General features: G+C 35.9%; 1 protein-coding gene across 3 annotated transcripts; it reads right to left on the reverse strand.

Moving 5' to 3' along the window:
* Nucleotides 1-2,965: 2,965 nt before the first annotated feature.
* Nucleotides 2,966-92,802, reverse strand: TNPO1 (transportin 1). 3 transcript variants are annotated; one of them, XM_057741288.1, is made up of 25 exons: nucleotides 92,691-92,802; nucleotides 56,048-56,161; nucleotides 53,198-53,273; nucleotides 49,426-49,575; nucleotides 46,415-46,521; nucleotides 44,188-44,321; nucleotides 40,831-40,912; nucleotides 37,793-37,915; nucleotides 35,570-35,688; nucleotides 27,969-28,029; nucleotides 27,003-27,171; nucleotides 22,188-22,340; nucleotides 21,237-21,462; nucleotides 19,134-19,305; nucleotides 17,951-18,037; nucleotides 16,705-16,812; nucleotides 16,415-16,573; nucleotides 16,247-16,334; nucleotides 12,920-13,018; nucleotides 12,641-12,736; nucleotides 9,700-9,775; nucleotides 8,733-8,832; nucleotides 6,326-6,400; nucleotides 5,313-5,455; nucleotides 2,966-3,365 (listed from the first exon to the last, which is right to left on the reverse strand). In XM_057741288.1, the coding sequence occupies exons 1-24, from the start codon at nucleotides 92,703-92,705 to the stop codon at nucleotides 5,348-5,350; spliced, it is 2,697 nt and encodes an 898-aa protein (XP_057597271.1). In that variant the 5' UTR covers nucleotides 92,706-92,802; the 3' UTR covers nucleotides 2,966-3,365; nucleotides 5,313-5,347. The 3 variants fall into 3 exon arrangements, with proteins under 3 accessions (XP_057597271.1, XP_057597290.1, XP_057597282.1); XM_057741307.1 differs by lacking the exon at nucleotides 92,691-92,802 and adding an exon at nucleotides 56,299-56,513; XM_057741299.1 differs by lacking the exon at nucleotides 92,691-92,802 and adding an exon at nucleotides 56,295-56,513.
* Between the last annotated feature and the right edge of the window lie 51,377 nt (nucleotides 92,803-144,179).

Consider the following 144,179-nt stretch of genomic DNA (forward strand, 5'->3'; position numbering starts at 1 on the left):
TAAAAAAGTGATTTTTTTTTACACAGTATGAAGTTATTAGAGATTAGACAATACAAAAAGCAAAATTATTTCCTGAATAAATGAATATCTGTGGCACTAAGTTCACCTACTAATGGACTGTAGCATGGAACTGCCAAACATGCATTTAAATTATATTAAATACACTTTCTGTTTCCAACTTAGGTTGATCAGCAGCTTTTGTTCTGTTAGAATCCTTCAAAGAGAGAAGCTCAAACAGGAAAAAGAAGGCATATATAAAACAGTAAACACTGACCTCCTGAGGTTCCTACAACATAAAAATATTCAAGTAGAAAATCTACATCACTTAGCAGCGGCTATTTCTGTAGTTGAGCACACTAACAGCACTTTAGTGTGTAAGGAGCAGATGAAGTAAGCCGTGCTTTAAGCATGCCAAGAGGCAGAAACACTGGAATGTAACAAAGACAAACTCACAATTTCATAGACATTCAGTCAACATTCACAACTATTAAGACTACACCACAAGAATTAAGTTGCTTTATATTTATATCCCATGATGTATTAAGTTTTATCAGAATAAATGCTAAATCAGAGCTTACCTCAAAAGATAACTTAAATGGCTTCTGCAAATTCCTATGTTATACTATGTATCTGAAATATAATTAGGAAGAAACTATAACCTCAAGGGGAAAAAAACCCAACCCCATCTCAGGTTATCAGTCACATTTATTTATATTTTGTATTTTTAAATTAAATTTCCTTTTACTTTAAAAACATGTTAAGTAACTAAAGGACACATTCTTATGTTACATGTCTGCCTAATTAGAAATTAATTTTTCAATCCAATAGGTAATAATAATGCTTTTCAGTCAATAGACAATTGTCAATCACAGGTCCAGATACCTTTATTGAAGATTGTTTTTATATGTCCGTTTTAAAGTGTTCAGAATTTTGTCATTTCTTTCAATTTAGAATGTTTACTACTTACTCCAGAATATTAAAATATCCTCCCATATTAAATTCTAAAAAGTTTTGGAAAACTACAGTATATTACTAGAATTTAAGGATAAAATAGCTACCCTAATCAGGTTTTAAAGACTAACTTGGAAGCAAATTTTGAGCTCCCAGTGAGGCAATGGCACTAGAAAGCAAAATGCTACATACCCTTTGGATCCAACTTACAATTTAAAAAAACTGGACATTAAAAATATGATTTAATTTCAGGCTCTACAGACTGAAATTTGCAAAGCCAAAGTAGAGGAAAGAAGGTGAAAGAACATGTTAAAAACACACACACACACACACACACACACACACAACAACAAAAACCTTTCTGCATGCTACCATGCATCTGAAATTTTTTGAAACGGTATTTATAAATTCAAACACACATACAGCTCAAACTTCAGTGCAATGGCTGTATCATTCAACACCTTTAGAGGAACAGAACCATGCAAAGAGGAGCAACTGCTTACAAAAATGGTTATTCAGTATTTATTCTGCAATGCAAAGGTGACAAACTAAAATATAAAAAGGTTGTTATGGCTTAACATTTCTGTTGCAGATTAAATATGCAGCATTGAAAAATGGAAAGGTGTGGCTTCATCTCTGACCAGCAGAGTTAAAAAGAAAAATCTCTCCATTTTCCTTCATCATCATGGGATACACTGTTCAGGCAATCCAAATTAATAAAGACTTGCACTTTCATATGGACACAAGATCAAGTGTACCAGTTAGGTTTTCACATTCACAGTATATAAGAAAATACACATGGAAGGAAAAGTAAAGGGTTAACTTAACAAGGATTTATTCACAGGAATACATGTAAGTAGAGAAAAATAACAGAAAAGCTAAACAAATGAAATGAAGAGGATCCAAACCAACTTTCACTCTGTAGCTTTTTACTTGCACCCTGTGTGCATATATCTAGGGCACAGAGGGCCACCAACATGCGCCAATACAGTGTAGGAACCCTGCATTACATCCATTAACTCAAACATATCTTTAAGATCATGCTTTGAACAAAAAAAGAAAGCTTAGAAGGCAATATGTTGAGTGGGAATAAACATTGAAATATAGCAATCATGTCTTCAACTTCTACAATTGTCTTTATGTGCCAACTAACATTTATGCAGCCTCTTACAGATCTTTTACCATGTAATTTAAGTTTTAGAAGTTTTGATAAAATCACTAGTAGTATATAACCATGCAGAAAGCACATCACACTGACAGCACAGAGGCAAAGATTTTGCACAGGTATATCAGCTTTCCACATTGTGCAGGTTACACACAATACAATATCAATCTTATTCCTAACAGATCCTAAAAAGATATTTCAAGGCCTAGCTGTAAACTACAGTACTTTATATCTATATTCTTAATAAAAATAAAATTCACAAATCTTAAAAAGGAATTTTAAATGCAGGGCTATATTGAATTGGTAAACTGCAACACAAACTGGCGCAACAGAGGTAACTGAATACCAATCTCACTCTATGTGATGCAAGCATGCTACTTTCCCACTAATTTAAAGTACTTTCAATCACTATGAGCCAGAATGCATGCCTGAACCTTAAACTGCACTTTAAAAATAACAACATCTTGGCCTAGAAATTAAATCTAATGAAGTACAACCATCAAATTATATCCACTACAATAATGTCTTAATGCAAAATCAAGATGTCAATCTTTAGTTTGATATGTCCAACCCCATTTATTCCTCCCTCCCTGCCCACCCCACAAAGGTAAAAGGAGTGACTCATTTGGCATTTCACAGGGTGCTTCATTGTTTAAATTTGTTTTGTTTTATTTCCAACTTTTTGGGGTATGTTAAACTGTAACTTCCAAGAACCTGCTTCTACTATGGGTAGGCAAGCTGATTTTAATTCTATTGGCTTTCATTTGTGTAGTTCTTCATCAGCATGCAAAAACAAGTCCCCATCATGTGGGAAATTTTATAAAAATCTTAAAAAAAAACAAAACTTTACTGTTTTCTAATCCCCATTCTTAGGTTTCCTTTATTGTGCGCTATAGAATTTTTCCTCGTTCTCATCCCTATTCATCATTAATACGTTTCTTGTTTTGGTACAATTTCCTAATATTCCAGAATGTACTGTTTTGTGAGTAGATTCAATCGATTTTTTTTTTTGCTTCTTCACGTCCAGTGCAGAGTTGTAATTGGAGACAGATTTCCACCCACAAAGGCTCCAGATGTTAAAACGTTTCCCAACATCGACTTAATACAGTGACGGCAACACCTCCCTCCCGCCCCTCCCAGTAGGGTTGGGATTGTACTGTATTCCCTACTGGTTTACCCTTCCCCCCTGTAAAGGGTAACATTTTCCCTGGGTGCAGAGGCTCCCTCATAGTCTCCAAGACTGAAGGACCTGTAAGAAAACAAAACAATTTTATACTTAAAATTGTTTTTATTTTAAAGCCAGTGGAACACAAAATTAATCAAGTAACAATGCTGTCTCTACCCAAAGAAAATGAGAAACTGGGCAAACTGCCTAAGATCATGCTAGTCAACGGGAACCATGTTGCTTCCTTCTCCTACGGCTCTCAACTGTCATCTGCGTCGGATATGAAGAGTGACGCCAAGCTGGGGACATGCACAGAGAGGTTTGTAGCACTTTACACAGATGAAATACAGATGAAATATGTCTTGTAGAAGGCCACCAGTCTAATCCTCTATCCCCATTTGCACAACAGGTCCCAATGGGAGCCAATTATTTCATATACAACAAGCTGCCTTATTTTCTTGAAAATTACGTAGCACTTTCTTTAGGACAATCACTTTCCTTAGTGAGAATTAAAATACCATCATTTTTGTCAGTATTCCCAATGTTAAGCAAAGAAACAGAGCGTGACTTATTTTACTCAGTCATGTCCTATATTCTCAGGCCTCTTGATTTTCCTGATAAAGACTTTTTCAATGCTAGCACAGTTTTAATGGTGAGAAGATTAAGAAATAAAGGTAGATTACTGGGAGACTGTAACTAGTACCTGACAGTAGTCCTTTCACAACAAAACCTTACAAACTACTCCTGCCAAACTTTGGACATTTATGAAGATCACCACAGTTAATTCATAATTGGAGAAATAACAGAGACCATATCATAAAGGGTTTATTAATCAGATTTATTAACCCGAAAGTGCTCAAGACTTAGCTCACTGATGAATATTTTAGCCCTTGATGCTTAAAGTTATTTCTCATCTACTGCATTCTCATGAAAAAACATGAAGTGAGTCAAGCACTTTTCTAAAATGCTAAAGCTACAAGACAGCTGTAAGGACTCAAGACCACTGTGGGACAACACACACAAAGCACCCAGAGACATTCCAGAGGCTGTAAGTCCATTTCTGCTGCCCTTTTAGGTGAGTCAACTTAGATGTCGAAATTTTTCCAGGATTAAAATCTAGCTCAGAGTAAACAAGCAAGCATGCAAACAGAAACTCCAACATACAAAGTAATTCAAGTAAGTATGCCTTCTCAACACACACTGAGCACACTCCCTGACCCTCCAGTTGAGTAGGTCTCAGTTCATGTTCAGAAACTAATGAAGTATATCCTGGTTCACTGTACTAACCCATATTACTAATATTTATTGAGCCAACTTAGTGTGTTAGGCAATATACTAAGTCTTGGCACCATATATAGCATAGTATTTAACCCTCAAAATAACCTAATGAGGGAACTAAGGCTAAAAGACCAGAATTGTTAGTCTGGCTTAAATCAGAAAAACTCAAAGAACAAGAGTCCAGGTGAACTTCCCCTCTACCATCCCAAATCAAAAAAAGAATCTTCCACTCATCTCTAAAAAACAGTGCCGAGCACAGGGCAGGTGCTCAATAAAATATGAAGAATAAATATTAAATATTCATATTTACTGAGACCAAATCCAGTTCCAATCCTACTTGGGTTTTCCCTAAAGCTCACAACAAAGAAAAGTCCTTGCTATATCAAGCTTTAAAACTAAATCATCTCTACTCTGCCACAGAATGTTAGTGACCTCTTAAAGGGCAAAAAGTAAAAAAAGGATTGGTTGAATAAATGTTGAGTAATCCAACTAGCACACCAACTTGGATTTCCTTCTACCTAGGATTCCAAGTGGAACCATGCATTTTATCTTGCTTGCTGGCTCATAAATCAATCACTCAATCAATCAATATCTAAGCTTTCACGCAAGTAATCTGAAGTCAAATATAACATGAGACTGTTTTACTCAACCTCTGTGGAAAACAAAGCGCTTTTATTCTATTCAGTAGTTTTAGATTGAAGTACTAACTTAAGTTTCTTCATCCTGGAAAATTCCAAATTTCTTACAACTTACCCCTAATTATGGGACTGCAGCTTAAGTGTATGAGATTAAACACCATAAAAAGCTGCAAGACGCTCTTTTAAGGGAAGCGGAAACTGGTCAGAGAAACGTCTCCAATTTTCATCCCCAACTTGATTTTTAAATCCATGAAGGATCTGCAAAAAGTAAAAAAACCATTAATTTATCAGCAAAAGAGAAACTCTCATATCTGCATAGCTTCTGAAATCAACCACTACTGATTTTATTATTCTAAAATTTTACCCATTTTTAAAGCAGTTATTCTCAAACTTTGTTGAATTCTATACCATTCCATGTCTTGCCTAAAAGCACCTCATAGAATATGCTGCACTTTGCTTTGAGAAGATTAGAATTCAGCAAGTGCCCTAGTAACAGAAATATTCTAAGCAATCTCTGACATAATAGTAATGAAAAGCAAGCAAAAAGGTACAGAATTCACCCAAGTGATTAAAATTTTTATGTATTTTCAGTTTTTTCAAACTGAAAATACACAAAGCTTTTGGGGGTTCACGGTTGCAACTATATAGTTCACTAATTTTAATATTAGGTAATTCAAATGTGTAGCAGCATTTTATTTCTTATTTTTTTACGGTTGAGAGCTGACTGGAGTTAATCACAAGGGGGCATTACTAAAACAAACACACAGGTTTAATTCTTGTTGCGACCACTTAGATTTACTTTGTTCAAAAGATTATATTATACTACAATCTTAGCCATCTTTGAAAATATATGCTATTTTGCATAGGTGGGATAATGGGACTATGTGAATCAGTGGTACTGCTTGAGAAAATATTTTTAAAGTACATGCTCTATTTATACAAAGTAACTACTGTATATAAAAAAAGAAAAAAAAATCAAGTCAACTTCTTTACCAAGAACAAAGGTTATATAGTCTACCAATGTTGATCTGAAAAATCTAAGTTTCATATGAAATAAAACATAATTTAAACTTCCCAACTAGGACTGTAACAGTCACATGATGTGCATCATAAAGACTTTTTAGTTACCTTACAGAACATGTCTCTCAGATCATCTTTTGGATTAATCCATGATGCAACAGCATCACAAAAAAATATAAAATCCTGTAACAAGCAAGAAATACATCTTAGATTGATACTATATTTGTCAAACACAACAAAAGATATATGTAAACTTCAGAATATGTATCAATAGAATCCTAGGTAAAAAAAATTTTTTTAAAACAGCTATGATAAGGAATTATAAGTGATTTCTTAACAGTTGTCCCTATTACTCCACCATCAAGGAACCACTAACTCATTCAGTTTATATTGGAATTCAGTGCTATGGAAAACCCCAAACAAACTTTTTGGCCAACCCATATTTCATTTTACATGACAAAACAAAACCTCAGTCTAGTAAATATGTAGCATCAGAAAGGACTAAAAGCATCAAATAAGCACTAGTTTAAAAAAACCTTCATTTATGGAATTAAAGAAATATATAAATTCAATAACTGTACAGTTCTGATTGGCCTGGAAATAATTTAAAGCTAGTTAAGTATATACCAAACAAGTATGATTTAAAGTATAGGAATTAATAGATCTAAATTTCAAGATTCATCTTCAGATAGAAACGTAAATGAAGTGATCGTAAGTGAGAAGAAAAATTATGCAGTTACCAACATCACCTAGATCAACCCAAGGCAAACAAACAAAACAAACAAAAAACCAACCAAACAAAAAAAAACAAACCCACAAAAAACAACCCATTGCTCAGACTATTATTTAAAAGATAATCAGGTTATTCTGACTAAAAGAACAAGGTGATAAGAAGTATATGCTTGAAATACTTCATTTAAGTATTTTTCAATCTTGACTATCTCACTGAAACAACAGTTCACCATATAAGATATTACTGATGTTGCGACACGTCAACTACTTTAATTTTTACTATTAAGTTCAAAGAACCTCATTAATTTCAAAATTCACTACTGCTAAAATATGGGCATAAAACACATATTTAAGTAAATAAAATGCCATGTGCCCAAAGTTTATGGTTTATTCAAATTATGATTCTTGTCTTCTGAATATCAGTCTAATATTAAAAATTTAAATTATATACACATGTAGAAATTGTGATTAAAAATTTAAATATAAAGAATAAAACTTAAGACATTTTCTTTTAACCATATCCAAATAAAGTATGTAAAATGTAGAAATTTCTACCAACTTTTAAATTAGTAGCAATTTCATGACCACAATATGTTACTTTCACTGTCTTAAATGTTAATTCAAAAGGAACAACAACAACAAAAATTCGTGTAGGAAAATTTTTCTTAGTATAGTATACACCATATTAGATACCTCTAAAACATATTTAAGGTGACACAAAGTTCTTAAGTTTTGGAAAAAACCCAGAAACTCAATACCAGGAGGTTATTTCCCAACTATTTAAGATAGTATTGGCTTGTTTTAATAGTAAGTTACAAACGTGAAATTAGCCGAAAGATTTTTTTTCCAGTTCTACTTTGTATGTTTTCAATGCCTATATCACCTACATCAATTTTGAATTTTATAAGCTGGTAATTCACAATGTTTCTAAACCTGAATTAACAAACAACATAGTAATTCATGTAAGATAGGAAATATCAAAAGGTCTCAAAAAATGTTCAAAGCACTTATCTCTTGAAAGTGAAAGGTTATTTTCTTGAAAACGAAAACCCTTCCCATACTTTCTTTTCCTTACAATTTATCTCTTGAACAGCCGGTGGGGATTTAACCTAGAGCCCCACAGCCTGTATTCTGTTGATTACATACATACGGTGTCAATCAACATGTTACTTTATGTTTTGTGTGTCAGTTGGATTCAGAGGTTTGATCAGATTCATGTCTGGTGCTGTTGCCAAATAACTTTTTAAATGCTAAAGATGTCTAACTATAGTATGAGCCAGTATAGGGAAACAAAATAAGGATGAATAAATCACTAAATCATAAGCTCTCAAAACTAAAGCAGTTTCAATGGTTAATTCAGTACTTTATTCACTATTGAGTTTCTAATCTAAGTAACAGAAAGTATCCTACTATATGATCACTCTCAAGTGTAGAGAGCCTCAAACTCAGCATATTGATATTCACAGTTTTAGGAAGCATTTACAAAGTAAATAAATGAGATCTGAATGTGGATGAAAGAAGCTTTGGCTTAATTCAAGTCAAGAATATAACTTTTATCTTCCCAGCCCGCTATTGTTGCATGTTATGACCAAAAAAAGATTCAGGAAATAAAAATAGGCACTACCATTTTAGGACATTAGTAAATACACATTTAAAACATAATTTGTTTCAGGATCATCAGTAAAAAAAGGTAATATTTTTATAATTACAGTTTTAAAATATTTCCTCCTTTAAAGTTTCATAATTCAGAACATTAAAAGTTAAATCTTTATGAATATCTTACTTGGATTACTCCACTGGGATTCACACTGATCATGGTACAAATCCCACGAAATGCTGAATCCTTTTCCTCATTGTCCCTTATGTTTCTCAGAGAGGTGCACCTATTAAATCATAGAACTGAGTTTAGGATTTAAGTAAAAGGCAAGTTCAGCTACAATGCTAATGGACAGTATTTAATGGAATAAGCACCAGAACAGAGATAATGTTTATATTCAAAGAATTTTCATAAAGCTTAAGTTTCTCACACTTGCTATATTATGTCGGGCCCATCTAATCTCAATATAGTGAAAACCTTGAAATTCACAAGTCTTACTAAGTAATAACAACTGATTTTAATCTCCCATTTGAACTATTAATGAGCTTGAGCCAAGAGTCAATTACCAATTTTTAAAACTGTATTATGACTTGTATTCCATTAAACACTACTAAAAATGACTTGAATTGAAAGACTGTCTATTGAAAGAAGCAGAACATAGGATATACTGCCACAATAGAAACTATTATTATACAACTTATGGTGTAGATGTTTAACTTTTACATTAACAAGCAAATAAGATTTTTTATACATAACAAATTTAAACATGTATTTCTTAATGCAATCCAAGTTTTCAAATTAATTCTAAAAAAGAAACAATGCAAAAACCTAAATATAGAATTTGCATGCATCTTTATTTTACTGGTGGATATTTAAATGCTTTTTATGTATAATCAAGCTTTTTAACACAGCAAGCATGTGACAATCTTATCCCATGCATCAATTAGTCGTTAGCCACAACATAAAATAAATATACATGACGATGCTACTGAAAAACCTCACAAACCTGATAGGACAAGATTAGTCACATGGTTGGCAATGATTAAGGATTGTGATTTTTGTAACCAACTGAAAATATATCTAAAAGTGAGATAGAAAGAGAAAGAAAGAGTGAAGAAAAATGAATTAAAAAAAAAGATTGAATAATACACACCAGGGTCTTATAAACTGCTGTAGCATGGGGGCCACCTCTTGAGGACAAACGTAACCAAGACGACCAATTGTTATTGCTAAGGTAACGCAATCACGGTTATACACCACCAAACGCCAACCAAGACATGAGCAAATGAGGGGGAAGGAGAAAAAATAAAGAAAAAACAACAAATAACTCAGAAACAGAAACCAACAGAATTTGTGTATGATAATAAACATAAGATTTCACCAGTGCTGTTTATTACCACCCCCTATAATAAGGGGCAGCAACATATATGGCATACTCTTGGAAAAAGAAAAACAAAAGGAATTAAAAAAACTTTAAAGATTGAGAGAACACCAAAAACCATGATGAACTGCTTTTCTCGCTCAATTAAGTATCAAGATATTCAGTTAATAAAACAATGAGCGATTAAACAGATGGATTTAGATTCTTCCTTCAAAGCCAGTTGAAATTTCAGAGTTTAATAATGAAATCTAGGTTTCTTCCCCCAAGAAATACTAGTAAATGTAAACGATTACATTCTGAATTGTATACTCAAACACACTTCTCAGAAGTTAAAACAGTTAAAATCTTTCTTCTTTACATCGCTTTTTGTAAGTGATTTCCATTTTTTGAAAATTATCTAGGAATTTAATCAAAATTTTGGTGTATTTTTGGTTTGTTTGCTAACATTTCCAAAACAAGCCAGTGGACCATTTGTTGCCTGATATCAAAATCAACTATCAAATTTTAGGTGTTATGGTACATACTGAATAAATGGATTGGAAAATTGCTGTGCTATGTCAAATCCCATTCCAAAAAAACTCTGATGGTGACGGTAATAACTCAAATAGTCCCCTAATTTCAAACCCTATTTGACAAAAAGGAAATTTAGACAGTCCACTTAACATGTGATATGTGGACCAAAGGAACAAATACTCTGTCCTTGCTATAAAATGCACAGCACACAATAATAGATAATAAAACACACTCATTACATGCTAATATTTTATTTTTAAAAATTTGAAGTGGGAATTAATCAAACATATATTCACCATCAAAATTCAGTTAAATCCTTAAATTTATAAAGAGCTAAATAAAACAAGTGCAACTCAGAACTGCATTCTGCAATTCAAAGGTACATACATATAAATACATTTATACACAACGGGAAAAAAAATACGAACAGAAAACAAACCATGAGGTGCTTTAATGGTGTTCTCTCAAAAACTTACAGGTTAACCTTTCATAAAAAAAGGGTGGGGGGGTAAAGAAAAATGTTTAAGGATTACTTGAAGCAAACTACACAGATAATACTAAAATCCAGCAGATTCATATGAAGCAAGAGAAAGAAAACCTATGTTCAAAAGACACAAACTATGCAACATTCTCATTAAACAGGCAAGTATGAACAATCCAATGAAACATGCGATAAAGCAGATGATGGTCCATTGAAAAAGTTCAGTGTAGGATATACTAATTAGAAAAAAACCAAGTAACTGCATATACTAAGGAATTGGCTTTATGAAATATTAAGATAATGGTTGCTAAAATATACAGATGTCACCAACTGACAATGATTTTATTTTAATAATTAACCTCCCCTCCTTTGGGTAAGGAATAAGAGAAACATTTTCTGCAGTCACTTGTGATAAGAATAATCCAGCGAATTCCGAGGTGTGTTTCTTAATCATATCAATTCAATCCATCAACGTGAAGGGCATTATCAATTACCTTTTGATTTACTTAGGGTAGACTTCATACTTAGAATATAATCTTAAAATTAAAGCCAATTTGTTCAAGGAACTACAACAAACTCACCAGCTGATATCCCACAAGAAACTTTAATATACATTACACTCAACATTTATTTGCAGTTATGCATTCACATTTAAAAAAAATACAAAGTTTCTTAAGGTTCAACAGTAATTTTATAATGGCAAGTGTTCCAAATCTGAATGTCATGTATAGGTACTGCATTCTAAAGAGATAAAAACCTGACAAGATTTCATAACCATCCTATACATAGATTTTTGTACTTTTCAGCAAGAAAATCTAATTCACTTTATGATATAAACAGTACCCATACAGCCAAACAGCCATATAACTGGTTCATAATTAAAAGATTTCCTTCCATACCAATAATCACATTAATCACATTAGGATATAATAAACTTTCTATAACCGAAAAATGTGAAATTAAAACACCTTTGAAGATAAATTTTTATTTAGATTCTAACCTTATTTGAGTCTTTGTCCAGTATTTTGGTACGGCACTCACTGACTATGAATATACCACTGGAATTGTTTTAGTATATAAAGAAAAAGATGTGCCTGGTTGAAAACAAAATTTACCTTTTTAAAAATCATTATTATCAAAAAATCAGGGAGGGTGGAAAGGAATCACCCTGAAATGTGTTCTATAGTATGGAAGGTACTCTTTAATCTTTAATATAAACATGCTCTCTATAAATGCAAAAGAGAAACAAGCCTCCTGAATAAAAATCCCATAAGATACTGCTTTAAGTTCCCAATCTGAAGTATACAATGAAATACAAAATACATATGCCATTATTAACGAACTAGCTACTATAACGCAATCTATTTTTGGCTACATTTTTACAGATTAAAAAAAAATACTACTCCCCAGCCGCCAATTACTCTCTGAATTAATGTAAAGATAAAATTCATATCATTCAATAGTTATTTTAGCTGGGGTCCATTTTAGGGAGTATTAAAACACTATAACAGGGGAGGAAGTGTTCTTTTGAAAGTTTCTGAAAACTGGCTATGGAATGAAGCTAAAACAGTGTATTTCACAACTGAGCATCCAAAATAGCTGTTAATTAATAAGCTGGGTTTCTAAAGCTAGCTTTGCTTTGGTTTCTCTACGCATCTTAATATAAAATTAAAAGGCAAATAATTTTCTCTTCACCATAACAGTTCAGTCATATGGTACCTGTATTCTCTAACAACGTCTTTGGTGTGTTGGGTCTGTTAATGATTTCTACAAGCTGGTGCAACACCATAGGAATATAAGGCTGCATCTCTATACCTAGATAATTTCCAAAAGAGAAAACAAAAGAGAAAAATTTCACTGTTAAAATATCAATGTGAAATATTTTGCCCCCTTTACTGTGATATTTATATATACAAAGCTCATTTTAAAAAGAAGGAAATTACAAAAACATTAAGTTACCTAAAAATCTGTATTTTTAAAGGGGAAAAAAAATCTTACCCATTTGAATGGAGATTTCTCCAATTGCCCATGTGGCATTATTGCAGACTGAAATGAACTCTGGATTTAGGTTGGTTCCCAATATTGGCATGAAATCAGCTAGAAAAAAAAAAGTTTTTAAAAACCATAGTAAACTTCTCAATAGTAGTGTTTTGTGCTTTAAAGGAAATCTACCAGATGGAAATTGAAATCTAGGCAAGAAATAGCCTTAAAAAAAAAGTGGTGGTATCTTAAGAAACTGAAGGAGGCAATATCTGGCCACTGAACTTTCACATGAAGTTTATCAGGAAGCCCGAGTTTTGGTTTTAAATATCATTAAAAAGAGCTGGTCAGAGTAATCTCTCTTGTCATCAGGCTGAGAAAATTTAAAATAAAAGTGAGGAAAACATGATACAATAGAATTTTCTTCAAAGCTAGCTTTTCACACACACAAAAATGTTTTAAATCAATGATTTTGGCTTTTACAGTAATTTTTTTTTTCACCCCAGTGCTCAGATTGTGGTCTCCAAATATCATTTTCCATTTAAAAGAAAAAAGGGCTATCAGTGAAATGTCCCATTGCAGGCTAAGGGCAGGAAATGTACAAAACAAGCCTGGACTATTTTGTCATATCAGAAAAGACTCAGGACCAAACTTGATAAAGCTCTTGCTGCCAGTGGTTGCAAAATTTAAGCATCATGAGTTCATACTGACACTCAAATAACAAACACAAACAAAAACTAAACTCTGGAAACATAATATAGATACCCGTGGAAGATGCTAGAAATCAATTCATTATTTTGAAAATTGGTAAATAAAGAGAAAGAATCAGGTAGTTATCCTTCCTCTCCTATATGATTTGTACCTCAAGGCAATAATTTATTGATATAGAATATGTCTCTAAATATGTATTCTCACTACTAAACAAAGAATTAGAATATCATTTTTTAACCCCTCATAAACCAATCAATCTCAAGGTTTCTCAATCTCAGCAGTACTGATAATCTGGGTCGGATTATTCTATTATGGGCGCTGTCTTGTGCATTGTAGGATGTTTAGATGTTTAGCAACATCCTTCACCTCTACCCACTAGACACCAGTAAGATACTCCCAGTGTTAAAATGTCTCTAGACAGTGTCAAATTGCCCTCAATTGAGAAACACTAACCTAGAAAATAATCATGATTGATAACATTAAAAAGAGAGACAACTAGACACTGTGTACTTCCTGAAGAAGGTACATGATCTATAAAGTCATAAAACAAAAAAAGAAATGCAATTTTTCATACAAGTTTAAACTCATAAAAACTAAATCAGGTGGAAAATATTTGTAGAACTAGCTTTCCACAAAACAAGAATTCATTACACTTTCATTTAGAGTGGTTAGGCTTAAACTTGATGGTTTACTTTAACACATCACAATTAACATTACTATTCAAAGTTCAGAAAGACAGTTATTGGAAAGTACAACTGGGAATTGGGTGAAGGTCAAAAGGTACAACCTCCATAGACATTTCTCCAAAGAAGACATACAGATGGCCAACAAACACATGAAAAGATGCTCCACATCACTAATCATCAGAGAAATGCAAGTCAAAGCCACAATGAGGTATCACCTCACACCAATCAGAATGGCCATCATCACAAAGTCTGGAAACAACAAATGTTGGAGAGGGTGTAGAGAAAAGGGAACTCTCCTGCACTGTTGGTGGGACTGTAAGTTGGTACAGCCACTATGGAAAACAATTTGGAGGTTCCTTAAAAAACTACAAATAGAATTACCATATGATCCAGTAATCCCACTCCTGGGCATATACCCAAAGCAAACCATAATCCCAAAAGAAACTTGTACCATAATGTTTATTGCAGCACTCTTTACAATAGCCAGGACATGGAAGCAACCTAAATGTCCATCAACAAATGAATGGATACAGAAGATGTGGCATATATATACAATGGAATATTACTCAGCTATAAAAAGGGATGAGATGGAGCTATATGTAATGAGGTGGATAGAACTACAATCTGTCATACATAGTGAAGTAAGTCAGAAAGAGAAGGACAAATATTGTATGCTAACTCACATATACGGAATCTAAAAATGGTACTGATGAACTCAGTGACAAGAACAAGGAAGCAGATACAGAGAATGGACTGGAGAACTCGAGGTATGGGAGGGGGCGGGGGGTGAAGGGGAAACTGAGAAGAAGCGAGAGAGTAGCACAGACATATATATACTACCAACTGTAAAATAGTCAGTGGGAAGTTGTATAACAAAGGGAGTCCAACTCAAGGATGGAAGATGCCTTAGAGGACTGGGGCAGGGAGGGTGGGGGGGACTCGACGGGGGGGGCGTCAAGGAAGGGAGGGAATATGGGGATATGTGTATAAAAACAGTTGATTGAACCTGGTGTACCCCCCCAAAAAAATAATAATAATAAAAAAAAAAAAAAAAAAAAGGTACAACCTCCCAGTTCCAGAATAAGTCAGGTTCTGGGGGATGTACTGTATCACATTACGGTTACAGTTAACAATACTGTATTGTGTATTTGAAAGCTGCTAAGAGAGCAGGTCTTAAAAATTCTCATCCCACACATACAAAAATCTTTGTAACTATGTGAGGTGACAGATGTTAATTAAACACTGTGGTAATAATTTCCCAATATATACACATATTGAATCATTATGCTGCATACCTGGAGGGGGGCCCCCAAAGCACACCATATCAAATGAAAAAGAACAACAACAAAAAAAAAACTAGATCAATACTTTAAACTAAGATGGGATACAGAAATGAAGGAAAAATAACCAAAACCCCATTTAATCCATGGGTCTAACAGCAATAAGGTTACATTATTCAAGGAATCCCTTATTATCTTCATAAAAGGCTACGACAAATGCTATGCCATTTAAACAGAAACAAATCATTATTTACTTTTAAGAAAATTGAAGTTTCCTATAGTATCTGAAAAATTATGCTGGTTTATCATGAGAAAACCTGATTATTATTTCTGGGTACCTCTATCAAAAAAGAGAGGCATTCAAGAAGTATACATGAACTAGCATATAGGACCAAGGATTCACAGGTGGGAATGTCCTTTACTCTACATTAATACTTTTCCAACTTCTCTCCAGTCACATGAATGTCTAATGAGCTGCTGCAGTGATGGTGAACTCAAGCAAACAAGGAAGAGGGTTCCCATCCTGCCTGCTTGAATCAGAGCAGCTTTAATCAGTAAAATGTATATATAAATATTGGAATTTCATGAAATTTCAGTTTAATAATAAAAACCATAGCTGCTGAAAAATAATATTAAAATCACATCATAGCAATAGAAAATATTCATACCTATACAAGGCTTAACATGCTGAAAGCAAGCTTTTGTCAGGTCACCTAACAGGGCGAAGGAACTCTGTCGAACCTCTGGCATTTTATCCTGCAAGAAAGAAGAAGAAATTAACCCCAATGTGACACAGAGAATCAGGTTTCAATTCACTTTAATTTAATAAGTCTCACCTGCATGCACTGATACATTAGTGTTAGAATGTTACTTCGGGCTACTAGCTGTTCAATGTTGCCTCCAAGTCCTTCAGCCAGGCCACTGAGTAAATCAAGAGCCACTATCATAAAATCTTTATCTGGAGCCTCATATTGATCTGGTTGAGCATTGTTCAGCTGAAATTAGACACAATTTTTTGAAAACTTACTTTGAATTAATTATTGAAGAAGTCTGTATACACTATGCCTATCCTTAGAAAAATGTTTACGATGCCAAGGAAGAGATATAAAAAATCTTTTTTAAATACCATGGCTTGTGCAAGAGTCTTCTGTACTAGGTTTACACAACGCTGATACACAGGTTCACAGTATGGTAGGAAGCCAGACTGCAGAGCTGTGGCAACTGAAGATAGGCACTAGAAAGGATAAAGTAGATGTGTAAAATTTCTAAGTATAATTAGGATAACAATAAATGCTTGAAAGTGTACTCTATAAGATCCTGGTCACTTATAAGCCTGTTCTACTAGTCTACAGTATAGCAGGTTTACCTTTTCAAAACTCTCCTTTGGATGCCATTCATTGCTATTAAGTTTTCTAGCTGATAAGGGGAGGTTTCCTCAGAAAAAAAATGTAAGTTTCCATAATGAAAATTATCTTTCAGGAACAGATTTAAGTATTATGCATTCCTATTTTTTTCTCAACTATAAGAGAGACATTTATTTATCCTCCCATCCTGGTCAATAATGTGGGTGGACTTTACTGGCCACATTCTGAGCCCCTGCCTAGAAGTAAATATATCTAGCCATAATAATTCTTGTTTCATTGGGCCCAGAATTAGCCATTGCTCTTTGTCACAGAAGTTTTTACTTTGCTGGTTAGGGACAATCCATGGCAGAAGAGGTGACCCCTGAAATGACAGGGGGAACAAGAATGACTGAATTGGTTCTACCAATATCAATTCATCTAGGTATAAGTTACCACATTTGAGAATGTAGTCAGTTATTTGAATAGCATAATTTTTGTTTTTTTGGTTAAAAATAGTATTTAAATACACAAGCAGACAAAACTTCAAACTAGACAGAAAAGGTATAAAGTGAAGTCCCTCCCATCAAAGTCCTAATGCTACTTCACATATATATGAGTATATGTACGTATAAACAATAGATAACATATAAAAGAATTTAAGCTAAATCAATTATGACATGGTTATATATCTATATAAAGAAACAGTTAAATAGAGTTGGACATATATATGCTGATATGGAATGATCTCCAAGATAACTTACTATCAATAAAATACAGCAGGTTAGAAAACATATACAATTCAAGCCACTGTCCACTTAACAAAAGCATAACATGTCCATTATCCTTCTTCTATTTCACAGTATTCCCTAGTATGGATGTATCATCATCAAAGTTACTGGAAGTTACATATTTATTCAGCATTTTAACAGAAATGGTTCAAAATATAAATGAACATATATCACATTTTGGATTTGAACATTTGTTTTTTGATGAAGCACAGATTAACTAGACATTACCAGCTTAGCATACCTCAAGTAAAGGGAAGAGATCTTTATCTTCATCCTTTAACATGTTCCATTTCTGGATCAGTGGAGGCATTAGCATCTGAATATATTCCTAATCACAATGATGAAAAACACATAAAGCTCCACTATCATATGTAAACAAATCTATTTTGAATTTATGAAAATTAAAATCCATTTAGAGTAATTGTATAAACTTATTACTGAAATTTAAGATTCATTCTTTGATTTTTTTTTTTTAGTCCTGGGGTCTGTGACATGTAATATGACTCCTGCTGTTCAGTAGGTTACAAACGATAAGTAAACTTATTAAAGACATGTGTAGAAAAAGATTCATAATCATTTAAATGTTCTTAATAAAATGGAAGAATCCATGCAACCAAGTCAAAAAACAGTAATCATGTAAACAGGAGCGCAGATTCTAAATGGTCTAATCTAAGACGTTAGGAACCCCCCCACCAAACAAAACCAAAACCACCAACATCAAAGTAAACCCACAAACAAGTGCCCTGCACCAAGTTTTAAGTATAACTTATAAACACAGACAATTTCTCAAGATGTTTCACAGAGTAATCATAAACATGAAATCTATTTTTCAGCAGCGAATTTTGAGCTATATTAAAAATCCTAATGTTACTTAAATCCAATTTAAATCAAATTCCACCCATCTCTTCTATGCTTAACACTACTAGAGACAGAGTTTGGCTCCCTAGCCACACTTCTGTACCACTACTTAGCATTTTAACCTACTACCCTAATTTTTAACTGTTTTACCTTAGTGTATTCCTCATACTTGTAAGTTCCAGTGAGAAAACACAAGATGTTTAGATGTGGTACTCTAAAGCTAGTGTTTATTAAGTGGCAGACACAAAAATACTTGAAATTAAGTAAAAGTTGAAATCCAGAGTATAAAACCTTTATTCCCTTCCCTTCAGTCACTCCAAGAAGTGTTGATGCATTCCTGTGACATGCTGCTGTAATTGTCACACCCCACACATAGTTATTTTTTCAAATACTATTTAAAAGGTAAGTACACTTGCTGTCTTCTTCAGCTCTACATTCTTAAAGCAGTAAACACTAAGTGTTCATATCTCCCCAAACATGTTGATTTTCAAATATATGTTAACCTATGGATTGTAACTATGCTTTATATTTAATTTTTTTCGTACCAGTTCATCATAGATACTTACAGGTTTGTTTAAATGATGTCCTACTGAATCTGCTAACGTTCCTATGGCATCATAAAGAATGAGTAGGTTTTTATGCTGGTATTTACTAAATGCAAAGACCAAGGTATCAAGTATATAAGCAAGGTATGGAACAAGTTCTGTACAAGCCTCCTCTTCCAGAGTAGCAAAGGCACTATAATTTAAAAAAAGACAGATTACTATTGCAGGAAAGAAATGGTTTACAATAGAGATAGGAAACTAAGTCTACAGTTTATAGAATGTCTCTTTAACTTTACTTGGCATTTATCTCCCTACCTCACCACACCAGATGCTTATTTTTATCATTTCTTTCCCATTCCTTATCACTTCTTTCAAAAAGGCTGTCACAGGCATTTGCTTAACTACAATGGTAAAATCTAAAAACTACTATTGATTCATTCAACAATTTATTTGCTGTTTGCTATTTACTTAGTGACTGAGGGATGTTCCAGATTAATGAAATCAGAATTAAAACTGTTACGTGATAGAAACATTTTTAACACTTAGTGTGTTTGAGATGTATGAGGACATAGTAGTATCACTATCTCTCAAATGTTTCTCTTAGAGTGGGAGGGGAAAGTGGGGTGCTGGAGGTCAAAGGGTACAAAAATCAGTTATCAGAATAAATTCTAAGGATCTAATATACAGCATTGTGACTATAGTTAACACAGCACTGCATACTTGAAAGTTACTGAGCAGCTCTTAAGAATTCTCACAAAAAAAGTGTTACCTATATTAACTATATGATTTTGGTCTTGGTAAGTGTTCTACCATGCTTATTTATGTATAGCCAAATCAACATGTTGTATACTTTAAGTACGTGCAATATATATGTCAATTATTCCTCAGTAAAGTTTAAAAAATTTTCTCTAAGCCCTACACTATACATTAGAAAGCACAGTGCATTTGTTATTATAAATTTATTTGCAGCTTATTTTTTAGGACAAATATACAACAAAGGAACAAACTCCAGGGTCTCAGAGCAGTTACTTAAACTTCTACCTAAATCTGTCTCGACTTTAAGGTGTATCTGGCCCTTCATTTGTAAAATTAAGGTTACTTTCTTCTGTTCTAGCCAGGCAGGAATTTCCTAAAATGATAGGCTTAAGCCATTTGTTAATTAAAGCCTTGTTCATTAACACTGAACTATATTTCCTTCATGGCACTTTCCACAAATTATATAGTTGTTTAGTATACCCTACTAGCCCGTAAATTTTAAGATGACAGAGACTGTAAGCTCAGCATTTATTATATGCCTAACAATTAGTAGAGGACTAAAAAAAAACTTGCTGAATGCATAATCTACAGGAAACCAAACATAATTGGTATCCTCCCCCAACTTGAAAAAAAATTTAGTGCTATTAATCACCGAAACTCCCTTGTTTATCTTTCTTTCACATCACTACGAATTAGGAATCTTCCAGATATTTTTGCTTCAGATATGGTAAAGTCCAACTACACTGAAATTTACTTTCCTCTCTTTCAACAGCTATTTCTTCTATTTAACAGTCAACAGTAAAAGCAATTCTATTTGAAAAGTTAAGAACTATAAACATAAGTGGCAAGCGTTTTTAGCACATGAAGATTTGTTCCAGAAAAAGGAAATATTGGTAGTAATGAAACTAACTGCTGATCTGGTATAAAACCAGAGACAGCCCCAAGTGCAACTGACAGGAGTGGCTACTGGAGTTGAATCACTATGTGGCAGGTGACAGGTCCCTGTGGGACTTTCTGTACAGTTATGGTAGTTGACCTGTCGACTAATAATGTCAATCAGCTCAAATTTTTTTATTCCTTCAAGAGTAGGACCCTTGCCGCTACCACTCTGGATATCTGTAGGAATTAGGGTGAAAGATAATGCTACTGTTAGTCACTGAGAAAAAAAAATTTGAAGAAATAGCAGTTACCGATGTCTAGGTAGAGTCTTATTGGGATTTACAAAACCATCAGGTGAAAGATACAGACAACAAAACCCCCATTAATGGTTTAATATCAACATTCCATCCCAAGCCTGAAAATTAGTTTCTCCCTGAAAAATCCACACTCCCTTCTCCCACAATGAACACTTAGTGCTACATGTCTTACCTGCAGGCAGCTTCTTGTACTCTCTTGTTGCTATCCAGGATACGCTTTAGCAATTCTGTCATTAATGGCTTCAGGTACGTGTCTGGGGGCTGGCTGACTACCCAGTGTGCATAGCGGCTAAGAGTCCAGCACGTTATGGAACGCACAAGAGCCTTTTTGTCAGAGAGGCACTGAATAAGGTGAGGAATAAGCTCAGGTAGGTATGGAATCATGCCTTGCATGCAACCTAGAGAAAAAAAACCATAGAACTATTTCAGGAAATGATGAAACTGGGTTAAAACAAAACTATTTCAGTTGAATACTAAAATGATAAATGCATCCATGAAAAATATTCAGATCATCTCCATTCTAATAAATATACTGTAATAATCCATCCCAAAACTATTTAAAAAAAATTGAAATGAGGGCTAACTGCTCTTAAGTATCTTTCAGTATGGTTAGGAAAGCTCATTTCACTTTTGCTACAGAAATTACAGCTTTCAGAAATGTCTGCAAATGCTTCCAGTTCTTGTAGATAGATGTTTACAGCTAGGACAGAACAATAATCTATAGAGGAGGATGACACTTGACTTATGTTTCTTACACTCACCTATGGAGGTTATTTTTCTAGCAACAGGGAAGCTTCTGACATCAGAATCCTCTCATTCTGTTCCCTTTATTGTAACAAAAGTATTTGCAAAATATCTGCCTGGGGTTATAAGTAAGCCTATGGTTGTTTAATAGTAATTAACTTGCGCAAAGTAAAAACTTTTCAAAGATGGCTTTTAGACTCAAGTATCTTTTTTAACGTTAACGTGGATCATACTCTTATCTACCTCAATCGTCTTATTAACAACACAAGACAGCAAAGTATGTGAACAGTTTCTGCTTATAGAGTAACAATTCCTTAAAGCAGCCTAGTCATATTAGCACCTATCGAGGACTAACAGTTCAAGTTTGATTTAGACTTACCTTCAGCAATTGCTCCTAAAACCAAGATGCCTGATTCTTTAACAACCCATTCATGATGAAAAAGTAATTCTTTCAAAAGGGGCAAAATATGTGGCAAAAGCTCATCACGATACACATTTGCAAGAACATCTAGGGCGGCCGCAGAACATTTTCCTGAGGAAATATTTAATTCAAAAACATTACATTAATTTCTATTATCATTTATATAACTACAGTTCTATCTATATCTAGACACAAATAAAATGTTATATGTACATTTATACATATATACAAAATTTATTTTTACCTCTACAAAGTTTTAAAGAATTCAATTAAATAGGAGGTAGTCTGTCACAGGAAAAAAGAAACTCTATTGACAAGAATACTTTATGACCAAGAATTAGCAAACCAATTACGAAGACATTTTATTCTGTGTAAAAGTGCCATATATATGTGTGTGTGTGTATATATATATATATATATATTTTTTTTTTTAAATGAAGCTGTTACATTGGCTAAAAATAACACCTTACTCATCAATAAGGGTCTTGGTTATACTGCACGGTAGATTCATTCATATGAATACTATGCCGCCACGGAACAGGATGAATCTTTCTGTACTGAAACAGAATGAGTTGCATGCTATATGAAAAAGAATCAGCAGAGTACACATAATCTAATTTCACTTCTGGAAAATCAGCCTCCCCTCCAAAAAAGAAGATACAGGCATGCCTCAGATATTGTAGGTTCAGTTCTAGACCACTGCAATAAAGTGAGTCAGAAGGGACTTTCTGGTTTCCTAGTGCACGTAAAAGTTATGCTCACACTACACTGTAGTCTATTAAGTGTGTAATTGCTTTATGTCTAAAAAACCATATACACACCTTAAGTAAAATATACTTTATAGCTAAAAAAATGCTAGCCATTATCTGAGGCTTCAAAAAGGCTTTTTTGTAATCTTTTTACAGAGGGTCTTGCCTTGATGTTAATGGCCGCTGACTGATCAGGGTGGTGGCTGCTGAAGGCTGGGGTGGCAATAGCAATTTCTTAAAATAAGACAATAGAAAGTTTGCTGCATCGATTGACTCTTCCTTTCATGAATGATTTCTCTGTAGCATGCAGTGCTGTTTGACAGCACTTTACCCAGTAGAACTTCTTTCAAAATTGGAATCAATCCTCTCAAACACTGCTGCTGCTTTATCAACCAAGTTAATTCTAAATCCTCAGGTCTTTACAGCATCTTCACCAGGAGTAGATTCCATCTCAAGAGAAATCACTTTCTTTGCTCACCCATAAGCAGCAGCTCCTCACCCATTAAAGTTTTATCACGAGATGCAGCAACACAGTCACATCTTCTGGCTCCCCTTCTAATTCTAGTTCTTTTGGTATTTCCACAACATCTAGTTACTTTCTCCACTGAAGTCTTGAACCCCCAAAGAAGAATCAACTTCTTCCAAACTCCTGTTTTTTTTTTCCAAACTCCTGTTAATGTAACGCTGATATTTTGATCCCTTCCCATGAATCACAAGTGTTTTTAATGGCATCTAGGATGGTGACTCCTTTCCAGAAGGTTTTCAATTTGCTTTGCCCAGATCCTTCAGTTATCACTATCTATGGCAACTATAGCCTTACAAAATGTATTCTTAAATAATAACACTTGAAAGTTGAAATTACCCCTTGATCCATGGATTGCAAAATGGATGTTCTGTTAGCAGACATGAAAACAACATGAACCTCATTGTACATCTCCACCAGAGCTCTTGGGTGGCCAGGTGCATTGTCAAAGAGCGGTAATATTTTTTAAGAAATCTTTTTTTCTGAGCAGTAGGTGTCAATAGTAGGCTTAAAACATTCAGTAAACCATGTCACAAACAGATATGCTATCATCTAGGCTTTCTTGTTCCATTTATAGAGCACAGTAGATTTAGCGTAACTCTTAAGGACTCTAGGATTTTCGGAATGGTAGATGAGCACTGGCTTCAACTAAAAGTCACCAGCTGCATTAGCCTCTAACAAGAATCAGCCTGCCCTTTGAAGCTAGGCATTGATTTCTACTCTCTAGCTATGACAGTCTTAGATGGCATCTTTTTCCAACAGAAGGCTCTTTTATCTACATTGAAAATCTGTTTTGTGTAGCCACCTTCATTAATTATCTTAGCTAGATCTTCTGGATAACTTGTTGCAGCTTCTACATCAGCACTTGCTGCTTCACCCTGCATTTTTACCTTATGGAGACTTGAAAGCTTTTTTCCTTAAACCTCAAGAACCAACCTCTTCTTCTGCAGCTTCTTCACCTCTCTCAGCTTCCACAGAACTGAAGAGAGTTGGGGCTTTGCTCTGGAATAGACTTTGGCTTAAGGGAATGCTGTGGCTGGTTAAAACCACAAAAACTTTTCCCTTATCAGCAATAAAGCTATATTACTTTCTTATCATTTGTGTGTTCACTAGAGCAGCACTTTTAATTTCCTTCAAGAACTCTTCTTTTGCTCACAGCTTGACTAACTGGAGCAAGAGGCCCAGCTTTTGGCCTATTGCAATTTCAACATGCCCTCTTAGCTAAGTTTAATCGTTTCTAACTTTTGATTTAAAGTTAGAGACATGCAACTCTTCCTTTCACTCGAACCCTCAAAGACCACTGAAGAGTTATTAATTGGTCTGATTTCAATATTGTTGTGCCTCAGAGAATAGGGAGGCCCAAGGAAAGGGAGAGAGATGGGGAATGGCTTGTGGGTGGAGCAGTCAGCTCACACACAATATTTATCAATTAGTAACTTTGCCACCTTATATGAGCATGGTTCATGGAGTCCCAAAACAATTACAACAGTAACATCAAAGACTGATCACAGATTGCCATAATAAATATAATAATGAAAAAGTTTGAAATATTCCAAGAATTACCAAAATGTAACAGAGACACAAAGTGAGTAAATGCTGTTGGAAAAATGGTGCCAAAAGACTTGATCAATGCAGGGTTGCTACAAACCTTCACTTTATAAAAAATGCAGTCATCTATGAAGTGCAAGAAGCGAAGCACAACAAAACAAGGTAAGCCTGTACACTTTTTTTCTGTATGTGCAGAGAAAAACTTCTGGGAGAACATAAAGATGGGTGGGATGTGAAAAGGAAGTATTCCCCTGCCCCCCACCCCATTCAACATACATTATTACTTCTGGAGTTAACTACGTCAAATCTTAATTCATCCTCCCCGCCAACCTTAAAGTGGGGATACACTGGGAGGTAATCTGTGATAGTAAGGAAGACTTGGGTTCTCTTGTTGTGTGAGATATGGGTTCCAAAACTACATATACCATCAGTACTAGCTATGCTAACCCTGGGCAAGTTTCTCTTTCTGCAGTATCTTTAGCTACCTAAGGCTGCTGGAAAGATTAAATGTGATATGCATACAAAGTCCTCGGCCTACGGGTGGGCACACTAGTCACTCTAAGGAACGGTTAGTTGTAGGAAACTAAATGGGCAGTAATCAGCATTATTCCAAATGCTTACAGCTCAGGCTGACGATTCATGCCCTTAACTGCTCTATCAGTTACTAGAAATCTCAATCCTCTGAATCACAGTGTGGTTCTAAAATGAGGGTGACTTTCTGTCCCAGGGGATATTTGGCAATGTCTCGAGACATTGCTGGCTGTCAAAATTTTGTGTGTGTTCTTCCCCCAACCTCCTGCACTATCGCCATGTACTGGGCAGGGATCAGGGATGCTGCTCAAAATACTACAAATGGACAGGACAACCCCACAACAAAGAATCACGTGGCCCAAAATGTCAAATGTGCTGTGAAGTAGAGCAGCGAAGGCTTAAAAACCAGCACAGCACAAGCAAAAGCAAAACACAGGTGTCTAGGTTCTCCCCAGAGTTATCTAATTAGTGTGTGGCCCAGAAATGCAGGCTTAACATATGATGTGGATTTGCAGCTAAAGCTGAAAACTAACAGAAATTTTAAAAAGTATATTTGTAAAGTCTGAATATGACAAAGCAATTTATATTATTTTAGAAATATTATGATAACCAATTCTGATGCAAATATCACACACAAAAAATAAGTTTCTGTTAGGAAAACAGGAAAAGCTGTGACCAACGTTCCTATTTCACAGTGTCAAACAAAATACATACCCTTTTGAGAAATGACAGTGTGAGATAAAGTCTTTTTAAGGAACAAAACGACAAGTAAATGAAGAAGCGACCCATCAGGAAAATATAAAACAAACCCACAATAAGATTATCACTTCACATCCAGAACGGCTATAATAGAAAAAGACACCCAAAAAGCACTGGCAAGCATGTGGAGAACCTAGAGACCTAAGACACTGCAAGGGGGAATGTAAATGGTAGAGCTACTTTGAAAAACAGCCTGGCAGTACTGCAAAAGGTTAAACAAAGTTATCATATGATCCAGTAATCCTAATCCTGAGTATATACCCAAGAGAACTGAAAACTTATGTCCACACATCAAACTTTACATAACTGTTCACAGCATCATTACTTACAATAGCCAAATGGGAGGAACAAAATGTCCATCAAATGATGAACAGATAAATCAGTCACAAAGGACCACTTTTTACATAATCCCAATTATAGGAAATGTTCAGCACAGCTCACAGAGACAGAATATATAGACTGGTCGCTGCTTAAGGCTGGGGAACAGGGAGAAAATGGGAGTGCCTACTAATGGTTACGGGGCTTCTTTCTGGGGTGATACAACTGTATCCTTTTGTATGGTATGTGACTTGTATGATATGAGGGCACTGTACGATACGTGGATTATTTCTCAATGAAACCATTGTCAAAGCAGGCGACTGCGCTGCCTCCTCTCCGGCTTACTGAGGTTCCAGTCGGAAATGGTATCATCGTCATCAATTTCATCATCGTCCTCGTCCTCCTCTTCGATTCCATCTTCATCGTGCTGCTGAGCCACTGTCCTTGATCGATGAAAACGTGGCCTTATATCTTGTTCACTATCAGGAATTGTTTCATCTTCTTCAACATCACCCTGTATATTTTTTTAAAGGAAAATCTTGGTTATATTCATTACAAGCTAATAATATGTATATGAGTAATAAAAGGATGAGAATATGCAGAGATGGGTTATGCATATGATTTTGAAATACAGTTGACTCTTGAACAATATGGGTTTGAACTGTGCAGGTTCACTCACATGCAGATTTTTTTCCAATAAATGAAGTATTAGACGACTACATAACCTGTGGTTGGCTGAATTTGCTGATACGGAACCACTGACATGGAGGGCCAACTGTAAAGTTACACACAGATTTTTTTGACTGTGTTGAAGGTCAGTGTTGCTAACATCCCATTGTTCAAGGGTCAAGGGTCAACTGTATACCTCTTCATTAAGAACCACTCCCCAGTGCAGAATATAGTTCTTTGTGAAGGGTAGAACAGGTTATCACATAACCCATGTTAGATCTCAGGCACTTTCAACCACATTATATGGTTTTCCACCAGCTGGTATAATCTAGAGTACCTGAATCAAATTCAAAATATATTTAAGATATTTTAAAGTAAATTTCAAACAATTTGAATTAACAGGAAATTCACACTAACTCTATTAGTGTTACCATTTAGTTAGTTCCAATTAAGCTAGAATCTATTACCACCCAAATTCATTATGTTTGCTTCTATCTTTGAACTCTGTAGCATATTATGTAACAGACAGCCTATTTACATAGGGCCTACTCTAAACAAACTACTACTCTATTAGTCAAATTCAAAGATCTACTAACTCAATGAAAATAATCTTCCCCATTTATCAGGAAATGGTTTCCTTACCTTAAGTAGGATAATATCTATATCCGAGTACTTCATGCCATTCACTAACACAGGAATCAACCTATAAAGAAATGAATTCATGAAACAAAGATCTAAAGATCTCAAAGTCTTAACAACCTCATAAATACTAATAATACCAATAAAACACCACTGCTAATATTGCCTTATAGCATATTCTTTGTCTGCCCTTCTCAAATGATCAGTATGCCCAATATGCATCTCAAGCCTTTTACATACTTATGCATGGGATCCACTGGATGGAATCTTAGTGGGGATAAGGTAGCTTGTCAAGAGTGCTTAGAAATAAAAACAATAGTTTTTATTTTTTGATAATTTCTCCCCTAAGAATTTATCCCAAATATATGAACGAACATTCCCAATTTTTAAAGACCAATGTTCCTTGATGCAAGAACAAGAACAATGGAAATAATCTAAATGTCCACCATTAAGAGCCTGGTTAAAAATAAATTACAGTTGGGAATTCCCTAGTGGTCCAGCAGTTAGAACTCTGTGCTTTCACTGCCAGGGCCCAGGGTTCAATCCCTGGTCGAGGAACTGAGATCCTACAAGGATCTTATTTTGCAACGTGACACAGCCAAAAACAAACAAATTACATTAAAGTTGAAAAAACAAAAACCCTATAGGTGTAAAACACATAATGCACACTTCCATTTGAGTTAAAAATAATGAGATTCCTAGCTACAGCAACCAGAGAAGAAAAAGCAATAAAGGAATCCAAACTGGAAAAGAAGTAAAGCTGTCACTGTTTGCAGATGACATGACATTATACATAGAAAATCTTGAAGATGCTACCAGAAAACTACTAGAGCTCATTAATGAATCTGGTAAAGTTGCAGGATATAAAATTAACACACAGAAATCTCTAACAACAAAAGATCAGAAAGAGAAATTAAGGAAATAATCCCATTTACCATCCCATCAGAAAGAATAAAATACCTAGGAATAAACCTACCTTAGGAGGCAAAAGACCTGTACTCAGAAAACTGTAAGATACTGATGAAAGAAATCAAAGATGACACTAACAGAGAGATATACCATATTCTTAGATTGGAAGAATCACTAGCATCAAAATGACTATACTACCCAAAGCAATCTACAGATTCAATGCAATCCCTATCAAATTACCAATAACACCTTTCACAGAACTAGAACAAATGATTTTCAAACTGTATGGAAACATAAAAGACCCCAAATAGCCAAAGTAATCTTGAGAAAAGAAAAACGGAGCTGAAGGAATCAGGCTCCCTGATTTCAGAATATACTACAATGCCACAATAATCAAAACAGTATGATACTGGCACAAAAACAGAAATATAAATCAATGGAACAGGACAAAGTCCAGAGATAAACCCACACACTTATGGTCACCTAATCCATGACAAAGGAGGCAAGCATATACAATGGAGAAAAGACAGTCTCTTCAATAAGTGGTGCTGGGAAAACTGGACAGCTGCATGTAAAAGAATGAAATTAGAACACACTCTAACACCATACACAAAAATAAACTCAAAATGGATTAGAGACCTAACTGTAAGGCAAGACACTATAAAACTCTTAGAGGAAAACATAGGCAGAACACTCTCTGATATAAATTGCAGCAAGATCTTTTTTGATCCACCTCCTAGAGTAATGAAAATAAAAACAAAAACAAATGGGACCTAATTAACTTAAAAAAGTTTTTGCACAGCAAAGGAAACCATAAACAAAAATGAACAGACAACCCCCAAAATGGGAGAAAATATTTGCAGATAGAACAACCAACAAGGGACTAATCTCCAAAATTTATAAACAGCTCATGCAGCTCAATTAAAAAAAAAATCAAAAAATGCACAGAAGATCTAAATAGACATTTCTCCAAAGAAGACATACAGCTGGCCAAAAAGCACATGAAAAGATACTCAACACCACTAAGTATTGGAGAAATACAAATCAAAACTACAATGAGGTTATCACCTCACACAGGTCAGAATGGCCATCATCAAAAAATCTACAAACAATAAGTGCTGGAGAGGGTGTGGAGAAAAGGGAACCCTCCTACACTGCTGGTGGGAATGTAAACTGGTACAACCACAATGGAGAATAGTATGAAGGTTCCTTAAAAAACTAAAACTAGAGCTACCATATGACCCAGAAATCCCTCTCTTGGGCATATATCCATAAAGCTGTAATTCAAAAAGATTCATGCATCCCAATGTTCACTGCAGCACTATATACAATAGCCAGGACATGGAAGCAACCTAAATGTCCATCAACAGAGGAATGGATAAAGAAGATGGGTACATATAATACAATGGAATACTACTCAGCCATAAAAAAGAACAAAATAATGCCATTTGCAGCAACATGGATGGACCCAGAAATTGTCATACTGAGTGAAGTCAGACAAAGATATGTATCATATGTATTGCTTATATGTGGAAACTCAAAAAATGGTACAAATGAACATACAAAACAGAAACAGAGTCATGGATGTAGAAAACAAACTTGTCACTGTGGGGGTGCAGGGAGTGGGAAAAGGGATATAGTGGGAGATTGGGATTGATACAGACACACTAGTATATATAAAATAGGTAACTAATAAGGACCTACTGAATAGCACAGGGAACTCTACTTAACACTCTATAATGGCCTATACGGGAAAAGAAACTAAAAAAGAGTGGATATATATATATGTGTTGTATAACTGATTCACTTTGCTGTATATCTGAAATTAACATTTTAAATAAAAATTATTTAAAAAATGAGATTATCTACACAACTGCTTATATACACAGACTATCTAGGAAGGCTATACAATAAACTGGTGTCTTCAGAGAGATAAGAAGGCTAAAAAGGGACAAAATCCATCTTCTACTTTATTTCTAAATGGTATGACATTTTTACAATAAGCCTACATTCAGTATTTGTATTCCTTTTAATAAAAGAGATGACAGTGTTTAAAATATAGACAGTACACTGAAAGAAATTTATCCAAAAGAAATACAGCAAAAAGGAAAGAAAGAGCTCTACCGACAAGGTTATCATAGCCTGATAAAAGTTTGGAAACTGGGACTTCCCTGGTGGTGCAGTGGTTAAGAATCTGCCTGCCAATGTAGGGGACACAGGTTCGAGCCCTGGTCCAGGAAGATCCCACATGCCACGAAGCAAAGAAGCCCGTGCGCCACAACTACTGAAGCCTGTGTGCCCTAGAGTCCGTATGTTGCAACTACTGAGGCCTGCATGCCTAGAGCCCATGCTCTGCAACAAGAGAAGCCACTGCAATGAGAGGCCCACATACCTCAACAAAGAGGAGCCCCGCCCCCTGCTCGCTGCAACTAGAGAAGGCCCGCACACAGCAACAAAGACCCAACACAGTCATAAAGAAAGAAAGAAAATCGATCAAAAAAAAAAAAAAGAAAAAAACATTAAAAAAGTTTATAAATTTAAGTTTTAACTTTTTAAGAAATTAAGAACTTAAATTTCCAATAAGAAAATAGTTAAATAAATCAGGATATTATATCCAATCTGAAGTATTACATAGTCACCAAAAGAGAACCATGATGTCTATAAACATGGAATTCCAGGTATACTGAAATATTTATGATGACTAATTAAAAAAATATGTATCAAAACATGCAAGTAAAGCTCAAAATACTAATTTCAGTTCCTCTTGTAGCTATGATGGTTTTAATCTTTGACAGGTTTCTTAAACTTTGATTTGTTTTCTCACTGTCCATTCATACACATTGAATCTACTGAGGACAAAAGGTGTGAGAATACTCTGGAAACACAACAGTGTCCACAGTCCACTGCTTCCAAATTCTACATTTAATTGTTCTGGGTGGCGTAGGAAAAGCATGAATAGGCAAAAGAAACTCATACTCATGAGTACCAGCTGTGGGCTTATTAATAAAGCACCTTCTTAGTAATCTAGTGAGAAAGGTATTATGATCCCTATTTTACAGATGAGTAAACTAATGCTCAGAGAGGTTATATTATTTCCACAAGGCCATAAATGTTAAGTAAATTTCCCTTCTCTACCCCAGATGTAAAAATCTCTCTCCATGTTAATGTCTTCAGTGTTTGTTGGTGCCTTACTTAAAAGTTACATGTTTTAACACTCACTAAGTAAATATGAAACCAATTTGAAGTACAACTCTACTTTCAATGAGGTAATTATGCAAGTCCTCATTAAACCAAAGGAATACTAACAGTAAAAAGGAAGCAGTGGATCCAAATTTGTAAAAAAGGAAAATGTGAACCACCCAAACTTTCAAAGTCCTTCTAAATTCTAAGATAGATTAACAGTAGTAATTCAACATTATAGCTAGTACACCATAACTAGATAAAATTATAATAAACAGAACCATACTGTGTAAGCTACAGGAATTCTGCAGGAGAACCAAGTCCATCTGAATTACCAATAGTTAAATCATTTATGATCTTTGTCAATACTTTCATGAAAATGATGAGGACGGATGACAGACTATAAAATACCGAAGAGCTTACTTGAGGTGAGGTAAAGAGGTAAAGACAGTGAGCCCGTCTATTCTTTGAATCTTTTTAAGATGAAAGAAACTGCAGCAAGTTAAAAAGTTATGGAGAAAGAGGCAAGAGAGAGGGAAAAGTTTAAACAGAGAATTTATCTATCTGATAGAGTATGGTCCCTGAGGATAAGAAAAAAATTATGCTATCCAAGACCATAAGTAGAAAGACTGGTTAGGAAGACAATTCACATGAATATGTATCTGTAAGTTTTGGGCAAATAAAGGGTCACTTGTTTTTCCTACAAAGCAGAAGTGCTCAATATGAATGAAGAGAATATCAGAAGAGTGATAAAGGTATGAAATAGTTGCTCTAGTGAATGGACGATAAAAGCTAATTTGGAACAGGAAAAATTGGTAAATAGTATGAAGGCGGTTCACTTGATGTCGAAGACCATGGATTTCTATAACCACCAATTCTCCCGGCAGTGTAACTTTTCCCAGCAGTATTACGAAGTAGCAAAGACAGTTCAATTAATCCAGAGCAGGGGGTAGCTTAGTTTATGGTCAGTACTGTTGATTTGTGGATTGTGATGTCTGTGCCAGATAGAGAAAGAACACGAAGATGTGTAGGAAATAAGGGACTGATAAGGCAGGGCGAGACAAAAAATGAGGTAGGGAAGAGATACTGGAGTTGACTGTGACTATGTGGCAATATGGCATGTCTCACAAATTCCAATCATACAAAGCAGACCATTATTTTTGAACAAATCTAATTATTAAGAAGCTTTCTCCTGAAGCCTCATGTAGAAAACAAGAAGAGAATTTTAATGCAACATTATGGAGAGGCGATGATGTCAATACCAACAATGAATGTTTCTGAGTACTTAAGTATATGCCAAGTACTGGGTTAGTTGTTTTACATGGATTAATTCATAAATAAGTCCCAGGAGATATTAATGTACATGAATAAAGGTGGGAAAAAACCAAAATGATTCTGGGGAAAAAAAAGAAGACCTGTTCTACCAGATAACAAAATATATTATTAAATGTTCAATAATCAAAAGAGCATAGTACTGGCTAAAAAAGACAAAAAACAAAACACACTATATAGCCCAGAAATAGATAAAAGAATTGAATTCTATTCTTTATTACATTAATGCTTTCTATGTGAATTCATTTTAATAAGAGAGATCTCATCACATTAATAATTTTGATTCCTCAGTAAACATTTTTTTTTGCTCATACTAAGTAAGAATTTGGTTAACAGATCTGGGAAAAGCAAGTTTTTTTTACTGAATTTTTAATCTCAGGATCAGATTGATGTTGACATTTTCCCATTTGAACTAAAAAGCAGTCTTGTTTAATCTAAAAATGGTTCCCAAACCAATGGTTTGGAAGACATATAAATCAAATCCAGTTATCACTGGATTTGGGTTGTTTAATGTTCGAACATAGCACAACAAATGGGAAGTGCTGATCTTTTAGCCTGACACCAAGTTCTTGGTTGCTTTACAAATGTTTAGATTTCATTAGGGTAATGAAAGAGACTACCATCCTATAACTGCTCTTATCATCTCCTAATGTTATAGCTTAGGCTTTCATGAATAAAATCTCTTCAGTTTTATAAGAATTAATGTCTGTTTATATGACTTTTAGAATTATATGACCCTACAGTAAGAAACGAACATAAAACTGGCATCACAAACTAGGGAGAAGAGAATAATTAATATATGAATTTCCTAAGGGGGGCAAATCCATTTAGCACATCTTGTACTTCACTCAAGTACATTCTAGATTAACTGGAATAAAAAACAGGTGGAACTGGTTTCTTGGTAGGGAAAGAATTTATTGGAAAAGAATAAGAACTGACTACATGAAAATGACAATATCCAAGTACCCTAACTTCTGAAAAAAATGCAACTCCACTAATACTACTACATATTGAAACAAATGGTTTTGTTTCTTGCTCATCCAGATGGCTAAGATTAGAAAAACTATAATGGATGGCAAAAGTTGTGACAGGATGGGACACCACTGGTGGGGTGTAAACTGGTATAACTCCATTAGGGAACAATGTGGAATATTTATGAAGACCCTTGAGCTTGGTAAAAATCACTTCTAAGAATACTACTTGAAAGAAATCACCACTTATGGACAAAGAAGGATGCTCAGTCCAGAATTATTTATGAGCTAAAAAAAAAGACAAACAACTAAACATTCAACAATAGAAGAGTCAATTATATATATATGGTATGCATACCATGATGGAACAATACTCAAAGTTTAAAGACTGATGATGTGGAGGAAAGTGCACAACCTACAATAACTGAAAAGAGCCAACCTCAAAACAGTAAAATCAAAATTTTAAGCACTAACTACAGCCAGATGTCATGGACACACGACCAAATTTATTTCTTCCCAAAACACTCTAAATATACGACATGTTGCATATGGTAATAACACAGGAAAAAACATTAAAAGACAACACACCAAAAATACTAACAGTGATTACTTAAGGGGGTGGAAGTCCAAGAGATTTTAAGTTTTCTACATTTAAATTTCTTTTATGAGCCTGTATTTACTATTTATTTTCAAAACACTATGAGCATTACTTTGAAAAGTTAACTGACTTTAATATATAAAATCATTGTTGTACATCTAAAACGAATATGCTGTTTTATATCAATTTCAACTTATCTCAATAAAACTGGAAAAAATATATTAAAAAAAAAAAACTGATTTAACAGCATTCACTGGGTTAAAAAAAGGCTTAACAATAATAGGTAAACCAAAACTGCACAGCATCATAACTAGTAGGAAATCCTTGGGGTGGGGGGTAAAAAAAATCCATGATAGTCCACAAATTATAAGATAAAAAATTGTGCCATGGATTATCCAAAATTGTAATTCAGCATAAACCACCCTCATGTGATTTAGAAAACAAAAGTAACTGCTTCTCAGAAAATGTCTTTACCTATACCATCAGTAAAATTAAGCCCAACTTCTTTAGAACTTCACTACCTAATGGCATAAGAATGTAACCTAAAAATATAAAAATGAGGACTCACTGTTAAATTTAACAACAAGGTAGCATTCATAAGAAGGAACACTTACTTGGGAAGATGCCGTATGAGTACATCTTTGCATATTGGTTGCTCAGCCAAAGTGAGCCAAAATTCACAGGCTTCTAAAGCCACATTTTCATCTTGATCTTGGGTCCTCTGTAGCATGTACTGTAAACAAAGGAGCCTTAGTATTAATCAGTTTCAATCATAGTTAGTTAAAATAAACCTAATCTGATCTCAGCAAGTCAACGGTCCGTTGCTACAGGCCTTGCACTGTACAGTGGTTCTCAATTTAGGCTTTGGATTTTTAAGTTTCCTGATCAATTCTAAAAAGCAGCCAAACTTAGGAACTACCGTTTTAGAATGCTGCCTAATATAGTGTCCAATTCACATTTATCTGCTTCTATATAGGTGTATACTGTTTCATGAAACCACTGAGGTTTTTAATAAGTATTAATAGTCAAACATTGTCTTTATAGATGCATCAAAATAAAAAACTCCATTAAATGGTTCATAAAATGGACAATCTTTTTATAACTTAAACTACCCAAGCTGTCTCTTATAATTACAATTACCCCTCAAACAACAAGGAGGTTGGGATGCCAACCCTCCAAACAGTCAAAAATCCACATATACCTTATAGCCAACCTTCTATATATATGGTTCTTCTGTATCCGCAGTTTCTCATCTGCAGATTCAACCAATCTCGGGTTGTGTAGTACTGTAGTACATATTTAGTAAAAGAAATCTGTGTATGAGTGGACCCATGCAGTTCAAACCTGTGTTGTTCAAGGGTCAACTGTATATACTTCCACATATTTTAAAAGATATATGCATATTATACAATTACAAATTTTTTTTTTAATTTGGGAAGCAGTAGTGACGTCTCTTTGTCAACTATAATTTCTAGTTGCCAACAAATAGGTTTATCGTGTCCTTCATGTCTTTTGAACATTCCAAGCCAAATTCACTCTTAGTTGGAGGAACATCTGATCTCCATATCCAAATCTACCCCTCTTAAAAACCTAACATGAAGGGAATTCCCTGCGGTCCACTGCTTAGGACTCGGTGCTCTCCCTGCCAGGGCCCTGGGTTTGATCCCTTGTTGGGGAATTAAGATTCTGCAAGCCACACAGCACAGCCCCCCCAAAAAAACCTCTCCAAAAAACCTTACAAGAAAAAACAAAACAAATATAATGAAAGGCAGGAATTCCCAATGTACCTGGGACTGAAACTTGGGTCAAGTGATGAATTCTTGAATGAAATATCTCACATGACAAAATATATCAACACAATAGTTGTGACAGGCCAGCCCCTACCATGTCCTACTACCATGCTGAGTATTGCTGAAGAAAGAATTGTAGCCTTGTAAATTAGGTTCCCCAGTTGTGACATGGCAAATGATAAAATGTCTTTCTGGTTAACTTTCTGGTTAACTCCAAACTCTCTCACTAAACTTTCAACCAATCCCACCTGATTCTTTCAAACACTGTACAGAGAGAATAGATTTATCAGAGAAAATGTCATTTATCCCCATCTTTTGCTGCCGCATATCTTGATCATTACAACTATCTTTCCAAATGTTTCAGGAAAAGGAGTTGCCTTCTTCTAACAGACCTTAGATGCCATCCTTTAAGTACAACTATATTCAGTAATATGAAAATTAGGTATGACTCTAGCAATAATGATTATTGCCCAATGAATTACTTTGTCCTAATAATAATCATATCTTATTATGTACTTTCCTTTAATTACAGTGGATCTGTGATCAACATGCTTATAGTATCCTAGTAAAATTATTTTAATCACATAAGGACTGAAAAAAGGCCTTTTAAAATCTTAATGGTCTGCTAGAATTCACTATAATGGTTATGTATTTTCTATTCAGAAATCTCACTGTTACCATAAATCAAAAGTTGATCAGATCAATTTACCAATAAAGGGTAGAAAAAACACGCTCTTAACTACTACAGTTTTACTGGCCTAATCCATATCTAATAAATTCAAATAATCTAAATATTCCTAGTTACACTGGTTAAAAGTTATCTACTCCTTAAACAACTTTCCCCCTCTATAACATCTTAAATCTCATGAAAGAAAAATAATCATAAAGATAATTTAGAACTTTAGGACAATCATAACTAATTTTTATAGTCCCCCCGACAAATGTGATAAATAAACTGGAAAACAGTGGTTTCACATTATACATTTTGTGCCCAAGATTTTTCTTGAGGGGAAGATGAGGAGAAAGACTTTAAATTGCCTGTCTTACCTCAACTATATTATGCATGTGAGGAAGCAGGCGGTCCATTCGAACTTCAAGCAACATCACAAGTGCCCGGCACACATTTTTCCGTACCTCTGGTTCTTCATCACCAGCCAACGCAAAGAGATTCTATTGCACAAGAAATATTTTCTTCTAGTTAAGTATTCCAATATACTAGAAAGATTTATACATAACAACCAATAATCTGCAAGGTGGTAACACTTAAAGAAACCCTATGAAGATATAGGACAAATAAAAGCTTATGAAATAACTGGTCCATAGTATTAATTATAAAATAAGGCAAATGCAGGAATAACTGCCAAAAATGATGATTTTGGTAAATGATATAAAGCCATTCTTTCAGAGTGTGAGTGGTTGCATTTTGAAATAATTTTTAGTTTGTGAGAATAAAAGCATGTCATTAGGACATCAGAGCATTCATCCAGATCATCCAGAAGTAGAGATAATCATTGAAATACAATTTGATTTATCCTTCAAAATTATTGTCTGTCAAGAGATTATTCCTACCAACACCGCTTCTTAATATCTGCACGTTCTATAAAAGCACCAACAACTGGGAAATATATACTGAGTTTCTAACAACTTAACCCTAAACTGTTGTTCACAAGTCTACTATTGAAAAAATAATAAAAGCAGCAATCGATCTTATGCTGTTAAGTTTCTCTACAAAATTAAAAAAAAAAAAGTCTGAATGAACAATACAGTTTCAATTAACCTTCCCAACTCCAAGATGCTGTTACTCAATTTTACAGATAAAGAAAGAAATGGAAGTTTAGACTTTATGTTAACTTGCTAGCAAGTGGGGGATCTGAATTCTTTGGTTTTCACAAAATCATGGGTAAGTCCACACTCACTTCACTATACCAACAAGCCTCCACTAGAAGTTGTCTCTTGCAGAGGTTCAAGCGAAGATATGAGAAGAAAAAATAATAAGCCTTCCCCATCTCACTCCTGAGGTTTTACTTTATTTACACACAAACATACACACACATACTGAAAGCAGTAAAAAGATCATTAAAATAATTAAATAAAATCCAACATGTCCCACTGTCTCTCCCCAGGACCACAGAAATGTCTCCAAACAGATGATCCTGAAATCTTATTACAAGAACGAGGTAAGACAATGGAAAAATTTAAATATCAAATGTGACAATAATGTAAAGTACTATTGTAGTACTTTTAAAACTTTGATTTCTCCAAGTCCTGCCTCTACTTTTGAGGCTTTCAAAACTCTGTAGTCACTCTTTTAATTTTACATGGTCAGAAAGAATATGGTTTTTCCAGCAGGTGCTGGTTATATACATCCTTCATTAAGTTTGATGCTGTCTTAAGTACAAATATCCAACTTTGCTAAGGTATGCTATGGCCATGTATTAGTAACCAATACTTTTCATCAGTACCAACAGATTTAGCAGGCATAACTTCAGCCTCTGATACAAACACTGGTAACTGAAGAAAATTAACCAGTTATTCATTTAGCAAATAGTTAGCCTACCATGTGTCAGGCGCCTCCTCTGTAGGTTTACTACTCTTATAGAATGAGAACTGGGTGAATCTTATTGGATTACCAAGTAGCAAAGAAGTGTTAATATGGTATTTAACACTAATAGAAAATATTATTAAATGTCAGGAAATGTTCTTGTTCCACTTGCTGAGTAAGGCCCTGTGGAATTTTTATTTTCAGAAAGAATTTACTTTATTCTAAACTATATTTCCGTATAAGATGCTGGTATGTCTATAAATGTTCTCTTTAATAAGCAATGAAAGAACACTAAGACAAAATACTATTATAATTACAACAAAAACTACTACTGCTTCTAAAAATAACAGCAGTAGCTAGCCTGTAGAGTGCTTACTTTGTAGCAGGCACTGTCCCAATTTCTTTTTAGCAAATACCTTTTTAACAATTCAGCAAGGTAGGTCTATCACTAGCTTTATTTTACAAAAACTGAAAATACCAGTTAAATAAGGTGCCCAAGATTAACAGCTGCTAAGCTGTGGCAGTAGGCAGTCTTACTTCAGACTTCTAGTGCTGTCTACTACCCTATATGCCAAACTAGACTAAAAACACCTTGAAACATAACATTTCTTTACGTATCCCTAGCACAATGCACAGTGCCTGAGTCACAGTAGGTACTCAGTAAAATGCATTTAAGATGTATGTTTTCATTTCAATTTTCAAATGGCTGGAGGATTCTAGTGGCTACTACCTGTAGTCTACTGGTAAAAGATGTTTAGAAAGAAGCTTGTCAGTTTAAGTGACGAAAAAAAAAAGTCACAATCTCTCCTCCCCGCTTGTAATTTCCCAGCAAGAATAGCAGTAATATGGTCTCTGAAGGAATTTTTTTTTAAAAGAACATCTGAAAAGGAAGAGACTATTTAAATTTCATTTGATGAAAATAAAAGTGAAGAGCTTAAAGAACTTTAATAATCTTTTCACAGTTGCTGTTATCAAGCAGAAGTTCTATAAACAAATTCTACTGCTTAGGGTTCAATGGCCAAAAAACCTACGCTCCTGTTGTCTCTGCTTTTATCAAAAAGTTAAAAGGTACCGTTAGAAATGCTTGCTGAGATCCTCCCCCTTGAAACCTCTCATTTTTACACCGAAAACCAACAGAAAAACAGAAGTACTATCCATTTAGTCTATACCTTAGGATTCTTTATTGAATTAAGTTTATTCACCCTCTTCATGTTTCTATCATCACAAATGAGCAGGGAGATTTAATTTCCATATGTAATTTGAATAGTATATTGAAGTAGAAATTTTTATAATCAAAATATTAAACACACACATAACATAAGCAATGTTTGTACAAGTAGAAAACTCAGTAAGAGAGGAAAAGTAGTTTTCTTTCCAGTTAATGAGAATCACAGTTTATACTGTATCCAATTTTAATACTATCAGAAATAACTAAATATTGACAGCTCATAATTACAAATTATTATATTTATAAAATAAAACTACATGCAATTAACATTTCCTAACCTTCTCAAAAATAAGGTGGGGGGAGGACAAATCTTACCTCAATAAAGGAATCAATGTGCAACATCAGAGCTTGAGTTCTACTGATGATAAACTGATTGACACATGCAACGGCATGAGACCTAGAGACAAAATTTAAAATACTCCCATTGAAGCTTTTTTCCATTTACAGAAGCCTGGCAAGAATTTAAACGTCCCTCCATAAAAATATTACGGTGTATGTACAGCCATATGTGCACATGCACACACATGCACCCCAAAAAGGATGAGTCCAAATTCTCTATGTATTAAACAAATTCTTCACATTCCTTCTGTGTTAAGTGAAAAATGCAGATGGAGCAATACGTTAATGCTTCTAAGAAAGTGGAAAAGTGTCTGGAAGGACATGTTCACTCTCAAGAGTGGAAGGCTGGGTGGGGACATAATGGGAAGTTATTATTTTGGATTTAAAAACAATGGATATACGTTCCTTTTGAAGCTTAAAATGGGGACTGTTCTACAGCCTATGTGTTCTGACACACCTAATTTAATTCCATAGCAATTCTTAATGGCACTATGTTAAAAACTATACCCATAATCCAATCACTCACTATCTCCACTTCTTCTCTAGTCCAAACCATAATCTCCCAACAGGATTACTCCAACAGGCTCTAACTGGTTTCCCAACTTCTATTATGCAAAACCCCACTACCTGTTTGATACACATGAATAAGACCATATAATATCTTTGTTCAGATTGCTCCAATAAGAAACTACTTTTTCTGCAAAAAGTCAAAAGGTAAATATTTTAAGTTTTGTGGGCCACATAAGACCTCTGTGGCAGCTTTATTACCCACCCCGCTTCAACCTTTTAAAATATGGAATAGTCTGCAACTCATAAGACATGGTTGAATTTTGCCACATGGGTCACAGTGTGCTGATTACTGGTGTAGACATTCCTCTATGATGTGGCTACTCCCCATCTCTCCAACTTCATTTTGTACTATGCTACAAAGTCTTTTTCTTCTGTCACTGTAAAAGGCTTGTTCCTAACTCCAGGGCCTTTGTACTGTTGTTCCCTCTTAAATGTTCTTTGATTTGATCATTCAAAAAGACTTGCTACTTTACTTTGTTTAGGGTTTCTGCAAAATCGTTACCTTTAACAAAGAACCCACTACATAAAATACCTATGAATCACTACTTAACCCCTTATTCTCATTATTTTTCCATAGTATGTATCATGAAATGGTATTTACTATGGGGAGGAGGGAGGGACTACATGAATAAATTGTGTAACTGTCACACAAATGAACAGCATATAGTAGTCAAAAGAAATGAGTTATAATGACACAATAGTATGGATGAAGCTTAGCACAGAATATTAAATTTAAAAAGTCAAAGTCTAAATTCAGTATAATACTTTATATAAAGCTAAAAAGAGATATATACACATATTTTACATACATATACAAAGAAGTTATTTCTTAAAAAATGCAAGGGAAGGATAAACTTAGGATTAGATGTAGGTTGTTGTCAAGGCTTGTTTTAGGCAGTGGATTTGAGTGGTTGTTAAAAATAAATAACCAATAAATAACTGAAGACTTAAGGGAAACAGGCCACCATGAGAATATGTCATGGGCTAAGAATCATAACCCAATTCTGTGTACCTCTAGTCTGTGATTAAAAAAATAAAATGGCTCTAATTTTTAAACTGTTTACTCATGTGAGAGAGAAAACTGTACTCCTTTGCCTCATTCCATATTCTCAAAGTTCAACCATTATCGAGTGGAAGAAAACACCATCATGACTACCTAGTAAATACCAGATAAACTGCATTAAAAGGTATTAATAGTGCAGATTAAAAAGGAATTTATGTTTAGTGCACAACTAAAACACAAAGCAGATAGTCATTTACTCAAATATACGTTAAAATGAAAATGGTATGTACAAGAGAATCTCAAATTAGTAATGAAAACATTTCTGTTGTCACTGAACTCTACCCAATTAAGTTTTAAACAAATGACCATCTACAAAAATGTATTAAAATTATAAAAAAAAAATTTTACATCCAGAAATGGTGGTGTACCAATTATGAGGAATATGCTTTTTGGATTTTTCTGTTTTTCTTTTAATTGCTGAGAATTGGTCACAAAAATAAAAGGGGGAGATCCTAAGGAACATGAACTCCCCTATCTAGTTAACTATACCAGAATTTTCATTTTACATTTGTATGACACTACCGCAAATAAGCAACTATTAAGTTTACACTTTAACACTTAAGAAGTACGTAAAATTAAATTGAGGTAAAAGAACTAAACAGAGAATCTAAGCAAGAAAAAGGTGACTAGAGTCCCAATTAGCCCCTGGTCACACTGTTGATACCATAATCCTTTGGAATATAGGCTGGAATCTTGAAGTAAGCCCCAGTGAGCATCTGAATTAACATACAGACTATGCACTAAAGTTCATGCAGCTGGATATCCTAAAACCACTGCCTCTAATCACTACATAATTTTTATTTTAAATAGCAATAAGATGTTTATTTTACATAAAAGCATGAAGCACTGACAACTAGAAGCAAAAATCAAAGCAACTGACAACTAGAAGAAGGAGCAATGACTTTTCCACAGAAACAACAAAGATTTACACATTTATTAAAAAAATACATAATTGGGGGGAGGGGGAAGAGTATAGCTGCTGGGGGAAATTTGGGTGAAATTACAAAGAATCATATACACTTCAATAGTGTAATAAAGGTATCATGATAATTACAGTTTGATAGGACAACTGATGGTAGTAAACTTAAAGGCTAACTGAATAGTCTAAATATGATACTTCAATAACTATATGCTAGGCACTGTTCAAGGAACTAAGAATATAGAGGAACACAAAGCAGACCAAGTTAACTTCAGGACCAGCCAACTAGGCCTACTATGTGATTTCAGATGTACTCAAAAATCCTCCCACCTTCATGCTTAAAATATATAATTAGATATAAAACCCTTAAACTAAAATTACTTAATAATTTAGATGTTATGCTGGAGGAATTTTTATTACACAGCTGCAAATGAAGGTACTTGTACTTGGCAGGGTGCATTAAAAAACAAAAAACATAAGACAACCCCAACAGCCCCTAAACACAATGAATTCCAGCCTTACACAAAGAACTTTAAAAGCATGACTGTTAACCATTATAAATGTAATTAACCATGTAGACGGTAGAGAAGTGCCGTATTCAATGAAAATTTCATCAGTTGACATTTCACAAGTTGTTATTAAAGGAGTAAATTTCAATGATCAAGTCCACCTCTATAGAACAACCAATTATCTCCTGCTAATCACAAAGATACTAGGTAATGCAAAATAAGGGAGTGGTCAGGTTCATGAATTTATAAATTAATATTGGCTATACAGATACCTTATTTTTGGACTACTGTGCTTGAAGAACTGTAAAAATTTGGGAATCATGATGTTGAGAGGACGATCTAAAACATCACTATCTAAAATCTCAGCAGAATCTTCACAAATCTTCTGAAGGGCACCAAATGCTCCCTGTAAAATACATTTCAATTATTAGAATTAAAAATGAAGCCATTTTAAAAGCAAAATGAGGGATACTAATTTGTAAAATGTTCTCAGCCCACATAAAATCTGTCATAAAAGCCATACATTTAATTATCAACTTTAAGAGAAATTATACCACTGAGTTATTTAAAACCTCAGTTTAAATATAATGGTACGTTTTATTTATTTATATTTATTTATTTATTGTCTGTGATGGGTCTTCGTTGTTGCTGTGAGGGCTTTCTCTCGTTGCTGTGAGCAGGGGCTACTCTTTGTTGTGGTACACGGGCTTCTCACTGCGGTGGCTCTCTTGTTGAGGAGCACAGGCTCTACGTGCATGGACTTTAGTAGTTGTGGTACATGGGCTCAGTAGTTGCACCTCTAGAGCATAGGCTCAACAGCTGTGGCACGGGCTTAGCTGCTCCATGGCATGTGGAATCCTTCCGGACCAGGGATCGAACCTATGTCCCCTGCATTGGCAGGCAGATCCTCAACCACTGTGCCATAAGGGATGTCTTTGGTACATTTTAATTTTAGCATTAAATGACTTAGAATTTTGATTGGAAGGGATTATAAATAATGTCATCTAACTAAAAAACAACTTCTGAAGTATCTGTGCCAACACTTTGTCAACATTAATTTTTCTTTATTAAATACCAGTTTGTTATAACAATGTAAAACTTTACGTTTACGCGTAAGTGCATTTAACCACTGTACCACTTCTCTTTCTGAAGCACAAAGAGGTCTTAATTATTAGAAAATTATTTATATGTAAACCATTCATTGACAAAAATTGTTAAAAGGGCAGACAATTCAAATTGGCAATTTCCCTACAAGGATTTTACAACAAAGTGGCTTACCTAGAGAGCTCCTGTATATAGTATCTAACCTACTAGTTACCTCAATCACCTACTTTACTCCGCATATAATTCTACCAGCAGTACCTCGGTGCTTATTCTCTGCAGTATGGTACAGTTACGAATACTGTATGACTTAGTAGCTCCACAATTTCATGATTATCAGTTTAAACTTCTCATTCTTGGAAAGTGCTTGCTTAAAATTTTGGTCTCCTTTTACGCTGTTATCATTATATCAAAACACTAATTTTAATCAACTATTAACTCACGGCTAAATATTATTTTTATCTTAGTTTTTCTGTAATCTCATTGTATTTCCAAGGTATTACTAGAAAACACGTATATGAGAATGTAAGATTTTTTTTTTCTTTTACAGAGGGAGAATAGTGGCTTTTTAAGGCTCCTTTTTGCTAGCTTTCCCTCTCCCTGGTCCTTTCTTCCCCAAGTCGGATTTGGCAACAAAATGTTAGTTAAGTCAAAAAGACCACCTGATTCCTTTTTATTAGGTTATTTTTGTACCTGCCCTACCTCCAAGCCTTATTCTTCTTTGAGAGGGAGATAAGTCACCTAAAAGAGAGGCAAAACACCTAAAATAATTTCCATTTGAAACAGACTTCTATCCAAACTGGAAGCCTGCTAATGGAAGAGATGGGTAATGTACTCAAGAAATTACAGGAAAACAAATCCACAGACTCCCTCTCATCTCCCCAAATGGAAAGGTTGCTACTGATTTGATCAGGGGCAAACAAGAGATTATAATTAACATATAATTAAAACTACACTAGATATACCTCAGACATATCATACAACAAGAGGCACAAAAACAACTTATAGACACTGAAAATGTACCCATGGTCTGGAAATTTGGTAAATTTAATTAAGTACTTCTTTGAAAAATACTACATCACCTGATTATGCTTGACAATAGCCCTGGCTGATTACATACATACCACCTAAAAATAGTTTTAAAATACAAAAATAGAAAATATTCCCTTGTAGGCAATTTAGTTAGAGGTTTTATAACTCAGTCTTTATAGAAAACAGTAAGATAAATGATCACTCTAACGTGAAACAAAAAGGTAACTTTAGGCTTCTAAGTTTTGAAGTTATATGTCTCAGAGGAATATTTTTTTCTCAAGATTACTAGAGACATGACAAGAAAATAAACAATATAACAAGAAAAACAGGAAAGAAAAGTTATGTATATGAAGCAAAAATCCTTACCTCACAAGTGTTGTAATCTTCAGAATCCAACAGGCTACAGAGTTTTGGTAAGAGGTCAGGCCAATTCTGCAATTCTCCCTTGGAGGCTATAGTTGTAATCAAAATACCTTGAAAGAAAACACATCTCTCTAAGAAATCTGACTGCATTATGTTAGACACTGCCTTGTAAACAACCACAAGCCAATGAGAGTGCTCACATGTGTTTGCACACAATGTTTAAATGTTCCACATCGCCGTTAAGACTTGCAAACCATGTCAACATTAACATTCATCAAGGATCCCTGGATCAACACAGTACATCTGTGGAAAACCCCAACATAGATCAGATCTGTTTCTAATCTTGTTTTCCAACATCTCACCCTCTTTTTATTTTTAACAAGTATCTGTACAGAAGACTAGAACTTGCTCTTCTCCAACAATATCAAGAATAATTCTACTTACTAAAATTACCCCTATTTTATAAAAAATATATACAAGAGTAGAAAGAAAATACACCAAAAATGTTATTAGCAGCACTTATCACTGGGTGATGAGTATCAGTCTTTTAGATTCAAATAAAAACACATCAAAGAGCTAAGAACAGCTCTCTGACTTAACCTAGCATCAAAGCCATAACCCACGGTAGGGTTAGAGAGAAAGCAGATGAGCCATCAGTCCCGAGCATTCCTACATGCCCACTCTGTTGGCACCAATTCCTATCCTGTGGACCGGCCACACACTCCTACAACAGTTCCCATTTACTGGTTCAAGGATGAATCACTGGCAAGATGATCCCAGATCATGGAGGCTAGGTGGCAGAGGCTGACTGATCGTGTCACTCTGACTGACTGGATTATTTCAACTGTGTCGTGTAGCTTAGTTGCGATACTTAAGGATTATGCAAACATAGAAATATGTAACAAAAATTCTGTGTCAATATTTTTCTCTGCCTTAGTAAATTTAATATTAGTAACATAATGTAATATGCTTGGTGATTACACATAAACTGACAGTAGGCAAATTATATGTATTTCAAAATACTAATTTGTAAAAAAAATTTTTTTTTTTACAATTCTCTCTTCCTAGTTATTTTGAGAATTCAGTGAGATATGCACACAAAATGTCAGGCATATAGTACTCAGTAATTATTACTGAATAGCAAATTCCACTGTTTGTATAAATTCTCTTTGAGTATTCCACTGTTAGTTTTAAGAAGGTTGCTCCCAATTGTAAAGAGCTAAAAAATGTAAACTTGTTGGCCAAGATTTACTCTCCACTAAAAAAATTAAATTATATGGTAAGGGTCAATGTATTAATAGCATTTTAAAGATATAACCCGTACAATTAAGTGGCCTTCTGGTAAGATCAAAAAGCAGCAAGACTAATAGTAGATTTGTTCCTCCTTGCCATGTATTTTTTTCCCTAAAGTTAAGACACACAAGAATTGAGCGAAAGAGAAAGTTCTGGATCTGCCTAAAGGAAACCAAACATGTCTTAAAACAAGCAATAATAAAAATTAAACACAAGCTAAAAACTGGTACTAACACTCTGCTGGCACTCATGACTTCTGCTGAGAGAGTATTAAAGACTGTTGACAGACTGACAAATTCAAATTAATCTGGCCTCATACAATCTCATCCACTCTCAAAAAATATTCTAGTACACCCAGCATAGGTGGAAAAAGTGAAAAATCAGAATTCTCAGTGGACTCAACAAAGATGGGAGTGAAAACTGATGTGCTTGGCAATACCTATTAAAATTTTAATTGTTTAAAGAACACACTTTGGACCCAGCAATATCACTTCTATGAATGTATTCTATAGAAACTTTCTCACCTGTGCATGAAATACATAAAAGGATGTTCATTGAAATAATAAAATTACAAACCAACCATACATTCTTTAACAGGAGAAACAATTTTACACCTATCTAATGGATTACCTGAAATGTGTTCCTTCCAAGCATACTTCCTTGGCAAGATTTCCAATATATACTGTGAAGATTAAAAAATTTTTAAAAGACTGGTATACAGTCACCATCCTTTTTATCAGTGTCCAGAGTTTGGTAGAAAATTAGGAGTACAGGAGAGTCCATCAGAATAACCTAGGGTGACCCTTTTCTCACATTATAAATGCCCTCTACCTATTCTGTTTAAAGCCAGTGTTAATAATGGCAATATCTGATATTTAGAGGGAAGTTACAGAGCCTCTGCTTTTTAAGTAAGAGATAAACTGGGTACTTTTCAAACCCACTATGAAACAAAATATACAAAAACAAAGAACTTTTAATGAAAATGACTGACTCATTGTGGAGGTTCTTAAGTGAATTCCATTCTACCAACCTGCCAGATTACCAGAAGCTTTCCAAGTCCTTGTGAAATGTAGCTGCTGAAACCCCATGGCATATGGAATCTACCCATTGGCAGGCTATTCTACAGTATGTGTCTATTTCTGCTTCTACACAGATGATGTGTGTGCTTACCGACAGTCAGTTGTTACTTATTCAAGTTACTAACACTAAGCATTTTAATACAGTATTTCATAAAATGATAGAAAGTTGTTCTTTCACTGAAAACCAGTTGCACACTGAGAAGACTCAAAAATTGCTGTAGACAAGGCAAATATAAAAACAAGTGGGATATAGTAAAAATCTAAGGTCCTACACATCAGTTGTTTTACAAAGAAATTTTTCTTGACGTGAAAAAGAAAGTGAAACTGGAAATTACACCCCATGGATGACACAAGGAAGACAAATAATTAAGGAACCCAAAGAAAAAACAGTAGTCCTAGATTAATATCACTTGCTAATGCCCCACTTTAACCAACTTTGATTAAGCAACTACTAGTGAACCTGGTCTCATTGGATTAAGAGAGCTTTTACCGTAACATCATTTCAAAAGCAAGTAATGAAAAAATTTCCCCATCACAATTCAACATGAAATGGATGACAGAAATTCCTACGGAAATGGTCTGTCACATCAGAAACCAACCCAGTTACAAACAGGATAAGCAAAATTGTAACAGACTGCTTACCTACAGTAGCTCTAATTAGAGGAGAGGAGTCACCAATATTGTTTAAACATTCACTCTTAATAAAGTCTGTTACACCATTTGGGAAGTTCTGAAAGTGTGCTTTCACATTATTCTTCAAAATGAGACCACTCAACGATCTTGTGGGTTCATCTGTAATAAAATAATAGTATTGAGTTTTAAAGTAGTTTTCATTTCAAAATATACCAAGAATGGTAACTTTAAAAATGTATTTAAAAACTGATTGTAACATTAACTTGCTATAACCAGGAAAAAAAACCACTGTAAATAATTATCAAAGGATTAGCTCCATGATTTATAGCTCAGGGTTTCTCAACCTTGGCACTAGTGACATTCTGGGCCAGGTAACTCTCTGTTGAGGCGTGCTATCCTGTGCCCTGTAAGATGTTTAGCAATATCACTGGTCATAGGTGCCAGTATTACCTCTCCAAGTTGTGACAACCAAAAATGTTTCCAGATAATGTCAAATGTCTCCTTGGGCGGCAGGGAGGGGGTGGGAGGGGAACAAAACTGCACCTGGTTGAGAACCACTGATTTAATTTGAGTTAACTTAGTTATATATGGTCAATGTACTCAAGCTTTACTGGAACCTGAAATAAACACCAAATTATAGATCTGAAAGTATCAGTCACTAAGGATATCCCATTAAGAAATTAAGTGGACAAAGAACATATGGGATCACCTTTACATACAAATAATTGCCGTTCATTTATATCATGTTTTTCACTTGCCTCCGAGCTAAAAAAAAAAAGGGAGGGGGGAACAATATTTAAATTTCCAGGAGTTTTTTAAAAATAGAATCTATGTAAAAGAAGTTTAATCTGTAGATGGTATTAACAAATTTTCAAGAACCAATTTAATATCCGTAGAATCTAACCAATGCTTTAGCAATTGGCATCATCACCAACAATATTAGCAATAGTTAACATTTTCTGAATGCTTAATAGGTACTAAACACTGCTAAGTGCTTTCCAAGTAGTTTGCATTTAATCCTCACCACCTCATGAGACAGGAACTATTATCTCCACTGCACAAACAAGGAAAACTGAGGCCTTTGCCAAAGTCACACAAGGCTACAAAATGGGGAAGCCAAAATATCAACCTTAGGAGTCTGGCTCCAGAGCCTACACTCATGCATGGTACAGTATCACCCTCCTCAAAGGGCTGGAAGACATGAAGAGCTGGTGTATGGAACACAACATGCTATTTCAACACTACTGTTTTACATACTTTATAAAAAATAAAACAATCCAAGCTTGTTCTAGTTAGTAGTATGTTCCCAAAGTCTGATTGGCATGGAAATCTTCAAGGGTACAGCACAGGAGAAGGCAAAAAGATAAGTGTTTCTTTGCATATAAACCCCATTCAAGCCATCAGAGCAATATAGCCTATGAGCTTTTTATGTCACCCTCTAAAAATGTCTTCCTGGTTTCAATTACCACCATTCAATCAGTAACTTAAAATGAAACAAAAATACTTTTACATTCTCTTCAAAGTTTAAAACTTTCATAACATAAAAGAATAGCCAGATATTTAACTTCTGCGAGCAATAAGCTTTTTTGTCTTAAATTATCCATTAATAATTCAGTCATGTAACTTTATTTTAAATGGCAAGTGTATTTGTTTACAAAAATACACTATCATTTTTACAATTAAGATTACAAGATGAAGAGTTTTAAAAAATTCACGAGGTGAAATGACTTAAAATTTAAAAATATAAAATATTTTACATCAAAATATTTAATTAAAAATATCCCTGCCCAAAATTCATTTAAAAGAGCCAAAAATTAACCATGTCCTCTTTTTTAAAAAAGGACTACATTACTAGGTCTCAATTCACATCTGTAAAGTGAGGGAAGTAGATGAGCTGATCTCTGAGGTTTTCTCCACATCTAAAATTTTACTCCATGATTCAGTGTGAACAAATTCAAATGAGGAATGGCAAAAAGCTTCCTAAATAAATAAGCATTTTCATTTTAAGAATTTACTTATGTTTCTTCTCTAATATGGATGGCCACAATGCTAATTTTTTAAAATAGAAAACTAGATATAGCAGACTTGTATCCCAAATAAATGAATAAACACAGGAAGAAATATCAAGTGTTAGATAAACTCCTTTCCAACACTTTATGGTTTGCTAATTAATAGGTCTTTTGGGAGGCAGTTACATACCCAACCTCTCTTGCTGCTATTTGAATTATATGTCTGTCTGCTTTTAAAAATACTTCTGATGTATCCTCATAGCCCAAGAAAGTTTTAAGAGAGTATAATGTTATAATAATCTTAATATTTGGAATTTAGAATGAGGACATGACAGAGAATAGACGGCTTGGTGAAAACAAAGTTAAATTTTTCAAGTAAAACAATGTAATTCAGAAAAATTCATTTACTATAAATCTTTAAGTTCTTACAGCATTATCTGTTTACAACTACTATGTGGGAAAAATAAAATTTCTATATTAAGAAATAACACATTAACGTATATTTATCAAATTAGGAATATTAATTGCTGAATGTAAAGATATGCTGAAAGACTTTCTAGTTTCTTAAAATTTAAATTTAGAAAAAAAGTTTCTCTTACATGCCTTAATCACAAATTAAAATCCCTAAAATTAACTAGAAAATTTGAAAATAATTCAAAATAAATCACTACACTGTGCATGGATTATTAAAATCTGAATAAACACAAGATTAGTGAGATTTTAAGGCCATTAACCCGCTCACTAGTGCTTGGAGTTGAAACCTTACAGGTGGTCTGGTAGTCTAACACAGGCATTTTGTAGCTGAAAAAAGCAAGAGAGATGAAATGAGTGTCAGCGTCTAAGACATATTTCCCAACTCCAAGTGTAGTGGAAAACACTTCAGTGCTGGTTCTGAGTGTCTGACATTGTTCCAGGAAGGGACTACTCAAATAACGCTATGAAGAACACCTCTCACTACAATGCAAGCGCCATGAGGGCAGAGATTCTCATTTATTTTGTTCACTTTTATTCTTTATTGCCCCTGAGCCAGCAAAGTGCCTGGCAAAGAAGTGATGTTCAATAAATATCTGTGAAATGAATAAAATCTAGAGGGACACATTACTTGTATTATAAACAATCAAATGACCAATGTCATTTAAAAATCAGACTAGTTTTCAGGCTTTGTTATAGAAGTAATTTAAAATTGTTATAGAATAGTTTATGAAAAAGTTTCATGTATACTGTTTGTTAGAAGGGTTAAAAAAGTTACAAGAGTCTGGGAATAGAATGATCCTATTTTTCGTTAAAATTTAAAATAGTACTAGCCATATAAAGGAGTATACAATTAAGAGACTAACAATTATCTCTGAGTGATGGGATTACATGACTTTTCATTTTGGTTATATGAACTTCCAATCGTACAAATATGATCACATATAATCAGTTATTTAGCAAATCCTGCATTCAATCTGTGTATTAAAAGAAATAAATCTCTATGACATTCATGTACAATGACTGAAGCTAAACACCAAAGCAGACTTTGGAACATTCTTTTCATTTGCAAAGGATGAGCGAATTTATTACAAAAACATCCAATTAACAACTGAGTTCTCATTAAGCATCTAAATACTTGGTAGTAACTCTTTCATTCCACATCTTTAAAGCAAATGGTTACTGCAAAATGAAATCCTTTGAAATCAGTAATTCTTTGCATATTTTAACACATCTCAAAGACATTTAAAATTTAAAGTGTAAGGAACTTTTAAGTAGTTATCAACACAAACCCTACTTACCTTCAGATTTTAATTTTGTAAGAACAAAAATCAGGTAGTTGTTAAAGTCTGGATATTGATTGAGTTGTTCCAGTTTCTAGAACAAACAGTAGTTAAGGAAACTTCTCAGTGTAATCTAAGGAAGGAATTAGGCATTTTTAATCTAAAATCAAGAATCTCGTGATTTTTAACCTTGCATTTTTTCGGTGAGGATAAAATTCTTATTAAAATCATCAATATGCTATTCCAAGAATACACCAATGGTTGTATTAAACCTCTTGCATGCTTTATTGCTGAAATAGTAAACAATATTTTACATCAGTTATATTCAATACAACATAAGCTAAGCTCCACTTTCAGCACAGACACACATGATATGAAAAAAAAATTCAAAACAATTTCTTTGATTCATTTGAACTTAAAAAAAAAAAACCCAATCAGAAAAGTATTTAATATAAAATAATGACAAAAATGAAAAGCATTCCAAAGAAACAAAAACATGTCTTTTTAAAGATCACTTAGGGAAATTAAGTGCTTTTATTAGACTCATTTGCTCTTTAGAATTCAAAAAATTAAGATAAAATGCTATTTATGTGCAAGTCTACATATCAAATTTTATTTTATAGAGTTAGTATTATGAAATTGCTGCACTGCAATAGGTCTACATTTCTGTCCCACCACCCCCCAACAAAATCTAACATTTCCAGTGACATAAATGTGCAGGTATTTCATTCTGTTGGCAGGCAATAATGACATAATGCTCTACTATGTCTTTCTTCATGCCCTCTTAATCCCTAATATACTTTTTAATAACACCTCCAATTGTGTTTTATTAGTCACAATTTTCTCAATAGACCTAAATCTTTAAATTAAATCCACAATACAAACTCAAGGCATACCACACCAGCTATTTATTATACACTAGGATACCCTCAGTGTTCAGAACATAAATTAACTATCAAAATGCACTTCTCTAGGAAAATTCCAAGGTGTATTTTCTTTGACCAAAGAAACTCTAATGATTTCTTTCTTCAGTGAACAGCCAAGATTAACAGCATGCTGATATGCCAATAATTTTTCATATTTCCAGATAAGATTCAGTTTCTTAGAACTTGCACCATCTATACATAATATTATAACGGTCTTTCTAAAAGTGCTCAAACCTATACAAAAACAATAATTACATTTTTTCCAAAGGAGACACAAAAGAACAAAGTCATCATTAGGCACTTTGAAAATATAAAGCGGGGCGTATTTTTAAAATACTATTAACCTTAATCTACTGAAATTTAATTTGTTCCTTATACAGAGAGCATGCTATGCTCCAGGCACACAAAATATACTGCAAATTTTTAGCCCACGCACCATACTAAGCATATAAAAGGTACTTAATACATATGTACTAAAATATGAAATTATGAGATACAGTGCCGTAGAAGAAATTACAATGTGGTTTGGGGCTTGGCTAACTTAAGAAATTAACTATCATATAACACCTACAACTCATCAAATATCAACTTCTATCATTTCTACAGCTATGACAACACAAATTAAGACTGAGCCACAGCAATGTTTCAAATACAAGCTCCAATACATCCCCAAACGACTATTCTCTCCTTCAGTACTAGCAGTATTCAAGCAAAATGGCTTCAAAAAACCAAACCAGGTAGACCTAAATCATTAACACCTCCATTTTAAAATAAGCAGTATTAATTAACCAAAAGGCTAGATACTTACCTACTGAAAGTTTTAAGTTACAGCAATGAAGTACTTCTCTGAGAAACTTATTTACCAGAGCTTCTCAAGTAATTGTATTTAACTTAACGTTTATAGTGTTTTAAATTCAAGTAAGTCCAAACTACACCAAAAGAGCTTACTTAGCCAAATTCCATACTAAGCAATTTTCCCTGTTTATTAACAATAAAAATTAAGAGGCTTTTTTTGCAAACAGCAGACTTAAGTTTTTTAAACAGTTAACTTCGTCTTACAATAACGGAGATAAAAGGATTATTTATGATCCGGAGAATTTGTTGCCTTTATTGGATGCAGTAAGAGCTCTCCATTTAACCAGTTTGGCGCACTACAGAAAGCACACATAGCAGAGGTTTTGGTTCTTCTCTTAAGCCTTTCTGCCTCTAAAACCGCAGCAACAGAACCGCTACACCAGCAAACTCGGTACAGCCTTGGGTAACTGAGGACACCGTCTTGAGTCAAAGGTTCAAAAAGAAAATCTCAGTTGGGAGGCAGGGAGCTCCCAACAGGTGTTGGCATGAACAGCCCGGGAGTGAGGCTGAGACCCCTCACTTCCAGGTTTCCAGCCCTTCAGGGCAATGGCCTGGAAGAAATCCCACGCCCAACACTCAGGCAGTTCAAACCCCGCGCCAGCTCCACCCAACTCCGGCCGGCGAGCTCCGCCGCGCACAGAGCGCACCCGCCCAGCCTCCCGCTCGGCCCGCCGCCCCCTCGGCGCCGGGCGCATGGTGTGGGCCGGGACGCCGGGGGTCCGCGCCGCCGCTCCGCTCTCCGCCCCCTCGGCCGGTCGGCGGCGGGCGGGGACGTGGCGGGCGGGCGGCCGGCGCACATGTCGCGATCGCGGGCGGCGGCCGGGAACCCCCGCCTCCCGCGGGGCGGAAGCTGGCGGCCGCGGTAGCGGCGCCCGGCCCCGAGGCACGAGGGCCGCGTGCGCGAGGCGCCGGGCAGGGGCGGCGGCGGCGGCGGCGGCGGGCGGGCCTCTCCTCGCGGGCGGACGGAGGGCGGAGGGATCCGGGGAGCGGGAGGAGGGGGAGGGGCGGCGGGAGCCACCCGGCCGCCGAGAGCGGGCCCCGCGCCGGGCGAGCTGCGCGGGCGGCGGCGAGGCCTCGGAAAGGATACTTGTTGCACGGTTCTCTGGATGGTGGTGTCTGGGGACTGGGACTCCTTCAGCAGCTGCAGGATTTGCTGAAGCCCTTGCTCGTCAGGTTTCCACTCATACTCCATCTTGGTTTGCTGCAAATAAAGCCAGACACAGGAAGAGACGGAGCAAATGTTACTCCCCGTGCACAGGCCCGAGGGCTTCCCGCGCCGAGCACCCCCCTCCTCCCCGCCAGAGCCACCGCTGCGCTCCCCGGACGCCTCGGACCTGCCTGGGGCACCCCGAAGGAAGTCTCGGACGGCGAAACCCGGGGGAACTGATCCGAGCAGCTCAGCCGCCAACGTCTGCTGCTGCTTGCCGCGGCCGCCGAGCGCAAGGAGCCGACCAGACTGAGTCACCGCGAATTTGCAATCTGGCCCCTAGACCGCTCACGGGAGCCCCCTGGGTCCTAGTGCCACGCAGTTTTCTCCAATCCAACTCTACTTCCATCCAGATTATTACTGATTTAAGGGTTAATCAAAAATCAAGTCCTTATCAAAACCCCTGCGAAACACCTGAAGAGATGTGATTTTGGGTTTTAGTCATTTTAAGTTAACATGGTTCATAATTAAGAATAACGGAAAAAAGCCTGATAATTCCCGACAGCTCAATAATACTAGAAAAATAACAATGTTTACATTTCAATTTGATATATAAAGCACTAAATACTAATATTTAGTCTAAAATATTAAAGATGCATTGCAATCACAACCCACACCGATAAACACTACATGTTGCATTTACATTTGCAAAATTTGACTTAAAAAATGCATTCTTTCATAACCTTCAACTTTTGAACTCTTTAAGTGAAATAAACTCCATTTGAAATAATAACTAATAACTCTGGGCTGAAGAAAAAACAAGAAAAATAATGTAATTTTACAACTGGATAGTGTTTAATTATATTAACGTGTTTTCACATACATTTTCTCATTTTATTATCACTCTGACAGGAGGTGGTATTATTTGCCCCCATCTGGCAACTGTGGAACAAAAAGATCAGAGGAAATTACAACAATTAATTAGCTAAGATTGGGAGACTATCGGTTTCTTAAACTACTATGAGTTGCATCTGCAAGAATCAATGTAAACTATTATATCAATGACAGTTTCTTTAAAACTAAATGCTTAAACAGAAACAAAACTTAAGTATCAAGCATGAATTATTTGTAAAAATCAAACTGAATTTGCTGAAGGAGAGGATTTTTCCATATGGATCTACCACTACTTTGATGGTTTGACAGCTGAATTTAGTCCCTTCCTAGTAGGAGTCCCTTCCTAGCAGGGGTTAAAAAAAATTACCTGACCTTACAGTACCTCTCTAGTTAGCATTGTTTTCCGTTTTTCTATTTTTAAAAAACCTTTTCCTCTCTCCTTCTTCACCTTTATTTTCGGCTTAATATCCTCAATCTAGCTTTGCTCACCAAATTCTACCGACTTCCTAAATGACCTAACCTCCAAACAAACTCCCCCAAAACAAAAACAATGATATCTGGACATGATATCTATTAATAATATTGTAGTGTTTTTATTCTAGTCTTCATTCTGTATGCTTACATATTTTATAATAATGGGGTTGTCTTGCTTCTTGGCCAATTCCATATATTATTAAATATTAAAAGTATTTTTAAAAACAAAGTATTCCATTGTAGTGCTGTGCCATAATTTTAATAAACCTTTAATTGATATAATATATACAATAACCTGCACAAATCATAAGCATACAAGTAGATGGATTTCTACAAAGTGAATACACCTGTGTAACCAACATGCCCATCAAGATAAAGATCATTACCAGTACCATGGTTTCTCTTGTACCCATTCTTGGTCATCAACCCATGTGATAATCCCTATTATAATTTCTATCATTATAGAGACCTCTCCCCCTTCCCTCCTGACTTTTTTACTTCAGAAACTCTAAAAGCTTTTAAACACATAATATTGCATGGCCATCATTCCAGGCCACTACATATAGATTTAACTTTTCACTTTTTAATAGATGCACACTGGTCTTTAGAATGGATAGAACATAACTTGTTCAACCATTTCCTTCCAGGTTGCTTCTACTTTTTTGTGACTTTGAACAACACAGCAAAAAACACTCTTGTACTAATGTCCCCCTACCCAGTAATGGCAACCCAGTGGGATTAATAGGCCAAAAGCATGTGTATTTAAAAATTTCTAATAGTTATTACCAGGTTACTTTCCACAAACAGTTATGCAATCCACACTCACCAACAATATGTTTCCCATATATCCACCAGCACGTTCTTTTAATTTTTTTTAATCTAATGCACGAACATTTTAAATTTCTCCTGTTCTGGACGGGGGAGGGAGTGCATGAAGAGGGGGTGAGGAACCTTAGTTATGAGTTAGAGCTCTTGCTGTGCATACCCCACCTGTTGAGGTGACAACTGGATACCTACTTAACTCCTTATCTGCCTTCCTGAACAAAAAACTAAGGCTAGGGGCCAATAACAGCGAAGTCCGAAAGATACCTTCATCATACCAATCCTGAGGATGACTGCCCCATAATAACATTACCATGCTTCCTTCTTTATCCCTGCATTCAAATAAATAGATTTTTTTCTTTTTGAATAGCTTAGTATTAAGAACATTTAATTTGATCAGCCTATGATGATGAAATAGGAAGAAATGAGATAAACTATTCCCTCACACCTTACTCAAGTTATCTGGAACAAAAGGCTCTCAAAAATATTTGACTGTTGATTGCTTGATAAGAGATCTCAGGCCACTTTGAACTTCCATACTGCATTTTTAATTGTGGTAAAATATACATAATATAAAATTTAGCATTTAACCATTTAAAGTGTACAGTGCAGTGGCATTAAGTACATTTTCTTTGCTGAGCAACCACTGTCACCTCTACCTCCAGAACGTACCACATTTATTTTAATAGCCATTAAAATTAGGAAGAATCTTACCCTAGGGTAGCCAAAGATATCGCAGGGTTATTTACATAATGTCTGAAGTACTTCAAACTAACCAAGCCCACCGGAATTATGAGGTAGAAATTATTTAAAAAGTAAACTACATCTATATTAAATAGAATATCCAGATTAATATTAAATTTTCTCAAAATATAATTCTTTTTGCACACTGAAGACTCAGAAAAGGGAAGTAGTACTTCAAATTTTTCTCTTTTAGAGTACACAAATCATGCTGATTGGTCCATGACATTCAACAGTAAGTCCCTCCTCCCCCACAAAAGGCATTTCAATAAGCCAAGACAGTTATTTGAACTATCTACACAGAAGATGGCACCAGAATAAAAAGCTTGCAAGAGGTAAGTTACTGTAAGATAACATCCTGGCCTTTCGGAAAACTAAAACTTACTCAAGTTCTAAACTAAGAACTTGAATTTACATTAAAAATTTGAACTACCAAAGTGTACACTCTAAAAAAAATTTTTTTTTGAATTTACTACAGTTGATGAGAGGTAAAGAAGCCAGACTGGTTGAAAAGGTAAAAATACAGCAGACAGAAGCTCTGGACTCAACCAACCTAAATTTAAATCCTGGTTCTTTCACTTAGTAGCTGTGAAAACCTGGGCAAGTTAATTAATCTCTCTGAGCCTCAGCTTCCCAACTATAAAATAAGAATATACTGACTCCATAATAGGATTATAGGTACCTGCCTGGCATACAGTATGGTTTGAAATTTAGTAGTTTTATTTGTTACATCAATGGTTTTCTGCTGCCTGCAAGATGACATCTAACTTCTTTTTCATGGACGAGGCTCTTCATGATCTGGTCCATCACCTCCAGGGACAGCTTTATCTCTTACAACTCAACCTCCAACTTTTATGCTCCAGCAATACCAACCGCACCTCTCATACCTCTGAACCTTTGAATAGGGATTTCCTGTCTGGAATGCCCTCTTTACATTTGACCATTTGGCAAACTCCATCTCACTCTTCAGAGATATGCTCATCTACTCAGTTTCCAAGTATTTACTGAGAGTCTTCCTTAGCACTATGATACTGGATACTATTTCTCCTCTGTAACACTACTGTAGGACCTCCCCACAAGACTTAAGTATTTTTTTCATCAAAGATCTATAGTTTATGGCTATTTCCATTTCACAAACTGTCGTTATTTCCAGGTCTGTCTTAGCAACACATCATGTGTTCCTTGAGAGCAATGACAGTATCTTTTTGCCGCTTTTGAATCACTAGCAGAATGATTCAATAAATATTTGCTGAATAAATACTACTGTTGTTCATTACTCAAGTATTATTGTTGTCCATTAATTCAACTGAATAAATATTAAGCTGAGCAACTACCATGTACTCAGTGAGCATTAGAGGTTTGAAGGTAAGTAAAATACTGTTCTTGCCCTAAGTTCTCATTCAGTGACAGAAACAGATGGCTGTCTATGAATGAAGTATATGATTGAAGTGCAATAGGAAAAGAGAGGAAAGAGAATATATTCTGATAGGAAGAAAGAAGTGCTTTTCTCTCATATGCTTCAGAGTCTTTTTTTTTTCTCCTAATTTCAATTAAATTCCAACAAATATTTACTGAGCAGTCAGATGGTTCCACCTATATGGTGAATCGCTATGAATGTGATAAATGTTGCCAGCAGTGACATGATTTCCCAAAATGGTGAACAGTTTTTGGTAGACTTCCAAACAAAGCAAGGTATATCAATAATACAGTAGTTTTATTCCTGGAAAACTCAACATTTAATTAAAATCCAGCAAAAAATTCCATGTGCATATGTGAAACTAAGTTAGGCTCTAGGCTCTGATAGCTATAAACAGATTTTTTTCACCTATGTGACTCCTTAATGGGACATTCAAAAGTCAGTCAAGGGCTCCAGACAATTCTTAATGATGAACATATAGCACCCTTCAGCTTCACCTACTAAGTGGCAAGAGCACCTCCCAATTACTAGGAGATTCACTCCCCCCACCCCCAGAGCAGCACTGCCTCAATGGAGAATGACTATAGTCGGGGATAGTACAAGGGGCCATGGGGACATTATACTAACCCAGTTAAAAGGTTAGGAAATCTTTTGAGGAAGTGACTTTTTACCTGAGGTCTAATAGGAATTACCAAACAGCGAAAGTGAGAGGAAAGTGAGGCTAGGAAGATCTCACAGACTATGTTAGGAAGTTAGTACTTTATCCTAAAGCTAACAGAAAGCTTGTGAAGAGGGTTATAAACACATAAAAGATATAATCAAATAAAAATATGGAAAAGGATTATTCCTCCTAGGAAGTAGAAATGGGGAAGGACAGGGTCATCTTCTGCTGTTCAGTATTATGTTAATTTTCACAATATGCATATTTTTAAAATAAAAATTATTTTATATATATGTGTGTATGTATATTTTTTATTTATTTATTTGGTTGCACCACGTCTTAGTTGCAGCTCACTGGCTCCTTGGTTGTGGCAGGTGAGCTCCTTAGTTGTGGCATGTGAACTCTTAGTTGCAGCATGCATGTGGGATCTCGAACACGGGCCCTTGCTTTGGGAGTGTGGAGTCTTAACCACTGTGCCACCAGGGAAGTCCCTAAAATAAAAATTATTAAAAAAAAAAATCCTATCACACTGCAATGTAGGAGAATCACTTGAAAGGCAGGAGGAGTCACAGGAAGACTTAACTGTCCAATCTGCATTTAAAACGGAGTTCCAGTTTGCTAGGGGAAAGGTTGTCATGTTTCAGAGAGCCAAAATACTATCAAAAATTCTGGTATTTAAATATTAAAGATTTAAACATGTCTATTATTTTGTCAATAATAGTGATCGCTAATATTTTTTTGACTGCCAGTGTCCTAAGTACTTACATATGTTAGTTAATTTATTCTTCAGAACTTTATAATGTATTAATATTAACTACATTTTACAGATAAGTAAACTGAGGCACAGAGAAGTTACTTGCCCAAGGTTACTCAAATAGTCGATGACAAAACTATGATTCAAACCCAACTAACCTGGTTCCAGGGTCCAGGCTCTAAGCCCCTGATAAATCAACTGCCTTTTAAACAGAAACATCAATTTCTATAAACTGGGAAACTAATCATAAAGAAAACCATTTGTATACTAAAGAAAAACATGTATTTGATACCTCTGTAGTGAGGTGAAAGAGAAAAGAAAAAATCATATTTCACTATTATAAAAATTTTAATAGATCTAAAAAAGCAGTATGTATAGTGTGAAAATACAATAAAAAAGATATTTCAAAAGCAATGAGTATATGAGTTCAAAACATTCTAAATCCAATCTTCACAACATCCCTTTCTTGTAAGTAGGTGGCAAGTATTATCTTCATTTGACAAGCAGATAAATCAAAATACAGTTTAAGTAATTTGCTGAATCATTTGCTGAATGTGAATCAGATCTTCCAAAATAAAATGTCTCTTACACTGGTTTTTTACAAGATGCTATGATGAACAAGGAAGAGAAAAAAATCAAAGATGTCTAGAGGGCAAAAAAGAACATGCTATTTTTTAAAAAGTTACTTAATAAAACTTTTACAAGAAATTGAACCAAAATTCAGGTATGAAGGGAAAGTCTAAAGCCAGCTGATTATTAATAACTTTTTTAAAATGAGGTTTTTTAATGTCAAAGAATTAAAACATCGACAGGCTTGCTAAATAATAAATATCAGTAGAACTAGAAGGTTCTTCAAGAGATTCTATAAAGTAACCAGAGATTAAGGATCAAAAAAGAAGAAAGGAAAAAGCAAAAGCAACCATTAAGCCCAAGGTACTTGAGGAAATGAGCTCAACTAGATTAAAGGGCAGGGACCACAGCATATGAATCCTCTGATGTTACATGGTACTAGACACATAGTAGGTTTTAAATTGTTCTTGACTGATTGATTAGGGTGACGGATCTCATTCACCACTTGGAAGAATTATGCTAAGAGGTTAAAATTACAATCCTCCGGCATTACAATTTATTGTCATCTAAGAGTTGAAAGATTAACAGAAAAAAAAAAAAAGAAAATGGAAAATAAGTACTGTGGAAAATTTAAATAAATGTATTCTTAGAGTGCCCTTTCAGGAAGACCTCTGAAGATAACAAGACATGCGACTCCAGTGCTAAAGTTTACAAACATTTTTTAAAAAAGTCTAGTATCAAAATGAGCAGGTGACAAGAAGGAAAACGATCTCAAAACTTACTCCAATCTACAGTCAGGTGCTTCCTATATAATTCAGTTCATTTAATAGTCACAGCAGCACTGTGAAGTAGATATTAACTCCACTTTATATTAACTGAGGTTCAAAGAGGTTAAGTAGCTTGCCCAGCCAGTACATGGCAGATTGGGCATTCAAAACCAAATCTGTGTGATTCCAAAGTCTGGACTGTGCCTAGCAATAAGCAACCCTGTTATCACTTATGGAGCACTTCTATGTGTCAGTTACTATACTAAGTGATTTAAATGCATGATCTCATTTAATTCCATGAGTAGGGACTACTATTACCTCCATTTTATAGAAGAGTAACAGGCTTAAGAAAAGTTGGGTAATGTGTCCAAGGTCACAGAGATAGTAAAGAACAAAGGTAGTACTCAAGCTCAGGTGCACCCAACTCCAGAGCCCATGCACTGATTCATGCTGCCATCATTATTCTCATGATTCATTCTGCCACTTCCATGAACATGTGACTAACCCTTCAGAGAACTCTTGGATAGAGTTCATGGGTGGGCTTATCTTTTTCTATTTCATGCATCACCAAGAACTCAAAAACTCTCTTACTTAATGGTCTCCTTTCTTTAGTTCAGCTGTGATAACTGTACTTTGCTTTTCAGAATTCAAACTTTTTACTGTACATCAAAATAAAAGGTTGACAGGAGTAATACTTCCCATATATTTAACTTTTGGTCACATAATTTTCATCATCAAAACACCAATTCTCTGTTGGTTTCTAAAACAGATTTAACTAAATTACAATGGCCTCACTCTCCATGTACCTAAAACACGAGGTTGGGGGGGCGGGGGGTGAAGGGGAAGCTGGGACGAAGTGAGAGAGTAGCGTAGACATATATATACTACCAACTGTAAAATAGATAGCCAGTGGGAAGTTGCTGTATAACAAAGGGAGATCAACTCGATGATGGATGATGCCTTAAGAGAGCCGGGATGGGGAGGGTGGGGGGGAGTCAAGGGAGGGAGGGGATACAGGGACATGTGTATAAATACAGCTGATTGACTCTGGTGTACCTTAAAAACTGGTACAAGAGTGTAAAGCAATTATATTCCACTAAAAAGCTAAAAAAATAAAAATAAAAAATAAAAAAAATAAAAGGTACTTTCTCCAAAAACGAAAAAAAGAAAAACAAAAACAAAAACCAGTGGTTCTCAGCCCTGACTGTGCATTATACTCATTAGGGGCTTTAGAAAAATATGATGCCTGTTCCCTATGACCCCTACTGATTCAATGTAGGAGTGGGGCCTAGGCACCTGGGCATCCGTATGTTTAAACAACTCTCAGGTGGTTCTAATATACAGCCAGTTGAGAATCATTATATTAACTCAATAAATCTGCTCTTGGCAATTTTCATGAGTTTCTTACTCTAATGAGCAGCAGTGTCCTAGCTGTACCAAAAATGACAGAAAACAGAAGAAAGAGGAAGCAAATGCAGACTGTACTGATTATTATGGAAATCGTCTAACCACTAGAAAAATGTCTTTGATGAAAACCAAAACATAAGAACATGTTGTTTAAAGTCACATCATAATTTGCACTACTTGGTAAGGACTGCATGTGTTGGAAGCTATTAAGTACAATGGTCATTTACTTCATTATTTATCAGTGAGAGGCTGGGTAAGGAATTGCACTTAGGTTCTTAGAAATGGAAACTTGCGAAAGTCAAGATATGGGGGAACAACATACGTTGTTGTTATATAAACTAAATATCTTAAGTAAATTATAAGTAAAACATACTAGACAATTATGGTCCTTGACTGGCCAAATATGACTTAAATTCATATATCAAATCAACTTATCTTGCAAGTAATAACCATATCTTTCTTCGGATGGCAATATTAAGACATTCATAAAACTGAAAGAAAACCTTTCTAAATAATAAGCCCACACATTAAAATACAAATACACAAAATAAGTAAATTAGGTCCCTGATTCTTTTAGCACTGTAGACTCATTAATGAACCTTACTAGGGATATTCCCATTGGTACATTCAATTGACTATTCTCATTGAATATGTCAATCTTACTCTAACACAGTTCTCATTTCCATGACATGACTTTAAGAAAAAATGCTCTTTTAATAACATGATTGTAAATTCCATTTCAGAATGTTGACTCATCATTGGCAAATGGTTTCAGGCAAATAAAGTGTACTCAATTTTCAAAGTACTGTCATATTTTATCTCTAATTTTTAAAACTATACTGTGATTTGAGGAAAAAGTTTCAGTTATGTTAAGCAACTTGCCAAAACATTTTCAGTCAGTTAGAAAATGTTAAGACTTGGGTCAGATGGTTGAAAGCTTCCCAAACTTGGGGAGAGAAATGAACATGCAGCTCTCAAATCAGGTTAAATCCCAAAAGGGCTACATCAAGAATTTATAATTAAATTGTCAGAAATCAAAAATATGTGTAGACAGAGAATTTTGAAAGCAGCAAGAAAAAAAGCAACTCTTCACATGCAAGGGAGCCCCAATAAGACTATGAGCAGATTTCTCAATGGAAACTTTGCAGCCAGGAAAGAGTGGAATGACAAATTAAAAATAGTGGGGGTGGGGGAGTGGGGGGAGGGGGAAACTTGTCAAACAAGAATACTATACCCAGCAAAGCTGTCCTTCATAAATGAAGGAGAGATAAAGACATTCCCAAACAAAAGATGAGGGATTTCATCACCACTAGATCTGCCATATAAGGAATGATAAAAGAACATTCTTCAAGTTGTAAAGAATGCTTATTAAGTAAAAGAATGCTGATTAACATCCTAAAAATATATAAATGTATAAAACTCACTGATAATGGTAAATATATTACAAAACACAGATTCTTTGACATTGTCATGGTGGTGTTTAATTCACTTACAACTTAGTTTAAAAAAAAGTATTAAAAATAACCATAGCCACAATACTTTGATAATGGATAGCAATATAAAAATATACAAACTGTAATATCAATAGCCTAAAATGTGATAGGGAGAGAAGTAGAAGTATACAGTTTCTGTGTGTTATTGAAGTTGCTATCAGCTTAAAATAGGATGTTATGAGATATTTTATGTAAGTCTCATGGTTACCACAAAGGAAAAATCTGTAGTCAATACACAAAAGGTTATGATAAAGGATTCAAAGCATAACACTACAAAAAGTCATCAAATCACAAAGACAGCAAGAAAGGAACAAAGGATCTAAAAAACAGAAAACAACTATCAAAATGGCAACAGTAAGTCCTTACCTATCAATAATTACCTTAAATGTAAATAGATTAAATTCTCCAATCAAAAGACAAAGAATGGGGGAGTTCCCTGGTGGTGCAGTGGATAAGACTCTGTGTTCCCAATGCAGGGGGCCCAGGTTTGATCCCTGGTCAGGGAACTAGATCCCACATGCATGCTGCAACTAAGAGTTCACATGCCACAACTTAGGAGCCCATGTGCCACAACTAATGAGCCACCTGCCACAACTAAGACCTGGTGCAACTAACTAAATATTAAAAAAAAAAAGACTAAGAATGATGGAAGAAATTAAAAACAAGCTAACAAAAAAAAACAAGATCCAATGATATGCTGCTTTATCTTTAACGACACACACAGAATGAGAGTAAAGGGATGGAAATAGGTATTTCAAACAAATGGTAACCAAAAGAAAGCAGAAGTAGCTATACTTATAGGAGACAAAATAGACTTTAAACTAAAAATGGTCTAAAGAGACAAAGAAGTTCATTATATTATGATAAAGGAATCAATCCATCAAAAGGATGTAGCAACTGCAAATATTCATGTACCCAGCATTACAGCACCTAAATGTATAAAGCATATAATAACAGAACTAAAAGGAAAAATAAACAAGAATACAATAATAGTTGGGGACTTTAATACTCCACTCTTAACAATGGATAGATCATCTAGACAGAGAATCAATAAGGAGACAGTGGACTTGAACAACACTATAGAGTAAATGGACGTAACAAACACATAAAGAACATTCCACCTGACAGCAAGAGAACACACATTCTTCTCAAGTGCACACGGAACACTTTCTAGGTTAGATCATATGTTAGGCAACTAAGTAAGTCTCAACAAATTCAAGACAGAAGTTATATCAAGTATCTTTTCTGATCACAATGGTATGAAACTAGAAATCAGTAACGGGGGAAAGCTGGAAAATTCACAAATATATGGAAATCAACACATTCCTGAACAACCAATGGATCAAAAAAGAAGTTAAAAAATGAATACAAATGTATCTTGAGATAAACTGAAATGGAAACACAACATACTAAACTTTATGAGATGCAGCAAAAGCAGCTCTAAGAGGAAAGTTTACAGCCATAACCTCATATATCAAGAAAAAATAAAGATATCAAATAAGCAACTTTAGCTTATACCTCAAGGAATCAGAAAAAGAACAAACTAATCTCAAGTTTAGTAGAAGGAAGGAAATAAAAATTAAAGCAGAGGGACTCCCCTGGTGGCGCAGTGGTTAAGAATCCACCTGCCAATGCGGGGGACATGGGTTTGATCCCTGGTGCAGGAAGATCCCACATGCTGCGGAGCATATGTGCCACAACTACTGAATCTGTGCTCTACAGCCCTCGAGCCACAACCACTGAGCCCACGTGCCACAACTACTGAAGCCCGAGCACCTAGAGCCCATGCTCCACAACTAGAGAAGCCACTGCAATGGGAAGCCAGTGCACCACAACCAAGAGTATCCCCTGCTCGCCGCAACTAGAGAAAACCTGTATGCAGCAATGAAGACCCAATGTGGCCAATAAATAAATAAATAAATAAATAAAATTAAAGCAGAAATAAAGGATATAGTGAAAAAGAAAATAATAGAAAAGATCAACAAAATCAAGATTTGGTTCTTTGAAAAGATAAACAAAACTGACAAAAACCTTTAGGTAGCCTAACCAAGAGAGAACTCAAAATTATAAATGAAAAAGGAGACATTACAACTGTTACCACAGAAATAAAAAGGATCACAAGAGACCACCATTATACACCAATAAATTGTACAAACTAGAAGAAACATAAATTACTAGAAACGTGATGTACCAAACTGAATCACGAAGAGACAGAAAATCTGAACAGACCAATAATAAGTAAGGAGACTGAGTCAGATTGAATCCCAGCAAAGAACAGCTCAGAACCAGATGGTTTCACTGGTGAATTCTACCAAACATTTAAGGAAGAATTAATATCAATTCTATAACTCTTACAAAGTTAAGGGGAGGGAATATTTCCAAATGCATTTTACGAGGTCAGCATTTCCCTGATAGCAAAGCCAGATAAGGACACTAGAAGAAAACTACAAGCCAATATCTCTGATGGATAAAGATGAAAAATATCTCAACAAATTACTAGCAAACCAAATTCAACAGCACATTCAAAAGATCACACACCACAATCAAGTGAGATTAATCCCTGTGATGAAAGGATGAATCAACACACACTAACCAATCGACGTGATATATCACTTTAACAAAATGAAAGATATGAATCATATGATCATGTCAAGAGGGGCAGAAAAAACATACAAAATTCATTATCTATTCATGATAAAAACTCTCAGCAAACTTGGTATAGAAGAAACATACCTCAACATGAAGAAGGCCACATATGACAAACCACAGGTAGCATCATACTCAACAGTGAAAGGTTGAAAACTTTTCCTGTAAGATCAGGAATAAGATAAGGGTGCCCATTCACACTACTCTGATTCAACACAGTACCCGAGCAACCAGCAAGAAAAAAGTCATAAAAGGCATCCAAATTAGAAAACAAGAAGTAAAATTGTCTGTTTGCTGATGGCATGATCTTACACATAGAAAGTCCTAAAGACTCTATCAAAAAACTAATAAATGAATTCAGTAAAGTTACACGATACAAAATCAACATACAAAAACCAGGTGCATTTCTATACACTAACAACAAATTATCTGGAGAAAAAAAAAGTTCAATTTACAACAGCATCAAAGAAAATAATAAACTATTTAGGAATAAATTTAACCAAGGAGGGAAAAGTTCTGTACACTGAAAGCTATAAGACACTGATGAAAGAAACTGAAGAATAAACAAACAAATGGAAAGATATCCCATGTTCATGGACTGGAAGAATTAATAGTATTAAAATGTTCATAATACCCAAAGCCATCCAGAGATAATGCAATCTCTATCAAGATTTCAATGGCATTTTTTTTTTTTACAGATATAGAAAAAACAATCCTAAAATTCACATGGAACCACTGAAGACCCTGAATAGCCAAAGCAATCCTGAGAAAGAACAAAGCTAGAGGCATCACACTTCTTGATTTCAAACTATATTACAGACCTAAAGCAATCAAAACAGTACTGGCTGGCATAAAAACAGACATATAGACCAACTGAACAGAATTGAGAGCCCAGAAATAAACCCACGCACATACAGTCAACTAATATTTGACAAGGGAGCCAAGAATACTCAGTGGGGAAAAGACAGTCTCTTCAATAAATGGTGCTGGAAAAACTGGATATTCACATGCAAAAGAATGAAACTGGACCACCTTCTCACTCCATTTACAAAAATAAACTCAAAATGGATTAAAGACTTGAATGTAAGACTTGAAAACATAATTCTAGAAAAAAACATAGGCAGTACCCTCTTTGACATTGGTCTTAGCAACATCTGCTTGGATCAGGCAAGGAAAGCAAAAACAAAAATAAATGAGATTCATCAAACTAAACTGCTTTTGCATGAAAAGGCAGCGTACTGAATGGAAAAAGGTATTTGCAAATGATGTATCTGATAAAGGGTTAATATCCAAAATATATAAAGAAAGCTATATATAGCTCAACATCAAAAAAAAAAAAAAAAAAAAAAACAACTGAATTAAAAAGTGGGCAGAAGACCTGAAAAGACATTTCTCCAAAGAAGACATACAAATGGCTAACAGACACATTAAAAGATGTTCAGTGTCGTTAATCAACAGGGAAATGCAAATCAAAACCACAACGAGATAACACCTCAAACCTGTTAGAATGGCTATTACCAAAAAGAACAGAGATAGCAAGTGATGGTGAGGATGTGGAGAAGAGGGAACCCTTGTGTATTGTTGGTAGGAATGTAAGTTGGTACAGCCACTATGGAAAATAGGATGGAGGGTCTTCAAAAAATTAAAAACAGAATTACTATATGAGACAGCAATTCCACTTCTGGGTATATATTAGAGGAAAAGAAAATCACTATGTCAAAGAGAAAGCTTTATCCTCATGTTCAATGCAGCATTATTTACAATAGCCAAGGCATGGAAACAAGGTATGCGTCCAGTGACAGAAGAGTGAATAAAGAAAACATGATACACACACAGACACACATACACAGAGGAATACTATTCAGTTACAAAAAAAAGAAGAAAATCTTGCCTTCTGTGACAACATGCATGAACCCTGAGAGCATGATGCCAAGTCAGATAGAGAAAGACAAGCTGTTTGACTTACTTATATGAGGAATCAAACTCACAGAGAGCAGACTGGCTGTAGCCAGGGGCCAAGGGAGGGTGGAATGGGTACAAACTTCCAGTTATAAGATGAATAAGTTCTGGGGATGTAATGTGTAGCATGGTGACTACAGTTAACAATGCTGTATTACATATGTATCAAATGAAAGTTGCCAAGACAATAAACCTTAAAATTTTCACCCTACCCACCCCCCAATTTTTTTTAACTTGTAAGTAACTACATTAGATAATGGATACGTTAACTTACCTTATTGTGGTAATCACTTCACAATATATACATATATCAAATCATTGTGTTGTACATCTTAAACTTACACAATGTTATATGTCAATTATATCTCCCTCCACAAGGCTGGTAATATAGAAAAATAAATAAGAAAGTTTTACTATTACTTCTACAAAACACAAGTGGGGTTGGAATGTATATCTTTTCGGTCCAGTGTTTCTTTTACTTCAAACTGCTTATAGTTCATAAAACACATAAGTATAATTAATTAAAAGAAGAGCTTGTCTTAAAGTAACATTACACTGTTTGATTATTTACTTGATGGTTCATGTGTAGACATACATGCGAGATGGAGACAAATCTGTACATACCCTAGCAAGACTATGACAGCTCTTAGTAAAATGCTGGTATTGAATGATTAAAAATATATCAGTACCAGGCAAGCTATTGATTATAGCTGCACTTACTGAATTTAAGAAGATGGTAAAAAGGGATATGATGCAAATGGCCAAATATTTTCCTATGTAACACATCTGAAATTATGAAGTTAAAAAAAAACAGTATGACTCAGCATTTTAGAATCTACCTTAGTTTATAAAGTGAGAGATGCCTGTATAGTTGATAGGGAGCTAAGCTGAGAGTTTTTTGAGAAATTAGATAGCACACGGGGACAACCATTACAGATCATTTTGGCAACTACAAGTATACTGTTTCATTACAGTGAGATTCCTCCTAAAGTTCTCAAGTGAGAGGGCCCTATGAGTTTCTCATTCATGTCCAAAACTATCTTTGATTGTTAAAGTATAATGGGTTGATTCAATATTACACATTTTCAAGTGTTAAACAGAAAAAGGAACATAGCACAATGTTCACTGGCCAGGACTGAATTGATAAAAGGGTCAGAGTAGTTTAGACAGTAAAACAAAAAGGCAATAAATGGTAAGTAGTCAGTAGGGTGATTATCATTAGTATTTATCTAATCTTTCCTTTGTTCATTCAAATCTCACTCACACATAACAGGGGCATATATCATTCAGATTTCAGCTGTGGGAAGACAGACACAGCAGAAAAAACTTATGAAAGGAAATCAATTTGTATTCAATACAAATTTAGTGCCTGAGCTGAATATTGTTCTACACTATTTTTGTCGCTAAGTAGGAAGACAGAGTAGAGGAAAAGCATGGGCTCCAGAGTGATACATACAATCTCAGTTCTCTCAATTATCTTTTTTAAGAAAGTAGCTTAACTTTCTGAGCCACAATTTAGTCATCTATGAAATGGGGTTGATGAGAAGATTAACTGAGAACATAAAATGACATAATAGTAGGTACTTAATGTTCATGCCCTTCACACTTCACCCCCCACTAAAATTATCATTAAAATACAGATTTACTGATGATAGTTTGTATCATCAGACAGAACTAAGATGAAGATTTCTTAAATTATTTTTGTATGGTCAAAGAATATGCAACAAAATGGGCTGTTTGACTTGTCATTTAAATGAGGTGATATTCTAAAGAAATAGAAAAATCAAAAGAGAAATATTGGAGGAACAGAGGAAAAAAGAAAAGAACCAGAAATCAAGTGGTGAATATTAAATCAAATACAAATGTAGGGGGGGAAGGGGAAGCTGGGACAAAGTGAGAGAGTAGCACTGACATATATACACTGCCAAAAGTAAAATAGATAGCTAGTGGGAAGATGCTGCGTAACACAGGGAGATCAACTCAATGACTGGTGATGACCTAGATGGGTGGGACAGGCAGGGTGGGAGGGAGGCTCAACAGGGAGGGGATATGGGGATATATGTATAAACACAGCTGATTCACTTTATTGCACAGCAGAAACTGGCACAACAGTGTAAAGCAATTATACTCCAATAAAGATCTGAAAAATATATACATATATAAATGTAATCAGTCTGTAAAAATTTTATAAGGGTGAAAACTAAATAGGTGATTGAGGGCAGTCTTCATGGTATGTAAGGAAATAGGAAAAGAATATCACAAAATAAATTCTACAGATAGTCCACACCTGGAAAAAAAGCAGAAAACAATGTTGTATGATAGATGGTATATACAACAAATTGTTTAGTATGAAAACAACAGCACATACTCAGTGAGTATTCAAGTCTGTTGTTTTCTTACCATGACAAAGAAAGAATGAGGCTCAACCAAGACTGAGACACAAAAAAATGAATATAAAACCTAGAATAAAATCTGAGATGGTAAGGATATGAGATTATACTAGACATAAAAGATAACACTAATCTCTTATACATATTAAGAAAGTGTTCAGTTTATAAGAATATACCCTTAAAACTGAACCTTGGGTTAAAAAGGTTATTGCTGTCATAAACAGAGACACTGAATCATCAGCCAATTAAATATCATGTCCTTATCACCACCCATCCCCCTCATCCCATGAAATTGGAATTTATCAATTTAAACTTTAACTGTAATTAGAAAATAACGATCCCAACATCTTATCTTCAAAATGAAAACAGTATTAGATAACTATTGTTTTTTTTTTAAATGGAGAAATCAAGGCCCAGAAACCAACATTACAAATTAATTAAGGAAAATAATTTGATTTCTATTTTTAAAAACATAGTAACAACATCCAGTTCTATATTATGAGGTTCTTTTCCCTCTTTGTTTTTGCATAGTGCACTAATTTTCTGATAATTATCAGTAAACTCAAAGGTCCTTTCTAAAGGAAACTAAGTAGCCTACAGCCCATGTCTAACCAGTGGTTCTAAATGGCAAGGTTAATACTTTGTGATTGCATTTCCTAAATGCAATTGATTAAACCAGGACTGGACACCCAACTTTCTATCTGATGAATCCCAGTACAAAAAGATAAGCTAGGTCAATTGGATTTCCCTTCTCAGAAATATAAACGGGAAGTACTAGGATCATTTAAGCATTTACCGGTTCTCAAAGCATAAGCTAAAAGGCAATAGTGTAGTAGGCAAGTGGTCATCATTCAATTATACATGCAAGACAAAGTTATAAAGGGGCAGGAATTGTAATCAAAAGCAGAGAAGAATGGACCAGCACAGAGCGAAGCAAGGAAGTACTAAGCATTACATGGTCCACCAGAGAGTATCTGCTTCTGCGAGCTTGCTTCAAGATGGCTTTCTATTTCCACAAATGACAAAAATAAATCTCTCCCTTTCTCTTAAGACAATTTGAAATGGGCTTCCTTCCTTGGAACCAGAAGCACTTAATCAGAATAGAAATAGTAAATATTTAAATATATAATCACACACACATATATGTATGTGTGTGTATTATAATACACACATATATAATACACACACACACACACACAAATATATAATAACAAACTATTCCCAAAATGTATTTGCTTTAAGTGTAAGAAGCTAAACTTTTTAGGGGAGTTCTCTTGGAACTGTAGGGCTCTGAACTAATGAAGGCTTATGACCATCATGGAAATCAGTTTCTTCAGCCTGAACACCAGAGAAAATCTGAGAGCTGGCATGGAAGTCTGAGAGATACAGAGTATAATGAACACACTCAGATGCACAGAGAGCAAACTGAATAGTAGGAACAGAGAAAACCAAGAACACAGCCAGCTGCCAGTTCAGGTGTGTACCCTCTTTACAGACAACAGAATTCCTTACCCATCTACTTCTATCCCTCCTCTCCCTTCTCTTGCCTTTCCCAGATTATATTACTTTGGTTCTGAGCACTTGCCATCACTGTCCCTGCTGCCATCAAGGGAAAAAAAGTCTCATATTCATTTTATTAACATTTATACTAGTGGGATATGTAGGGACAGTAGCAATTTACCCTCACTATGATGCCAGCTTTCAGGTAATAGTTACTTCCAAGACAGCCCACACCTCAAAGGACCTAAAACATCTCTTATCATGCATTTCCAGGAGGCACCACTATTTACAAATATAGTGGATAAACATATGCTTTATTTGAACAAATATAAAAGGGAGCTCCAAGCATATTTCAGCAATACAAAGTTAGGCAATGCAACAAAAATCCACAGGTTCCACATGCTTGATATGGAGGGCCGACTGTTCTACACCATTTTATACAAGAGACTTGAGTGTTGTGTATTTTGGTATCTGTGGGGGGTCCTGGAACCAATCCCCTGCAGATACTGAGGGACAACTGTACATTAATAACTTTACTTATCTAGAACACTAATTTAGAACCAATAGATAACACATGAAAGAAAAATTCACAAGAGGAAATACAATAGTAAACAAACATGGGAAAATGCTGAACCTTACTAATAATCAATAAATGTAATAATGAAGTAATGTTTCTAGACTAATTAGCAAAGATAATTTTATAACAATAATATCCTATGCTGCTGAAGAAATGATGAATCAACTCTAACAAATTATTGATGGTAGTGTAAACTAATACAACCTACTGGAAATCAGCAATCTATACCAAGAGCCATTATCCACTCTTATACCCTTTGTCCTCATGATTGAATTTCTGAGACTGCATCCTAAGAATCTTAATTACAGAAAAGAAAGAGTTATTCTCAAAGATTTTATCCCAGGAGTATTTTTAATACAACAATAAATATATGGGTAACTAACACAATATTCAACTGAAAAAGATGGTTAATTTCTGTAATGACATGGAAAATGTTTGATTATAAAGTGAAAAAAAAATGATAAAAAAAGGTTGTATGTAGAGAACAATTACAGGAAATTTCCTAGTGGTCCAGTGGTTAGGACTCCACACTTTCATTGCCAAGGGTCCAGGTGAGACCAGAAAAAAAAAAAAAAAAAAAAAACAAAGAGAACAATAACAAATACATAAAAAACATGTATAAGAGAAAGACAATTATTAGATGAAAAAAACTGGAAGGAAACAAGGAAAAGCTTGCAGTGTATTAGGATATTAAGATTATGGGTCCTTTCTTCTTTTCTCTTTTAAAAAATTTTCAATATTGTGGTTATGTAACCTCTACAATGAAAATAAATAATAAAAATCTCCAACAGTATAATTGCTTTAAGTCATAGATAGGGCAGGGCAAAAGACCCTGGAGAAGGTAATTATGCTATGGTATGATGCTTGCTACTCATAATAATGACAGAATTGTCAAAAAGCTTAAATTATACCCTTTTCCTGCTTTTTAAGAAGGTGTGAAAAATAGTTTAGAAAGTTTTTTTGTGAAAATGCTTAAAGTTTATGGTACTTAAAGGATTAAGTTTTAGTTATAGAAAAAGTGATGTACTTGCAACAACTTTTTAACCCAGATCATGCCATTAAAATGAGTAGGCACAATGATATGAAGTTAACATTGAAAATAAAAGTATCTTTATAGTACTGGGGAAAAACAGATTCAACCTTCAGAAAGCAAAATAAATGTACCAAAAATTATACTAAAAAACAGTAACTGAAAACTGTTTAAGAGAGAGCTTCCTCAACAAGAGGGCAGACAGCAGAATCAAGCAGTATCAGCAGTATTTTGTCCTGTGGAACTGAAAACCACAGCCACAGAAATATAGAGAAAATGAAAAAGCAGAGGACTTTGTACCAGATGAAGGGACAGGATAAAACCCCAGAAAAACAACGAAATGAAGAGGAGATAGGCACCCTTACAGAAAAAGAATTCAGAATAATGATAGTGAAGATGATCCAGGACTTTGAAAAAAGACTGCATGCAAAGATTGAAAAGTTTACCAAAGACCTAGAAGAATTAAAGAGCAAACAAACAGAGATATACAACACAATAACTGAAATGAAAAATACACTAGAAGGAACCAATAGCAGATTAACTGAGGCAGAAGGGCAAATAAGTGACCAGGAAGACAGAATGGTGATAATCACTGATGCGGAAAAGAATAAAGAAAAAAGAATGAAGAGAACTGAAGACAACCTAAGACACCTCTGGGACCATGTTAAACGCACCAACATTCGCATTATTTTGAGGTCCTAGAAGGAGACGAGAGAGAAAGAACCCGAGAAGATACTGGAAGAGATTCTAGTTGAAAACTTCCCTAACATGGGAAAGGAAATGGCTACCCAAGTCCAGGAAGCACAGAGAGTCTCAGGCAGGATAAACCCAAGACATACAGTAGTCAAACTGACAAAAATTAAAGAAGAGAAATGTTATTAAAAGCAACAAGGGAAAAACGACAAATAACATACAAGGGAACTCCCATAAGGTTAACAGCTGATTTCTCAGCAGAAACTCTGCAAGCCAGAAGGGAGTGGCACGATATATTTCAAGTGATGAAAGGGAAGAACCTACAACCAAGAATACTCTACCCAGCAAGGATCTCATTCAGATTCGATGGAGAAATCAAAAGCTTTACAGACAAGCAACAGCTAAGAGAATTCAGCACCACCAAACCAGCCCTACAACAAAGGCTAAGGGAACTTCTCTAAGTGGGAAACATAAGAGAAAAGGACCTACAAAAACAAAAAAAAAAAAACAATTAAGAAAATGGTAATAGGAACATACATCTCGATAATTACCTTGAATGTAAATGGACTAAATGCACCAACCAAAAGACACAGACTGGCTGAATGGATACAAAAACAAGACCCACATATATGCTGTCTACAAGAGACCCACTTCAGACCTAGGCACGCATACAGACTGAAAGTGAGGGGATGGAAAAAGATATTCCATGCAAATGGAAATCAAAAGAAAGCTGGAGTAGCAATACTCATATCAGATCAAATAGACTTTAAAATAAAAAATGTTACAAGAGACAAGAAAGGACATTACATAAAGATCAAGGGATCCATCCAAGAAGAGGAGATAACAATTATAAATATATATGCACCCAATATAGGAACACCTCAATACATAAGGCAAATGCTAACAACTATGAAAGAGGAAATGCAAGGCAGAAATATTGACACAGATGTAGAGAACAAACACATGGACACCAAGTGGGGAAAGCAGGGAGGGTTGGGGGTGAATGAAATGGGAGACTGGGATACCAAATTGTACACTCTAAATATAGCTGTTTATTGTCTGTTAACTGTATCTCAATAAAAGTTCTTAAAAAAAAAAAGGAAAGAGGAGAAACAACAAATGATATTACAGAGATGCAACAAATCATAAAAGAATACTATAAACAGTTATATGCCAAAAAATTGGACAACCTAGAAGAAATGGACACATTTCTAGAAATATACACCCTGCCAAGACTGAGTAGGAAGAAACAGACAACATGAAAAGACCTATCACTAGAGGTAAGATTGAATTTGTAATTAAAAAAAAAAAAAAACTCCCAGCAAACAAAAATCCAGGATGCGATGGCTTAACAGAGGAATTCTACCAAACATAAACAGGAGCTAATACCTTTCCTTCTCAAAATATTCCCCCAAAATTGAAGAGGATGGAACACCCTCAAATTCATTCTATGAAACCACCATTACCCTGATACCAAAACCAGATAAAGATACTACAAAAAAAGAAAATTACACACCAATATCTCTGATGAATACAGATGTAAAAATCCTCAACAAAATATCAGCAAACCAAATCCAACAATACATAAAAAGGATCATACACCATGACTGAGTTAGTTTTATTCCAGGATCACAAGGATGGTTCAACATTTGAAAATCAATCAATGTGATACACTGCATTAACAAAGGGAAAGATAAAAATCACATGATCACCTCAATAGATGCAGAAAAAACATCTGACCAAATTCAATATCCATTCATATAAAAACCCTCATCAAAGTGGGGAGAGGGGGACATATCTCAACATAATAAAGGCCATTTATGACAAACTCACAACCAACATAATACAAAAAAAACCAAAACTGTTTAAGATTAAAAAATTGTTTTATGATCTCAGAGACCTAGTCTCAGAGAAAAGCCATCCTAAAAATTAGAGAACAGAGTTTTGCTTTTCCTTAGATAGTAGGAATTATTTACAGATTCCATACTTGTGATTAGTTTTTTATTATGCCTTTAATATCTTACACGCATGGAGATAATTTTTAACAGTGCTATAGTAACAATTAATGTTAAGACACAAATGTAAAGATAGAAACAGTAAGCTACTACAAAATTTAAAACAAGAATACCAAAATTCTTTAATACAAAAAAAAATTTCAACCATCTCTCATCAACTTCCTAATTTTTCAAAACACTGATGCATATTTTTGGAAATATCATTTAAGCAAAAAAATCAATAAATAGCTCATTTAAACCATACGTTGAACTACAAGAAAAAAATTCCCACAAAAATGTAAAAGCCAAAAGCAAATTAAAATGAATTTTATCTTAGAAAAGAGGATCTATAATTCTTCTGCAACAATTCTTGACTTCTGTACTAGTAAGTTCTATTGACTCTCAATAATTATAACTATAAATATTTTAAGCAAAAATTACTTACTAATGAATGAGAAAATTTTGACTGAAGAAATAAATAAATGAGCATATACCACAAAATAATTTAAATTGGTCATTTAGCACATACTGGGCTGAAAAAGGCTGGAGTTCTAGTACTTTTCATTTTGCTAGTTATTTGTGTCACATACTATTTCACTCTTTAAGAAAATAAATCATAATTCCCTTGAGTAATTTAAAATTAAGATCTTTAGAAGACAAATATATGATATCGCTTATATGTGGAATCTAAAAAAATGACACGAACCTATTTACAAAACAGAAACTGAGTCACAGATGTAGAAAACAAACATGGTTAGTAAAGGGGAAAGGGAGAGGGGAGGAATAAATTGGGAAATTGAGGTTGATATATACACACTACTATATTTAAAATAGACAACAAATAAGAACCTACTGTACAGCACAGGGAACGCTATTCAATACTCTGTAATGACCTATATGGGAACAGAATCTAAAGAAGAGTAAATGTATGTATAGGTATAACTGACTTACTTTGCTGTATAGCAAAACTAATACAACATTGTAAATCAACTATATCAAAAAAAAAAAACAGAAAAAAGTAGATAAAGATCTTAATAGTAAAGAAAACTGTTCATTTAAGACAAAAAAAAATTATGTTAGAATTGTCAACAGATTCTTCTTAATATACTTTTCTGCCAAGGAAGCTAATGCAACAATTAAGATGGGGTGAAAAAATTGCTTACAAATTATAACTTGACACTAATGGTATAGTTTTGTGTGTCTATTTAGTCTATGAGATGGATACCATCCATGATCATACACTTATAACTGGTAGACGTAGCAGTCTAATGAACTGTCTTAAAAGTACACACTATTTCTATTACACTAAACTGATTCGTAGAAAAATAAATTCTTTTATTGTGAAACAAAGTTGTCCTAAGTCATTTTCCTGGAGTAGGGTTAGGGACATAGAAAGCAAAATCTTTGTCTTAAATCATATAATACTTTGATTTTAAGAAAAAATGTCACAAGCCACTAATCCATATTATTTAGTTAATAAAATACATACTCTTCATTTAACTCTTCATTATATACTCCAACAGGAGTAATATATGCATATTATAGAAGGAAGAAACTCCAGAAATTAAATCAACAAGCAAACATTTATTTAGCATTTGTATATGCTGGATTTTATAGCTGGAAACTACAAACACAATAAAAACCTGGGAAGAGAGGGGTGAACTAGGAAATTCTTAAGATTTCTTTGTTATTCAGTTCAACAATTCAATATGTGGCTAGGTATTTGATGAACTTGACTCCAAAGCATTCAGTATGGGAGTTTGCATTTCCCAATAAGTAATTCCCAAATGATACTATTATCTGAAATCACAGTTTTGTCCTGGTTGCTAAGAAATTTAAACTCTAGTAGAATCTCAGTAGAGTGAATATGTAGATTCTGTTTTACAAATTAAAATGCCTGCTGTGCACCTGATCAGCAAGTAACAACACCAACACAAAAGCCTCTAGCCCACTGGGATGTAAGGTTAAAATAAAACTAGTGTTTTTATTAGAGCCTTCTCCTTTTTATGCCTCAACTTTTTATTTCTCTTCTGGCTCTTAAGCTTCCCCATCAAAATCCTATATTGGACCCTAAGCTACTTAAACCATTCTCTTGATTCTGAGCTTACTATCTATGCTGAAACAAGACTCCAGAAAAACCTCCTACCTTTACAGTTTCTCCACTGTTTCATCCTTGACTTATTGTTGGGGGTGCTGACAGACCAAGAGAAGGATGACACCTGGGGGGGTGAAACAGACACTTCAACTCCCGGCCACGGTGTAACTTCACGGGGCTTTAAGACAAACTGCCAGGGTCTTTAGGTCTTCTGTGCCATGACGAGCCAAAATAACATCAGGAAAAAAGGCATGTCAGATATCTGGGGCTCTTGTCTTAGTTCTTCTCTGCACAAAGAACTGGCTGGGCAATCCTGTACAAATTATTTACACTCATTTGGTTCATTTCCTCAGTTATAAAGCAACTAAAGACCATGCTCCTTTTCAGCTTCTCTAGAAGTAAAACATTTAGTAAATAATGAGTTTGGTCATATTCTACATACAAAAGCCAGCCTACTTCTTTTCTTTATACTTGCTACTGAAATTCTTCAAGTCTTCAGGGAAACTTGTATTTGATTCAATTGTTCAAATGTCACTCTGGGACTACTAAATTACCTGAGTGAGAGCTTCACGTCATTTGATTCTTTCAGCAAATACTTGGGCTCCCGTGAAAGGGCCTAGTACTGCACCAGACTTAGGTCATTTCTTACCAAAGTCATTCAATACTAGGAACAATCTTTAGTTGAAAATGTTATGTACAAAAATTTTCATCATAACTTGGGTTTCTACCCAATAGAAGTCTTTACCCATTATCCCCTCAAAACTGTGTAACAGAAAACTGTATAAAACATTATTGAACTAAAAATCCAATGGTGCATTCTAATTCCTGTTCTGGAGCATCTGTGGTTTCAATGATTCACTGTTTAATGCTTTTTTCCTAAATTAAGTCTCCCAATATTTTCTAACTAAGGTTTGACAAGCAGCATTTTATGAGCTGAAACATACATTGGGACTCTTTAGTCCATGTCCATATATACTGTCAACTAAACTTTACCACAAAAGATTTAACTCAAGTACTTTATTTTACCTTTCTAAACAATCAACAACAATAACTCCGAAAACATATCATTTAAGCTGAAGTCTGGTCAAATTTACATATATAGTTTAAATATCTTCACTTTTCTTTCCTTGTGCTTCCTTCTGCCCTGATGCACATCAAGGTGGCATATTACACCCTGATTCACCACTACAAAGAGTTACAATTCAGATCTAGAAATTTAAAATCATCCTTTTGATATAAGAATCATTGCCTCTGATCTATATATTTGACTTATTTGCCCACTTCAAACAAGGAATTTCAGATTTTTCCATGCACTACATGGGAGGCACTGTTGTATACAGCTTAAGAATACAAACCCTGGAATTCCTTGGCTTGACTCTTGAGTTCTTGCTCTGACACTTATTCGTCATGGAAAGAATAATTAACCTATGATCTAGAAAATGAGATAATTAATAGTACTTCTATCTCATGGGGTTGTTATAAGCAGAAAAAGGCAAAGTTCCATTAAAAAAAAAAACCTTTGTCTAAAAAGATGACAACTAAAAGTAATATAAAACTCTAGACTGGATCCTGTATTGGAGAAAAAAATGTTATAAAGGATGTTACCGGGACAAGCGACAAAACTGTAATACAGATTGTAAAAAACGAAATTTTCTAAATTTGACAACTATATGTGCTTTCAGAAAAGAATATCCCGGCTCTCAAGATATACATATTAAGGTATTAAGGGGTAGAGGGGCAAGATGTATGCAACCTACTCTGAAATGATCAAAAAAATAATTATGTGTGTGGGGGGAGGGGTAGGAAGAATGTGGCAAAACGTTAAAAATTGGTGGATCCAGGTAAAGAGTATACGGGAATTCTCCCAACTTTTCTCTAAGTTTAAAATTATTTAAAAATATCTTTAAAAACCAGCCTGACTCCATTTACCCTCCATACTGCTCAATTTCTCAATTTCCCTTCCATTCACAGAAACATCTTGAAAGTGGGTACAGTCACCATGTTCCCCTTGTCACTCCACTCCACTGAGACTGAGATTTCCTTGTTGCCAAACCCAATGATTTCTTCTTGGCCTCATCTTAATTTTTCCACAGTGCTGAAAACAGGCAATTCTTTCACCTCTTGGCCTGCGGCATCACTTCTCCCTTGGTCTTCCTTTTACTTCACTGGCTGCTCTTTGTTGGTCTCCTTTGCTGTCTCCCGCACCCTTAAATATCCCAGGCACCTTTCTCCTCTCTATCTACATAATCTCATCCAGTTTGTGCCACTGAATAGCTCTCTGAATTTCAGACTAGCCAACATCTTATAAGACATATCCACTTGTCTGTTAAATGGGTATCTCAAACTTTGCTAGCTAAAACAGAACTCTTTCCCATCCCACTCAAATCTGCTCCTCCTCCAGTTGCCTATTATCACTAAACGCAGTTACTAGTGTTCACCCAGTTGTTCACGCCAAAATATCAAGGAGTCATCCTTGATTTCCCTTATATTCCACATTTAAACCATCAGTCAGGGCTGTCAAAATATACCCTTAAAATATACCTTCAAAATATACTCTGAATCTGACCACTTTTCACTTTCTCCACTGTCTACCCTTGTCTGGATACCATTTTCTACAAAAACATGGTCTACTGCAATTGCTTTCCCAGCCTTCTCTTTTGTTCACTTACAGCCCCATTCTCTGAGATAAAGCAGCAGAAATGATCGAGTTAAAGTGAGAATTAAATCATGCCTTCTCTCCATCAAAACCATCTAATGGTCTCTCATCGCACTTAAAAATAAAACCTCATATTCTTACCATAGCCTACAAAATTGTTCCTAATGTGGGCTTCTGTCTACCTCTCCAAACTAATCTCCTAGCAGGCTCTGCCCCCCTTTCCCACTATGTTCCACACTAGTTTCCTTGCTGTTTCCTGATTCTGTTATGCTTTTTCCTACTTAAGAGTCTTACTTTTGCTTGTTCTTTCATCAAATATTCATATTGCTCCCTTCTCATTCAGATCACTGGCCAAATATGACATTTAAAAAAGGCAATGTTCTCTTCCCTCTCTCTCTACCCCACTACTTTCTATTTCTTCTCATTGCTTTAGTAGTACTTAATTTTTCCCCTTTCTCTTCATTAAAACAATCTTTAAATGAAAAATTGATATGTTACTGCTTCTCACTGTATAAAAAAGTAAGCAATACAGATGAAATTCAAGTTCCCTTCAAGTACCTCTCCTAATCCTGGTCTCCTACCCAAAGGTACTCTAATATTCATTTCATGTCTATCCTTACAGAGCTGTTTTGGGGGCATTTAAATACGCATATTTCTGTCAAAACAAAAACAATTTTATTTTTGTTCTCTAAAAAACTCATCCAAAATATGCCTTAGCTTTCCTACTCATTGTATAAATAGCTCTTTTCATTATAATTTTATACCATTACAAGCAATTCATTCAACAAATATTTACTGAGTGCCTAGGCACTGTTCTAGTTATTGCAAACAGAGCAATAAATGAAACAAAGATCTTTGCCCTGTTGGAGCTTACATTCATGTGGGAGGAGAAAGACAATAAACAGAATATTTAGTGCTAACGTCTCTGCAAAGGCCCATACAGTAAATATTCTGGACTTTGCAGACCACGTTCAGGCCAAATACTAAGAATACGTCTGTTGTATAGTCTTCTTTTTTACAACCCTTAAAAAATATAAAAACCATTCTTAGCTCATAGGCTGTACAAAAACAGGCCACAAGGCAATGGAGCTCTAGTTTGCTGACCCCTGATATAGTGCGTTAGAAGGTGGTATGCGCTATGCACAAGGCAAAAAAGAATCTAGGATAAGGGGGACGAGGGGTTAGGATGCAGTATTAAACAGTGTTTAGAGAATGTAAGATCTGAGCAAAGACCTGGAGGTGAGGCCAGTGAGCAAGAAGGGAAAGTGGTAGTAGGAAATGAGGTCAGGGAGGTAAGGAGAAAGGGGAGTGGGTTGGGCAGCTTATGTAGAGCCTTGCAGGCTATTGTAAGGACTAGATTTTCTCTGAGTGAAAGCAGGAACCATTACAGGGCTTTGAATAGAAGAATGACAGGGACTGTCTTAATTTGTAAAGGTTTTCTGGGGCTACTATACTGAGGCAAGACTACCGGGAGGAGGGTAGGGTAGAAGAGGGAGACCAGGTAGTAATCTATTTAAGTAATCCAAAGAGATATGATGGTAGTGGAGAGGGTGAAGCATGGTAAAATTCTGGATATATTCTGATGCTAGAGAAAAAAAAAAACAGGTTGTCCTGAAGGAATGCATTCAAAGTATCAAAGAAAAAGCAAAGTCAAGAACAACTCCAATATTTTAGCCTGAGGTACTGGGAGGATGGGGTTGCCACTGACAAACCCAAATGGGAAGTCTATGGGTAGAGTAGGTACTGCAGAGGAAGTTTAGGAGGTAAATTTTGGACAAGCTGGGCTTGAGGCCCATTATTAGATATTTAGGTACAGATGTTGAACGTGTAAGGACTTAAGGAGAGAGGCTAAAGATCTAAATTTGGGCACTGCTAGCATTTAGATGGTATTTAAAGCCATGAGACAGCATGAGATTACCAATGGAGTGAGTATTTATGAAAAACAGAAAACAAGGACTGAGCTCTGGGGCTCTCCAACACTAAGAGGTCTGTGAGAAGAAAGGCAAAGGAGAATTATAAGGAGCCAGCACTGAGGTAGGAGATAACCATGGGTGTGAGGTATCCTGCAAAGCAAAGAAGAAAGTGTTTCAAGAATAAGAGAAATAGCTCTGTCAAATGTTGCTGATAGGTCAAGTAAGATGAAGAGAATCAAGGACATATGGCATTTGGCAACATGGAAGTTACCAGAGAAACTAAGAAGCTGTTTCAGCAGGAATGGTGCAAAGGCCTGATTAAAGTAGGTTTAATAGAGTATGTGAGGAGAAAACTTGGCAATAGCAAATACAGACAACTTTATCAGGGAATAATGCTACAAAAGGAAACCAAAAATATGGGGAAACTGGTGCTGAAGAATGGATCAATTTTTTTTAAGATGGCAGAAATAATATCTTGTCTGTTTGCTGATAGAAATAATCCAGTAAAGAAAAAACTGATGTGGAAGGACAGAAGCTGAAGTAATTCCTTGAGCAGATGATAGAGAAAGGATGGGATCTAGTACAAAAGCAGACACAAGAACATAAAACAGTTCATCTAAGACAATAAGCAGGAAGATAGCACGTACTGACACAGATGATGATAGTTCATGGGGTGGTGGGAGTGTGAGGAAGTTTTCTGATTGCTTCAATTTTCTTAACAAAATAGGAAGCAAGATCATGAACTGAAAATGAGGATGGGAAAAGACAAATTGGAGGTTTGAAGAAGATATGAAATAGTTATTGAGGAAGGTGAGAAAGTAAACAGACTAGGAAAATACAGTATAATCAACAGGCAGCATTAACAAGTCCCGTGAAGTATGTGGTCATGTGTGGTTGTGTGTTTTCTTCCAGCCATACTAAGTTAAGTAGGGGCAGGTGCAAAGAAAGCAGAGTTGGTTTTAACCAGGGTGTGCTTCTACTAAACAATAAACAAAGAGCAAGGGAGCTATCCAAAGGAGTGATTAACCATGGAACTTAAACTGAGTAAGAAAGGAAGTAAAAATATCAAGAGGGTGAATGGCAGGAACACAGTAAAAGGATAAACAGATTGGTGATTCCACTGGGGTAAAAAGAAGCTTGGGGCTGAGATACTAACTACAAGGATGAACTACTAAAATAGGAAGTATGGTCAAAGAGTAAAAAACATGAAACAGTAACCACAGAGGGACTGCAGTTATTGACAATGCAAGAGGGTATCACTTTGGGAGTGAATGTCTGAGATAAGACAGAGTAGATGGGAAAAACACTTTTGGAAAGATAAGGTATACTCATTTTAATATAAAGACTGAGATGGTATTAGAGAGAGGGGCAATGAGCCTGGAGCTAAAATAACTGAGAAATGAGGAGGAATGACGTGAACGTTAGCAGCTGATTGCAATCCTGAAGGTTACGTAATCTGATGACATAATCCAACACTGAAGATTTTTAGGGAGAAGGGAGGGAGAATAGTAGCTAGGTTGAGACTGGATTTTGTGGGTGATGGACTGTAAATTCCAGCGGGCACAGTAGAAGAATATAAAGAGTTGTTAGGGGGTTTCCAAAAAAGGAGACAAATATAGACCTTTTAATGATCTAGGGTGTGGGAGATAAAGGGTAACCGGGAAGTCTGGAGGTTCTGTGGCTACTGACAAAGACTTCCTTGAATATACATGATTCCTGATATACCCCTATGTTTCTCTAAGAAACGGAAATTGCTTAGATCGAAAATGCTTTTACTTTAAAATTAAAGTGGCTGTACTGATTTATTCAATGTTTGTTCCCCTATAACCTTATCAATACATACTAGCCAAACTTTATCACTTTTGCCAATATGATGGGTAAAAAAAAATTTCACTGTTTTACTTTGCATTTCCCTATTGGTGGGGTAGAGCATTATTTCATGTTTATTGGCTAGCTGTATTTCCTCTTCTGTGAATTTGCTCATTTAAAAAATTGAATTTTCTTCTCTTATTAGTTTAAAGCACCTAAAAATAACCTATTTTTCTATTTCTTTGCTCTTAATGAATCACACAAATCAACGCTGCCAATTTCTCGTTTCAAATCTTTCAATGGCTCATGCTAGGGCAACACAAGGCTCAATAGGTACCTCTTCCTGAAATCCTTCTACTATATACTAGAGATTCCCTACTTAAAGCCCACCAATCAAATTTGGCCACACCCATTAGTTTCCATATTGTCTATGGCTGCTTTTACACTACAGTGGCTGAGCTGATTTGACTTACAAAGCAGAAAATATTTACTGTTTCCGCGGATTTATACCATAAAAGCTTTACCTTACACTTCATTGCGCTTTTTTGTTCACATCTCTCTCTCTCTACAGTAGTATCTAAATCTCTTGAGGACAAGGGACAATCTCAGTACTAAAAATACTCACTGAATGAATAAAGGGCACAAGAAGTCCTTCATAATTTGGCATCTTTCTCAACATTTTCCTATGCTCTAGCTAAATAAACTATATTTTTACTTCATTAAATATTTTTCAAAAACATTATTTCTAATGGCAACATAATGATCAATGTTTTGTATTCATTTACTTACAATTTTGGTAGATACCACCTATTCCTAATCATTTATTTGTATCTATTTTGTACACTCACAATCTGCTAAAGTATCTCTCCCCTAATTCCTTCCCTAGTAAAGACAGGAGCAACTGACTTTTGGCCTTTGTGGGATCAACCTCTTCATCTAGGGTGGTTACTTTGGCACCAGAGGTTTCAGGGACTTTACCTATAACTACTTCACTAACGGCTTCACAGTGCTTCGAAGTCAACTATAAAATGCAACTCAAAATTTTTTTTTTGCTTTAGTTTTTAGTATAAAATTAATCTCACACACCTTGTTGGTAGTCTAATTCTCCTTAACTGGAACATCTCAATTATCTTTTTGTTTATTTTTCTATTAAGATTTTAGTTGACTTTGCCAGGGGTTTCACTAAACATATTTTTCAATTTAGTTATTTAATGGGCCTTTGTCATTTCTCTTAATCCCCAAATTTGATGGATTCATTTTTCTCCTCTATTTGCATTGAGGTCTTTACTAAGAGTGTTTCACCCACAAATGCTTGCTGCAATCATTTTAGAAACCAGCTTTATATATTCATTACCAATTACATCTCATCCAGGTAAGGAGTTTTTTTGCTTTCTCCTTTTAAAAATATACGTGGATAGTTAAGCTTTATCTGTTTTAACTTTGTAATTTACTCATTACTTCCAGCTGTTTCACTATGTTAATAATGTGATCTATGACCTACAGTTAATAGATTCACTGTTATAGTGAATTATAAGATTCATTTTAAGATTTTGTATTCATTCAATGTATACATATTCATTATAAGATTCTGAATATGTGTATCACATAAATCTTTACTATAAAAGAGTATGAGTTTCGTAATCAGGCAGATCTAGATTCAGATCCAGCCTTGAACACTCTTGAGTCCTTGGGCAAAGTGCTTACATACCAATACTTCAGTTCTCCCATGGAAGTGACTCTCATGTGTAAGGCAACATAGGGCTAGCATAATGTGCACCATGTTCATGAAGGTAACAACGTAAGCTAAGTGCCTACAAATGATGCCTAGTATATTACACAGAAAAAATATTAATTCACTTTCTCTTCCCTCCCAACTTAAGTAAAAGGGCAATAAATGCTGTGCTCCTCAACTTAAGTCCATTATTAAATTCCCTTAAGTAAAAGCAGTTTGGCAATATGAACCGTGGGCTTTGGATGTTCATATACTCTGACCCAGTATTTTCACTTTGGGAAATCTATCTTAATGAAATAACCTAAAACACAGAAACTGTTTTATTCATAAGGATGTTCATTGTAGTGTTTCTTATAACTGCAAAAAAGAAAAAGAAAAAAACTTGCTAGCTGTCCAACAGTAAAATGTTTAATTATGAGAAATTCACAAAAATATTATGTGGTCATTTGAAAAGCTGCTGACGAAATAATTTAATAGCGTGAGAGACTGCTTATGGTGCTAGGTGAAAAAAGCACGATGCAAAATTATTAGTATTAAAGTCTCAACTGCAAAAAATCAAATAAACTGAGGAAAAAGATTGGAAGGAAATATACCAACGGGTTTATAGTAGTTACCTCATGGTCCTTATATTAGTGACAATTATTTTATGGATGTTTTCTGTAGTTTTCTAAAAATACCAATGATCATGACAGTGATGATGATAACATTATTTATGAAGTGTTTACTACATGCCAGCCCCAGTTTGAAGAGCTTATTGTATTAACTCATTTAATCCTCATAAGATTAATTTCTTAAAAGATGAGAAAATCAAGGCACAGTGAGATGAAGTAATTTGTTCAAGGTTACGCAGTTAATTATAGAAGGTGCCAAGACTTGAATCCAAGTAGTCTGGCTCCAGAGTTCCTGTTTCTAACTGCCAAACTACACTGAAAAGACTTGCTTTGTTTTAAAATTTTAACCATTAAAAAGGCACATGTCAATTCAAATCTTGTGGTCTTTCAGTTATGAGATTTCTTCCAGCTTTCCTTCAGTTCTGAGTTCAAATAATTTGCTTTGCCATCAAGTACCATTTTGGAATAAGATGTAGCCACCATTCCTATATAGGTTCTATCTACTCCAGAAGATTCTAAGACAAATCTGCACCCCTATTTCCTGTTCCAATATCTCATTTAAGCATTGAGACTCTGGAACTCTTAACATTCTTACTTATTACACCTACTGACAGTACTTCAAAGAATTCTAGTAAGGAGGTCTTATAGCAAGGAAACATGGCTTCTAGAAACTCTTTCCCACACTAACACCCATCCATGTAACTACAAACCTACAGTTACCACTTTTGCAAACATCTGTCTTCCACTGTAAAGTTCTCACCCTCTGCAATCCAGGAAACCCCTCTTACCTGCCAACACTCACCAGACAGCTACCAGAGCACTGGCTGAATGGAACCAACTAAGAAAGATTTTCAACACCTGGGGAATTTGTCTAGAATCCTTCCTTTCTGAAAGTGACATTATTCTTCATTGTTTTTAAACACTTCATCAGTTAATCGATCACTTTGATTTTCTCAGCTTTCTCACCCTTTTGCTGGTAAACCAAATGGATTTTTTTGGAACAAGGTCTTTTTGGCACCAATACATATACAAGTATCAATTCCAGGAAAAAATATTCATAATTTATACCCTGGGCAATAAAAATAACTCCCACTTACTGCTGTGTTCTTCTCTGCAGTTTACATTTGATACATTTATTTCATTACATATGTCACACGGTTTGGCTTCCTTTATAACCAAATTCCTTTTCTTAAAAACAGTATCTGTAGAATCCAACATGCCTAACTGCAAGCAATTCTTCTAAACAAAGTCCATTTCAATGAAGTTCATTTACAGTATTTAGAAAAACGGAGTTTATGGGATGGCTTTAATATCACAAAAAGAAGAAAAACTAGTCACAAAAACAATAAATACAGTAACAAGTGTTGGTAATGAAAAGATTTACAACCAGAATCATATATATTTTTACCAAAATCTTATCCTGCTCACAATATAGAATGATAATAAGCTCAATTACTTTAAAATATTTTTATAGATATTTCAATGGAAGGAATTTAGTAATTCCCTGAATATCTAGAATGAAGATGTAACAACATCAAGGCTAATCTGGCGGGGGGCCCTTTTAGGAAAAAGAAAACGGAGCACTAACAGTTCACTATGCTCCCATTAAATTAGGTGGAGTAAAAACCATGCTGCCAAACTGTTACGCATTTATGCATGCATATTTACTGAGGAGTAAAAAAAAAATCTGCACGTTCAAGCTAATATTTCTCTTTCGCAGTTGCAAGTTTTCAACTTGGTGGAGTCATTCTCTAAGAATGTGGTGCAGGAGAGAGTAAAAGTGGAAAACAGAATCGTTTTCGAAAACCGGAATCCTCCTCTGAATCATTAAGTATAACTTATTTACCATTCTAATATGAAAACTGATAAAACAGAGAAACTTAAAATCCAAAAGTAACTTTTGTTGTCCTAAAAATGAGCAAGACAGCCATTTTACAACCCTACATTTTCAAATACCTATTACACGATACAACTTGTATTTTAAAAACATCTTTCCTTTACGTTAAAAAAAAAAAAAGCACTATTTATGCACTCATCATTGAAGTCATGAGCTTTAACGCAGGACTGTTACTGAGCTTCTTAATACAACTGTCAATATCAATTTGTGGATAGTCTCCAACTTTAAATTTCCACATTTTTATCTGCTGAAGAACCGAAATGATTAGTGATTGTTAAGATAACGGACTTAAACTGTAAGCAATCCTTGCAAAATCCAGTTGACTTTCAAAATCAGGAAACGAATAACAGGCGATTGTTTTTAAAGGAAGAAACCCATTTCCAAAACAGGTTGATTGTGGTCTGGGTCTGCTTCTCAGCAGCAGTTCCTTGTGGCGTGTTCGCGTGGGAGAAGTACAAAAGGGCAGAAGTGCAAAAAACACACACCCACACAAAACCCGTACAGTTACAAACATTAAAATTATGTAAACATGTCGTGAAACCATAAGTCCCTAGGTGGAAAGAACCGCTTGGAGAAAGCGATCAGCCAGCGGGGTGTGGAGGCGATGGTGTGTGCGGCCCCGGGATACCCGGGCAGAGAAGACCGGGCGTGGACAAAGACCGGGCATCCGGGGCAGCGCCCGACGGTGCCCAGCACCCGCGGGAAGCAGCTGTCCCGGGGCAGCGACTGCGGTACCCAGGGCCCTCAAACGCCGCGGTTTAATGGTCAGGGGCAAAAGCTCCCCGAGGAGCAGACCCTCTTCCCGCCGTCTCTAATGGGCTTCAGGCCCTAACCTCGGACACCTGAAGAGCCGCCGCCCGCCCCCTGCCCGCATCCCGAAGGACACCCGGGCCGGCAGCTGTTGGGCTTAGAACCGCGCCGCCGCCGCCGCCGCCGCCGCCGGGCTCCAAACGGCCGGGCGGGAACTGAGAATGAGGCGGCGGGTCAGGCGCCTCTCCCCGCGGCCCGTCAGGCAGCTTCCAAATAGCTTGCCTCCGTTCCCGCCCTCTAGTCCGGGGCCGCGCACCCTCACGCCACCTACCCGGTCCCACACCATCCCAGAGGCCTCCGGCGCTCGGGCCCTCTGCCGAAGCGGCGCTGCCTCCCGTCCCGGGCCTGAAATGGCTGCGGAACAAAGAGAATCTGGGCTCAGGCGAGCGCCGGTCCGATTGGACGGGGGGCGGGGCCCGCCGCGGGAACGTTCGGCGGCGGTCGCCTTGGCAACGGCGGCGGGGCTGGGAAAACCGCGGCCCGGGCCTGCGGGGCCTAAGGACCTACGCCCGGCGGCGCGTGGCAGCGGTTTCTAAGCCCGCGCTGCAGGCCGGCGCGCGGGCCCGAGCCCCTGGCTCACGGGAGGCGCCCCCGCGGACGCTGCTCTGCGCTATGAGGCCTCGACCAAAATGGCCTTGTAAGTGTGGCTGCCTCTGAGCACGACGACCCTACCCCCGCCCGACTTCCATACCTCAGGACCACCTCCAAAGTGACAGCCCTTCCCTGGGAGCCTATTTAACACCGAACGTGCCGCATATTCCGCAATAATACAGTTCCATCGCCTCTGGTGAAAAGCAGAAATGGGTTCAGTCGATAGAAAGAGCAGACGGTTGTCTGCTAATATTGCAGGATAGCTGTTGCGGTATGCTGTATCACACATCAGCTGCTATGTGGGTGAAATTAAATGCCTTCTAATATTAGGTTTTAGGTCTCCAGGCGTGTATCCATTATAAAACTGTCGTTTCTTGCTCTTAGAAGTAACACGTCCTCCTCTCCGTAACCGGCCATCATGAGAAATTAAAATGTCTTCTATTTTCTGAACAGAAAATAATTCAAAATGGGAGAGGTAGACGTTTTATCTACTCGATGATAACGATGGTAGTGAGTAGATAAATAGCAGTTCCCTTTCCTCACATTATTCTTATGTATAAATTTGCTATACGTGACTATTTTAAGTTTGCATAGCTAGATCATTATTTCCTGCTGCTGCTGCTGCTAGTATCCTTCCTCGCAGGGTCACTGTGTAAAAATGCCAGCAGTTTTCACTGTCCTACTTGCAAGTGCCGTATATATTATGTTTTGAAAATGTGTAATGGTTGTTGCCTTCCAGGAATATTCTAGATAAAATTGTAGTACCAATACTAGAAAATGTTTTTTATGCTGAGACATCTTGTTAATAAACTTGTTAATAATTTTCATTTGCGACAAGAATCATTTTAGCAAAGAACAAGTTTATTTAACTTAAATGTTTAGTATAAAAGGACCATTTCTATCATTAGGAAATTGAACATGGCAAGAAAAATATGTTAAATAACTAAAATATTCATAATTATGATTTTAACATTTTCTAATGGTAATTCAATAGCAGCTGAATACAATAGTGTACAGCAAAAAGAGGCCCCCAAAATAGGAATAGATTACCAAGAAAAACATCTTAATGTACACCTTCCTAAATGCTAGTTCAGTATATCTGCAGGGATATTTATCCAGAATATGTATATTTATCCAAATTACAAACAGGATTTATTTCTGCATTTGAAAAGTTCCATTATAGAATAAGGAGCCTTGTTCTGTACAAATCAGGGTGTTTGTGGTATCTGTGTTCTACTTTGCTACAGAAAAATAACAAGAATACTTTTTAAATGTGTAGGATTAGCAAATAATGACATATAAAGAGCTATTGATTAAGCAATTAGTAAGGAATTCGCCTGGTTAATAGTTTGGAAATAATTGAAATGAATTGGAAAGAAGTGAAGTATTATTTAGTGTATGCAAGAGGATTTATTGGACAAAATCTTTTGAAAGAAAAAAATATTGATTACCAATATTTTGAAATTAAAACTAAGCAAATTAAATATCCACTTTTATAAAATTTAAATGAAAGTGAATTAAAATTTTAATATATAATAGTTCTGCATTGAATAAAGAGATACTTAGACATGTAGCCTTTTTTTATCTTTATCCCTTAGGTTAAATTAAAAATATGTATTTTAAACAGTAAATTTTCTTATCATTAACAAGGATTTATTAACACAGCTTATTTTATTTTACATTTCCTATTATTTGTTTTCTTTTGGCACAGTTAGCACATGAAGTAGCAGCTACCCAGTAGTGTTTTCTCCTTATACCCAAATACAGCAAAGCTCATGTGATAAAACTTTGAAGAATTGTATTTTTAATGACATATACTGAAATTAAAAATAGTAAACTTTGAGTTTAACTTCAGAACCTATTACAGATATCTTATATTTTAAATTTCTGTATTAAAATTTGTTTCTTAGGTAAAAAAAATTGACCAAGATGAAAATCCAAAAAATGGTAGAAATTACAAAATAGCATTAAGGGAGAAAACATACCTATAAGCTTTCACCTTGGAGGGAAAAGATGCGTACTCTGTAGAATGTAGCACTGTCAAAACAAGCATGAAGCTGGGAGGCAGAGGGCCTGTACACACTTAGGAATACTTTCAGTTAAGTCCTTCTGAGCTTCACTTTCCTTATCTTAAACAGGATTAAATAAGAAAGTATATTAGGTGCTCATTAGCAGAGTGCCTGGCAGATAGTTAGAGGGCAATAAAAGGTAGTATTACTAGGTATTAATACATGTAAAAGAGCAGGTATTTGAGAAGGAGGAATGGTTATTGAAAAAATAATAGGTCTGGAAATCCAAAAATTGTTAAATAAATTTATCTTTAATAGTCAATTATTAATCAGTATATAGAAACTCAGTAAGGGAAGTGAAATAATTATTAGATACAGGCAAGCTTCTACAATTGAAAACTTCTGAGAAATGTTTCTATCTTACGCTTCTGGAAAGTTGGGAATTCTCATTAGATCCTTTATCACTAGGTGTATCTGAAATATGTTCTGATTGGCAGTAAGGAAAAAACATTTAAAAAGTAACTATTTAAAGGAATTTAATTCGAATATTGGAAGAGGACAGTTGTATTCAATATTCAGAAATGTATAGATAATCTATAAACATTTCTCATTTAAAGCAAACCAATATAGTTTGAATGTACAGAAGAGATACACAAGGGAATTATTAACTGGGAAAAGATTAACTTCAAAGTTCCTTTAACTATTAATATCTCCTAGTGATTAAAATATGATTCTATTTATAAAAAGATCTGCTTAGGACTTCCTAGGTGGCTCAGTGGTAAAGAATCCGCCTGCCAATGCAAGGGACATGAGTTCGAGCCCTGCCCTGGGAAGATTCCACATGCCTCAGAGCAACTAAGCCCGTGCGCCACAACTATTGAGCCTGTGCTCTAGAGCCCGTGAGCTACAACTACTGAGCCCATGTGCTGTAACTATTGAAGCCCACCCACCTAGGGCCCGTGCCCACAACAAGAGAAGCCACTGCAATGAGGAGCCTGTGCATCACAATGAAGAGTAGCCCTCACTCGCAGCAACTAGAGAAAGCCCGTGTGTAGCAATGAAGACCCAATGCAGCCAATAAATAAATTAAAAAAAAAAAAAAAAAGATCTGCTTAGACTTCTGCTTCTGGGAAGATGGAGTAGACTTACTTTTCCCTCTTCCTCTCACTAAGTACAATTAAAAACCTTGGACATTACACATAAAACAAACATAAGGCTCTGAAAAAAGGAGAAAAGAGAGACCAGCTAGGGCCTGGAAACCCAAGGAACATGATGGTTAGTTTCCGGAGTTTTCCTTTTGCCTTGTGTGTCCCAGACTTGAAAATGAAGAAGCTGACTACCTGAAAGTGCCAATGGTGCAGACAAAAAAAGGCCCAACAAAATATTGCTATCTTTAGCTGAAGGACCAGTAAAGGGGCAGTATAGCAGACAGAAAACATTTAGACAATAAATGCTCTACACCAGACAAAAACTATGAAAAAATAAAAATGTGGCCCATCCCCTCCCCCCCAACTCATGCCAGCAAAGGTCTGGTGGAGAGCCTAGACTTCCACTGTCAGTAGGCTATAACAACGTGCCCCAACCTCCCCTCCCCTATTGTGGTATCGGAGAAAGTTAAGTAGGAAGTTAGAACTTTCATCCCACTAGCCAGGAATGAGAAGCCTCCCATCTTGGGTGTCAGTGGAGGCCAAGTGGGGAACTTGGACTTCTCCCCCAGCCTGGCAGTAATGAGGTGGTGCTTGCTCCCCACCCCCACTTCCACTGGCAGCGTTGTGTCAGAAAAAGCCAGCTAAAACAAAAGATTTAAATAAGATCTATAATTTCATAGCACAATATCCTAAATGTCTAGATTTCAATTGAAAATTGATTATCATCTTTAGAACCAGGAAGATTTCAGATGTGTATAAAAAAGACAATAATGATAAAACCAAGATGATAGAGATGTTAGACTATCTGACAAAGATTTTAAAACAAAAATGCTTCAATGAACAACTACAAAAATACTTGAAACAGAGAAAAAATAGAAAATCTCAGCAAAGTAATAGAAGATAAAAAAAGAATCAAATGGAAATTTTAGAACTAAAAAAATATAATCATTGGAGTAAAAAATTAAATGGATAGGTTTAACAACACAATGGAGGAGTACAAGGAAAGAATTAGTGAATTTGTAGATAGAAAAATAGAAATTACCTAATCTAACAATAGAGGGAAAATAGATTTTTAAAAAATGAACAGAGTCTCATGGAGTTGAGTGACTATAACAAAAGATCTAACATTCATGTCATCAGAGCCCTGGAAGGAGAAAAGAAAGAAGGTGGGGCTAAAAATACTCAAAGAAATAATGGCTGAAAACTTCTGAAATTTGACAAAAGGCATAAATGTACGGATTTAAGAAGTTGAGCAAATTTTCAATAAAGGTGTCCAAACAACTAAATGAGGGAAAGACAGTTTTCAACAAGTAGTGCTGGGACAACTGAGTATCCACATGCAAAAGAATAAAATTGGACCCCTACCTCATACCATACACAAAAATTAACTCAAAATGGATCATAGGACTAAATTTAAGAGCTAAAAGTATAAAATCCTTGGAAGAAAACATGGAAGTAAATCTTTGTGACCTTGAGTTAGGAAGAGATTTCTTAGATATGATACCAAAAACACAAGCAACAAAAGAAAATACTAGATAAATAGAACTTCAACAAGATTCAAAGCTTTTGTGCTCCAAAGGACACCATAAAGAGAGAAAGTGAAAAGACTACCCACAGAATGGGAAAAAAATATTTGAATGTCACCTATCTGATAGGAGACTTTTTCTAGAATAAAGAGCTCTTATATCTCAATAATAAAAAGACAAATAACCTAATTAAAAATGGGCAAAGGATTTGTATAGACATCTCTCCAAATAAGATATACAAATTGCCAATAAGCATTTGAAAAGATGCTCAACATAATTAGCTATTAGGGAAATGCAAATCAAGACAATGAGACACCACACCCATTAGGATAGCTATAGTAAGAAGCACAGATAATAATAAGTATTTGCAAGAATGTGGGGAAGGGGTGGGGGATGTAAAATACTACAGCTGCTTTGGAAAACAGTTTGGCATTTCTTCAAATATAGAGTTACCATATTGTCTAGCAATTCCACTCCTAATGGAAATGAAAACATATGTCTATACAAAACTTATGCACAAATGTTCATAACAGCATTGTTTGTAATAGCCAAAAAGTGGAAACAACTCAAATGTCCATCAATAGATTAATAAATAAACAAAATATAGTGTATCCATATAATGGAATATTAATTGGTATTAAAAAATGAATAAAGTTACTAATACATGCTGAAATTTGAGCCTTGAAAACATTTTGCCAAATGAAAGAAGCCAATACAGAGGACCATGTATTGTATGATGACATTTATATGAAATATCTAGAATAGGCAAATTTACAGAGGCAGAAAGTAGATTAGTAGTTTCCAAGGATTGGAGGAGGGGAAATAGAGAGTGATCAGTAGGTATCAGGTTTCTTTTGGAGAGGATGAAAGCAGTCTAAAATTAGATAGTGGAGGTTGCACAACCCCATGAATATACTACAAAACACTTTATGGTAAACTTTAAAAGGGTGAATTTTATGGTATATAAATTATATCTCAGTAAAGCTGTTATTTAAAAAAATAAACAAGACAAATGAAACCCAAATAGGATTAATCAAAAAAAAAAAAAAATTCATGCCAAGACACATAGTTCAACTTCTAAAAACTCAAAACAAAGGAAAACACCCTGAAAGCTTAGGGAACAAGGAATGATACCTTACCTAAGAGGTAATATGAAAGACAGTGAATTTCACATCAGAAACCCTGGAGGCCAAAAAGGAAATAATACTGTTTTTCAAGTGTTGAAAGAACTATCAACCCAGGATCCTATATTCAATACCAATATCTGTTTAGGAGTGAAGGGAAAATCATGACATTCTCAGATGAAGGAAAAGTGATCTTGTCACTAGCAGACATTTTCTAAAAGAATAGCTAAGGGAAATACTCTAAATAGGAAGGAAAGTATAAAAGAAAGAATATAAGAACACAGAAGAAAGAAGAACAAGTTAAGCGAAAAATATAGGTAAGTATAATAGCTTTCCCTTCTTCTTGAGTCTTCTAAATTATATTTGGTAGTTGAAGCAAAAATTATAACATTGTCTCATATAATTCTGAATGTATGTAGTGGAAATATGTAAGACAATTGTACTATTAAATAGAGAAGGTAAAGAGACATAAAGGGATATAAGGTTTCTACACTTCAATTGAACAGGTAAAATGATAATACCAGTATACTCAAAGTTATACATATACTATATTATATATTATATATCATATATAAATATATGTAATTTAAACAAATGTATATAAAATGTAATACCTAAAGCAACCAGTAAATAAGCTATATAAAGAGATACACTGAGAAACATTATAGGTAAATCTATATGGAATTCAAAAAATATGTGAGTAACCAACAGGAATGCAGGAAAAGTAAAAAATAAAAAAAAAGGAACTGACATAAAACAAGAAATAAAATGACAGCCCTAACATATCAATTACACTAAACATAAATGGTCTAAAAACATCATTGTATTTTGATTGGCAAGCATGGATTAAAATCATGACCCAAGTATTAATATATGCAGTCTACAAGAAACTCACTTCAAATATGATATAAGCAGGTTGAAAGTAAAAGGAAAGAATAAAGATAGCAGAAATCACTGAAACTGAAAATAGAAAAACAATAAGGAAAATCAATGAAACAAAAAGCTTCTTGGGGGAAAAAATACAATTGACAAACATCTAGCAAGACTAAAAAAGAAAGAAGGCATAAATTACCAAAAACTCAGGAATGAAACAGGATATCACTACAGACCTTGCAGAAATCAAAAGGATGATAAAGGAATATTATGAACAACTCTGCACACATATATTTAAGAACTTAGATGAAATGTACCAATTCCTTGAAAAGTACTGATTACCATAACTCACCAACATGAAACAGATAATTTGAAATAGCCCTATAACTAACTATTAAGGAAGTTGAATTCATAATTAACACCCCCCCCCAAAGAAATCTTCAGGCCCAGATGGTTTCGCCAGAGAGTTCTGCCAAACATTTAAAGAATTAATACCAATTAGACACAATACCTTCTAGAAAAAGAGAAGAGGTGAAAACACTTCCTAACTTACATTATGTAGCTACTGTTACCCTGATAGCAAAACCAGACAAAAACAGTATAAAAAAAGAAAACTGCAAACCAGTATCTCTCATAGACTCAAACATAGACTCAACATAGACTCAAAAATTCTTAACAAAATATTAGCAAATAAAATTCAATAATATATAAAAAGAATTACATACCATGATCAAGTGGGTTTTATTCCAGGGATGCAAGGCTAAATCAGTGTTCAAAAACCAGTCAACATTAGCCACCAGAGAGGTGCAGATTAAATCACAGGTGATGAGATATCACTACACACCTATCTGAATGGCTGAAACTAAAAAAAAAAAAAAAGTGACAACACCAAAATCTGATGAGGATTCAAAGACACTGAATCACTCATACATTGCTATTGGGAATATAAAATGGTACGGCCCCTCTGGAAAAAAGTTTGTCACTTTCTTAAAAAACTAAACATGATTTTGTTTGCTCTTCTTTCTCTAGTTTCTTTAGGTGTAAGGTTAGATTGTTTATTTGGGATTTTTCTTGTTTCTTGAGGTAGGATTGTATTGCTATAAACTTCCCTCTTAGAACTGCCTTTGCTGCATCCCATAGGTTTTGGATCATTGTGTTTTCATTGTCATTTGTCCCTAGGTATTTTTTGATTTCCTCTTTGATTTCTTCAGTGATCTCTTGGTTATTTAGTAGCATATTGTTTAGCCTCCATGCGTTTGTGTTTTTTACAGTTTTTTTCCTGTAATTGATTTCTAATCTCATAACGTTGTGGTCAGAAAAGATGCTTGATATGATTTCAATTTTCTTGAATTTACCAAGGCTTGATTTATGACCCAAAATGTGATCTATCCTGGAGAATGTTCCATGTGCACTTGAGAAGAACATGTAATCTGCTGTTTTTGGATGTAATGTCCTATAGATATCTATTAAATCAAGCTGATTTATTGTATCATTTAAAGCTTGTGTGTCCTTATTAATTTTCTGTGTGGATGATCTGTCCATTGGTGTAAGTGGAGTGTTAAAGTCCCCCACTATGATTGTGTTACTGTTGATTTCCTCTTTCGTAGTTGTTAGCATTTGCCTTATGTATTGAGGTGCTCCTATATTGGGTGCATATATATTTCTAATTGTTATCTCCTCTTCTTGGATTGATCCCTCAATCTTTATGTAGTGTCCTTTCTTGTCTCTTGTAACATTTTTTATTTGAAAGTCTATTTTATCTGATATGAGTATTGCTACTCCAGCTTTCTTTTGATTTCCATTTGCATGGAATATCTTTTTCCATCCCCTCACTTTCAGTCTGTATGTGTCCCTAGGTCTGAAGTGAGTCTCTTGTAGACAGCATATATATGGGTCTTGTTTATGCAAATCAAAACTACAACAAGGTATCACCTCACACCGGTTAGAATGGGCATCATCAGAAAACCAACAAACAGTAAATGCTGGAGAGGGTGTGGAGAAAAGGGAACGCTCTTGCACTGTTGGTGGGGATGTAAATTGATACAGCCACTATGGAGAACAGTATGGAGGTTCCTTGCAAAACTAAAAATAGTTCTATTTTTACCATATGACCCAGCAATCCCACTGCTGGGCATATACCCAGAGAACACCATAATTCAAAAAGACACATGCACTCCCATGTTCATTGCAGCGCTATTTACAATAGCCAGGACATGGAAGCAACCTAGATGTCCATCAACAGATGAATGGGTAAAAAAGATGTGGTCCATATATACAATGGAATATTACTCAGCTGTAAAAAGCAATGAAACTGGGACATTTATAGAGACATGGATGGACCTAGAGACTGTCATACAGAGTGAAGTGAGTCAGAAAGAGAAAAACAAATATTGTATATTAACGCATATATGTGGACTATAGAAAAATGGTACAAATCAACCTGTTTGCAAGGCAGAAATAGAGACACAGATGTAGAGAACAAACATATGGACACCAAGTGAGGAAAGCGGGGAGGGTTGGGGGGGACGAATTGGGAAACTAGGACACCAAATTGTACACTCTAAATATATGCAGTTTATTGTAAAAAATAAAAAAATAAAAAGTTAAAAAAAAAAAAAAAGAGTTGTCATCTGGCTTCACAGGGTAGGATAGGGTTCCAGTGTTCTTTTCAACAAGTTCTCCTGTTGTCAGTGCTACTCTGCATCTCTGCCTTTTTCAGTACCTCCAATTGCTGAGCCCTTGCTGGACTCTATGGAGATATTCAGCTTGCTTCAGTTTGGCATTAGGCACTTTGATTTCAGATTTCGCTTCTCTTTTAAGCCAGTTTCCACTTCTTCATCTGCTTTCCAGCTCCACAAATTTGTTAACATTTCTTGTTGGCTATAGTGTCTTTCCAGCTGTCTTTGTGTTTGTGAATTTATACCTGAAAAAAAAATTTCCTTTACTGTCATTTTCAGGGGATTTCAGGAAAGAGAAAAATATGTCTAACAAGTAGTTAAACTAGAATTTTTGATTCTACTTTTAAAAAGTAGCCATTAGATGTTATACTGGACATGGTTTCATTTTTAATTTTGAGAAAAAAAGAGAGTATTTCAATGCATGTGATTATGAGTCTGTAGATTAGCAACTGGGAACTAATTTTAAAAATTAAATTTAGGTTTAATTCCAGTGATATCTTGGGAGTCAGTGTTATGATTTTTGTTATAACCCATGGGGAATTACATGAAATTGATCCAAATAAACTGCCATATAATTTTTCATGTTTTGTATGTCGTGAAAACTCTTCACAAAGTTAATTTATAAGTGGATCAGCAGCTTTCATAGAACGAAGACATTCTGTCCAGAAAGATTTATATTTTTAAATACAGATTGTTATATTAAAATTTATAGATTAAATATATATGTATAACTTTGAAAATGAATCATCCCTTGAGACAGAAAATAGGAAAGTCTTTTTCTAAATTTTATTTCTGTACCAGAAATTTTGGGGTCATAATATCCAAGCATCCAAAGAATTTCAGCAAACCATGGGGATTTTCTGCTACAAAGATATTTATTCATAAATTTTAAAGCAATAAAAGATATCCTTACACAGTTTTCTCTTGGAACTCTGAAGTTACACGTATGCTAGACTGGCTCCTTCCCCGCCTCGCACCCCGCATTTTTAGTTCAGTTTTCAACTGCATCCCTCAGCTATTACTTTTGTTTTGTCCTTAGTGTTCACTGTTGCTCTTCCTTTAAGCGTGACTAGATTGGCAGTTTGTCAAAAGACCAATTTGTGATTCCGTATGTTATGCGTTTCCTAGCACTCCTGTCAGAGAAGATTTAAAGACTTCTAAAACGAGGGCTGTCTCTTCTCTAGCTGGCCTGAAGTGGAAGTGGTAATTTGGATTTACTTTGCTTATACTGGTAATGATCGTACAGTCAGAGGAGTGAATTTTAAGGCATGAAGGCTCTGCCTGCATTTCACAGGACTTGTGTTGCCTGAGGGTGTAAACATATCTCATGGTCCCTAAGGACTGAAGAGAAGCTTTCTAATCTTGGAATTGGATTTTTCTGAGGGGATACATATTCACATAAATTAGAAAGAAAAATCATTAGGGAATTTTATTATGAAGAACATATAAGCCGATAAGACGTGTAAAAAAATCAAAACAAAGGAATATTTCAGTAACAGTTGTGGATAAGCTATTAATTCATATCCCTTAGTACCTTTCCCATTTTCTCATTAATGCTTTTTTTCTATGCTGGCTAGTAATATTTTTGGTCAAATAATTTGTATATTTGTGTTCCTTCCTCAGAGGGATTTTCCAATACTATGTGGAGTGCATATTTACGTTGTTACAAATGGATATAATACTGGAATTTGAATTGCTGAGGAGACAGGATGCCATTGCACTGCTATTTTGATGATTTACCATGATTCTAGTATATCTTAAGTTGTGTGGTTCAAAGGAGTATTTCTTGTAAAGTATCACACATCTTTTTTTTTCCCTCTCACTTCAAGATCTGAGTAGATGAAATTAAGATCCATCTGACATGTGCAACAGTAATATGTATATTTATTTTTGCTGAACTGTGCCTATATAATTTTCTTTTGCAGGAAACTATAGTACTCTGTGCACCAGAATGTGAAGGAGAAAGGCTCAGAAGTGAAAGAAACAAGCTGACAATATCTCTAAGTTGTACAGGTCAATATTAGCTGAAGAAAGTACATCTTTTAGTAGTAAAGCTAATGGAATTCTTTCATTTTAAAAGAAAGGAGGAATGTGAGCAGATGACTCAAGGCAGTGTTATAGAAGTCACAGAGATGGACAGGGCTATGAAAGAAGTAATCATCTCTGGCAGGGAGATTATCTGAAGATGAGTTCAAATTATTTGGATAGAAGTTGTGTTGCTTTAGATTTGGGGCTTGGGGAGGAAGGGAAGCAAATCAGATTTTGATCACCTAAGGCAAAAAGAACTTACTGAAAGTATTCTGGAATATTTCTCAAAAAAGAGTTGAACAACCTATTCTAGTGATAGGAATACAGCTTGCCTATGGACCAGCAATGTCAGACTCTCTGCTTGCCTCTCGTTTATATAGACAGCTTTCCCATGGGGAACATGGCTGCTTGGTATACCCAAGGTTTGCATTTTATGGTTTCAAGTATTAGGGACCAACTCTCCAGCTTTTTTTCCTATCTAAGACCTAAATTCCTGGGGATTGAACTTCTGGCCTTGACTGAGTGATGAGCCCAGTTAATCACTTGGACTACAAGTGACTGGCTAGAAAGAAGGATCATGTTGCAATAGGGCTGTCCTGCTGTGGCTGCATTGTAGTGGGAGGGGATGAGAGAGGAGGAATAAGCAGAGGGGCTAGGGAGACTACCTCAGAGTTCTCTGCTGGAGAACTACATCTCTAAATCATTTGATTCATGGGATTTAACTGGAAGAGATGATCTGATGCTCAGGCACAAAAATCCCACCAAGCTACCAATATACTCTAGTAAAATAGCAGTACCTGAAGGTTTACCAAGGTTTATTTTAACTACTTAGATATAAAAGGAATAGTTTATTAATACTGATTTTATACATTTTCTCTAATAAATTGATCATTTGGAATTGCAGCTGGAAGACATTGATAAATCTAATGCAGTTCTCTCATTTTAAAAAGACAAATCTAAAAGGATGAATAACTTGACCAAGGTCACATGGTAAATAAGTGAAAACATCTAGGCTGAAATCCAGTTGTTACTTCTTATATAGTGCTGACATTTTGATCTTATTTGCTTAGAAATAGTGTATTTTGCTAAAAAAAATTTAAAGATGATGGGTTCTTATTTGCACAATCTCTGAATAAAAGTATATATAAATCCCTGGTCTCACTTTGTCCAGTGGCAGCAAAACTTAACAGCAGGACAGAACTTTAGCTCAGAAATTAAGAAATATCAATTCTATGCAGTGCTCTCTCCTGAGCAAAAGACCACTTCTGCCCAGCGATGACTTGCAAATAGATCTGCAGGGAAAGCTAGGATTTAGGGAGCAGATTTGGATTCCATCAGCTCTAAGATAGTTCTATAATGCTAGATCAGGGTATATCACAATTTAATATGGCAGTGATGATCTGATCAGTAAGGATTTCAAAGCAGAAATACCAGTAAGAGCCCCATGCATAAGGACAGATATAAACATGTAAACACATGAGATGATTCCTGATAGGGATAACTGCCATGAAAAGGATAAAATACGGGATGTGATAAAGAGTGATGGGAGGCTAGTCAAGATTAATCAGGGGAATTCTCTCTGAATTAATGAGTGATTCAGTGAAAGGAAAGCTATCAAAATAAAAATCACATATCAATAACTTCAATAATAAAATCATACAGTCTTATCAATGAAAGCCCCAAGTGATATTTGATAAAATTCAAATCCAGTCTTAAACACCTTAAAAAAGTGAGATATAGGGTTGCTCTTTCTTGATATAAAAAAGGAAAAACTAAGAATTTAAAAATTTAAATTGATTTTGTAAATGGTAGAGCAAACCTAGCAATATTTTCCTTTAAAAAAATGAACAAAACAAAGGTGCTCTTTTTCACTATTATTTTCCAATATAATGCTAGAAATTTTATTTTTAATCACAGTAGGATCTCCAGAAGAAACGAAAATTAAATATTGGGGTGGGGGGGGAACAAAAATGTTATTTCAAGAAATAGAAGACCTAAATTAAGCCATTCCCACCCTCCACAAAACTATTTAAGATGTTAAAAGCATTCAGTGAAATGGGAAATACAAGATAAATCTGTAAATATGTATATTTTCCCTAAATATCAGTAAAAACCAACTAGGAAAGGTAACTAAAAAGAGATCTTATTCATGATGTCATTGAATTATAAAATATACAGAAGTTAATGTGAAATATTCAAGGCACATAAAACTATAAAAAAACTTTAATGAAAGAATTCAGAAAACCAAATGAATGCAGAGACAGCATTACTGTGGATAGCAGAAATGATATTTCCTGAATTAATGTATAGATTTAACATAAGCCCATTAAAAACCAAAGAATACTTTATATAGTTCAATAAAATGATTCCAAAACTGTTTTGGAAAAACAAGTTGGCAGAATTATCAAATATTACACTATGGGGAAAAAAAGAACAATGAGGGGGAACTATCTTTGCTGGGTACTGGAATTTTAAAGGAAATGAATGGTAATGACATGGCATTAGTTCAAAAATGGAGTAAAGGGTAATGGAAAGGAATAGAAAACCTAGTTTGCATATAATGTAAATTTAATATATGAACTCAGTCTACCCAAATGATGGAGAAAGGAGTCACGATTTAAGAAGTAGTAAGGAAACCACTTATTAATGTGAAGCGAAATCACCTCAGACCTTCTGCAAGAAGCTACCCATCAGGACTTTACTGTTTTTGAAAACTGGCATTAAATCATTTAAAAGTTGCCAGCTATTTTCTTCTTCTAGGGGTGGAGTCATCAATTCATCTTTGGAAAAGACTTCCTTTGTTTTGGGAAAATCACCAGAATGGATCTTTTTAATTACACAAATGTAGAACAAGTACTCACTTGTGGCTCTTGGAGGAAATTGAAGTCTCCCATAAGCTGACAACTTTGGTTTTATTGGCTGGCGTATGTCCTTTCGGAATCAGAGGGGAAAGATATATCTCTGTGTCTTAGTCTGTTTGGGCTCCTATAATAAAATGCCAGACTGAGTGGTTTATAAACAATAGAAACTTATTTCTCACAGTTTTGGAGGCTGGAAGTCTGAGGTCATGGTGCCAGCATGGTCTGGTGAGGGCCTTCTGCAGCGTGGCAAACTTTTTATTGTATCTTCATGTAGCGGAAAGGGCTAAGAATGTCTCTAGAGCTTCTTCTATAAGGCACTAATTCCATTCATGAGGGCGCCTTCTTCATAATTTAAGCACCTTCCCAAAGGCCCCATGTCCTTATACCATCATATTGGGTACTAGGATTTCAACACATGAATTTTGGGGGGATCTGAACCCTCAAACTATAGCACTCTGGAGTATGGATTTAGGCTGAACTATCCTTGCAAAGTAGTGTTTATTTTGGAAAAGATAGAATAGAATAGAAAAGGATGGAAAGAAAAGAATTAAAGAAAAAAGAAAGAAAGAAAGAAAGAAAAAGAAAGGAAGAGAGAAAGAAAGAAAGAAAGAAAGAAAGAAAGAAAGAAGGAAAGAAAGAAAGAAAAAAGAAAGAAAAAAAGAAGGAAGGAAGGAAGGAAAGGAAGGAAGGAAGGAAAGAAGGAAGGAAGGAAGAAAGGTAGAGTGTTTTGTCCAACTAATTGTTTACAGGAGATGGTCATACTGGACTATGCCAAGAGGGTTGTGTACACCTGATCTCTTCATGTGGAGATTAAAAGTGTGAAAGGAAATCAGTAGGACTGGACTTGGTACACTAATATTTGGATTGGATCATTACTTTCACAGAGTGTTATTTAAGACAAAATAATTCAGACCTGGTACATGCACTGCTGACCTTCATCATAGCCTTGTTTCAGCCATGGGAGCCAGATTATACTCTCTGGGTGGTTGTTCCCACGGTCAGTTATTTGATTTGTTTGACTCACTTAATCTTCATAACAGCCATTTGATACAGGGCATGGGTTTGAAGAGGAAAGATCTCTCTCTCTGTCTCTGTCTCTCTCTTCAGCTCTCTTTCTTCTACGTGTGCACGTACACACACACACACACACAGACACGCATGCCTACGCACACATACACCAGCACAAACACATTCACACTCCACCACAGGGATTCTTAGGGCCAGTGTTCCAGAGTGTGGAGATGCCTAGAGATTTCCTCTTAGTGGGGGTGAGCTGGCCATTGCCACAATGGGGGTTCTAACAGTAACGCCTTCTAGCAGTAGTGCACAGTATTATTGATATTTCGTTCCTGAATCTGCAGTGTATTTTGTTAATCATTTTATTATTGTCTTAGCTGTACCTTGGAGAATTAAGGGAGATATCTGTGTCCATGCTAGGAGAGAAACTGGTTGGGCAGAGTGGTACTCCAAAGAAGGTGGTTATCAAGTGGCAGGAGTGACCTGCTAGAGTCCAACAGTGATGCTAAATGATCAGGAGAACTGGTTTAGGGGTATATGTAATAGGTCTGTGGGAGAGAACTCCTAAGGAAGAATGGGTTTCTTACAGCTTATGGAATGCAGCGTCATGGCTTTTGTAATTTGGCTATTAAAGAAAATGTGACCTTATTTTGTTATCCCAAATTTGTGTATTCTGTGGACTACTGAGGCCAATTCAGTTGCTCCTTTACTTACTTATTCATCCATTCCACGTCTATTTATTGGTTGCCTAATAGGTTCTGGCATGTAGATGCAATGGAGACATGTAGATACAATGATGACTAACAGAGTCTCTGCCTTTTAGGAGAACACTCCTTGAAGTTAAATATTAACAAATCAAATTGTAAGAAAATAACAAAGAATATAAGAGCGGAAACAGAAATGAAAAAAAGAGAGGGATATATATTACTATATAAACATTTTAAGTATCTATAAAATGAAAATCAATGAAGGAAGCTGAAAAAGAAAACAGACAGGGAATTACTTGTACTAAATATGAAAAGTGAGCTAATGAAATTTTAAATACCTCAGTCTTTAGTCAAAGGTAAAGCCCAACACCAAATCCCTAAAGAACAAAAGGACATGAACAGCATTAAAATAAGAGGAAACTTAAAAAAATACCTTCAATAGCAATTAAATAAATTTCCATTAAAACAACAAGCTAATATTTCACACTTGAATTTAAAAGTGTGTATAAGAGAAGTATAAGAAAAAGCATAAACCTTCAAAGGAGGCGATGGAAAAATAAGCACCCAGACATTGCTATTGTTAGTATAAATTAATTCTTAAATCTTAAATTCTCAATTTAATTCTTAAAAAGTGTCAGCATTAAACATTGAGAGCATAAAAATATAAATGCCCTTTTACGACTGAAGATTCATCCTAAGACAAAATTTCACTGTTAATAGTAATCGCCACCTAGAATGCCTACTCCATGCCAGGTACTTTTCTAAGTGCTTGACATGTTTAATCTTCGTTGCAGTCATATGAAGCAGGTAATTTTATTATCCCCATTTTACAGATGAGGAAACTGAGGGATGCCACGATTAAATAAATTGCTTAAGATCACATGGCAGAATTGAGATTTGAAGCTCCTGGGACTGGACTCATAATCACTGCATCATGATGTTTTGATGAAAGATAAAAGGTCTGTGTACAAAAATGCTTGTAGCGTTATCATTTACAATGTTTAAGAAAAGGAAGAAAATGACATGTTCCACAAATGGAATGGTTAAATATATTATAGTACATTCATTCAATAGATAATTATTCAAGCAGAGCTGTTCAGAACTTTTCTTGGTATAGGACACCAACTTCACAAAAGTATTACCTGTCCTTTTGCAAGCCTTCTCCATGTCTCTATATCTTTGAGCCATTCATAAAGATCAGGAGGTTCTGTAGCAACTGGGCACTCTGTTATTTTCTGCTGCAGCAGCCCATGGCTCCACATATTATGTCACGAGATGGACTGAGTGTGGCTGGAGTGAAAGTTCTTTAGGCATATAAATTACCATCTTTCCTGGATACTTTAGCCACATTTAATGAACTCATACATTTCTTTGACTTCACATTCCCACCCTTGTTACCTCACCCAAGTAAAGCTGTCTTTTACCATAAATATATATATATAGTAATGTAGTTATCAACACATTTCTTACCTTAAAGGGCTGTGAAGATCTAAGTAGGGTTTTGTGTTGTAAATGTTAGTAAAAGAGTTTCAAAATATTTAAAATAATTTTATTTACACAGAAACACATGAATAAACAAGAGAAAGGAAAGAGAAGAAAAAGTATGTATTTTAGCATGTCTCTTCATATTTTCTCCTATTAATTACGAAAATAATATATCCCCTTTATTAGAAATCTACCATGTGCCAGTAGCTATGCTAAGCTTGCTACATAATTTGTTGCTTTTAATCTTCTGAATAGCCATAAAAGTACGTGTTATTTATTATCACCATGTCACAGATGAGAACACAGAAGCTGGAGAAATTGAGTAACTTGCCCCGGGTCACACAGTTCATAAGTGGAAGAGCCAGGACTTAAACCCAGATCTGGTTGAATCCAGAAATCAAGCTATGAGTCATAGCGATACTATCTTTTCTTCCTCTTCTTTTTTACAAAAATAAATTTAGATTTACTTTCTCTAATGTTTATTTCCATGATAAAGTTCTAACTCTGTGGTTACGAATAACATTTTAACCAGTTGCCTTGGAAATGAAGAGGGTATCATAAATTAAAACTAGACGTGGCTTACAATATTGAATATGAAAAAAAAGGTGATGTTACGAAGTTCTTTGAAGAGAACCCTGCTGTATGATGAAATAAAGAAGAAAAACCAATTAAGGAATGTAAAACTGGAATACGGAATACTCTCTCACCAAATTTACATATGTTTTACAAATATGTTTACTAAAAACGAATATTGTGTACAATAAATGTTAATGCCGGTAGGGAAATTTGAACTTATCTAAATATGTACTGATTTCAACTGCAGCTCCTGGAAGAACCAGAAGTATCCTTTTTTTCCTTCCTCTGCTGGCTCAACCACAAAAGTGTAACCGTTCAGCGAAATCTCACTCGTACCAAAGACTTTGTCATCTAACTCAAAGGCTGGCACCTGTTTCAGAGTGGTCAATTTTACCATTTTTGACAACATGAGTAGCTTCCAACAGTTCTCTTACTTTTTCTTTTTCTTATTTTTGAACTTGAGGAAAAAAAAAACCTACAAATGTAGGAAAACATGTTCTGAAGCTGCAACAGGGGCGGAGCCTGCGCACAGCCCTTAGCCTGCGACCTTTTGCGCATGACCATTAGCGCCGCGGTTAGAGGTCCCGCTGCGCCAACAGTCAGCGCCGCCAAACCTCGCCGCCAGTGCTCCGTGGGGCAGAGAGTGCGGATCCCGGCCTTCTCCCTGGGCCTTCCAGGCCTTCAGGCTCAGGGCCGGCGGGTGAGCTGGGGGACCTGGCACAGGCTGAGGGCTGTGCCCCACAGAGCTCCAGAGCCCTCGCCTTGGCCACCCACTGGCCGGGCCCAGGCCTTGAAGCAGCAGCGAACCTCTGCCCCACCCCTGTCTCCGCGACCTAATGGTCTCCACGGGTCGCCGTTTGGGTGGCCTGAGGAGCCTGAGGGTAGGCTGGGTCCTGGGCGCCTTGGTCTCTCAGTGATGACGGAAGGACAGGGTCTGGGGACCTGGCCCTGAGTGCACCGCCCGCTGAGCTCTGCCTCTTCAGTCAGGCCTGGGCACTGGTGGGAGGACCCAGACTGGGTGCTGGACAGACGCTCCCAGTCAGGGTAACTGGCCGGGCCAAGGACCCCCTCCTCTAAGCCAGGGCTTGGACCTTGGGGGGCAAAAATTGAGCCTTCGGACCTTGCCCTTTCTTGTCAGAACAGAGAATAACATTTGTTTTGGTGGAGGTTTACAGGGACATCGTGACCTGACCGTGACCTGACCTCAAGGATCTGACACCAAGAAGTTTGCAGCCACTAACCATGCCCCTCCCTTACCTTTCCTATGAAAGGGCTTTGTTGAAAGCTTTAGGGGAGTTTGCGGTTTTTAAGGCATGAGCCACCCGTCTTCTTGCATGGCCCTGCAATAAACTTTTCTGTGCTTCAGACTCCGATGTTTTGGTATTGTTTGGCCTCACTGTGCGTCAGGAACATGGACTTGCATTTGATAACAAAGCCATGAAACAAGCAGCCGCTATAATTAATTTAAAGCCTGTTCTGTCAAACGACTCACCTTGGTAAACACACTTTTACAAGCCAACCACTCTTGTCAATCTCTCATTCCTGAAAGTCAGCCTGTCAGAGACAGGCTCACTCCAATAGCATGCTTCTGAGTGGTACCCAACCAACAATAGTCTCACCTGAGTAACCACGCTTCTACAGATGATGTCAACCCAATTACACCTCTGAGAGTTCACAAGTTCCTGAACTTCATGCTTCCCTAAATCCTTACGTAATAAGATCAAAAATGTATTTTGCTTGAAAAGACTGTGTCTGACCAGCACCTCTTACTGTAACAAGCAATAAGTTAGCTTTGTCTTTTTATTTCAGATGTTGAGTGATGGTCTCATTGGGTAGTTTTGGAGATTCCACTGAGATTGTTTTGAAGACCCTCATTTGGCAGCATTCCAGGGAACCCTGAGGCCAACAGGTACACTTGCTGGGCACATTGTGCCAGAATTCTATTTACTCTTCACATATGTTGTCAAGCGAGTCAGTTTCAACAATAATCTGATCTCTGACTAGTTTCACTGAGTTCATGTTGCTGATTTTATTTTGTTATGCTAGGATTTGTAACCAAATATGTCTTTGTTTAGACCTAGGTTTTTGTAGAGAGCAATTAGATCTTTTGGTTTAGAGGTGCACCATTTACTAAAATAATTAAACCTAGGTCTTTGTATAAGATCATTATACCATTTGTTTTGGAGGCATGCCATTTGAGAAATGTATTTGCCATTAACCTACTTATTCTCCAGCTGTTTGCCTTGCTTTTCCTGCTGTTTGTTTATACGTACAAAGTCTTGTTTCCTGTGTTTTGCTTTGTCCTAGGTTTTGTTTCTTTTTTCTTTTCTTTTTTTCTTTCTTTCTTTCATTGGAATATAGTTGATTTAAAATGTTGTGTTAGTTGTAAGTGTACAGCAAAGTGAGTCAGTTTTACATATACATATATCCACTCTTTTTTAGATTCTATTCCCGTAAAGGTCATTACAGAGTACTGAATAGAGTTCCCTGTGCTGTACAGTGGGTTCTTATTAGTTACTTATTTTATATATAGTAGTGTGTATATGTCAATCCCAATCTCCCAATTTATCCCTCCTCCCTCTTTCGCCCTTGGTACTATAAGTTTGTTTTCTACAGCTGTGACTCAATTGCTGTTTTGTGTTTTGTTTCTTTTGAAGGTATAAGGGAGCGTTCCATAGGGAACCGCTGGGAGCATAAGCCTTATAAGTTTTCAATTCAACGTAAAGCAGATTTGAGAGTAATTGTTGGAGATCTGTTAGACCAGCCATCAATTTTTGAAAAAGGGACTTGTCAAACTTTATCTAGGGTCCCCTATAAAACACTCATGAAGGTACTCTCTTTCTGGTTAATTTGTTCACTTTGTTTTGTTCATACTGAAATGTCAAGGATGGTCAGGTTGTTGACTGAATGGCCCCTTCCTAGTCTCTGCTTTGTTGGGCAACCCAAATACCCTTCAAAAACCTGCACTATAAACTGATTGTAGTGGCCTGTCTTTCTTGTGTGTTATGGGTTTGTCTATGCCAAAATCTCATCCTTCTTCTTGGAAGAGCTTCTGTTTCCTTTAAGAAGCACTGTAATTAACTTTTGCACTTTTCTTGGTAAACAGCAAAAATTTTTTCTGACTTAAGATAATAATGTCATGTTTGACATGTCCAAATCGTTAAATTAATATCATTAAGAAGAACTTTAAAAATATTAGGGGACAAAATATCAAATAATCAATAGCCAGCTTCTTAATTGTTATGCTAAGACCTCAAAAAGTTTCTAACTCAAGACAGTCTCTCTCAAAAACTTTGTAACCTTTTGAAACCTATTCACTTTGCATTTCTCTCTTGTCTTCTACTCAGTTTTACTTGATTTTCTAAATGAGCTATTTTTTTTTCAGGGTTTTCTCAGGGAAAGGACAATTATGTTGTAAAATTTCGAGACCAGAAGTTTGAATTAAAATTCTTATCTAGAGCCAAGTTAAGGGACATAATTAAGGATTTTCCTAAACTTTGGAATACAGGAAGAAATTTGTTACAGATTTAATATTTTGTTATACAGTTAATTTCCTCTGTTACATATCTATACCAACTAGTTTAGCTAATGCTTAGCCTCTCAGGGAAAATACTTAATAAGCTGAAAGACGGGAAAGAAAAAATTTAAATCACACAGTTATATAAACTTAAAAAAATTGTCTTAAGAGAGCAATACAAATTTAAAAATTGACTGCAATAAGACAATTTCAGAAACAATTATTTTAAGGGAAAAATTGTAAAAAGGTTCAAATTGTAAACAAAACAAAAATGAAAAATATACTTCAGGAAATATTCTAGAAGCTTGAGTAAACCCACAACTAAAGTAGAGAGATGTGTCTTCTCTTGTAAATGAAATCAAATTTGAAGTGAGGAATTTAATAATAAGAAAGAAAGTGAAATGTAAAATTGCCAGTCTAGCAAATATTCAGTGTGTGGTTAGATATTGCCAGAGCCTTAGGAAGTAAATAAGCTGATACCCAATGGTGTTTGGCTCGCTAGTTAAAAGATAACTAAAAAAGCCTTTGTTCCTTAAAAATTGGGAGCCTGTGGATCAGAATACCTGTAGTTATTGCAAATAAAGTGGTCGTTGAAAGAATCAGTGTTCCATAATAGCTAAGAAATAGAAGGACAATTATCCAAAATTTGTCCATTGATGCTGCTCCAAGGGTGACATTAAGCCCCAATACTTCCCTTTCCTTTTTCTAAACTCTCCAAGGGACTAATACAGCTTTTTTTTGTTGCTCTGGAGCTCACTATATCTACCATTAATCTCCTTACCATATAACATCAGATCCCTGAGAATAAAACTTTAAAGTTGTTTGAAGTCTAAGAAAGACAATACGAAAAAAAAAAAAGAAAAAGAGAGAGAAATTTTAACATAAAGTAAAAATGACTGGCTGTACCAGATGGTGAAAGAAGATAATAAAAGACAAATTTGAGGGTAATAGTAAATTGTGGAAGGCATGAGTAGAAACAAGATTTATTTGCTTTGGTTTACTGGAAGCACTAAAATAATGAAAATTTCTAAGACTCCTAAGTCCTTTCCTAAGTCCCAACCTGTAAATGATACTTTGCAGTCATTATCAGAAGGGCATTCCTTTCTTCTCTATGACAAAATTCCTACAAATTTAATAGGTAGGGATTTATTTTGCAAATGGAACCACCAGATTAAATGTACTGCAAAAGGATTACTTTTTAAAATCCCAGAAAATTTCTCACGCACAGTAATATTATAGCTGATATAGTTAATAATATACCTACACAATGTATGATTTAAGAAATCACTGAAGAAATAACTATGGTCCCAGAATCCTGACAGGCAAAAGATTCCATAGACACAGGCAGATTAATTAAAACAGAGGCCTTAAAAATCTTCCTGGGTTATATAAACTTCTGTTTTTTTGTATAAACATGAGAAAGTTAGACCATGGTCTATGGGTCTTAACTCACCAACATGGCACACGCTTAAGACCTGTTGTCTATTTTAGAACCAATCCCTTAATTCAGTAACCAATGCTTAGCTTAGTTGCCTCAGAACAGTTATGGACCTCAACTAAATATGTTAAAATATCTTCAGATCTTGTACTGTGATTACCTTTAAACCTGATGTTATCATATATAGTACACTCCTTGTTGCCAATGAAAAACACTCATCATATTTATACTAGTCAATTAATGAGTTATAAGGACCGATGTTTTCTTAATCTCATATTATTATCCATTGGGGAAATACTCTTATTCCAGCAACTCTGCAACCCTTACCCAATAGAGAATTGTCTGACTGTGTTTCTGAAATTTGATGCCCCAAACAGAATTTTTGGACACTTCAGTACCAACTGCTGACTTAATAGTCTTTGTTGCTCCAATACTAAAGGCTGACAATATTATTTGTTGATGGGTTTTGTATCTAAAAAAGTAGATCAGCAAACAGACCAATGGACTAAAATACAGATTCCAGAAATAAACTCTCACATATATGGTCACATGATCTTCAACAAGGGTGCCAAGACCACCCAATGGGGAAAGGACAGTCTCTTCAACAAATGGTTTTGGGAAAACTGGATATCGACATGCAAAAGAATGAAGTTAGGCCCTAACCTTACATCATCCACACAAAACTAACACAAAATGGATTAATGAACTAATGTAAGACCAAAAACTAAAACTTCTAGAAGAAAACATAGGGGAAAAGCTTCATGGCATTGGACTTGGCAATGGTTCCTTGGATATGACACAAGAAAAAGCACAGGCAACAAAAGGAAAAATAGATAAATGGGACTACATCAAACTTAGAACTTTTGTGCACTGAAGAACAGTCAGCAGAGTGACAAGTATTTGTAGATCATATATCTGATAAGGAATTAATATCCAGAATATATAAAGAATTCCTACAACTAAACAACAAAAAATTAAATAACCTTACTAAAAAATGGACAAAGGACTTGAATAGACATTTCTCCAAAAATGATATACAGATGCCCAACAAGCATATGAAAAGATGCTCGATATCACTAATTATGATCATCACAGAGAAATGCAAATCAAAACCACAATGAGGGACTTCCTTGGTGGCACAGTGGTTAAGAATCTACCTGCCACTGCAGGGGACATGGGTTCGATCCCTGGGCTGGGAAGATCCCACATGGCCGTGGAGCAACTAAGGCCATGTGCCACAACTACTGAGCCCATGTGCGGCAACTATTGAAGCCCACGCGCCTAGAGCCTGTGCTCTGCAACAAGAGAAGCCACTGCAATGAGAAGCCCGCGTACCACAATGAAGAGTAGCCCCGCCACTCGCCGCAAGTAGAAAATGCCTGTGCATAGCAACAAAGACCCGACGCAGCCAATGAATAAATACATTTATAAAAAAACCCACAATGAGATATCACCTCACATCCATTATGATTGCAGATATAAATTTTAAACACAGAAAAAAACAAGTGTTGGTGAAAATGTGGAGAAATTGAAATGCAATGGATTATTGACAGGATTGTAAAACCATACAGCTGCTAAGGAAAACAGTGTGGAGACTCCTCAAAAATCAAAAATAGAACCATCATATGACACAGCAATCCCATTTCTGGGTATATATCCAAAAGAATTGCAAGCAGGATCTCAAAGTGGTATTTGCACATCCATCTCATAACAGCGTTATTCACAATAACCGAAAGGTAGAAACAACCCAAGTGCTCATTGACAGATGAATGGATAAACAAAATGTGCTTTATACATACAATGGAATATTATTCAGCCTCAAAAAGGAAGAAAATCCTATCATATGCTACAACACAGATGAACCTTGAGGATATTATGCTAAATGAAATAAGCCAGCCGCAAAATGACAAATACTGTACGATTACAGCTATATAAGATCTAAAGTAGTCAAATTCAAACAACCAGAAAGGACAGTGGTGGTTACTAGAGGCTGGGGGAAAGGGGAGTAAGGGAATTTATCGTTTTAATGGATATGAGTTTTAGATTTGTGAGATGAAAAAGTTCTGGAGATCTGTGAATACACATAACACTACTGAACTGTTAAAAATGATTAAGATGGTAGGGACTTCCCTGTGGTGGTCCAGTAGTTAAGACTCTGTGCTCCCAGTGCAGGGGCACGGGTTCGTTCTCTGGTCAGAAATATCCCGCGTGCTGCAGGGTGAGGTCAAAAAATAAATAAATAAAATCATGCCAATGGAGCCACAACTCTGTGAATACACCAAAAACCATTGAATTGTACAATTTAAATTATTGAATTGTATGGCATGTATCTTAATGAAGCTGCTTTAAAAAGTGATTAAGATGGTAAATTTTATGTTATATGTTTTTTCCCATACAAAAAAGGACCAGTCTTGTTTTACAGTAAGTAGAGCATTTTCTCTTATAAACTCTGACTCCTTACCAAACTGATCAAATTGTTCAGATGACTGAACTGTGGCCTTCTCTAGGGCATATCAATTTACTAAAATAAAATAATAAATGCACCAATTAATAGCTAGTGTTCTTTAAAAATAATTCACTTTTAAAAACTGCTATACAAAAAAAGAAGCTTCAAAATCTTAGATACTCTTTAAAAATAAACAACAAATATATTACTTACTAGACAACTTCATGATACCTAAAATAATTGCTGTAATAAAAGTCAAGACTCACAGTGAAAGAAGTATTATAGAAACTAGTACACCATGCTGTAGATCCTATAGAAATACTTTAGAAGTACTATTAAAATATTTTAACAGAATAGCACTAGATAAACTAACTAAAGTCCTCATACAAGGACTTCATATAAACAACAATAACAGAATAATAATGAGTTCCTGGGGAAGTTCAAGAATTCCATAATGAATATATAAAATCTGGACCCCCCAAATTCTTAAACATTAGGAATGATCTGTTATGAGATGCATGAGGATAAGATCTAGCAAAAACAGATCTTACAGCAGCAGGGGAAATCTCAAATTGACATTTGCCAAAATTCTCCATGAACCAATCATCACAGTAGGGATAAATTTGCCACATTGTAACACTTTCTTCTTTACAGGTTTAAGGTATTCCACTTCTGGTTTAGCCTCTCCTACTTCCCTTCCTAGTAATAATGACTTGCCTAAGTCTATACCAGGGTTGGTAAAGAATGGCTTGTAGACCAAATCTGGCCTGCCACCTATTTTTGTAAATAAAGTGGAATTTTGCAAAATAAAGTTATTGGAAAGCAGCCACAGTCATTTTTTTTTAAATTTTATTTATTTATTATTTTTTGGGGGGTACACCAAGTTCAATCATCTGTTTTTATACACATATCCCCGTATTCCCTCCCTCCCTTGACTCCCCCCCCACCCTCCCTCGAGTTCCCCCCACCCTCCCCGTCCCAGTCCTCTAAGGCATCTTCCATCCTCGAGTTGAACTCCCTTTGTTATACAAGAACTTCCCACTGGCTATCTACTTTACAGTTGGTAGTATAGATATGTCTGTGCTACTCTCTCGCTTCGTCTCAGCTTCCCCTTCACCCCCCGCCCCCTCCCATACCTCGAGTTCTCCAGTCCATTCTCTGCACCTGCGTCCTTGTTCTTGTCACTGAGTTCATCAGTACCCTTTTTAGATTCCGTATATGTGAGTTAGCATACAATATTTGTCTTTCTCTTTCTGACTTACTTCACTCTGTATGACAGACTGTAGGTCTATCCACCTCATTACATATAGCTCCATCTCATCCCTTTTTATGGCTGGGTAACATTCCATTGTATATATGTGCCACATCTTCTTTATCCATTCGTTTGTTGATGGGCATTTAGGTTGCTTCCAGGTCCTGGCTATTGTAAATAGTGCTGCAATAAACATGATGGTACATGTTTCTTTGGGGATTATGGTTTTCTTTGGGTATATGCCCAGGAGTGGGATTACTGGATCATATGGTAGTTCTATTTGTAGTTTTTAAGGAACCTCCAAATTGTTTTCCATAGTGGCTGTACCAACTTACATTCCCACCAACAGTGCAGGAGAGTTCCCTTTTCTCCACACCCTCTCCAACATTTGTTGTTTCCAGATTTTGTGATGATGGCCATTCTGATCGGTGTGAGGTGATACCTCATTGTGGCTTTGACTTGCATTTCTCTGATGATGAGTGATGTTGAGCATCTTTTCATGTGTTTGTTGGCCATCTGTATGTCTTCTTTGGAGAAGTGTCTATTTAGGTCTTCCGCCCATTTGTGGATTGGGTTATTTGCTTTTTTGGTATTAAGCTGCATGAGCTGCTTGTATATTTTGGAAGTTAATCCTTTGTCCGTTGTTTCATAGGCAATTATTTTTTCCCATTCTGAGGGTTGCCTTTTAGTCTTGTTTATGGTTTCTTTTGCTGTGCAAAAGCTTTTAAGTTTCAGTAGGTCCCATTTGTTTCTTCTTGATTTTATTTCCATGATTCTAGGAGGTGGGTCAAAAAGAATCTTGCTTTGATGGATGTCATAGAGTGTTCTGCCTATGTTTTCCTCTAGGAGTTTTATAATGTCTGGCCTTACATGTAGGTCTTTAATCCATTTGGAGTTTATTTTTGTGTATGGTGTTAGGAAGTGTTCTAATTTCATTCTTTTACATGTTGCTGTCCAATTTTCCCAGCACCACTTATTGAAGAGGCTGTCTTTTTTCCATTGTATATTCGTGCCTCCTTTGTCAAAGATAAGGTGCCCATATGTGTTTGGGCTTACTTCTGAGTTCTCTATTCTATTCCATTGATCGTCCTTTCTATTTTTGTGCCAGTACCATACTGTCTTGATCACTATGGCCTTGTAGTATAGTGTGAAGCCTGATTCCACCAACTCCATTTTTCCTTCTCAAGATTGCTTTGGCTATTCAGGGTCTTTTGCGTTTCCATACAGATCGTAAGATTTCTTGCTCTAGTTCTGTGAAAAATGCCATTGGTAATTTGATCAGGATTGCGTTGAATCTGTAAATTGCTTTGGGTAGTACAGTCATTTTCACGATGTTGATTCTTCCAATCCAGGAACGTGGTATGTCCCTCCATCTGTTTTTATCGTCTTTGATTTCTTTCATCAATGTCTTAAAGTTTTCTGCATACAGATCTTTTGCCTCCTTAGGCAGGTTTATTCCTAGGTATTTTATTCTTTTGGTTGCAATGGTGAATGGGAGAGTTTCCTTAATTTCTCTTTCTGCTCTTCTGTTGTTAGTGTATAGGAATGCAAGAGATTTCTGGGCATTAATTTTGTATCCTGCTACTTTACTAAACTCATCAATTAGTGCTAGCAGTTTTCTGGTAGAGTCTTTAGGGTTTTCTATATATAATATCATGTCATCTGCAAAGAGTGACAATTTTACTTCTTCTTTTCCAATTTGGATTCCTTTTATTTCTTTTTCTTCTCTGATTGCTGTGGCTAACACTTCCAAAACTATGTTGAATAATAGTGGTGAGAGTGGACACCCTTGTCTTGTTCCTGTTCTTAGAGGGAATTCTTTCAGTTTTTCCCCATTGAGAACGATGTTGGCTTTTGGTTTCTCATAGATGGCTTTTATTATGTTGAGGTAATTTCCTTCTAGGCCCATTTTCTGGAGAGCTTTTATCATAAATGGATGTTGAACTTTGTCAAAAGCTTTTTCTGCATCTATTGAAATGATCATATGGTTTTTATCCTTCAATTTGTTGATATGATGTATCACGTTGATTGATTTGCGTATATTGAAGAATCCTTGCATCCCAGGGATAAACCCCACTTGATCATGGTGTATGATTTTTTTAATGTGCTGTTGGAGTGTGTTAGCTAGTATTTTGCTGAGGATTTTTGCATCTATATTCATCAGTGATATTGGTCTGTAATTTTCTTTTTTTGTGACATCTTTGCCTGGTTTTGGTATCAGGGTGATTGTGGCCTCATAGAATGAGTTTGGGAGTGTTCTGCCTTCTGCAATATTTTGGAAGAGTTTGAGAAGGATAGGTGTTAGCTCTTCTCAAAATGTTTGATAGAATTCACCCGTGAACCCATCTGGTCCTGGGCTTTTGTGTGTTGGGAGATTTTTAATCACTGCCTCAATTTCCGTACTTGTGATTGGTCTGTTCATGGTTTCTATTTCTTCCTGGTTCAGTCTTGGAAGACTGTATTTTTCTAAGAATTTATCCATTTCTTCCAGGTTATCCACTTTATTGGCATATAGTTGCTTGTAGTAGTCTCTCATGATGTTTTGTATTTCTGAGGTGTCCGTTGTTACTTCTCCTTTTTCATTTCTAATTCTGTTGATTTGCATCTTCTCCCTTTTTTTCTTGATGAGTCTGGCTAACGGTTTATCAATTTTGTTAATCTTCTCAAAGAACCAGCTTTTAGTTTTATTAATTTTTGCTATGGCTTCCTTCCTTTCTTTTTCATTTATTTCTGCTCTGATCTTTATGATTTCTTTCCTTCTGCTCACTTTGGGGTTTCTTTGTTCTTCTTTTTCTAATTGTTTTAGGTGTAAGGTTAGGTTGTTTATTTGATAATTTTCTTGTTTCTTAAGGTAGGACTGTATTGCTATGAACTTCCCTCTTAGAACTGCTTTTGCTGCATCCCATAGGTTTTGGGTTGTTGTGTATTCATTGTCGTTTGTTTCTAGATATTTTTTGATTTCCTCTTTGATTTCTTTAGTGATTTCTTGGTTGTTTAAGAGTGAATTGTTTAGCCTCCATATGTTTGTATTTTTTGCAGTTTTTTTCCTGTAATTGATATCTAGTCTCATGGCGTTGTGGTCTGAGAAGATGCTTGATATGATTTCAGTTTTCTTGAATTTGCTGAGGTTTGATTTGTGACCCAAGATGTGATCTATCCTGGAAAATGTTCCATGTGCACTTGAGAAGAAAGTGTAGTCTGTCGTTTTTGGATGGAATGTCCTATAAATATCAATGAAGTCGAGATGGTCTAATGTGTCATTTAAAGCTTGTGTGTCTTTATTTATTTTCTGTTTGGATGATCTGTCCATTGATGTAAGTGGGGTGTTGAAGTCTTCCACTATTATTGTGTTACTGTCAATGTCCCCTTTTATACCTCTTAGCATTTGCCTTATGTACACAGTCATGTTTTTAAACATATTGTCTATGGGTGCCTTTGCACTACAACAGCATTGTTGATCAGTTGTGACAAAGAATGTATGGCTCACAAAGTCAAAAATATTTAACATCTAGCATTTTACAGAGGAATTTTGCTGACCTTTGGCCTAAATAATTATCATCATAACTTTACAATTCAGCTCTTCCAAGCTATTTTTAATTCAGCCATTTTAATGAGTGATGTAAGGGTATGTTGCTCTAACTTTACCACTAATGATATTCTTTGCATACAATACATAAATGAAGGAAAATGTCCTTGTACCAGGGAAATTGCAAAATGAAAACAATTTTTTGTCACATCATATTTAGAGATAATATATTTGCAGCTCCATCAAAGTTGAGTTATCTTATGAATAGCTTTTTGCTCTTCTTTTTGTAAAAGAATCAACTTCTTCAATGCTAATCCAGGACCAGGGTATTATTCTGTTGAATTATTATTTAGGCAATTCCAAAGATATGATTCTTTTGGTAGCCAGTTTCTAAGACAGTCCCTAATAATTCTCGCTTCTTGGTGTTCATTTCCTTGTACATCTCTTGTACATTGTACCCCTCCTACATTGTATCAGGGTTGGTCTATGTCACTTCGCAAGTCAGGTTATAAAAGATGTTGTAATTTCTGTCTTGCTCTCTCTAATATCATTCACTCTAAAGAGGTTAGCTACCATGTTGTGAGCAGCCCTATGGAGAAAGAGACCCATGTGGCAAAGAACTGAAATATCCTATCGATGGACAATGAGAAACCAAGGCCTCCAGTCAACAGCCATGTGAGTGAGTCTTCTTGGGAGCAGATCCTCCACCCCTATTCAGACCTTCAGCAAACTGTAGCTGTGGCTGACATCTAATCTGAAACTTAAAGAGGAATACTGAACCAAAATCATCCTGATACACTGCTCCCAGATTCTTGACCCTCAGAAACAATGTGAGATGCTAAATATTCTTGTTTTTAAGCTGCCAAGTTTCAGATAATTTGTTACAGAACAATAGATAGTATAATTCTCCAACATTCTAAATGGACTAGATCTCCTTTCAAAGAGTTCAAAAGTATAAAACCTCTAATGGATAGAGAATTCTGAGAATAATGGTCCTATCCAGAGGAGTTGAACTATTAAAGGCATTTATCAAAAAGTTCCATTACTTTCACTGACATAGTAAATAGTACAGAGTCACAACAAACCAGTTTAAATTCTTTAAACCAAGTAGTTATAGATAGTAGAATGGCTTTGGATTTTCTCTCTCTTTTTTTTTTTTAATTAATTTATTATTTTTTTTGGTGTACACCAAGTTCAGTCATCTGTTTTTATACACATATCCCCATATTCCCTCCCTCCCTCGAGTCCCTCCCCACCCTCCCTCGAGTCCCCCCCACGCTCCCCATGCCAGTCCTCCAAGGCATCTTCCATCCTCGAGTTGAACTCCCTTTGTTATACAACTTCCCACTGGCTATCTGTTTTACAATTGGTAGTATAGATATGTCTGTGCCACTCTCTCTCTTCCTCTCAGCTTCCCCTTCAGCCCCCGCCCCCTCCCAAACCTCGAGTTCTCCAGTCCATTCTCTGCACCTGCATCCTTGTTCTTGTCACTGAGTTCATCAGTACCCTTTTTAGATTCCGTATATGTGAGTTAGCATACAATATTTGGCCTTGGATTTTCTTTTGGCCAACTAGGGAAAATTCTGAACCACTGATAATGCTATATGTTATACCTAAATACTGCAAGTGAATTTGAATAATTCATATCTATGCCAAAGGAAAGGTAAACTAGCTATCTAAAATAGACTCAGGAAGCTTTGAAACTTTTTTCGTGATCAGGTCTGGGAAATTTGGGATCATGGTTTTGAAATGTCTTCCAGTCCTTTCCAGTTATACTTATCTCACTGTTGTTAAATGTGTATTTTCCAGAGTCTTAAACACTTTAGTGCAGCCACTGTCCTTACAGATGATTCAAGAAATGATTTAAAGACAAAACAAACAGACGGAATAAAATCATGTTGATAGACATGTAAACTGAAAATAAAATTTCCACTGATGAAACCTCACCTTCAAGGAAAATCAACAACAGTGGTAAAGCCCTGCACAATCTTCGAAGGTCTCTCCTGAAGCTTTGACTGAATGACAACCAAAAGGAAGGACTGAAAATGAAGAAATTCCTGTAAACTTCGAAAAAGACTGATTGTTGCTATAGCAAAGCTAACAAGTAGCCACAAAAGCCAGTTTTAAACCCATTCAATTGGTCAAGAATAACTTGCCTCAGTAAGCCCCTCATGAAATCAGCCTACCAGGGACAAACACTCCAATAAACAAACACACCTCTGAGTGCCAGCTAATCAACAACAGTCTCACCTGAGTAACCACGGACTACAGTGGATGTCAACCCACTTACACCCCTGAAAATCTGACAGTTCCTGGTACTTCATGCTCCCGCCAAACAAAGACCCTTTATAAGGTCAACAGTTTGCTCTGCTTGGAAAGACTGTGCCTGACCAGCAATACATTCCGCTTTGTCTTTTTATTTCACACATTGAGTAGTGGTCTCAACATCCTTTGGAAAACTCTCCTGATTCCTTTATAATTCTTTAAACCTCTTCCCATTTAATAGTACTAATAATGATGAGGATGATATAGGTTCCACTTACTGTATACCATGCACTGTGCTAAGGGTTTTACATGCATTGTCTCAATAATTGAGGACTGCCAGTAATGTGTGGCTGCCAGCGCTTTTTAGATTTTCAGGTAGACCTGAAGAAGTTATTAGCCCTGGCTTATTCAGTGTCAGTCGTTTGCTTGTCTGCTTTCAATCCACTGCTCACCCTTTCCCTGTTTTGCTCAATATCACAGAGGGCTGACTCCTACAGACTGAGTTTTCCATGCTCTTCTGTCAGCTAGCTTCAGGCTCAGTTCTGCTAATGGGAATCTGGAGTGAAAGATGAAAGGCAGGAAGGGAGAAAGGGAGAAGGCAGGGGGATCTCTCCTCTAGCAATAGCTGTGTTTCCTTCGGTTGCTCCAGCCCCTTTGAATTGGCCTTCCTTGGTGGTCATCACTCACATTATTCTGTTTGAAATACCTAGAATACTTTTTGATTTTCTGGACCTTTATTGATGCTATCAGAAAGAACTGGTGGTACAAATTATATAAGGTAGATTTGAGAGACTTGAGATTTAGTCCCAAGTCTGCCTCTGAATTACTTGTGACCTTGAAGCAATCACACTTTGGTGCCTCAGTTTTGCTATCTACATAAGAAATTAGTTCATCATTGAGGTTCCCCCTCCCATCCCACCCAGTTAGAATCTTCTATAATCCTGGGGTTGCAGGAATTGGTTGAACATTTATAAGAGTTATAGCTTTTCCCTTCTCCCATGTAACAGTGCTAGAAACAGCTTTAAAGGCCTTGATTACATCTAGAAATATAGTGTTCTCTTAATCAAGTGAAACAAAAAAATACTCTTTTCTGTCACCAGGGCAAGCTAGATAATTTGAGGGGCCCAGTGCAAAATGAAAATGCAGGCTCTTGTTGAAAAAGCAGGAAAAAAATGCCATTAAAAGTATTACAAATAAAGCTTTTCTTTTAAAAGTATTTTGTTACTTATAAAATACAACAGAGGTAATAGCGGTATATGAGTAACAATATAACCTACAAAGTGCAAAAAATATTTTTGGTTCCATAGTTTTATATAATACAATAAATAATAATACTTCATCAGTGTGATGTCTTGATTAATCATAATTTTGTGGCTTTCTTTTATGCAAATTCATTTAAAAAGTCATTAAAATATATACTTTTAGCAATTTTTTTTCAATCGATAAAATTGAGACATTAGTTGCTCTTTGAAAATGAAAGAGTGCAAATAATTTTTGATGACTTTAAATTTTGACAATGGTCTTTCTGCTGATGCAGTTGTTGGAGCTGTTAAGAGTATTTTATAGGCTGTGACAACATTTGGGATAAATTTCTGATAAATTATTTTGAAATAAAAATTTTAGTGCATGTAGAGCTAATGAACAATTGTTCCCATGGAACAATTTTTCTAAAAATATTTCATTCCTCATACAAATCATTTTTGTGTAAGTTGAAATTTAACTTAAAGTGTAAATTTATACAATGGCATTTTAATATTTTCTGAAGTTGTACAAGAAACCAAATGTGACTTCACGATTTGTATAAAATTCAAAGTGCTGCTTTATGTATTCTATCAATGCATCTTCAACTACAAGGAAGAAAATAAGTTTTAATTATCCTCCTTATTAATAATTGGTTCATCTGAGGCTTCTTAGTAAGTAGTGTACCTTCCTGTCAAATGCCCTGATCTTTAAATTTATTGTCTAAGTCTGTGGATATGTGCTTTGCAATGTTGAAGCAGTTTTCAAAACCTGAGATTCTAAACGCTTTAAAAGATTATAATGATTCCCTGGTATGCTTTCTTGCAGTGTTCATGTATACAGTTTTATTTTGTAATAATTTACTGACAAAGTTTACTGCCTGTGTGCCAGCAATTCCTGTCCCAGCCTTAGGCCAGAGTTAATATTTGTGCAGGTGCCACAGTCAGGCTCTAGCAACTGATGGGCAAGAGCCTCCTACCATGGGTCCCAGTGGTGCCTGTGTGCAGAAACCTTGCTTTCTCACATGGCTGCAGCCGCTGCTGCCGTGGCCGCTGCTTCTGCACTGCAGTTGCCATTGTTGCTGCCAGTTTGGGCCTAGGTCCTGGCCTGGCAGCATTGTTCAGGAAAATACAATACTTCTGTGCACCTAAAACCTTGAAAATTTGAGCCAAAATACTGCAGAAGAGAAGCCTGGGGTGCATGTCTTTGTAAATTACTTGCTAGCACCAGCAAGTCTGAAATCATGGGGTCCAGACCCAGGGCTGCAGGCGCCAATGGAAAACCTTAGCAATGCTGGGGGACCCAAGGGAATGAGCACAATTGTTTCCAGCAGGTTCTAACGACATAATCAATATTATAGGTGACTGAGAATCTTCCAGAAGCAATGATGCACGAAGATTGGTGTGTTTGGAGCCAAATCTATCCAAAGGTACATTTTTGGATGAAAAGTAGAGATAAGTAAGTTTGTGTTGACCTAAATGTGTACTTCCTCCAGATTATGGTGTTCTTTATCTTGAAAGATTTGACCGCTTTGAAGGAATGGGAGTTTATTTATGTGCATGCATGCTATTCTAGTACTTCTTGAAGGTTCTACAGGATTCATTCATCTTAGGTGTGAAATATGTTGCGGTACTTTTCACAGTGATATATTAAAAAAAACTTTTCATTATGTAAAATTTCAAATTTATACAAAACTAGAGAGACTAGTAGTATAGTGAGCCCCTTCTTATGTACCCATTACTCAGCTTCAGTAATGTCATGACTGAGTTTTATCTGTACCTCCATCCACTTTTCTCAGTTCTAGATTATTTTGAAACAAATCCCAGACATTGTATCATTGCCAACATGTACTTTTAAAGGATTAGGTACCATTATTTTACCTCAAATTTAACAATAATTACCAACATTATAAAATAGTTACAGTTATTACTTACATTTGTCTATCTTGTTTCATCAGATGGCTTTGGGATAAGACTTCAACAGATGGAGAAGGAAGGAGAAAGGGCATCCAAGAAACAAAGGGACAGGTGGCCAGTGAGAGTGCAGGTGTGTTTGTGGGACTCATTTGCCCATGGCTATTCTCATATGAATCAGTCTTAAAACCAGGACTTGGACCAAAACAATTCATCCTGTTTAGAAATGTTTAATGATTTGGCAGAACCAATCAGTATGTTCTAAGCAGAACATTTTTAGACAAGGAGACCATATTTCCTCTCATAGAACTGCTTTATCTAGAGTTAGCAATTATTATTATTTTTTAAACCAAAGCTGTCTGTGAAAAAGGCAAAAGAGAGCCCTCTTTAAAGCTCTTGCTATTTCACAAAAATCTTAGTTGCTCTTTTCACAGCCCTAAAAGTGGAATTGTGGCATAAAATGGGGAAAATTTTTTCTCAATTGTTCTAAATGACTATAAGGCACCATCCATTACAGTGCTGCTTTTATTTTTGCTGATTTGTCAGGTTTGAGAAGGAATGAAACATATTCTTGAATGCTGTGGCAAAAGAAAGGTATTCTTGCATTTGCTCAAACTTAAGTTGCCATTGACTGTACCATTATGTACCATTAAGAAAGGGAAGAAAAACTTGTTGACTAAATTGTAACACAATATAAAATTAATTCCAATTTCAGAGATGTTAAAATATGAAAATGAATGTGCATCTTAGAATCTATGATATATGGCATTTATTGAGTGCCTTTTATGTACCAGGTTCTGTTCCTAATCCTTGACAAACATTATCTCAATTAATTCTTATAAAAACTTAGTCACATGGGTATCCCTGACCTGATTTTACAGATGAGGAAAGTGAAGCCCAGAGAAGCTAAAGACATCGGCTAAAAATCACAGAGTTAGCAACTGGAACAAGTTCATCATACCTTTCTCTTCTCAAACTTTTGTTCTTAATCTGTGACTCTAGTCAAGCTATGCCTTGCTAAATCGTGACACTCTTGGGTATTTGCAGCATATGGCCTGTATTCAGCTTGGGTGCTTTTCATTTATGGCAAACCCTTATAGGACCTTCATAGTGAGGCAAAGCCTCATCCTGCCCTAATTCAGATGGGAAAGCCCAGTTAGAACCAGTTTTATCACCTGGACAGAATGGTGGAAGCAGAAGGGAGCTATATAGCTCAGTGGGTCTGTGAATCCTCAGGGCCTCAGAGCAGGTTCACCAGACACTTGAGCTGCAACAGCATACCAACTCCATGTGCCAGCTCTCACTCTCACTGCGGAATGGCCAGGATCTGGACTGCTTGGGTGGTCTCAGGGGCTGAGGCTGAACTGGCAGGGCTGGAGAAGGAACGCTCTCACATTCTTCACTTCAGAGAGAACCAGGAGAAGCTAGACAGGCAACAGTGGGATGTAGGTTAGACAATCCGGTTCTTGCTACTTTTCTGCTTATGCTTCCCGAGCCCTCTCTTTTGTATTTAAATCCCACTCAGGCTCTTACTAGTTTTGTGGCTATAGGACAAGTCACTTAACCTCTGCTATCTTCAGTTTACTCTAGTATCGTAAAATAGAAATATCTAATTCATATTGGTTGTGAGGATTAAGAAATACTAACTGATTGCAAAGTTGGTCTCAATACACGTTAGTTCCTCTTCCTTCCTCTCTCCCAGGCCATGTATTAAATGCCATTTGTACAGTTATCTACCCTGCTCCCACCTTAACAAGGCAATAATGATAACGATTTATACACAGTTTCCTAAAAGTTGTTCTACTCATTACCCTATTATGTCAGTTGATTTTTCCAACAATCCGTTGAAGTAGCTAGCAGAATATTTTCTTTGAAAATTTCAGTTAAATAGTAATATTTAATAGTAACAAAAATATTTTAAAAAATTCCCTATTGCAGAAAGGAAAGAAAAAACTTGATGTATTGGTGGGAAAGTCTAAACTTGTCTAAAATTTCTTGTCTAAAGCAGAGGAGAGATGTTGGTGAATAGACGATTGAAGATAGTTTGAATTATACCCTGAGTACTATGATACTAGGAATTTAAGAGTCACTGAACTTTTAAATTATTGCTTGAGTAATATAAATAAAAATCTTTGGGGGTACACATTTGAATGCCAAATGGTTCTTGACTATCCAAAAAGTGGTTCTCTTGGTTTTTAGGTAGGGTCTTTTGCTTATATATCTAACATCTCTGAAAGAGTTTCCAGCCAAGGGGTATTATTGTATTCAATAGTAATAGAATGTTAAAATACCTTTTAATAAGATAGTTCTTTATTGTTTTTAAAATATGTTCTTGGCTATTTCCATTCTAAACAACTGAAGCATACACTTAGGGAAAAGCAAAGTATACCTAACATATAATCTGGCTGAGAGAAGAACTCTGAGGAAATGCGATACTCAACAGGGAAACATTTGTCTTTGAGGTGAGACTTCTCTTTGTTTGAAAGTGGACCACTTGGATGAATCCTTTTAATAATGTATTTGTAAGGCAGACACTTATTCATTTTTCTCAAGGAAGCCCAGAAAGTAGGGTAATAACTCCAAATGCAAAAGCTTCAGAATAGCATATTAAGTGTTCTGTTTGATAATGTAAATGTAACAAATTAACAAGCTAATGAAAAAAAATTCCCCTGTATCTGGATTTAGACTGTCCTTTGCCTGAAAATGATGTGTCAGTGGAGTTAGGTGTGTTTTTTTCCAGAATGTGTCCATGCAAATCCGGGAACCACAGCAGGAAGGTCATGCAGGCCTGGACTTCCTTTTATCTCAAGGCCAAGCGAGGGAGGTCTGTGATGTGGATATAGGCAAGCATGAAGCAGCACTAGATGGACTGGGCCATGGGTATCCTACACAGGAGTTGAGATGGGGCAGTGTTTGAGGACTCACATGATTGTCCTAGGTGTCTTTGAGATGCGGGCAGCGTCACCATGAAGGAGAGGGGTCCTCATGCACTTGTCATCCTGAGGTGGGAAAGAGAAGGGCCTTAGACTGGGGAGAGAAGGTTTCCTTCTTCTTTGGGGGCAAAGAGGGAATTGAGTCTGGATTCTGGGATGTGGAGGTGTCTAGGATTCCTGTGGATGGGACGCAGCTGCCTTCTACCCCCATCAGGAAAAGACCTGTGAGAGCTAGGAGGAGACAGTCAACTTGGGTTTGGGCTGTGACTCTCAGAGTAACTATCTTTAGTCATAGTTGTGGGCTACCTTCTTGGTGTATTTCTGTTCTCCTAATCTTTCAGTGAAGTCTTATTTAAAGGGACAACTACGTCTTAGATTGTCTTGGGGCATTGGTAGAGGGTTCTGTGTCCATCTTGAGGCTGAAGTGTAACGGGGAAAGCAGAAACAGCCTGGGACAGCTGGTTAGGTGTGAGCAGATGTGCTGTGCACAAATTAGAGCAATAATCCAGAGAGTGCATCTGGCTGGGGGAGCCCAAGGGTTTGCGGAATATGTCATCTTTCTTCAAGTTTTCACTGCTGTCCTTGAGAAGGTAACCCAATGAAAGATGAGCCTTTCTGCTTTTACAGGGATGTCGGTCAGGGTTATTTGGGCATGAAAAAGAAAGTTGACCCCTGAAAGCCAGAGAACTTCGAGGAATATTTGAGTTGTACAGCCTTCAACAATCAACTCAGATATATTCTTAAAGCCTTCTCAGCCTGGTGTCTGGGTTCAGCATCTTTCTTAGTGTTCCTTTACCACCCTGGGTGCTATTATTTATGCAAATAATAACAACTAACATTTATTGAATGCTTACATTGTGCCAAACAGTGAGTTAAGTGCTTTACATGACTTTTCTCATTCAGTACTTTGTTATCACCATTTTTCAGATAAGGAAACTGAAATTTGGAGAAGTTATGTGATTTGCCTCACATCCCACAGCTAGGCATTCATGGAGTCAGAATTTGAACACCTTTGGTCTATCCCAGAACTCATGCATGCAGAAATTAGAATGTATTCATTTTATTTCTCTGTTTGTTCACTTAAAAAAATAGTATCAGTTTCCTTAGGATAGTATCTGTTTTTTATCTGTGTATCCCTATCTAATAGCATAGTGCTAAGTAAATAATAAATGTTTGGCAGATGTTTATGGAACGGATGGATGAATGACAGAGTTTAAGGAGCAAAATTACACACTGAAGCTCTTGGCATATAATAATCACTTAATAAATGTTAGCTATTATTACAATTTTTGGAAATAAAAATACATTTAAAAGAACAGTTGTTTTGTGTAGGAATGTGTCATATACCTTATTTTTTTTCAAAATTTTCTTTAATTGCTTATTTCTAAAACAATTTTAGAAAGAAGTGAACATTTAATTTCTATGCAGTATTTTGAATATATAGGAGGTACATATCATTTTTGATAGAGTTTTGCCTTGAAATTTGTGCTGTGTTTGCTTGAAATGTGAATATGGTTAAATAGAAAAGAGGGCTGCTGCAAGTTCAATTTAAGCAATCTGCAGTGTAACAATGTGAGAATACGGGAGACATTAAATGTGAAAGAGTTTCTTATCGTATGTTTCCAGCCACCACAGCCTGGGGACAAAAGCCAACTGTCAGATTAGAATAATATTGTGATTTTAGTATAATACAAAACTCAAATTTTCTCATTTTTGGCTTCATAGTCAATCCGTTCCCATTATTCTTGCTACAAAAGTATCTAAATTGATTTCACTTTTAAAATTTTGTAAATACAACATTGTACTATGGTGCCAAGCCAGTTTATTTATGGCATTGGAATATCCTGATGTGGATGTCCTTGAGGAGGTAGGTAGATTGAATGAATTATATTATTATTGTTGTTGTTGTTGTTATTGTTATTTTTTACCCTTTACCCATTTGTGGCAGAACCTGCTTGTTGCACACCCTAATATCCATTCTCTTTCCTCCTCAGTGATATATGTTTATAGGGGAACAATACAATCCAGCTAAAGGACTTAGACTCCCTTGCAACCAGGTGTGAATGTGATTATGGTATGAAATTCTGTTCAGTGATAGATAAGTGGAAGTATTGTGAGTTATATCTGGAAAATCTCCTTAGATGGAAAAGAGTAGCCTCTTCTTTTCTTCTTCCTTCTTCTTATTCCCTTAAATGTGAATATAATGGTTGGAGCTATAGCAACTAGCTTGAGCCAGGAGGTGACTTTTCAAATGGCAGCCAAGAATGGCAAAGCAATAACAAAGAAAGGCCCTGGCTCTTTAACATGTGGAGACTCCATACTGGCTGAAAACTGCCAATTTCTGTCCATTATAGGAAAGAGGTACAAACTTTTTTTCCCACGGTCATTTTGGATCTCTCTGTTATATACAGCCAAACCTAATCCTAATACGTATTCTGAGGAAGTAACAGAAAATTTCAAGAGAACTTTTTCATCTTTCTATCAGCGAATTCAAGTACTTCCATTGTGTGGTGTTTTGTTTTTGTTCATTTCTAGCTTCTTAGTCCTATCTTCCTTCCTTCAATAATCTTTTAGGCTTCCCATTAAGATGTCAGCTGTTTTGAGGACCCATATTGCTGTACCCCTATTTTCAATATCTCTGTGAGGATCTTATACTTTCCTCAGTTCTCATCTGCCTCTTCTCCCAAAATCCATGGGAGTTTCCAGCATAGAATTTCAGTTACATCAATGAACTTAGAGGTTTCTCATTAATTCAGAAGATAGAAACTGTGGAAACAATTGTTCTGAGTGATTTTTTGTAGAAACTGATTTTTAGATACTGTTTCTATGATGGTAGATTAGCAAACCCTGAGTTGAACACAGGCAGTCTTGATTTCAACTGATAGTATCCAGTGAGAAGCGGTGAATAGAAAGAATTCCACCCAAGCTTTGACTTCCAGCTCTGACACTTATTAGCTATAAGAATTTGGAAAAAATACCTAAACTTCTTGAGCCTCAATTTCTTTATCTATAAAATAAATTGTGGTAAAGATTAGAAAGAGCGAATGCACATGTAAAAATAAACATGCTTTTGTTAACTCTACGGTACTTTGCAAATATAGGGCAGTTTGGGTTAGTGGAAAAAAATTTGAGTCTAGCACTTAGTGTATGCTTGCTAACAGGGTAATTTTGGCCAAATTAGTTAATGTCTTTGAGCCTCTTCCTCTCTGGAAAATGAGAAAAATAATAGTATTGCCTTATAGGGCTGTTGTGAGTGTTAAATACAATAATGTATGTGAAGACTCTAAGACAGTGCCTGGTGCCCCCCAAATGATAGATATTAGTATTCTTGTGATTGTTACTGTCATTTTTATTTTCTTGGATGTGAGTGGTGAACTATGGCTTATTGACACTTAAAGTAGCTAAGTGGCTGGGTTGTTGAACCATACTGTAAAAAGAGCACCATTAATAGCTTTATGTCTACCTAAAGGTACATGTAAGGTAGAATTCTGCAGGCGCAGCCAAAATTTTTATTGATGCTATGCATGAGGACAAAGTTTGATGGTAACACAAAGTTGAGATAGATGGAACCATGAGCATGATGTAACGAAAAGGGCACAGGCATTGATGACTGAAGATTTTGCTTTGTCTGAAAATTCAATCATGTGATGACTCAGTTTCCTCATCTGTAGAATGATAACACTAGCAGGAATAGGAGGCAGATGCATTTTATGAGCATATATTTTTCAGGATCTCATATAATTCACATCTCACTCTGAAAAATGATAATGGGTTTGTTTGTTACCATCTAAAGTACTCCCAATAAGTGACAATAGTATAAGCATAGTTCACCAGCCTCAAAATTATGCAATTATTGACAGTTTCCTAAAAATTAGTGAACTTGAGCTATTTCAAATTTTATACACAAAATATGCCTTTACTTATATTTCAGATTCATGTACTTAAGATTTGCATAAAATGGAAGCAAATGAATTAATCTGGGCAGCTACCTAGGAGAGAGCTGCATTTTAGAGATTCTGAGGCCAGCTTAAATCATTGGGAAGGCTTGAGAAGAGCAATTTGACCAAAACTTGATGATTCTTCCTAGAAAGATCAGCCTTGAAAGAGTAAAAATCTTTCATCTTTTATCCCTGTCTCTGAGACAACGGTATTATCCTGGTGTCAGGGAAAAAGGGCTGGAGCTAACTAGATAAGTTAGATTTATGCACAGAGTTGGATAAAACTGGGCTTTGTAGCTCTACTGGATTCTCGTTATTCTCCTGTTTGTCATTCAGACTACGAGAAGGTTCTATCCCACAGGTATCTACCAACACTGGCTGTACTGAATGCATTCTTCCAGCCTCACCTGATCTGTAAAGCCTTGGGTTTTTATGGCTCCGCCATAGCTACTGTGGTAGAGGGCTATATGGGGGTCATGCATTTATGCTACTTGAGACTAATGCCCCAAATCTCTGGCCCCTCCTACCAATTTCAGATTTGTATGAAGTATGATATATTTTCCCTAGTGGCTGCTGAAGAGGTCACAGCCTGGGTGTTTAGGGGAATAAAATCCTCATAGAACAAACTTTGATCAGTGGGAAACAGAAGTCAGGATGGAACTAGCAGACAAATTCCCTCTCCATTTTTCCTACAACAGACTGTTCTGATTCATGGATTTTCCGTATAATCTGTCTAGACATGTCCTGCAGGGCCAAGTGGGAACACCAGTCAAGCGACTGCTTGTTATAGAATAATAGCCAGTGTAGTCAACACATTACCTGGCATCTTCTTCCCATCCTCCTCTGACTCAGTTGCCTTTTCCTTCATTTTTGCTGCCCTGGGATTGCACCTGCCAATAAAGTCTTGCTTCAGATTCATTTCTCCCCCCACTCGGGGAACTCAGATTAACTCACTATGAGCAGTTAATTGAGCTAGGTACTGAGTCCCTACTTTCTAGGAGCTTACAGTTTAGTCCAAGAGATGGATATATGAAGCATGATCTACAATACAAAGTTAAGCATGATGTGGGCCTTCCCTGGTGGTCCAGTGTTTAAAACTCCATGCTTCCACTGCAGAGGACAAGAGTTCGATCCCTAGTCGGGGAAATAAGATTCTGCAGCTAAGATCCCAAGTGCCATGTGGCGTGGCCAAAAAAATACTAAAAAAGATGAAAAAAAAAAAGCATGATGACAACTCACAGTCTCATCTTTGAGATCCTCCAAAATGTGGGTAGTTGTCTCTAGTTCTGGTTATTATTTTTTGTGTGTGTGATAATTGAAACAGCTTGATTTGTTTATAACATTGCAGGTAGTCCTCTGAGATTTATTCAAGCTCCTCACTTTATGTAGAGGCCAGCATTTTCCTTGGGGTTTCAATAAGATATTTTGAATGTGTTCGTTTTGCTGTAGTTATTTTGCTTTGGAAAATACATCATTTTTCTTAATAGTAGCAGTTTTAGTTTTCCTAAAATCAAATTACTGTTAGATTGGTTTTTTTTTTTTTTTTGCCTTCTCTCTCGAGTCAGATCATTGAATGCAATGACCTTGTTTCGTTGTTTATCCATAGATACTGTTTAGACTAATTTTTTGCCTGCTTAAAAAAATTAATTTAGCAGACTTTGCAGCGTAGCTAGCTACCTGTATGGTACTATTGTGTAAATGGGTGTTTTGGACTTAGATTTTAATATTTCTGAACATTATTGTGTCTAAGGGGAGACAAAATGTGCCTGAATTTGAAAAGTGCCAGAAATTTGCTTTGACCAAAGGTGGAAGATAAAGCTCGTCGTGAGAGCAATCTCTTTGTTTTGGGAGGACTACTTTGGTGAGTTCTCTTATTCATGTGGACATAAATTGTTTGTAAGTCAAATATTGCTGCTTAAATTATTTCCAAGCTTCAACAAGGATACTAATTTATTGTTTCATGACATTTCTGAGGGTCAAGAATTCAACAGCAGCTGATCTGGGTGGTTCTGGATTGGAGTCTCTTGTGAGTTTGCAGTTAAGATGTTGGCCAGGGCTTCTGTCTTCAGAAGGCATGACTAGGGCTGGAAGATCCACTTTTAGGGAGGTTCACTCATATGGCTGGCAAGCTAATTCTGGCTGTTGACAAGAGACTTGAGTTTGTCACCACTTGAATCTTTCCATAGGCCACTTTGATGTCCCCAAGAGAGGGTGGCTGGTTTCCCCACACTGAGTAATCCAAGAGAAAACAAGGAGGAAGTGGCAGTGGTTTTTTTTGACATGGCCTTGAAAGTCACACACTGTCACTTCCAGCGTATTCTATTGGTTTCACAGACCAACCCTGATATATTATGGGAGGGAACCACACAAAGACATGAATGCTAGGATAAGAAAATCTTTAGGGAGCCATCTTGGAGACTGACTACCGCATTAATTAGGACTGTTTGTTGTTCTTCAAAGCCTTTTCTACTGTGGAGTAACCCAAATGCAAATATGTCAGGCGAAAATGAGAGATAGTTTGTTTAATAATAATATTCTAAAAGGGTGATTTGACTGGGGACCTTCATTCAACTCTGTAGAGATTAATTTGATGTTAAATGAGTTTTGTTTCCTTTGCTGGAGAATCCACAAGAGGAAGTGAGGACCAAAAAAGAGATGCCCACTGGAAGGACTTATGAAGGTGGGGTAAACTCTTGTATTCTTTTCAGTTGAAACCTTAGTAACTCAGAGTTCCTATAACTCACCCTCCTGGCAAAGTTCCCCACAGAAATTTCTGCGATTATCCCAGAGGGGTCTGGCTTCACACGTGCCCACGAATCAGCCCGTCAGGAGCATCACAGGGCACTATTTTGTTCTTCCTTTCCCCTACCAGCTTCAGATAGGAGTCTCTATCGGCAACCTTGGCTTTGGGATTCTGGTCCTAGGGCAGAGGAAGGGAAACAGCCCTGTCTTCCACTTGTGTGTCCCACTTCCTTACCAGGGCCCTGAATGAAGCTGCACTGCCTGTGCCCAGACCCGCACACAGTTTTTCACGAGAAGAGGCCCTTTTGGCCTCTGAGTAACTCTCCACCAAGAACACAAAAAGGGCAAGCAGCAGTTTTATTTTTCAGGTTCTCTTTTCATCTTGAATGTAACTGACTAACCTTTCACCTTGACTTATATTTACAGGCTGCTACTTTCTCCCATGTATTTACACAGTCTGCTGGTGTCTCCCCATACTGCCAAATGTCTTCCAAAACAATCAGCTGTCAGAGCTAACAAAATCTGTCAACACATGATGTGTGGCATAGAACAGGGTTGTGATAAAAACTGATCTCGAGTATTAAAAATTCAAGCTGTCCTCTTCTGTTTAAGCTTTAAACAAGTGCTAATCAACTGCCCCAAGGTTGTTTGACTTTTGCCAGATCCTCTGCATGTGGCACATACTTGTGACACCCCACATATGGCACCAGTTACGATGGTCTCCTGCATACTGTCAGGATGTTTTACGTGGAAGTGTTAAATAAGCTGAGCCTCATGGCTTGGCTCCATCCATCAAGTCTCCTGAGCCAGAGCGCTGGGAGTCCCTCGTTGCCTGTTTCTCGGTTGCTGCACACATTGCACACATCTCCTGGGGATTCTTGCTCCTAAGCGTCTTCCACATCTACCTCTTCCTCCTTTATTTCCACTGCCAGTGACTTGGTTCAGGCCCTCACTAAGGCTTTCCTGGATCACTCCAGTAATATGCAAATGGGTCTCTTTCTGTTTTAATTCACCCTCTTCTTTTCTGCTCCTGGAATAATCTTTTTAAATATGGATGAAATCACATCTTTCTCCCGCTTAAAGTCCCCCTGTGGGTCTCCCCAAAGGTACTGGGATCAAATTCAAGTTAAAAGTCAGCCCACAGATTTTTGCCTATCTCTCTGACCTTATTTCCCTATCCCTCCTCCTGTGCTTGTTTGCAGCTATGTAGCTTCCAATTATCTTAAATTTATACCATTAATGTCCTATACTTTTGCAAATATTATTCCTTCTACCTATGTGCATTTCTTACTCATCTTCAGGTGTCATCTTCTGTTAGACACCTCTTTGTTCTGGGTTAGATGCCCTTTTCAGGTTCCACAGTATCTTCTACATGTCTCTCTCCATGTGAGATTGTACTGCATTGTACTTTAAGTGATGGGCTCTAGAGCCAGAGTATGTGGGTTTATCCACAGTTCTTTTATTACTAGCCGTGTGACCTCTGGCAAGTTTCTTAACCTTTTTAATGCCACAGTTTCCCTGACTGTAAATGATATTAGTACTTTCCTTATGTGGCTGTCTGGGCTTTATATTGAGGTGATATATATGGAGTACTTAAGAATATTGTCTAGCTCTGAGCCTAGACTCTCTGTATGTCAGTTGTTTACAGTAATTTATTTTCAGGTTGCTGTTTCATAAGAGTCGAAGCTTTTGAAAGGATGGCTTTGTTTCAGCATCTGTCACAAAGAATGCATTTCTATGAGTCCATAATGAACTATAAGTACTATCCATAAGGTGTTATTTTTTACGGTACTTTCCTATTTCCCAGTGCTTTGACACATTTAGTTCATATAGGAACAGGCTAGCAGTGTGCATAGCAAGTCTTTAAATAATTATAGTAACAGCATATATTCAGATGAAATTATATTACTTGCTTCCAAAACAAGGTTTCTAAGCTCAGAGAAGGATAATCTAAATTTGCTGGGATTTTATTGTTTGGGTGATTTGTATTACAAAATCAGCACTATTCTTTCTTGTTGGTGTGAGATATCTTTTATCATACTGTATGCCACTAGCTTCAAATTACCACAGAATCCACACATTGCTCACGTTGTTGGCTATGTTGGAAATTCTCTTTCCTAAATTCTTTGACTCTCATGTATTTTTGTGTTTTAGGTAATATTTCAAAATCACATCGTGTCCAATAGACTAATAACAGACTTTTGCCATCTGCATTATACATCTCTGACAAAGAGTTGCTAAATAGCATGAGATTTCATTTTACAGCAGCATCTTCTGGTAAATAAACAAGACATTTGTCACCCTCCATTTCTAGATTAATATGTTTTTACTTAATAAGTGTACAATCATTTTGAGACTAACTGCATTGTTTAGCAGTCAATAATCTCCTGAATGTCTATATTAGAATTAAATATGACTGTGAATGATAAAAACCCATAATAACAGTGGCTTAAACAGAGAAACTTAGAAATTTCTCTCTCATGTAAACATAGGCAGTCCTGGGTTGGATGGTAGTTCAATCATCAGAGACCAAAGCTTTTTTATTTTTCTGCTCTACCATCCTTAATATATAGGTTTCAACTCCTAGTTTAAGGTGGCTGCTCCAGCTCCAGCCTTCACATCCTCAGTCCAGCCAGCAGGAAAGAGGAAGAGGGAAAAAAGCACTCTGTTGTTATTTAAGGATTCTTCCTGGAAGTTGCATGTTCCTTACTATTGAGCAGAACTTGGTCACATGGACACACCTGGTCAAGGAAAGTTTGGAAATGTAGTCTTTATCCTGGGTGGCCATAAGCATAGCTAAAAATTGGGGGTTCTATTTCTAATAAATGGATATTAGAGGACTACTTCTGGTGAGTGCTACTTTTTGTCTTTCATTTAACTATCTCAGGCTCCTAGGATCCAAGATCAAAAAAAACAAAAACAAAAAACACAACAACAGCAACTGGTAAAATGGCTCTATTGATGTCAAAATTACACATTGAGATAATTTTGACCCTTTCTTAATGTGTTAACTGGTGTGACACATTAAAAAATAAAAAATAGAAGCTAATTTTAGAAAGTATGTTGACTTTATGAATTGACCCCAAGTTAAAAATATATTAATGTTTGCAAATAACTTTCTCATAAAAGAGCAATACAAAGTATAAAGTGGCATATTACACCAAAAGCATGGACAACAAAAGGAAAAATAGGCAAATTGAATGTCATCAAGATTAATAACTTTTGTGTATCAAGGGACACGATCAACAAAGTGAAGAGGCAACCCATGGAATAGGAGAAATATCTGAGAAGGGATTAATATTCAGAATATAAAAAGAATTTCTACAACTCAACAATAACAACAAAACAATTAAAAATGGGCAAAGGACCTGAATAGACATTTCTCTAAAGAAAACATGCAAATGGCTAATAAGCACATGAGAAGATGCTCAACATCATGAATCCTTAGGGAAATGCAAATAAAACACTTTACATCCACTAGGATGGCTATTATATGTAAAAATCAAAACCAAATAGTAAGGGTTGATGAGGATATGGAGAAATTGGAACACTTGTACATTGCTGGTGGGAGTGTAAAATGGAATAGCTGTGTGGAAAAAGGTATGGTGGTTCCTCAAAAAATTAAAAATTACCATAATCTAGCAATTCCACTTCTGGGTACATACCTAGCATGGGATATTTGTATACCCATGTTCACAGTGGCATTATTTGCAATAGCCGAAAGGTGGAAGTAAACCGATTGACCATCAGTGGATGAAAGGATGAATAAAATGTGTTATACATATTGCAATGGACTATTATTCAGCCTTGAAAAGAATGGAAATTCTGACATATGTGACAACATGGATGAATCTTGAGGACATTATATGCTAAATGAAATTTGCCTGTCACAGAAAGACAAATGCTGTTGGATTTCACTTATATGAAGTACCTAGAGGAGTCAAATTCATGGAGACAGAAAGTAGAATGGTGGTTGCCAGCAGCTGGGGGAAGGGGAAATGTGGAATTACTATTTAATGTTTATGGAGTTTCAGTTTGGGAAGATGAAAACGTTCTAAAGATGGATGGTGATGATGGTTGCATAACAGTGTGAATGTACTTAATGTGACTGAACTGTACACTTAAAAATGATTAAAATGGTAAGTTTTATGTTACATATATTTTACCACACTAAAATATTGTTTAAATTTTTTTAAATGTGTTTTTATGCACACATGCGTATATATAATCAGACTCAAAACAAATTCCAGAGTTTTTGCCAAGAATCTTGATCTTATTTTGAGATTCTGTTAAAATGTTTCAAAATATACACAAAGAGAGAATAATATATGAGGAACCCCCTACTTTCCTTAAAGTAAGGCCAACTTTAACACCTCAATTTATAATAAAACATTTTTCTGAATAATTAGTCCATTGTCCCAGTTATGTACTCTCTTTACTCCAGTGATTTGAAAGCCAACTATAAACTTTTCATTCTGGTGAACTTTATTTTATAGAGATAGAGGTGTCCCAAGCAAAACCTTAGAAAATCTGTTGTATCACAGACCCTGCAAAAAGGAGCAGCATCGTATAGATGAGATACTTTCTGTAAAGAGCCAGATTGTAAATATTTTAGGCTTTGTGGGTCACATTATATCTGTTGAATATTCTTTTTTTTTCTTTCATTTTAAATACCCCTAGAAAAATGTAAAAACCTTTCTTAGCATGTGGGGGTCAAACCAAAAGGGGCTGCTTCCAGGTTTGGCTCAAAGGCTGTCATTTGCTGACCCCAGATGGAGTTTTGAAGCCCTTCTGATGCCAGCCTCCAGCAGACTGGCAGATATGGGCATCTAATCATGATCAGCCAGTCTTTAGGGTGACAAGCAACCTCTGTCTGGCCCTGACTTAAATCAGATGGTTTCAAGTCTGATTATATAAATGCATACATGTAAAAATACCCGCTTAAATTAAAGACATTTATTGTGGTACTTCATGTAAGTGGAATTCAATAGGCCCGTCAGGTCTATTTCCTGGAGCTCTGAGAACGAAGCACTTATAAGGAAGCAACACCAGGAAAAACAGAGAATAGGTCCTAAGCGAGAGACACCTAAAATAGTCTCAGTTCCAATCCCAGTATATACAGGAAACCCTGTTTTCTTGAGGAAACTTAAGTGATATGTTCCTTGTAACCAGAAGAATCTAAATTACTGTCAGTCATCTCCTGCAAATGTAAATTGGTACAAACACGTTGGAAGAGAGTCTGTTAATATCTAGTAAAGTTGAATATGGGCATCTCAATGACTCAGAAATTCCACTGTTAGGTATTTTACCTAGAAAAATTCTTGTGCATTTGTACCAGAAGATATATATAAAAGAATGTTCACAGCATGTAGCATGTCTTCACAGTGGACTCTCTTAACCTAGTCAGATCCCAGTTCTGCCATTTACATAGGTATGTGACCTCAGACAGCTACTTACTTCTCTGTGCCCCATTTTCCCCATCTGTAGGAGGGAAAAATTATTTAATCCTCACAAGGTTGTCATTCCTATTAAATAATTTATGTAAAATGCAAGGCACATAGCAAATGCTATATGTCTTAGCTGTTGTTATAGCTCATTATAGCAGCATTGGTCATATAGCAAAAAAAAGTGAACACAACTGAAATCTCCACCAACAGAGGATGCATCAATAAACTTGTATATTGACATTATGGAATACTATGTAGTGTAGGAGTGAAAAGAATGAACTAGAACTACAGGCACACACACACACATACATATACAGGTATAAATCTTAGAAACAATGTTAAAAGAAAAAGGCAGGCACAGAAGGACCTAGGTAGTATGGCCCCTGTGTTACAAAGTAAGGAAAGTTAAACCTATTATGTAGAGATGTATACATAGGTAGCAAAAGTACAAAGACAAGCAATGTAATGGGAAACAAAACTC

Source organism: Hippopotamus amphibius, chromosome 1 (assembly GCF_030028045.1).
Source record: "Hippopotamus amphibius kiboko isolate mHipAmp2 chromosome 1, mHipAmp2.hap2, whole genome shotgun sequence".
Taxonomy (NCBI): domain Eukaryota; kingdom Metazoa; phylum Chordata; class Mammalia; order Artiodactyla; family Hippopotamidae; genus Hippopotamus; species Hippopotamus amphibius.

Coding starts and splice junctions, on each gene's coding strand:
- TNPO1 (XM_057741288.1), bottom strand. Junction 21,463..22,187: donor TTTAGGAGCAATTGCTGAAG/GTAAGTCTAAAT, acceptor TTTTTTCTCTAG/GTTGCATGCAAGGCATGATT. Junction 5,456..6,325: donor TGAGAGACATGTTCTGTAAG/GTAACTAAAAAG, acceptor TACTTTTTGCAG/ATCCTTCATGGATTTAAAAA.